The sequence below is a fragment of the Eretmochelys imbricata genome, chromosome 8, assembly GCF_965152235.1.
Source record: "Eretmochelys imbricata isolate rEreImb1 chromosome 8, rEreImb1.hap1, whole genome shotgun sequence".
Taxonomy (NCBI): Eukaryota; Metazoa; Chordata; order Testudines; family Cheloniidae; genus Eretmochelys; species Eretmochelys imbricata.
The window spans coordinates 1,156,392-1,286,198 of NC_135579.1; the positions used below are offsets into that span (position 1 = coordinate 1,156,392).

The 129,807-nt window shown below is 55.3% G+C and overlaps 2 protein-coding genes across 8 annotated transcripts; one reads left to right on the forward strand and one right to left on the reverse strand.

Annotated features, from left to right (window-relative positions):
• Positions 1-419: 419 nt before the first annotated feature.
• On the reverse strand, positions 420-54,109 carry FGFR4 (fibroblast growth factor receptor 4). The gene is given in 23 exon segments (XM_077823758.1): positions 420-1,231; positions 1,350-1,455; positions 1,542-1,679; positions 1,912-1,982; positions 3,035-3,157; positions 5,091-5,215; positions 5,218-5,280; positions 5,669-5,779; positions 5,871-5,992; positions 6,952-7,097; positions 9,425-9,618; positions 9,728-9,866; positions 10,200-10,390; positions 11,119-11,242; positions 11,482-11,648; positions 12,179-12,265; positions 12,549-12,815; positions 15,456-15,593; positions 49,740-49,979; positions 51,781-51,925; positions 53,212-53,307; positions 53,410-53,513; positions 54,037-54,109. Coding segments are annotated over 23 exon segments (3,105 nt in total). The 5' UTR covers positions 54,098-54,109; the 3' UTR covers positions 420-1,084.
• A 9,545-nt stretch (positions 54,110-63,654) lies between these two features.
• UIMC1 (ubiquitin interaction motif containing 1) lies at positions 63,655-121,192 on the forward strand. Of its 7 annotated transcripts, none has more exons than XM_077823562.1 (16): positions 63,655-63,814; positions 76,613-76,764; positions 86,240-86,330; positions 91,294-91,418; positions 91,723-92,877; positions 92,952-92,987; positions 96,882-96,946; positions 99,893-99,984; positions 104,828-104,907; positions 107,788-107,956; positions 112,276-112,365; positions 113,067-113,145; positions 114,415-114,535; positions 114,926-114,989; positions 116,065-116,107; positions 117,086-121,192. In XM_077823562.1, exons 2-16 carry the CDS (start codon positions 76,621-76,623, stop codon positions 117,288-117,290), a joined length of 2,559 nt encoding a protein of 852 aa, XP_077679688.1. In that variant the 5' UTR covers positions 63,655-63,814; positions 76,613-76,620; the 3' UTR covers positions 117,291-121,192. The 7 variants fall into 7 exon arrangements, 4 of the variants coding, with proteins under 4 accessions (XP_077679688.1, XP_077679689.1, XP_077679690.1 ...); XM_077823563.1 differs by having other exon boundaries at positions 86,243-86,330; XM_077823564.1 differs by lacking the exon at positions 112,276-112,365.
• The last annotated feature ends 8,615 nt before the right edge of the window (positions 121,193-129,807 follow it).

Consider the following 129,807-nt stretch of genomic DNA (forward strand, 5'->3'; position numbering starts at 1 on the left):
AGCCCAAAGGAGCCCGTCGCTTGCTTGGGCGGTCCCACAGGCAGAGGCAAAACCCTGCAGCGAGGGTGAGGCGGAGGGGGCTCCATGGCCAAGGGGGAGACCCGGCAGGGGCGAGGCTCCAGGCCTGCCCGGGGCGGAGGATGCCGGCTGGACACGGAAGCTGTGCCTGCAGCCGGAAGCCCGGGCTGAGGGCCTGGCAGAAACGCCCGCAACACTGCGGAAGCAGCGCAGGGCGAGGAAGGAGGGGCTCTGGGAGACGTGTCCAAGCCCCAGGTCACCATGGGAAGGGTCCAGGCTGGGCCTGACACCCGGGCTCGGTGCATGGAGCAGCAGCCCCCACCCCTCCCCAGAGGCAGCCAAGAAACCTCCAGCAAGAGGCTCTATTCCAAAAATAATTTATCCAGGCGATCTTTCATGTGCATTAGAGACGCTATGTACATAAATATTCCTCTCTCTAGCTATGTACAGGGCTGGGTGGGCTGTGAGGGCGGCTGGCTGGGCCCTGGGCAGGGCACTCCCAGTGCGTGTGTTCACGTGTGCACACACACCTGGCTCCCACCGGCACCGTACCACAAAAATATGGTTAAAAAGGACATCAAACAAAACAAGCAGAGTTTCCTGGGCGAGGCCTGTGGGTGGCCCCAGGCAGCCCCGCTGGGCACCACGCCCACGCCCCGGGCTGCCCCCCTTGCCCAGGGGCCGACGTGAGTTCACTCTACCCTGCAGGAGGCGGCGTTGGGTTCGGGGCCCAGCTAGCACATTTGGGGGCTGGGCAGCGTGCGAAGGCCCAGGGTGCCCTGACGGCCTGGAGGGCAGACGCCAGCTGGAGGCTGGGGGGCCCATGGAAGTCCCCAGGCCAGCCGAGGCCAACCCCTCACAAGGAGCAGGTCCAGGGGCTGGGATGGAGGGGGCGGGGGCGCCCGTGGCTCAGAGACTCCAGCTGCTCAGCTCTCTCCAGGGCCCTGCGGTGGGGAGGAGGGGAAGTGCCAGAAGAACTGCCTCGTCATTCCCAGCCCCACTGCCAGGCTGTCCAACCCCCAGAGCCAAGGTGCCCTGGGCAGCCACGCCAGTGCCTGGCGGCCCCTCACGTCCTCACGCTGCGGTAGGAGAAGAGGCGGGGAGTGACGGGCAGGGGGTCGTGGGTGAAGACGGAGTCGTCGGAGGAGCAGGTGCTGGTGGTGTCCTCGCAGGAGGGCGAGTACTGCTCGAAGGGCATGGACAGGTCCAGGTACTGTGGGAGGGAAGAGCCGTCAGCATCGCAGGGAGCGTGCCCCCCAGAGACAAGCCAGGAACTCGCTGGCCGCCTTCCTGTGCCACGCACACAGCGCCTGCCTGCTCTGCAAACCTACCTCCTCCGAGACAGCTGCCAGGATCTTGTCCAGCCCTTCCACCAGCTGCTTGAAGGTGGGGCGCTGGGAGGGGACAGCATGCCAGCACTCCCTCATCAGCATGTACCTGGCAAGGCAGGGCAGAGCAGAGAGCCGTCAGCCAGAGGAACCCGCCCCCACCCCCCCATGCCAGCGGGCAGCGCGGGTACTCACAGCTCGTGGGAGCAGTTGGAGGGCTTGTCCATGCGGTGCCCTTCCTTCAGCAGCTTGAAGAGTTCTTCCACCGGGATCCCAGGGTACGGGGAGCCCCCCAGCGTGAAGATCTCCCACATCAGAACCCCAAAGGACCACCTAGGAACAGGGCAAGCGTCAGGCCCAGCGTGGGGCTCGGACAGGCACCGTGGGCAGGGCACTGTCACTGGGCTGGGGGTGCCCATCTGGCCTCCGTTACTCAGAGAACGGGGCACACTCGACGCCTTGCTGTGTGCACAGTCCCAGCTAGCCCCGGCGGGGGCTGCCCGCGGGCCCGAGGCCCCAGCCCCCTCACGCCAGGCCCGGCCCCTGGCAGCGCAGCCGGACTCACACGTCGCTCTGGTGCGTGTACACTCTGTCGAACAGGGCCTCGGGTGCCATCCACTTCACGGGCAGCCGGCCCTGCAGGGAGACGAAAAGCCCTCAGCCCACGGCTGCTGCTGGGAGGCGAGACCTCTCCCCGCAACCCTCCCGGCCCTGGGCACCCCCCGGCCCTCCCCCACCCCCACCCCGCCCTCGGCACGCCCCGCCCCTCCCCGCAACCCTCCCGGCCCTCCCCTCGCCCCACCCCGCCCTCGGCACCCCCCCGCAACCCTCCCGGCCCTCCCCTCGTCCCACCCCGCCCTCGGCACCCCCCGCCCCTCCCCGCAACCCTCCCGGCCCTCGTCCCACCCCTACCCCTCCCTCGGCACCCCCCGCCCCTCCCCGCAACCCTCCCGGCCCTCCCCTCGTCCCACCCCCACCCCTCCCTCGGCACCCCCCACTCCTCCCCGCAACCCTCCCGGCCCTGGGCACCCCCCGGCCCTCCCCCACCCCCACCCCGCCCTCGGCACCCCCCGCAACCCTCCCGGCCCTCCCCTCGCCCCACCCCGCCCTCGGCACCCCCCGCCCCTCCCCGCAACCCTCCCGGCCCTCCCCTCGTCCCACCCCCACCCCTCCCTCGGCACCCCCGCCCCTCCCCGCAACCCTCCCGGCCCTCCCCTCGTCCCACCCCCACCCCACCCTCGGCACCCCCCGCCCCTCCCCACAACCCTCCCGGCCCTCCCCTCGTCCCACCCCTACCCCTCCCTCGGCACCCCCCGCCCCTCCCCGCAACCCTCCCGGCCCTCCCCTCGTCCCACCCCCACCCCTCCCTCGGCACCCCCCGCCCCTCCCCGCAACCCTCCCGGCCCTCCCCTCGTCCCACCCCCACCCCTCCCCGCAACCCTCCCGGCCCTCAGCACCCCCGGCCCTCCCCTCGTCCCACCCCGCTCCCCTCCCTTGGCACCCTGCGCCCCTCCCGGCCCTCAGCACCCCCGCCGCTCCCCTCGCCCCCCCCCCCTCCCTCGGCACCCCCCACCCCTCCCCTCATCCCACCACACCCCCCTCCCTTGGCACCCCCCCTCCCCACCCACCGCCCCGCCCTACTCCCCCCCCCGGCCCTCGGCAGCCCCGCCCCGCCCCACCGCACTCACGTTGCTCGTCTTTTTATAGTAGTCGATGTGGTGGACGTCCCGGGCCAGGCCAAAGTCCGCGATTTTCAGCACGTTCTCCTCGGTGACCAGCACGTTGCGGGCGGCCAGGTCCCTGTGGATGCACTGCAGGGAGGGGGCAGCTCAGGGCCGGGGGGGGCGCGTGCTGCAGCCCGACACCCTCAGCGGGGGCCTGGCCAAATACATCTCTCCCCACGACCTCCGCTCCAGGGGCCAGGAGCCTCCCGCCCCCCCCGGGCGCTGCCTGAGCCCAGCACCTGCTGCCCCCCAGTAGCTGCCTGGCAGAGCCGGGTCCCAGCCAGGCTCCTGTGATGGGCTGGGGGGAGGGGGACGCTCTGGGCCAGGGCGTGTTAACTCTTCAGTGGCCCTCCCCCAAGCGCCGTGGCCCAGAGCAGGGAGACGTGCGGGGAGCTGTTCCACTGAGAGCGGTTTTGTGCCACGACCTCGGCTATGGGCAACCCCCTGGGTTCCCTGCATTCGACAGCACACAGCCCCCTTTGCCCCCCATAAGGCCCAGCAGAGAAGCTGGAGCGGGCCAGCTGGCTGGGACTTCCCTGATGGCAACCCCCGTCCCTTCCTGCAGGAGGAATGCCGCTCAGTCTGCCGGGAGCCAGGGCCCCCCCCATTCCCAGCCAGCCCCCCGGAGCCAGGGCCCCCCCATTCCCAGCCGGCGCCCTCAGAGCCAGGGCCCCCCCATTCCCAGCCGGCGCCCCCAGAGCCAGGGCCCCCCCATTCCCAGCCGGCGCCCCCAGAGCCAGGGCCCCCCCATTCCCAGCCGGCGCCCCCAGAGCCAGGGCCAAGCCCATTCCCAGCCGGCGCCCCCCAGAGCCAGGGCCAAGCCCATTCCCAGCCGGCGCCCCCAGAGCCAGGGCCAAGCCCATTCCCAGCCGGCGCCCCGGAGCCAGGGCCAAGCCCATTCCCAGCTGGAGCCAGGGCCCCCCCATTCCCAGCCGGCGCCCCGGAGCCAGGGCCAAGCCCATTCCCAGCCGGCGCCCCGGAGCCAGGGCCAAGCCCATTCCCAGCCGGTGCCCCCGGAGCCAGGGCCAAGCCCATTCCCAGCCGGTGCCCCCGGAGCCCAGGGCCAAGCCCATTCCCAGCTGGAGCCAGGGCCCCCCCATTCCCAGCCGGCGCCCCGGAGCCAGGGCCAAGCCCATTCCCAGCCGGCGCCCCCAGAGCCAGGGCCCCCCCATTCCCAGCTGGCGCCCCCAGAGCCAGGGCCCCCCCATTCCCAGCCGGCGCCCCCAGAGCCAGGGCCCCCCCATTCCCAGCCGGCGCCCCCCAGAGCCAGGGCCAAGCCCATTCCCAGCCGGCGCCCCGGAGCCAGGGCCAAGCCCATTCCCAGCCGGTGCCCCCGGAGCCAGGGCCAAGCCCATTCCCAGCCGGTGCCCCCGGAGCCAGGGCCAAGCCCATTCCCAGCTGGAGCCAGGGCCCCCCCATTCCCAGCCGGCGCCCCGGAGCCAGGGCCAAGCCCATTCCCAGCCGGCGCCCCCGGAGCCCAGGGCCAAGCCCATTCCCAGCCGGCGCCCCCAGAGCCAGGGCCCCCCCCATTCCCAGCCGGCGCCCCCGGAGCCAGGGCCAAGCCCATTCCCAGCCGGCGCCCCGGAGCCAGGGCCAAGCCCATTCCCAGCCGGAGCCAGGGCCGTCCCCATTCCCAGCCGGCGCCCCCAGAGCCAGGGCCCCCCCCCATTCCCAGCCGGCGCCCTGGAGCCAGGGCTGCCCCCATTCCCAGCCGGCGCCCCCAGAGCCAGGGCCCCCCATTCCCAGCCGGCGCCCCAGAGCCAGGGCCCCCCCATTCCCAGCCGGCGCCCCGGAGCCAGGGCCCCCCCCATTCCCCAGCCGGCGCCCTGGAGCCAGGGCTGCCCCCATTCCCAGCCGGCGCCCTGGAGCCAGGGCCCCCCATTCCCAGCCGGCGCCCCAGAGCCAGGGCCCCCCCATTCCCAGCCGGCGCCCCCAGAGCCAGGGCCCCCCCATTCCCAGCCGGCGCCCCAGAGCCAGGGCCCCCCCATTCCCAGCCGGCCCCCCAGAGCCAGGGCCTTACCCTCTTTGACTCCAGGTACTCCATGCCGCGGGCCACCTGGTAGCCGCAGGAGAGCAAGCCCTTGAAGGAGAGCTGCTCCGCGGGCACGGCGCTGGCGTCGAAGGTGTAGTCAGGCGTGGGGGGCGCCGGGCACGCAGGAACTCCCGCAGGTTCCCCTTGGAGGCAAATTCCACCAGCACGTACAGTGGCCCTGTGGAGCCGGACCATCCGGTGGGGCTCAGGGTCGCTGGGGCACCCCTCAGCCCCCGCAAGGCACAACCCCCCTCCAAAGGGTGGCAGCACCCCCCCATCCGCCTCAAGCTCAGTCTGCTCCGCCCCCACTTCGAGTTCAGCAGCCCCCCCGGCCCCCCAGCAGTCCCGCCCGCCCCAAGCATGGCAGCGAACCCCCCTTCCGTGAATATAAACCCCCCCCAGCAGCCCCTGCCCGCCCCAAGCATGGCAGCGAACCCCCCTTCCGTGAATATAACCCCCCCCCAGCAGTCCCGCCCGCCCCAAGCATGGCAGCGAACCCCCCTTCCGTGAATATAAACCCCCCCCCCAGCAGCCCCTGCCCGCCCCGAAGCGTGGCAGCCCCTCACCGTCCTGTGTGCAGACCCCCAGCAGGTTGATGATGTTTTTGTGCTTGTCCATCAGTTTCATCATCTCCATCTCGGAGATCAGGTCGGCCAGGTCCTTGTCTGTGGCGTTGTCTGGGGGAGAGGGAGAAGGTCACTGTGCAGGGCAGGGAACATGCGTACCCGGGGCTCAGCCCTGGGACACTGCCCCGCGCAGCCCCGTTACCTTTGAGCATCTTCACGGCCACAGTGAGAGCTCTGTCCGGCCCGGCTCTGTCCAGCCCATAGGCCTCTGCTCGCACCACCTGGCCAAAGCAGCCTTCTCCCAGGGGCTTGCCCAGCACCAGCCTGCGGAACGGACAGAGACTCCCGTGAGCGGGAGAGGGAGGGGAGGAAGCGTCCCCGGCCCTCCCCACACACAGCCCTCCCCACGCACGGAGCACACCAGAGAAAATCCAGACCGGCCGGGGGCTGCACCTCCCCGCCTCAAAGCCTGCCTGTGTCCCAGGGCCATGCAGGAGCCAGTGGCAGGAGGCTGAGAAGCCGGAACGAGCTCTCAGTAAAGCAACCCAGAGCCCATGTCCCAGGGCCATGCAGGGAGCCAGTGGCAGGAGGCTGAGAAGCCGGAACGAGCTCTCAGTAAAGCGACCCAGAGCCCATGTCCCAGGGCCATGCAGGGAGCCAGTGGCAGGAGGCTGAGAAGCCGGAACGAGCTCTCAGTAAAGCGACCCAGAGCCCATGTCCCAGGGCCATGCAGGGAGCCAGTGGCAGGAGGCTGAGAAGCCGGAACGAGCTCTCAGTAAAGCGACCCAGAGCCCATGTCCCAGGGCCATGCAGGGAGCCAGTGGCAGGAGGCTGAGAAGCCGGAACGAGCTCTCAGTAAAGCGACCCAGAGCCCATGTCCCAGGGCCATGCAGGGAGCCAGTGGCAGGAGGCTGAGAAGCCGGAACGAGCTCTCAGTAAAGCGACCCAGAGCCCATGTCCCAGGGCCATGCAGGGAGCCAGTGGCAGGAGGCTGAGAAGCCGGAACGAGCTCTCAGTAAAGCGACCCAGAGCCCATGTCCCAGGGCCATGCAGGGAGCCAGTGGCAGAGGCTGGGGCAGGCCCCGGGTCTCCTGCCTGCTCCGCTGGGCCCTCGCTCTGTGAATGGCTCTTTGAGGCAAACGATAACCCAGGCCCAGATCTGTCTGTCTGTCTGCCCGGGCCCCAGCCCCAGCCCCCCTGCAGCAGGGCAGTGCTAGGTGATCCGTCACCACGCCTGCCTTCGCACGGCCCTGGGGCCTGCCGAGAGCAGCGCAGGGCCCTACTTGTCTCGGGGGAACTCCCACGTGGAGTCCAGCGGCAGGTCAAGCTCCAGGACCCCGGCCAGCATCGGGGTGCAGCTGGACGAGAGGCGGGTGACGCGCATCAGGGACGTGCTGGACTTTCCTGAGCAGCTTGAGTCCAAGGAGAACTGAGGGAGAGCCCAAGAGACCCGCTGTCACCACCAGGCCAAACCGGGGAGCGCTGGGGGGAGAGGTTGTTTGCAGTGCAGGGCACAGCCCCGGAGCTGGGGAGAAGAGACTGCAGTGCAGGGTATGGTTGGAGGAGGGGCAGGAGAGAGGGAGGAAGCGGTTGCAGGGCACGGCTCGGCTGGGCGGGGGAGAGGGGGGAAGGGTTGCAGGGCAGGGCACGGCTCGGCTGGGCGGGGGAGAGGGGGAAGGGGTTGCAGGGCAGGGCACGGCTCGGCTGGGCGGGGGAGAGGGGGGAAGGGGTTGCAGGGCAGGGCACGGCTCGGCTGGGCGGGGGAGAGGGGGGAAGGGGTTGCAGGGCAGGGCACGGCTCGGCTGGGCGGGGGAGTGGGGGGAAGGGGTTGCAGGGCAGGGCACGGCTCGGCTGGGCGGGGGAGAGGGGGGAAGGGGTTGCAGGGCAGGGCACGGCTGGGCCGGGGAGCGGGGGAAGGGGTTGCAGGGCTCGGCTCGGCGGGGGAGTGGGGGGAAGGGGTTGCAGGGCTCGGCTCGGCTGGGCGGGGGAGAGGGGGGAAGGGGTTGCAGGGCACGGCTCGGCTGGGCCGGGGAGAGGGGGGAAGGGGTTGCAGGGCACGGCTCGGCTGGGCCGGGAGAGGGGGGAAGGGGTTGCAGGGCTCGGCTGGGCGGGGGAGAGGGGGGAAGGGGTTGCAGGGCACGGCTCGGCTGGGCGGGGGAGAGGGGGGAAGGGGTTGCAGGGCTCGGCTCAGCGGGGGAGAGGGGGAAGGGGTTGCAGGGCTCGGCTCGGCTGGGCGGGGGAGAGGGGGGAAGGGGTTGCAGGGCTCGGCTCGGCTGGGCGGGGGAGTGGGGGGAAGGGGTTGCAGGGCACGGCTCGGCTGGGCGGGGGAGTGGGGGGAAGGGGTTGCAGGGCTCGGCTCGGCGGGGAGAGGGGGGAAGGGGTTGCAGGGCTCGGCTGGGCGGGGGAGTGGGGGGAAGGGGTTGCAGGGCTCGGCTGGGCGGGGGAGAGGGGGAAGGGGTTGCAGGGCACGGCTGGGCGGGGGAGAGGGGGGAAGGGGTTGCAGGGCACGGCTCGGCTGGGCGGGGGAGAGGGGGGAAGGGGTTGCAGGGCTCGGCTCAGCGGGGGAGAGGGGGAAGGGGTTGCAGGGCTCGGCTCGGCTGGGCGGGGGAGAGGGGGGAAGGGGTTGCAGGGCACGGCTCGGCTGGGCGGGGGAGTGGGGGGAAGGGGTTGCAGGGCACGGCTCGGCTGGGCGGGGGAGTGGGGGGAAGGGGTTGCAGGGCACGGCTCGGCTGGGCGGGGGAGTGGGGGGAAGGGGTTGCAGGGCACGGCTCGGCTGGGCGGGGGAGAGGGGGAAGGGGTTGCAGGGCTCGGCTCGGCGGGGAGAGGGGGGAAGGGGTTGCAGGGCTCGGCTGGGCGGGGGAGTGGGGGAAGGGGTTGCAGGGCACGGCTCGGCTGGGCGGGGGAGAGGGGGAAGGGGTTGCAGGGCTCGGCTGGGCGGGGAGAGGGGGGAAGGGGTTGCAGGGCTCGGCTCGGCGGGGAGAGGGGGAAGGGGTTGCAGGGCACGGCTCGGCTGGGCGGGGGAGAGGGGGGAAGGGGTTGCAGGGCACGGCTCGGCTGGGCGGGGGAGAGGGGGGAAGGGGTTGCAGGGCTCGGCTGGGCGAGGGAGTTGGGGGAAGGGGTTGCAGGGCTCAGCTGGGCGGGGGAGAGGGGGAAGGGGTTGCAGGGCACGGCTCGGCTGGGCGGGGGAGTGGGGGAAGGGGTTGCAGGGCTCGGCTGGGCGGGGGAGTGGGGGAAGGGGTTGCAGGGCTCGGCTGGGCGGGGAGAGGGGGAAGGGGTTGCAGGGCTCGGCTGGGCGGGGGAGAGGGGGGAAGGGGTTGCAGGGCTCGGCTCGGCGGGGAGAGGGGGAAGGGGTTGCAGGGCTCGGCTGGGCGGGGGAGTGGGGGGAAGGGGTTGCAGGGCTCGGCTGGGCGGGGGAGTGGGGGGAAGGGGTTGCAGGGCTCGGCTGGGCGGGGGAGAGGGGGAAGGGGTTGCAGGGCTCGGCTGGGCGGGGGAGTGGGGGGAAGGGGTTGCAGGGCTCGGCTGGGCGGGGGAGAGGGGGAAGGGGTTGCAGGGCTCGGCTGGGCGGGGGAGAGGGGGGAAGAGGTGCAGCACACGGCACGGCCGCAGCGGGAGGTTGCAGCCAGGCGCAGGGCAGGGCAGTACCGTGCCCACACCGCGGCCGGGCCCTCGCCCTGCAGACTCAGCAGAGGGCTGTGCCCAACGCGCCGTGTCCAAGATCTGCTGGGGGCTCGCAGGCCCCCCGTGCCCCGGACGTACCTGTCTGATGAGCGGGAATTTGGAGAGCTTGTGAACGGCCATGGGCTCCAGGGGCTGTTTGCTGGGCTGGGTCTGCATGCGGCACAGCACCACGATGACGGCAGCCATGGCCACAGCCAGGGAGCCCGACGTGTAGATGACGATGTCGGTGTACTTGGTCTCGGGGGTCTCCACCTCCCGCCCCAGCTCCTCTGCTGGAGAGCGAAGCCAGTGAGCCTGGGCCCTGCTCCGCCCCGCACACCCGGGGTCTCGGCAGGTGGGGACCCTGCCATGGCCGGAGCTCTCCCAGCCCCCCAGCCTTACCTGGCAGCACGGTGAGCCAGGCTGACTGGTAGGACAGGCCGATGGAGTTCCCGGCCAGGCAGGTGTATTCCCCAGCATCCTCCCTGGAGACATTGTGCAGGTGCAGCACCTCGACCTCCGAGCTGTTAATGTCGGCTGTCTGCGGGGGTCAGAGCCGCAGCATCAGGGCCCAGCCCCACACACGGGCCCTGGCCTCCTCCTCAAGCTGGGCTGCAGGGCAAAGGGGTCCCAGCGGGCAGCTGATTCTTTCCCATGGCGGTGGGGCGCTGAGCTCCATGGACCCAGGCTGAGCCTGCCCGGCCATTCCTGCTTGGCCTGAGCCCCTCGAGGATACCCTGCTGCCCCTAGGTCTGGGACTCCTCCCACTGCTCCCCGCCCCCAGGCTGCCTCGAGTCCCACCAGGGCCCTGGGGGCCACGTGCGCCCCAGAGAGCCAGCGCCCTGCACCAGGAGGGGCTAGCCCGGGCAGTTACCTTGAGCACTTGGACGTAGGGCACCCCGTCGGGGCCGAAGCTGCTGCCGTTCACCTCGATGTGTCTGAGCCACTGGATGTGGGGCTGGGCGTCGCTGTACACCTTGCAGAAGAACTCCACGTCGCTGCCCACCACCGCCGTGGTGTTGGCAGGCAGCCCGGCCTGCAGGATGGGCCTGTGCGGGGACCTCTCTGCCGGGAGGGAAGAAGAGAGCAGCATCGCCCAGCTGGACAGCCTGCAGCAGGGCCGACTCCGCCCCGCACGCGCCATGCGCCAGCCGCCGCAGGGGGCCCCGGCCAAGTGGGCAGAGCAGGGCACTAGCAGGCAGGGCACCTGGTTTGTGTCACCAACTCCCTCCGTGCCCTGGGGCGGTCACAGCCTCTCTGTACCTCTTCCCCAGGGGTCAGACGGGAGCCCCCTCCCTCCCCCGCTGCAGCACCCAGCTGCTCACTCAGGTCAGAGCATGTCTCTTGCTTGTCTGTCCACCTCCCTCCTCGCCCTGGCGGCTGACTCTCCTCCACCATTACCCATGGCTGCCGCAGACACCTTGCCAGCCCAGCACCACCGCCCGGCCAGGAATTCCTCCAGGCCCGCAGCAGCCAGAAGAGGAGGGCCAGAGAGGGGCAGGAGGCAGGTCCCGGCTGGGGGTTAGTTGCTTTCATTTGATGCCAGGACCCAGATGATCCCCAACACGCTGTGAAGCTTTGGGATCAGTGACCCTGCACCCAGGCGTCTGGTCTGCTCCCAGGCTGCATGGGGACGGCCCCTGACAGGGACACAGACCCCTCGTTCGTGTTCCCTCGTTAGTACAGTCCCCGTTAGTCTGCGCCAGGCAGCACTTGAATGGGGAAGTCCTAGAGTCAGTGTCCCCTCCTACTGCTGTGAGCCAGGGCTGCCCTGGCACAGGGAAAGGCCTCACCTAACACGTCCAGCAAGTAGCTGTACCGGATGCTGCCGGCCTGGTTCTCCACCAGGCAGGTGTAGTTCCCCCGGTCGGAAGGCACCACGCTCTCCATGACCAAGCTCCAGTGCTGGGGCCGGAGCTGCAGAGAGATGGGGACACAAGCACCAGGTGAGGGGAGGCAGACGGCACCCGGTGCCCAGCAGAGCCCCCCATGGAGCGGGCAGGCAGAAGCCTTCCCCTTATCCCGGAGGGCTCGGCTCAGAGGCAGCGCCTGGTTACAGGAAGCTCTGATCTCAGCCAGAGGCCTCCAGGGGACCGGGGGAGAGCCCAAGGGAGGAGAGGTGACAGCTCCGATCGGCTCCCTGGGATCACGCTTACCCGAATCCCGCCGATGCGGTGCTCCCCCCGGAACTCCCGCCCGTTCTTTAGCCAGCGGATGCTGGGGCTGGGACTCCCTGACGCCGGGCAGCGGAACTTGACGGTGTTTCCCGCAGGGACAGCATACAGCTTCTTATCCATCCGGTGAGGCTGCGTCCAATACGGGGCTGAGGAAGACATCGCACGATTGACGGCCATTAGCCCCGGGGTCGGGAGACGTTCCCAGTGCCAAGCACCAGGGCTTGGAGAGTGCACGGCGCTGTGCCCAGGGACCCAGCCCATCCTGCGGCGAGGCCGTGCTCCAGCTCCTCCAAAGCTCCCATGTATCGAACACTGGGACAGCAAGGAAGAGGACTGCAAAGCCATCCGGCAGGCGCAGCAGCACTCCCCCAGCACTGCCCTCTGCCCCAGGCACAGAGCTTAACCCGGGAACCCTGTGCAGCTGAGCACAGGCCAGGACATGGCCCCGTTCAGCCGCCTGCCGTGGGTGACACACAGAGGCTGCCAAGCACATGGGGGCTGATGGGAGGGGCACAGCAATGTTCCTGCAGAGAAAGAGGCGTACGGGCAGGGTGCCCTGCACTCCTGGCAGCTTGAATAACCCAACACCAAACTCCTTTTCCCTCGTCTCTTGCTCCAGCAGAGCTGGGGGCTCAGGACAGCCCCTGCCATGCAGGCAGCTAGCCCCGGGACTGACCTCTGCGGTAAGTGGGCTCCTCGTTTGAATCACCGAGGGACCTGTCCCCGTTGCTGTCTTCGTCATCATCACCTGAGGCCAGCGAGTCTGAAGGAAAGTGTTACGAGAGGGGTCACATTCCTGCTGCCGGGGAGCTCCCGGCTACTCCAACCCCAGTTCTTTGGAGTGGGGCAGGGCACTGGCTTTGGAGAGTGTACCCAGCTACTCCAGACCAAGCAGGGGACGCTGCCAGGAGCGGGGCAGGAGCACTGGCTGGCTTGGGGAGTGCGGGTGGGGGGGAGCGTTCCCAGGTAGGCTGATCCTGGGCTCTCCCAGCAGGGGGTGCTGCGGGGAGTGGGGCAGGACAGGCCCACCTGCCCGGGGCTCTCACCCACAACGGAGATGGTGAAGTTGTGCAGACTCTGGCCAGTGTCCTGCGCCCGGCACACATAGAGCCCCGAGTCCTCGTAGGCGACCTCGGCAATCTCCAGCGTGCGCTGCCAGATGCGGACGCGCCCGCCTGGGAAGAGCTGCTTGGCCTCCTTGTACCAGGCGACGTCCAGGCTGTGGTTGGCATCGCAGTGAAGCTTCAGCACGTGGCCGGGGTCCAGCAGGAGGTGCTCCTCCTCCGTCTCCAGCAGGCGGCTCTCAAACAGCGCTGCCCAGCACAGAGGGGACACAGCTGAGCGCCAGGGCCCGCAGGCAGCTCATCCCTCCACAGACAAGCTCAGCAGCTCTGTTGGCTGCGGGGGCTCCCCCAGCTCCCCACCACACTGACACCCTGCGGAGAGGCCAGCCATGGGCCGGGGCAGCCAAGTGGGACCTCTGCCCCAGGCAGGCCCCAAGCAGCTGCTCCTTCCACCCTCTGCAATGGACAAGCCAGGGCAGATGGGGGCAGCGTGTCCTGCGGTGGCATTTCCAAGCACGTGAGGAGCCACAGGCAGGAGCATGGACCCTGCCCTGGGCAGACAGCCCAGAGATAAGAGGCTTTAATCAGCAGCCACTGGTTGGCATGGACTTACTGCTGCCCCCGGGCCCCACACACAGCCAGCTGACGAGCCCAGGCCACAGGGCCTGCTCCCTCCTCTCCGCACCACTCCAAGGCCAGGGCCTGGGCCCCTGTGTGGCCAGCACAGGGTAGGTGTTGGGGGCTGGTTTTCTGGATCCTAGAGCCAGGCTGCCCGTGGCATTGGCTCCCCTTTCCAGAGGCCCTTGGCATGGGGCATGCCCAGCATTAACACTGGGGGCCAAGGGCCCAGGATCCCCACTCAGGGCGGGTGCCATCACCCCCTGCCCGCAGCCTTCTCCCATTGACAGCACCCCCGATCTCCTGCTGCAGAGCCTCCTCGCGTTCAGCCGAACCCCCAGCCCAGCTCTCCGCACCGGCCCTGCCGAGAAGGGAGCTCTGCACGTGCCCCCTCCCGGCCTCCAGGGCACCCAGACAGAGACATCCCTCAGCTGGCTGCTTGACAGGCTCCCAAATGGACCCCTCAGGCAGCCAGGGACTGCAGCTCCTCCCCCGCCAGCCCCTCTTCCCGTCTGACCTCCAGCGGGGCCCATTTTCTTCCCCTTCCCATGCTCTGCCTGGGCCCAGCCCCGGCCCCCTTGGCAGGGCTGAGGAGAGCACTGAGCCAGCACAGGGGAGCAGCATTTAGCCCCCCCGCCCCCTCCCCAGCGCTGCCTGGGCTGGGGCGGGAGGGCTCCCAGCTGGGAATGGCCAGTGGGAGTGACGGGTTTTCACACTTAGCTGCCTCCAGCACTTCCCGCGGCCTGTTTGTCTAACCTGGATTTGAACCGTAATTGCTCTGGTGACACCCCCGCAAAGCAGGGCCATGGGAACCTGGCGGGCGGGCACTCCCCCACCCCACAGCTCGCTGCACCATGGCCCCACCCAGCCCCTCTCTTGCTGCCCCTGACTGGCCCTGACCTTGCCGGAGTTCTCACAGCTGATCTCCAGACCGGACACCACCTATCCCCTCCGAAGGGCCCTGCCCATCCCCAGCCAGGCGCTGCTCTGTTCGGCTGCCTGCCCCCTCACGGCACGCCAGAGGGGGGCGAGGGGGATTCCCTCCCACCCCGACCAGCTCCGCTCCTGCTAGCCCTGCAGAGTGAGGGGAGTGAGTCCGTTCTGCCCCAGGCGTGGTGACTGAGAACCCTTAGGGCTGCAGATGAGGAGAGGGAAGAAGGGGCCAGATGTCAAGGGTCTGCGGGGCTGGCTGCTTTGTGTGTAAATGGAGCAGGTTTGATCTGGAGTCAGAGCCAATGAGAGCTGACCCCAAGTCCCTCAGAACCACACTTTAACCAGGACACGTCCTGAACAAAGCCAGAGAATCCATAACGAGTGACTCCAGCTGCCGGCCTGGCTCACTCCACTGCAGGGCCAGGGCCAGGGCCTTGCTCGGGCAGACCCAGGAGATGGGGTGGGAGGGAGGTTTGATCATTCAAGCAGTGTCTCCATCAGCTGCTGGCTTGGGGCTCAGTGGCTGACACCAGAGCACAGCCTGAGAGCAGAGTTATCAGGAGCCTGAACCCGCCCACAGCCCGCAAGACAAATAACCGCTCCCAAGCCAGCTGCCAGGTCTGAGGCGAAAGGGCTCCTCTTGGCCCAGCCTCGAGGAGCCAGACTCTGGGCCCCTGGGGAAGGGCCAGGGCCAAACGCTCCATTAGCTGAGGGCTTTGAAAAGCCAAGTCGGTGCCCCCTGAGCTGAGGTCTCTGGCTGTTACCACAATACTAACTAACCCTCCATCCTGTGAGAGTCTCACTGGGCACCTCCCAAGCACCACCAAGGGACCCAGGAACCAAGCACCAATCAAGCTGCTCGGAAGTCCCCGGCATCCTACGTGGGCTACTCAGCCGAGCGCCAGGAGAAAGACAGAAAAACCTCAGCAAAGCTGCCCAGCTGTGCCCCACGCCTGGCTGGAGCACAGTGCGACCCCCGTAGCGGTGAACTGCACCATCTGTCTGCACCGGGCCTCGTGCAACAGGAGCCGGCCTGGAGCCTGCGGCCACTGGAGCCGCACTCGATACTCGTGGTGGTACCCGCCTCTGAACAGCGCCTCCCCGTGCTGGGCACACACTCCGTGCCACCGCCCCGTTCTTGCACACGCCTGTGTGCCATGCACACCTACCCGCACGGCCCCAGGCCCGAGTGCTAAGAACTAGGCTGGGACTCCAGCTATTTCCCCCTGCTCCCGGCAGCTCTGCGGGCTCCCAGGCTACCCCTGGTCCTTCCTCCCAGCTCCCCTCACCCCCGGGCTCTGTCCTGCCTGCGCCAGGCCCCTCTCTGGCCTTTCATACCTGGCTCCATTGTCCTTCCTGGGGAAGCAGCTGCTTGAGCCCCTGTTGTCACCGCTGCCAGGAGGCTCAGCAGGGCACAGGGCAGTGGCTGCATCTTCCTGCCCTTCCTTTCCTGGCTCAGCCTTGAGCCCTCACAGCCTGAAAACACAGGGCCAGAGAGAGCCACTTACCCTGCCGCGGCCACAACCTGCTCGCGCCCCGAGTGTTCCAGCCCCCGGGGAACCCCCAGAGCCTCAACCCCCGCCGCAGGGGGGCAATGCAGACTCCCCACCACGAGCTGAGCTGTTAACCCCTTCCATTCCGCTCCATCCGGAGCGGGCAAGGGCCTGGAGGGAGGGTGTGGGCCCAAGAGGACCCCTCCACCCTTCCTGCAGGGGGCTGGCAGCATTTGGCCCCCAGGCAGGGGTGTGCCAGCCTGGCGGACACTGCTCTCCCAGAGCTACTTCAGAACAGGGTCAGCGCGGGCGGAGCAGGGATCCAGGAGCCAGTGGGAGGGCAGGGGGCTGCCTCGGTGTCCTGGACACCCTGGGACAATCCGAGTTATCCCAGCAGGGAGGAGGGTGCGGGTGGGGGGGGAAGAGTCACCCCACGGAGCTGGCTCCAGCCAAGGCTGGGAGAACCAGGCGCTTCCAGGAGACAGGGTCCCCTCCACCACCAGTCAGGGCATGGGACCGGGGCTGCGAGATCGCACTGGTGACCGCTCCCCCCACTGTCTCCCCATCCCCTGCCCCGTCACAGCGCTGGGCGCAGGCAGGGCGCGGGGGAACCAGCCCAGCCCCGGCCGCTCCCTCCAGCCAGCGCCAGCCCGGACTCGCCCCCAGCCCCGCAGCCCACCGGCCACTGCGGAAACAAGGGCTGCCCGCCCCCCGGCTTCCACTGCCCCTGGCCGGGCAGGCTGGGCGCGCCTGGGGGCTCCCCGTGTCTGGGTGGGGTGACCGGGGAGCAGGGGCGCCGAGGGCCAGGGAACCAAACTCAGACCCTAGATGTGATGGAATCGCCGGGGGGCAGCGCCCCCCCCGCACCCAGGTTCCAGCGCCCATGGGGGGAGCCGCGGGGCGGCCGGCCAGTTTAATGGTTAATCTGCCTGACAAAGGCTTCCAGCGCCCGGCGCGGCTGGTCACAGATTTACAGACCCCGTTGCTGCAGGACACGGGCAAAGTCCGCCGGCCCCGCCCGGGCTCCCGGGGAGCTCCCCGCTCCGCAGCTCCCGTTCCCCGGAGCGGAGCTCAAGCAACCGGCACAAGAAAGTTTCCCTTTTCTGCTGCCCCCGGGCGAGTCCAGCGGCCCCGGGGTGCCCGCCCCCCCGCCCTGCCACCAGCGCCCGGCCCCCCTCCAGCCCCCGGCCCCCCACCGCTCCCTGCCACCAGCCCCCGGCCCCCCTCCGGCCCCCCACCGCTCCCTGCCACCAGCGCCCGGCCCCCCACCGCTCCCTGCCACCAGCCCCCGGCCCCCCTCCAGCCCCCGGCCCCCCACCGCTCCCTGCCACCAGCCCCCGGCCCCCCACCGCTCCCTGCCACCAGCGCCCGGCCCCCCACCGCTCCCTGCCACCAGCGCCCGGCCCCCCTCCGGCCCCCCACCGCTCCCTGCCACCAGCGCCCGGCCCCCCACCGCTCCCTGCCACCAGCCCCCGGCTCCCCACCGCCCCCGGCCCCCCACCGCTCCCTGCCACCAGCCCCCGGCTCCCCACCGCCCCCTGCCACCAGCGCCCGGCTCCCCGACCCCTCACCGCCGCCGGCTCCCTGCTGCGGGGCTCTAGGGCCGGGCTCCATCCCTCCGCATCCCGGAGGCTCGGGAAGGGGCGCTGGGGGTCTGGGCTGGAGCTGCCGGGAGCCCCTTGCGCGCAGCCGGGCTGGCTCCTTCCCCCGGGCGCCCTGGCCGCGCTCTGCAGCTCCCGGCGCCGGCTCCCCGCCTCTGGCGGCAGCGCAGGAGGGGCCGCTGGGCGTGCGGAGCGCAGCGCTCGGGTTACACCGCGCCAACAATGGGCCGCCCCCGCCCCGCCCCTGCTCAGGCTCGGGTCAGCCGCATTCCTGCCCCGGGGCGGCCTTGGGGACCGAGACTTGCTCCCTGCGGGCCTGGGGGAGCTGCAGCCAGCAGGGAACGGGGCTACCCTGCGGGGTCCTAGCCCAGCCAGGCAGGGAGGGATGGGGAGCACGGCCCCTGTGCAGGGACCTGTCGCTGGGGGGAGGCACTGCTTCCCCAGCCCCGGCTGCACCGCCTGCCAGGAGCCTTTCTCCCCTGCTGCCATGGATGGGGTGAGCGGGGGACTGGACTAGATAACCTTCTGAGGTCCCTCCCAGTCCTATGATTCTTCTGCCCTTTGCCCACCCCTTCCCAGAGTGTGCAGAGAGCATACCGCATTGACACAATGCACCCTGGTCTGTGGAACTCACTGCCACAAGATCTCAGATCACAAGAGCCTGGCAGGGCTCCAAAAGGGATCTGGTGTTTAGGCGGAAACATGCAGAGGGACAGACCCCACTGGCTTCAGGCCTTTAACTCACTAGCTGAGCGAGCAGCTTGCTGGGGGCAGGCTGGGGTAGAACTGCAGGCTCAGGACCATTCTCACCTGGGCAGGCCAGAGGGGGGTTAGATCATCCTGTCTGACCTGCATCACGCAGGCTGGAGAACCTCCCCCCACCCACCCCGTGGTTTGTGTGTGGAGCCCCACAGCTTGGGCGTGGGACTGGGGCAGATTTCGGAGAGCCCGTCTGGATGGATTCCAAGACCCCAGGCGCAGGAGAATCCATCCCGTCCCATGGCAATTCCCATGGCTAGTCACCCTCCTCTGGAAAATCGCGTCTTGCGTCCCTTGGAACTTCCCTGCCTTTGTCTGGGACCTGGCAGAGCCCAGTTGTGCTAGGCCCTACGTAAACATGTCAGTGGCGGGTCCCTGCCCAGAAGAGTTTCCAGTCCACAGGTTTGTCTCCAGGGGAACCATTACCAGGGGAACCGCAGCAGTATGGTCAGGCCACAGACCTGCTCCACACCCGGGGACACACCCGGAGACACACCGGAGCGCTCCACACCCGGAGACACACCCAGAGACACACCGGAGCGCTCCACACCTGGGGACACACCCGGGGACACACCCGGAGACACACCGGAGCGCTCCACACCCGGAGACACACCCAGAGACACACCGGAGCGCTCCACACCTGGGGACACACCCGGAGACACACCGGAGCGCTCCACACCCGGAGACACACCCGGAGACACACCGGAGCGCTCCACACCTGGGGACACACCCGGAGACACACCGGAGCGCTCCACACCCGGAGACACACCCGGAGACACACCGGAGCGCTCCACACCTGGGGACACACCCGGAGACACACCGGAGCGCTCCACACCCGGAGACACACCTGGAGACACACCGGAGCGCTCCACACCCGGAGACACACCGGAGCGCTCCACACCCGGAGACACACCCGGAGACACACCGGAGCGCTCCACACCCGGAGACACACCGGAGCGCTCCACACCCGGAGACACACCCGGAGACACACCGGAGCGCTCCACACCCGGAGACACACCGGAGCGCTCCACACCCGGAGACACACCCGGAGACACACCGGAGCGCTCCACACCCGGAGACACACCCAGAGACACACCGGAGCGCTCCACACCCGGAGACACACCCGGAGACACACCAGAGTGTTCCACACCTGGGGACACACCCAGAGACACACCCGGAGACACACCGGAGCGCTCCACACCTGGGGACACACCTGGGGACACACCGGGGCGCTCCACACCTGGGGACACACCCAGAGACACACCGGGGCGCTCCACACCTGGGGACACACCGGGGCGCTCCACACCCGGGGACACACCGGAGCGCTCTGTGCTATCCCCACCCGAGCGCAGCGAGGCCAGGACAGTTCCCCATGTGCACAAGCTCTAAATATGAATGGAGGCCACCAGCCACTAGGACAAACTCCCCAGGGCCACGAGGAGTCTCTGTCCCTCAGTGGCATCAGAGCCAGGTTGGTGCCTTCCTGGAAGATGCTTTAGTGAGTGGGCTCAAAGCAGGGGAAAGGGGGTGAACCCCCCCGGCCTGTGCTAGGAAGGAGTGCAAACGATGGTGGTCGGATGGCTCCTTTTGCCCTTAAGCTCTATGAATAAGAGACCCCAGGTGGGTACAAGAGCCAGACAGGAGGACACAAGGAAGTGAGCTGATGCAGGTGGTCTCAGCCTGCCCAGCCCTTGCCATGTGCTCTGTAGATATCACGGCAGGGGAGGGGGGGAAGGCATAAGGGCACATGCAGGCTGATGCAGAGGGCAACACCCAGTGCCTTTCCTGACCCGCCCCACCTGGCTCTGCTGAGCAGGGGATTCCAGCTCTTGATTAAATCTCCCAGGATCCAAACAAACTCACATTCCAAAGGGATCTCAGCGACCCGCCCCCATCCAGCTGCATGTTATCTTCCCCCGCCACCGGGCATTTCAAACTGGGCTCTGCCTCCTGCCTCAGGGCCCTGGCCCTGCTTTCAGCTGCATATCAATGGCCTTAGTCTGGCCGTGTGCTGGCTCCTGGCCCGCAGGTATCTGTGGCCTTTGTGTCTGCTCTGTGTTAGCCCAACACATTAATGACTGTGGGGCCTGGGGCCGAGGGCCCTCCCTGCTGCATGGGGCAGAACCGCTACTCCAACAGGCCAGACTCGGCTGGGCCTTTTGATATGCAAACCCCACCGGTCTCGAAGTTTGCCTGGACTAGGGGACCGGACACCTGAGGGCCCCCCCAGCCCCTGGGCTCCACAGGGACGGACGGCCTAAGAGGGGAACTGCTGCAGTATCCTTGTCCCTTCTCCTTTCCCGGCTCCGATCATGAATAGGAAGACGGCTGCAGTTTCTGTGCTGGCCTGGCTCAGTGCTGCTCCATCCCCGCCCACCTTACGCCCCCTGCACTGCCCCAGGGAACGAAAGTCACCGAGCACCAGGAACAGGGTCTAGCTCCTCCTGTGGGACCAAGCCGGTGACCCCGGGCGCCACAAGTGGGTGGCCACTTGGCCTGCTCTGCCCTGGCCAGCGTAAGCGGCACAGCTGTGTGGCCGGTGTGGGTCACAGTGACCCCGCGATGCCAGCTGCACCCGAGGCAGCTGCAGTTACCCCGATCCAGGCATGTAGAAATTGGCATCAGCCCTTCTCTCCCCGTGCAGCCGTGCCCACACCGATACAGCTATACGGGGAAACCTGCCAGTGCAGGCTCTAGGCAGAGAGAGGGGCCCCCCGCCCCCCGGCCCTGTCTTCTCTAGAGGGGTCCGTGTGTGGCGACCCCCCAGGGCCGCGGCAAGGAGCCCCATGTCAGGGCCGGGAGAGCTGCGGCTTGGTTAACCATGAGGGGCCTGCCCCTGGAGGCCTGTTTAACCCTTCAAGGGAGTCTCTCCAGTGAGGTCCCGGAGTTGTGGGAGGAGTTTGATGTCAGCTCCCCCTCGCCCCAGCCCCCGCCAGCCTCCCCTGGAGTGAGCTGAAAGGTACCAGCCCAACAGCTTTACGGCAGCTAAGTCCCAGGTCCCTGACCTGACGGCACATGCCACAGCCGCATGCCACAGCCACGCAGCGGTTCCCCAATGCGGGCACCAGACTTATTCTGTTCAAAAAGGCCCCCCACGAGCCGGTTCCCTGACCACTTTTACCTGCAGTTATTGCTGTAGCATAGGCAGGGCCCTGTGCCCCTCCTGCAGCTATGACCCCCCCCCATGACATCCTACGGGTCACACACGCCCAGAGACACACACCCACTGCACACACGCCCAGAGACACACACTGCCCACACTGAACACACACCCGGAGACACACACCCACTGCACACACTGAACACACCCAGAGACACACACCCACTGCACACACACCCAGAGACACACACTGCCCACACCCAGAGACACACCCACCCACTGCACACACACCCAGAGACACACACTGCCCACACTGAACACACACCCAGAGACACACACCCACTGCACACACGCCCAGAGACACACACTGCCCACACTGAACACACACCCAGAGACACACACCCACTGCACACACGCCCAGAGACACACACTGCCCACACTGAACACACACCCAGAGACACACACCCACTGCACACACGCCCAGAGACACACACTGCCCACACTGAACACACACCCAGAGACACACACCCACTGCACACACGCCCAGAGACACACACTGCCCACACCCAGAGACACACACACCCACTGCACACACACCCAGAGACACACACTGCCCACACTGAACACACACCCAGAGACACACACCCACTGCACACACTGAACACACCCAGAGACACACACCCACTGCACACACTGAACACACCCAGAGACACACACCCACTGCACACACACCCAGAGACACACACTGCCCACACTGAACACACACCCAGAGACACACACCCACTGCACACACGCCCAGAGACACACACTGCCCACACTGAACACACACCCAGAGACACACACCCACTGCACACACGCCCAGAGACACACACTGCCCACACTGAACACACACCCAGAGACACACACCCACTGCACACACGCCCAGAGACACACACTGCCCACACTGAACACACCCAGAGACACACACACACTGCCCACACACCCAGGGACACACACAGAGGCACAGACTGCACACACACAGAGATACACACAAAGACACAAACACACACACAGAAACACACACAGAGACACCCCCCCACACACACAATTTGCAGGGATGAGCAAGCTGCTGTTTGCCATATTGGACCCCTATACCATAGCCTCGCTGCTGGCAGCCCGAGCCGGAAGGAGCCCTGCCCAGGCTGGTGCTTGGCTGGGCATGAGCACAGGGCTCGACAGGAGCAAGGCCTCCTTTTAATTTATTACTGAGGCACGGAAAGGGGAAGTGATTTGCCCAAGCTCAGCGGATGGGGCCGGGAACAGACCCCAGATCTCCTGACTCCTGGCCCAGCGCCCTGTCCTTGGACCCAGCGTCAGAGCCTACCTTGGCGCTATCCGTGGGGAGCAGGTTCAGCTGCCGGTTTGATTTGCCCGTTCACTGGGCCCAGCCTGGGAACTTAGCTCTCTTTGTGTGACCCTGCAGAAACGACGACATATCTGCTCTGCACTGAGGCCTTTTCAGACTGCTGCTTCTTTGGGATACTGGGGAGGTGGGCGGGGAAATAGGACATCATGCTTTTCTGTTCAAGGTATTTTCAACCCAGGAAAATAGAAACAAATGAGAGTTAAAATGTGTATGGAATCCAAAGTGCTGGCTGGGCGGGTTTAGTCCCATGCCTCAGCTGAGAAGCGTCCTTTCCTGTTGGATTTTTCTCATCTCTTTGGGCTGTGTCCGTACAGCTGGGCGACTCCGCGTGATGGGCAGGCCGGGCTGCGTCCCCTACGGCCGGGCGACTCCACGTGATGGGCAGGCCGGGCTGCGTCCCCTACGGCCGGGCGACTCCGCGTGATGGGCAGGCCGGGCTGCGTCCCCTACGGCCGGGCGACTCCGCGTGATGGGCAGGCCGGGCTGCGTCCCCTACGGCCGGGCGACTCCGCGTGATGGGCAGGCCGGGCTGCATCCCCTACGGCTGGGTGACTCACAACATTCATTTTACTTCCATTTTCTCCGTTACTCACTGTAAAAGCCAGGACGTAACAGTGCTGGATTCCACGTGAGGCAGCAACGCAGAGGGATGATCCAGGTCCTTAACGACAGTATGAATCCCCTGGTTAATGTGTGTGCAGCTCCTGGCGCAAGGAGAGGGTGTATCAGTGCTGAGTGTTACTGGGCAGACAAATCAAATATGCAGCCCCTGCCCCAGATCGTTCACCGTCCGGAGCCAGACACAAGTGGACACAAAGCCGGGGGGGTGGGGGGAGGAGGGAGGTTCCAGCAGGCGCCAGCGGGCGAGGCGACATGGCACCGTTTCGTACTTGTGTCGATTGCTCCAAACTCATAACGGCTGCGTCCCCATGAGGCTGGGCGTGAGCCGACACTGCTGATCAGTATCTGAGACCAGCCGGCTCGGAGTGCCTGGGAAACTCCTCCCCTGGCCCACATTGGCTCGTCCTTACTGAGGTGCTGGGAGATAATAATCAAATGCCAAGGGCACCAGGGGGCCTGGCCCCTCTCCCTTCACCGAGCTCTTGCGTGCCCCAGCTCATGCCTCCTCCCGGCTGCAGGCCCAGGCAAGCGGGAGGGGCAGTGCCCTGCCAAGGATGCCGCCTGCGAGCCTGGCTGCCGGGGAATTCTCCGGATGCCACCTCCTGCCCCCCTCGCTAGCCCAGTGTCCACATGGCAGAGGCAGCTCCGCGGCTAATTGCTGGTCAATTAGCTGAGTCGTTATCACTGCCAATGCCATAAAGTGGCTGTGACCCTCATTAGGAGCCCATTAGAGACTCTCATAAACTCTGGAGCAGGGAGCTCGGGCTTTAAACAGCCCTAATCCCACCAATAAGCACGCCTGCTTCCTGTCACAGCCGCCGGGGCTGGGGCGCTGGGCCCAGCTTTGTGGGGCAGGGCAGTGAATCAGCAGGGGTCCCTCCCTTCCCCTCCGTGTCCCCAGGACACAGCACTGCCCTGCTGCCTGTCTAGCCTTGGCGTGATCTCCTCCTGCGGGGCAGGTCAGGAGCTCTAACCTGCAGGGGAGAAACCTGCCTATGGATCTCCCTAGTATAGTCAGGCCACGGCGCCCAGCCACGGCAGCCCCTCCCTGCGACCTCACCCGCCCCCCGAGCCTGTGAGAGGATGTGCTCAGCCCAGGCACTGGGCGGGGAGGAGGGCAGATTTTTGCTGATCCTTGGAGCTTTCTTTGCTCTTCTCGGTATTTTCTCTCTTGGGGCTGCTGCAGCAGGGCTGGGGAGGTGAGGGTGGTGCGGGGGCTCCCTGGGCACCCCTCCACATACAGGCTGCAGAACAGCAGAGTTCTGTGTTTGCTGCCTGGTGTTGCTTCCTGCCCCCCACCTCGCAACTTCCAGCTGATAGCAGGACTCAGCGGGACACGCTCCTAACGCCGCTAAGTGGGGGCGCAGTGCAGACGAAGCCAGGCCCTGCCAGGCATGGCACCAAGATCCTGAGGCCTGGACTTTGCCAGGGGCTTCCTCGCGGCCCCTAGATTCCCAGCTCCCGAGGCCAGCAGAGCCTGTGAGTAGGCGGCTGTGCTGCACAGTGCAGGCCACGGGCCGACCCCCCGTGGGCCCTGGAGCCGGGGCCCAGGGGCTGCTGGGCGAGGGGCTGGTTCCCGTGACAGAGATCATGTCAGTAAACTCCTAACGGGGGCTTCCTTCATGGGAGCAGGGGGTCAATGCCGCAGCCGTTAGTCACTGTCCTACGGACCCCCCCTGCAGCACGGGCCCTGGGCGGGCCGGAGGAGGGTCCCTCCGTAACTGCTCTCTGAAAGCACTGAGCCCAGCGCCCGGCACCCCAGCCATCCGCACAGGGAAAAGGCAACCGAGGCGGAAAGTAACGCCCCCACCCACACCCCCTGCGCCCAAGGCGGCACTGCAGGAGGCCCAAGGAGGGAGGTGCAGGCAGGGTGCCCTGGGGATCCAGGCTGGGCTGGGCACACAGGGTGGGTGCCCCTGCCTGGGAGGGGATGGGTGCCCAGGCTGGCAGCAGGTCCCAGAGCTACACTTTCGGTGGGCACAGCCTGGTTCCATGCACCCCACAGGAAAGAGCAGGTGCCCCCAGCTGGGACGAGACGTGGTGCCTTGTGCCAGGACTTACCAGAGCTCAGAGGTGGAGTCGGCAGCGTCTCAGAGGTGCTGGGCAGAGGCCCCCACCCGTCTGAGTCTGAGGCGTACTCAGCCCGGCACACGCGAGGACCTAGGACAGGCCTGCGAGCCCAGCAGCTGGGCTCCAGCTCTGGCCAGGGACTGCATGTCTCCAGGCTGGCTCTGTGCCAAGCCAAGCAGCCCGGCCCCTCGCTCAGCGCTGGCCCCTTTCACTACAGCACAACCCCGTCAGAGCCCTGCCAGCCTCACACCCTTTCTCGCCCAAACATACGGGACCATCCGGCCCCATCTCAGACATCCCAGCGCTGGAGCCCCTCTGGAGCCGGCCCCAGGCTGCCCGTGGCCAGGAAGGGCTCCTGCTACACAGGCTGTTTCCATTGCCCAGCTCCCGACCACTGCGCCCCAACCTCCCCCAAACTACCCATCCCCCATAGACCTGCGCCCCTTAGACAGCTGCAGACAGTGCCCCCGGTCCCTGTGCCCCCAGCCCTCCCTTCCTCAGAGGGCTCTCTCCAGTGTTTTCCCCAGGAATTGAAATTAGTGGGGGGGTGTTCGAATTTACAGGGGGGGTGTGTGTCAGGGCCGATGAGGGGTGAGACCGTGAGGGTGAAGGTGGGCTGTATGGCACCATAGTAAAAACTAAAAAATGTTTCATGACCATTTTATTAGATTTTAAAATCATCACACAAATTAAAGTTAGCTACTCGAGCCGTCGATGCAGCACGACATCTGCATCCTCCTTAGTTTCTTGTTACAATTTTGCACAACTCTGTTAATGAACTTCTTGAATGCCGTGCGTTCATCTTTGGCGGCTTCTCGTGTGTCCGGGACTTCCAGTCCTTCAGCTGATAGGCTCATGAGTTCATTCCCAGGATCAGGCAGGAGGCGACGTCTTTCAAAACACAAAATTCTATTCCATGAGGCAAAAGAACCTCGGCTGTGGCTGCTGTGACTGGGAGGAGCAAGAGAGGAATTCCGACTTCTCTCAGCCCAGGAAACAGCACAACGATCGGGTCGAGCCACGAGCGATGACAGAAAAGAAGCTGAAGTCAAATCTTCATCCATTCGTCATGTGATATTCCACACTGTGTTCGAATTCTCTATTCTCTCCTGAGCATATGGCAGCCCCATGGCTGGTAGAGCCTCACTCCACTCAACTGTCGGCGTTTTATAGGACAGGCATCTGTAAAAGCTACGTGGAGGTTGAGTAGAATGTAGAAGTGGCTGTTGTTGATTTTTAAGAACCAAGTCCGTGTATGTTTTCAGTTGTCTTAACAAACACTTCTTGTCCTCTTCACTTAAGGATTCAATATAAATGCCTTCATTAGTCAACTTCTGGACTGAAGTCTTTGCTTCTTCCAGTATTTTTTCAATGGATAGCTCTCGGATCGATCCAAATGTAGCTTCTATTGCTGGACAAAGATCTACTACTGTTGTAGCAGATGCCTGGATGGCATTGTTTAATGGCCCGAGAGAGAATGGCAATAGTCTTCTCTGAACATAGTAGCAAAAGTAATCCACCAGCCTCACTACTCAGATCCATCCCATCTTGGTAGATACTTTCCAAAGCCAGTAATAATGGCTGGAGTAATTTTAAGACAACAGCAAAGGATCACTCATGAGAAAGCCACAAGGTTTTCCCAGGTTGGATTAATTTGAACTTCAGTCCCAGTGTATCTTCTGTATCTTCCAAGATATTCAGTCTTTTTGGACTCTTGCTGAAAAAAGAATATAATGAAGACATTAAATTTATAGCTTTTTTAATGTCTTTTGAAGAGTCTGCAGCTCGTACTAGCGGTAGTTGGAGTTGATGGCCCATGCGGTGTGCATAGGAGAGATTAGGGTTACACTTTTCTCTGAGCAAAGCTTGTGCTCCACCATGTCTTCCAGAGAAGTTTGCAGCTCCTTCAAATGCACAAGCAGCCATCTGTTTGGGGTCCAACTGACAAGCATTTAACTCTTCTAAGATGTGGGTTGTCACAGATGCAGCCGATGTGTCTTCTATAACTTGAACATCTAGAAATGCATCTACTGGCCTACCCCTAACACCAAGATAACGTACACAGTGACTTAGTACTTGATGCCCATTTGCATTGGTGCATTCATCAGTCATGTGTGCAAATGTTTTGAATGTGGTGAGAGAGGTCTTCACTTTTTCAACTGTTGAGTCCTTCGCTGTTGCACTGCATGCGTCTAGCCAGTCAGCTGAGTTTCTTGCAGCAAGACAGTGAGCATTTACTGGTCTTGTTCGGAACCAGTGTTCAACTCCAGGATGAACAAGTGACAAAGCTCTTAACACTGGCCTCCAGTTTGCAGTGTGCGGTATCTCTTGCTTACATATAAGTAGGATGCCACGGCCATGTTTGTTCGCATGAACTGTGTTGTGTCTCCAGCATTCTTAACAGCCTCATTAACACTCACCGGTGTAGTCCTGGGTCAGCGGGGACTCAGAGTTCAGATCTGCTTTCACAGGAGTTCACCTCCCAGGCGGGGGCAAGAAGGCGCCTTACTCGTTCCTCCAGCTGCTCACGGTTTGCTCTGGCCACTGCTGTTCGTTGTGCCACCGTTCACTCCATCGCTCTGTTGCCAGTGGCCTTGCGCCGTCACCTTCAGCTGCCACCTCCACTGTGACCTCTGCGAGTGGGTCTCTTAAGGTTCCACCAGCTCTCCGTGATTTCAGCCGAGCTCTCGGGGGGAACCTCGCTGCGAGTGCAGACTGGGCCGTCTCTGCCACAGAAACACTGTCCCCCAGCCGGTCTGAGCACTTAGACCCGATTCTCAGTGATTTCAGCTGTAGTGGTCACTTCACACAACAAATGACTCTCTATGGAGCCTAATCAGCTCTGTCTTTAAACAGTGGAGAGGGGCAGGTCAAATCGTACTTGTGTCTCAGATAGACCATCAAGCAAAACACCTGTCCCCACCCTCCCTCTCGATGCCCTCAGTCAGCACAGGCTAGGTACAGTTCTACTGCCCTTTACTCAGACAATAAGAACAACATTTCATTACCCCCCCGCAACCCCCCCCACCCCGCATTCAAGTGATTTGTAACCCAACCCCAGCCAAAATCTATCACTTGGGCAACACAGCTCTGTTTGCTGAATACCTGGGTAGATTAGGTGTGAATGTAAATACAATCTGGTCCTGAAGCCTTTCGCCCCAGCCCCCAGCTCGTCACCTGCTGTCAGGGAGAGCTCCTTTCAACTTTGCTTAAAAATCATCATTTGAAATTATTAGGTTGGCCAACACCACCGAAATGAAGGCACTGACATTGTCGTAAAAAACAACAGCTGTACAAGGAAGCTAGTCCATGTTCATACTTTTCAAATCTATGATACTTTTTCAGGTACACGCCTTTTATCCTACACGGTGTATGCTTTTAATGCACGGTGTATTAATGTTTCAATTTCAATTCAAATTTCCAAACAATCATTAAATTGGCAACACTGCATGTAACTAGTTCACAAAACTGGGAGGGGGGGTGTTGGGGAAAATTCAGGGAGGGTAAACACCCCCATATGGGGGGTGTAGGAAAATCCCTGCAGCACTGCAGCTCACAGCCCCTCCCATTGGGTGGGGAGATGTAACTGCCCCACCCTGCGCCCTGCGGGGCCGGCCCAGCCTGGCCTAGGGAGCTGCAGCAGCCCCCGTCTCTTGCAAGCCTGGATCCAATTGGCGCTAGGGTGATCTCACCCCCCCCCAATTACAACCAGATTTGAATGGTGTGTTTGGAGCTGGAGCCAGGCGTCTGTGGTGGGGGGAAACCAGCCTCCCCCGCTCTGGAGCCGCGGCAGGAGGCCGGAGACATGCAGCCCGGAGCTCTGCACACACACAGCTTGCTGCACCCCCAGCACCGTGCCAGGCCCGCAGGTTCCCCTGGCCCTGCCTCCCGCTCGCTAGCGACTGGCTCCTTCTGCAGAGCAGCTTCCCGGGGAGACGCATGGGCCCTGCTGCCCCAGCCGCCCGCCCAGGACCCCTGCAGCCAGCTACGGAGCGGGGCCGGGAGAGCCCCCTGCCCCCGCTGCGGGGCAGCCTCCTGCCAGCAGGTCCCTGGACCTCTGGCCAAGCGGCATGGGGATGGGCTCACGGGCAGGGTCCCAGCACCCAGGGTCCGAGAAAAGGTGCTCCGAGGAAGGTGTAGGACCCCACAGGGCAGGTGGGGCGACCAACCCCTCACACTGGGCCCTACTAGTCAGAGGCCAGGTGAGCCCCGACGCGCTGGGCCCAGAATGAAGGGGGAGGCGCCTTTGCCCCCCCAGCCAGGGGAGAGCTGAGTGGGGGGAACGCAGCCCTGGCCAGCCCTTAGCACAGCCCCAGGGTCTCCCTGCCCCAGGCAGCTGCGGGAGATCCCAGGGCAGGCAGGAATGTGCCAGGAAACAGGCAGTGGGGCGGTTCCAGCCCACACCTGCAGGGGCAGAGCTGGGGCACCTCATCTTCGCCCCCCATGTGGGAAAGCTCCCCCACAGGCAAGGAGCCCCCTCTGCTTGGGGCTAGGGCTGGACGGGCCCTGAGCTCTGGTCCCACCTGGCAATGCCTGAGCCCCCTCATGGTCCCGGGCTCTGCAGCCCCCAGCCCCACACATTGCCCCAAGGAGCCTCACCACTGGCCTGTGCCCCACACCAGTGAGACCAATGAGGATTGGGACACTGCCTCCACCCTCCCCCTCCCCAAACACCCCCTGCCCCCCACTGCTCCCTCACCACTCCCTGCCCCCAAACAGCCCCTTCCCCAACCACTCCCTGCCCCCAACCACCCTCCCCCCACGAGGGGCAGGCACAGTGTGTGCCTGAGAGACAAGGCAGGTGAGGCCACAGCTTCTGTTGGGGAGAGCCCGGCTGCGGCCCACCCAGAGCTCTCTGCGGGCTGGACGGGACCGGGCGGCCCCGCGACGTGCTGGTGGAAAAGACTGTTTTGCACAGGCGTTACCGAGTGTGCAAGGGACCACTGGCGGCACGTGGTCCGTGTGCACAGGGGCGGCAGGGCCGGAGGTGTCACCGTGCAAGCATGTACGTGCGGATGGGCACGTGCTGGGGCGAGGGTACACGGGTGTGCAGGTGAGTGCGATGTGTGTCTCTGCACGCACAGGACAGGGCGGCGTGCGTCTCCCTGTGCACAGCTACATGCCCATGCCCGTGTGTCTCGCATGTCGCGCGTGCCCAGGGAGGGGCGCAGGGGCTGAGGCTGCGTCCAGCCCAGCGGGTTTCTCCAGGGTTTGCTCCCCCGACCCCCTGAGCCCGCCCCAGCCGCACCTCGGCCCTGCTGCTCTGTGCGAAAGACCCGGGTGCCAACAACATTTCTCTTGAGCGGCAGCCGCGGCCGCGGGGACCACAGCAGCCCTTGCACCTGGCCTGGGCCGTGAGCAGCAGCTGCTTCCCCTCTGCCGCTCCCAGCCCACTTAGACCCGGGAGCGGGGCGAGCGCGTGGCCGAGCTGGCTCCGGGGCCCCTTCCTTCGGGAAGTTTCTCTTGGCCACTCCTGACTCCTTGTCTGGGGGACCAGCACCCCTTGCCCAGAGCCCCCAGGCCTGACGTGCCCGCGCACAGGGCCGGGCAAGGCTCCTGGGCCCCCGTGAGGCAGGGATCACAGCCGTCCAGAGCACCCCTGTCCACACCGTACCCAGGCCAGCAGCACCATGACCCATGGGTGCACCGAACAGGCCTGGTCCCCACAGCCCCGAATGCCGTATCAATGAGGGCTCGGGCTCCGGGAACCAGCCTCGGGTGGCAGGCCGGCAGTTTGCACTGGGCCCAGCGCCGAGAGAACCAGCCCAGCCCAGTCCAAAGGCTCCCGGCTCCCTCCAGGTGTTTGGCCTTGAGAAGCCGACAGCTTTACGGCCTTTGACCGCTTCCCACAATCGCTGTTACCAGCGGGGGCGCAGGAGGATCCTGCAGGGAGTGGAGGGAGCCGAGACCCCAGCCCGCAGCGTGTGCCCTGAGCCCGCAGCGTGTGCCCTGAGCCCGCAGCGTGTGCCCTGAGCCCGCAACGTGTGCCCTGAGGAGCTGCCGGCAGCTTTGGGGAGAGGCAGAAGGCTGGCGCCATCCCCAGGAGCCAAGGGTCCAGCCTGGGAATTCCCTTCTGCCCCCTCTCTGCCTGGCCTGCTTGGTTGGAGCCGGGGCCCTTTGCTGCAGGGCAGCAACTCAAGGCGCGTGCCTGGCTGTGCTCCCCCCCAGCGGTGCTGCATTTCCCATGTAGGTGGGGGCACCGGCGCCTGCGGGCTCCCCCCGTGGGGCAAGCACCCAGCACACAAGCTGCGGGCGGGCTCAGTGCCCAGGCAGAGCCTTCCAGCCACTGTCTCCTCACCCCGCAGCCAGGCCCGGCACCCCAGGGACTGTTATCTGTAGCTGGGATAATTGATTCCTCGTTAAGGCTTAACCAGGGGAGTCCAGCCTGGCTCGCTGGGGGAGGGGAGGCAGGCAGCTCAGGGGAGCTCCAGGCAGGCCAGGGGCGGGGACAGAGAGGGCCTGCCCCAGGCGAATGGAGCTCGGCTGGCCTGGGGCTGCAGACCAGGCCCCTCTCCTCTCCCCAGAGCCAGCCCGGGGCACCAGGCTGGAGCCCTACATTTAGCAGCTCCCCACCTTGCTGCCTTTGCTGGCCAGGGGAGGCCTGGCCCTGGCGCACTTCACGGAGAGGCCCCCCTGGCCCTGGGAATTTCCAGGAGTTTGGGCAGGGACTGGGGCCCCATGGAACTGGGGGTGCACAGAGCTCGTGTCTGCTTGCTCCTCACGCCCCACCCGGCATGGCTGCTCCTCAGCGACAGGCACGAGAGCCCCAGTCCCTCTGTCCCAGCAACTGGCCCTGGGCCTCGAGCGGGGCCTTCACCCCAGAGCCGCTGGCTGCGTGGGAGGGGCAGAGCCATGATCCACGCCTAGCCCTGCCGGGGGCCTGCCCTATGCCCTGGCCCACGAGCCAGCCAGACCAGGGAGCAGTTTGGGCCTGGGGGGCCAGCCTGCTCTGCCAGGACGCATGCCCCACCTGTCAGCTTGGTCTAGCCTCGGACACCCTGGGGTGAGGGCTCGGGAGGGGTAGCCTTGGCCCCCCCTGGGCTGGGGGGCTGCCCTGGGGCAGGAACTAGGGCCAGGCCTACCACTAACAGCCATAATCACAAGCAGGCTCCATGCTCCCCCTCCCCCATCTGCATCTGATTTACACTCTGGGGATGGCAAAGCCACAAGGACTGGGAGCGTTTATGGAGCACGGGCCGTTGCAGTCCCCACCCCTCGCAGGCTGCCTGGAGCCGGAGAAACGGGCCCACGGCACAGCACCACTGCCTTGCAGGAGGCACAGCATGTGGGAGCTGGATGCCGAGACGGGCAGGCTCCAAAGAGCTGGGTGGGGGCACTTCCTCGGGGGATGTGGCTGCTCCGTGGCTCCGTGCCCTGGAAGTGGGAGACGTCCCCGGGGGATCTGAGCCCCCCTCCTGGCCAGACCCCAGCACCTCCTGCAGGGCCAAGGGCAGGGAGATTCCCGGACTGGAGAGGAGAGGAGAGTCCAAGCCGCTGGACTGGGAGCTGGCTCTGGGCTGGGGGATTTACAGTGTTTGAAAGAGCAAGAGCCCCGCCTCAGCCTCCGTGGTCCCTGGCCCTGGCGTGGACTAAACAGACACTGGGTATGGAGCTCCCCCCAGCACAGTCCTGCCGGTGCCCCTCACTCCCGATTCACAGCCCCTGCTAGCCCAGACCTGGGCCCCCCAGCCCTGCCGGTGCCCCTCACTCCCGACCCGCAGCCCCTGCTAGACCAGACCTGGGCCCCCCAGTCCTGCCGGTGCCCCTCACTCCCGACCCGCAGCCCCCGCTAGCCCAGACCTGGGCCCCCCAGCCCTGCCAGTGACCCTCACTCCCGATTCACAGCCCCCGCTAGCCCAGACCTGGGCCCCCCAGCCCTGCCGGTGCCCCTCACTCCCAATTCACAGCCCCCGCTAGCCCAGACCTGGGCCCCCCAGCCCTGCCGGTGCCCCTCACTCCCGACCCACTGCCCCTGCTAGCCCAGACCTGGGCCCCTCCACAGCTCTGCCGGTGCCCCTCACTCCCAACCCTCAGCCTCCTGGTATCCCAGGCCTGGGCTCCCCCTACATCCAAAGAGAAATGGCACCAACACAGGCTCCCCCCACCTGATTTCAGGATTGCTCTGATCCCTGAGGGGGGAGCAGCATTTTGGGGGGAAGGGCACCCCACAATCCCTCATTTCATCTTCGATACAGAGGCACTCAGCAAAACCTACACTTCACACCCCACGCCAGGGACCTCCTGGGGCAGCAGCACAAGGGATGGCTCCAGCTGAGTCACAGCCCGAGCGCAGCTGCCCTGGGCCCCAGCTCAGACACCCCCCCAGTCCCCAGCCCAACCCTGCCCAGACAGACAAGCTCTCCCGGAGTCCCCGGGGGATGCTCGGGAACTGCTCCCCATGAAGCCAAGCAGGACTCTGGGGCAGTCTCCTCTCTGGGCGCAGCCTGTCTGCAGGACACACAGCTCACCCGGCTTCCACCTTCCCGGGCCTGACCTCAGAGCATTCAGTCTCCTCTGCCCCTCCGTGCGCTTCCCCCAGCGAGTCCGCCCAGGTGGGGTCCTGGGGAAGCCAGAGGGTCCTGCCCCCCAACTTCGCAGTCAGACGGGACTCTCAGCCAGCCAGTAAAACAGAAGGTTTATTAGATGACAGGAACATGGTCTAACACAGAGCTTGTAGGTGCAGAGAATGGGACCCCTCAGCTGGGTCCATTTGGGGGGGGTGGGGGCGTGAGCCAGACAACCACGTCTGCACTTCACTCCTCGTCCCCAGCCAGCCCCAAACTGAAACTCCCTCCAGCCCCTCCTCCTCTGGGCTTTGTCTCTTTCCCGGGCCAGGAGGGCACCTGATTCCTTTGTTCTCCGACCCTTTAGCTCTCACCTTGCAGGGGGAAGGGCCCAGGCCATTAGTTGCCAGGAAACAGGGTGTCAGCCATTCTCTGTGTCCAGACCCCTGCACACACCTGCCCTCTAGGACTCTGCAATGATCATACACCCTTACCCCACCCCCTAGAGACTTACGAACTGCCTAGGGGAAACTGAGGCACCCCCACACTATTCAGAGGAAACATAAAGAACAGTCCCACTTTGTCACATAAGCCCACGACCAATGGAGAAGCAGGCTGAGGTGAAAACAGAGAGGGTGGAAGGGGGCTAATGCTGGGGGCCTGAGCCCCCCCCCAGCCCCTCAACACCCCATAGCCCAGCCAGGATCACCCAGCCCCAGCTGGCTGAGCCCTCACCAGGGGCAGCTCCAGCCTGCAACACCCCTTCTAGCAGGGATGAGCTCAGGAACCCAGGGCTCAGCAGGAGGAGGGGGACGGCGTATCTGTGTCCCTGCCCCCCCAGCACAAAAAAGGCCCCCACCTGTGAAGACTGGGGAAGCCCCCTCCCATAAGCTGCGACTGGCAGGCTGAACCCCAAATGGGGCCAATGCCCCAGGCTCATGCGTGGTGCCTGGGCGGGGCAGTCGCCCCCCCCCAGAGAGGGGCCCGAGGTCCTGCTCGCCCATGGGAGCTGAGTTCAGATGGGTCACAGCCCGCCCCCGGGACTGCCCATGCTCCCACCCCAGGGGCTAATGTAGCTGGGTTCCTCCAGTCCCAGCCACGGCTGGCAGGGTGGCCCTGGCAGACACCAGGCAGCTCGGGGATGCTCTGTGGGGAGCTGGGGGTGCCTGTCTCTGCCTGGGCCACAGCAGCTCCAGGCCACCCGGGCCAGAGCCTCAAGGGGGGGCTGCTGTGTTTGCCCCAGGGCTGAACCCCAGAGGACTAAGTTCTCTGCCCCGGTGTGCCCTCTGCCACCCAGCCTTGCCCCCAGGAACGGGTTTTTCTGCCTGCTGTGCTGGGGGGAGATTCAAGCCAACAAGGCTCTACTGCCCCCGGGACAGTTCTACCCTGCCCCAGCCCTGTTCCTGCTCCTGGGGGAAGCGCCCTGCCCGGCTCAGCCCCAGCCAGCCTGGCAGCACTGGGGCCCTGCACAGACACCTGGGCTGGGATTTCAGGAATGGAACTGAACAAAGCCTGGTGCCCCCACGGAGCCTTGCTCCTGGCCCGGGGGAACACAGGCAGGGCTGGGGTACAGCCAGGAGAGCGAGCCTCTGGCCTCGGAGCGCCCATGGAGCGGTGATGGACTGGGCAGAGCCACTCGCCCTCTGGATAGGGAGCTGGAGAAAGGCAGGTGGCTCAAACGGGCTGGGAGCCAGGTTGGGGGGGTGGCAGGTGCCTTTACTGGGGAGGGCCCCTGTGCAGAGGGGGCGTGAGGCGCTTGGGGGACAGGGATTTGATGGACTCGGGCCACCGTCCTGTGGGCAGAGGAGGTAGAGCCCTGTCCTGATTGCGCCCCGTGAGCACCCAGGGCCAGGGTCCAAGCCAGGCGCTGCCCCCCCAGCGCAGGCAGAGCGTGGGCAGCAGTGTGTGCTCCTGGCCTGCAGCCCCTGTCCTTTGCTTGTCCCTCCAGCTAGTGGCCTGGCAGATCCCAGGGCCAGGATTGCACAGAGAATAGCAGACGCACAGTGGCTGTGGCCTAGTCCAGATTAGCCCCATGGCTTGTGAGCACACACAGCTGCGGGCAGCAGGCCCCACGGGGCAGCATTGCTCTCTGCCGAACACGTCACAGTCACACGCACAGCACCGACTCGAGCACTCAGCAGGAGACTTGAACATCCAGGAGACACACCATCACACTGCTAGGCTGGGGCCCCGGCAGATCCACCCCCTCTTCCCTGGTTGCACTGGCCCCCACGAAGAGCAGAGGCAAATGTCGCTGCCTGGCTTTGGCAGGGGAAGATAGCAAGTCCAGTTAGCCCGGTATGCCATGGTTGCAAAGCCCCCCCCACTCACGACTCGACCCAAAACCCCAGCTGGCCAAGGGCCCTACAACTGGCTTGGGGAAGTTCCCAAGAGACAGGGCAGGGCAGGGCATTCCCAAGAGCAGGCCTTGGGCTCCAGGACTGATGCTGAGGAAACGAGTCAAAATGTGGACAGTTGCAGAGCATGATGCTGGCAGACCAGCTGCCAGCTCATGCCAAGGTCCCCGCGTCTCCCCTGAACACAAGCGGAGCAACCTGGCTCACCTGGCTGGTAGGACACAGCAGAGCAGGTTGAGTGTTTCAGCTCAGGTGTGTGTGTTGCAGCCTGCGTTAATCTAACTTGTAACAGCTGCAGCTCATGGGCCAAGAGGATATTGGAGCTTTGGCGCAATGAAAATCACCAGACAGGAGAGGCCTTAACTGGTGGGAAGGGCTGGTTCCCCACAGGTGCCCAGTCCACCCCACAAGGAAGGCCCAGCAACACCAGAGGGACAAGAATGGAACAAGAGAGAAAAGGACTTGGTTGTTTTCTCCCCCCCTCCCCGCCATGAGTCTTGCAAGTGAATTCCTCCCATCAGCTGGGCTTGTAGCTCAAAGCAGGAGGGGGAAGTGCCTGAGGAAATGGGTCTCATTGCAACTTGGACTCTGGGGGCAAGGAGTACAAGGCATTGACCAAAAAACCCTGGTGCAGAGCCTGGGTCAGCCCGAAAGGACAGAGAGCTTGCTTGTGACAGGAGCTACTCCCTTCTGAAGCTTCACCTGGGAACTAACTGGTGAGAGTTGCCCTGCTTCAATCTTGTAAATAACTTGTTTCTTTTCCCTATAGAATAAATTAAATAATTACAGTCTTGGCTACAAACCTTGCCCTTGATACGAGATCTAGGGGGCAACGGCCCTGGGGTAAGCGACTGGCCCTCAGGGAGCGGGAGCAATCTGAACATTGTCTGACTCCAGAACAGAGCCAGGCTGGGGTAGTGCCGGAGACGTTTACGCTGCAGGGTTGGTTCCGGAGACTTCAGCAGAGAACTCACAGCCCCTTTCGGGTTTATGCCCTGCCTCTGAGCAGTGCCCTGAGAGCTTCTCCTCAGGCAGGCTTTCTGCTCCCTGCAGGCCCTTAGCTGGCTTAGTGACAGCAGATCGCTCCCTGGCCAGCACAGGCTGCTGGCTTTGGGGACAGCTGCTCTGCTTTCAGCTAGAGCCCTGCAGAGCAAGTGCAGGGACCTCAGCTGGCTGCAGCAAGAAAGGCTGATGGAAACCCAGCTGGCAGCAGCCCCCTGCAAGCCTTGGCTCTGAGGTCAGGCTGTTAATAAGCTCATCACAGGGGTGATGGTATGCCAGCCTCCTGCCCAGGATGGAGAGCAGTTTCCCCATGGAGCGGGCTTTCCTCCTCACAGGCAGCGTGGGGAGCCCCAGGGTGCCTGGCCCAGCAGCAGTGAAGTACACGGTGGAAACGCTGGTACGCCCACCCTGCAGCTCTCGGAGAGAAAACACGCTAGCTAAAGGACACCCATTCCCAGTTCTGCACTGGGCCAGGAGGCAGCCTACCTGCGGCTGGCTCTAGGCAGCTGCCAGCGATAACCATCCACTGGGGAAGTTCTCGGATACTGAGCAGGGAAGCCCCACATGTTCCCTCATGCTGCCCAAGCTCCTGCACCAGCAGGGATTTGCAGACAGGTCAGCCTTGTATGGACTCTGCATCAGCACAATACACACCCATGAAGCCCTTGGCACGAGGCTGGGCCTAGCCACTGCTGCAGCTCTTAGCCATGAGCAGCTGGCCCATGCCCATCTAGGCTCCAACAGGTGATGTGGGGCACATGGGAGACTTCCCTCCCATGCTCCAGGCCAAGTGCAGTGGTCAGCTGGAGGCAGGGCAGCAGCAGGGCCCTGCTGCCCCACCTCAGGTACTAGGGTTACCAGCCATAAGAATGCCCCTGGCCCTAGGGGTGAAGGGGGCTGCCAGCTGGGGCAGACACTCTCTGCTCAGTAGTGTTCTGGAACGTACAGGAGCAAGACACCAGCTGCCCCTTCAGTGCAGCACAACACCTGGCTTTGTCATGGCCTCTGCACACCCGAATACCTGGGCTGTGCTGATCCCCAGGTGGAAGAGCTGCAGAACCAGGTCAGCACTAGGCCTGGGCTGAGGGAAAACACCAGCTCTCCTGCAGCCAGACATTCACAGGCAAGTGCCGTGGAGCAGCATGGTGATGCTGACTTGGGTCTGGAGGCTGCTGTTCCTCGAAATGGCCAGACTTCACATGGGATTTTGATGCTGACCTGGAGCCTGACTGCAGCAAACAGCAGCAGCACAAGGGCTAAAGCAATTCAGCCTTGTCCCCTTCCTCCTCCACCTGCCAGGGTAGCACAACACACCAGTGAAGGCACCTGGTGGGAATGACTAGGGGGCCCAGTCTTTCCTTGGCTTCCAGGCGTCCCACATGATGGCGGCTGGTGATGGGACCAGGCCTGCTTTGAACAATGAACTGAGCTAGACAGTGCTGGGTTGAGTCATGTTGAGCAAGGGCTTCACTCTGTGCCACGTACTCTGCAAGAGTTGAGACATGGACTCTGCTGTGCCAGCCTCATCGAACCGGTGTCCTCACAGCTCCCCAATGCTCCTCTGGGACTGTTCGGCACGCTGGTTAAGACGTGCCGTTACTGCATGGTGATAGCTACTAAGGCAGGTTTCACCCTATAGACTTATACAGTGCTTGGGGAAGGGTGCTTGGGACCCTGCTAACCTGCTCTCCCTTTCACCAGGGGCCCTAGCTCAGACCCCCACTGTTTAAATAGGAGAGAGGAGGGCAGCTTTCCCATGGGAGGGGTCCAATGCCAACAGGAGGTAGATGTCAGGGGCTTGGCTTAGACTTGCGGGCACCCCTGCTGCTCTGTAGCATTCTGGAGTTGCATGGCTCCCTTTGCATGAGTCAGACCCTGAGCTGTAACAAGGATGCTGAGAAGATCCCGAGTTCCCCATACGTTGAGTGTCTGTACCATAGCAGGGCAAATGGCAGGCCATCCCAGGTCAAGTCTACAGCATAGGCAGAGCAGTCACATTCCAATCCTGCACTAGGGAATACAGCAGCCAAGCTGGTCATTTCCACAGGGCAGAGTCCTTCCCACCCCTCAGAGCAGCTCCAGATGCCTGCAACCATGTCCATATCAGAACAAGCAACCTCTGACTTAGGGGATATCCCTGTGCTGTGTCTGCACTCACTATGCCTCAAGCCCTCCAGCATTCTCACCCCTCAGGTGGCACACAAAGCAAGCTGGGAACCAACTCGCTCTAGCCAGACTCTCAGGCAGCAGGTCCGGGCTGGGGAGACAATGGAACTGTGTTGTCACTGACAAGGAGAATCCTGCTTTACACTCTCAGACAAGGCACTGGCTGGGCAGGGTTTTCAAATGGGCATGAAGCAAATGGAAACACATGGAAGTCACAGCTCAGCCCTCTCTGCAGCTGAGCCAGTGTGAAGATCAAGTTTCAGAGTAGCAGCCTTGTTAGTCTGTATTCAAAAAAAGAAAAAAGGAGTACTTGTGGCACCTTAGAGACTAACCAATTTATTTGAGCATGAGCTTTCGTGAGCTACATCTGAATGCATCCGATGTAGCTCACGAAAGCTTATGCTCAAATAAATTGGTTAGTCTCCAAGGTGCCACAAGTACTCCTTTTCTTTTTGTGAAGATCAAGTTATCATTGTATTCTGTCCTTCGAGCTGTGAAACACTTTCTTTTCAAGACATAGCCTCTTAGCCACCACAAATAAAATGCAATTCGGAGCACGATAATGCAGATTCTACTCTCAGAGCAAAGCAAGGAAGCCACCGCATTCCCCCTCTGCTCTCTCATACTGCACATGCCCATTGTGTGCCATGCTGTCGAGGTTAGAACATACACCTTGCATACAGGACAAGGCCTCAGCACAGTGCCGAGCCCTGAAGAATCGAGGCCAATTAAAGGAAGGCTTTACACACCCAGAGGTTGGCATATCAGGAAACCTGTCGGCCCCATCAGTCATGGATAAACTAGCTGCCTTACACTGCAGGGCATATGCTGAGTGAATCTCTCAGCATTGCAGCAGCTCAGAGGAATGCCTCTTCAACACAGGGCCAATCTGTCATTTGATCAGCTGGTAAGCTCTACACCTGGACATACGGTGCAGAGCCCTGGGCATAACCAGGCAGGAATGAGGAGAAAGACTGGACTAGGCTAAGTCTGTTCCCTTGATGCATGAGAACATTGTCCCGCTGTGAGTGGGACGTATGCATGCTGAACACCAGCAGAGCTGTGCTGTCTGTCCCACCACACCCCAGCTCAGGCCTGCAAGGAATAGGATATATTCTCTTACAACTGCCCAGGCCAACCCAGCTGGGAAACATGTTTGGCACAAGTTTTGGAACAGTGAAAGGGGAAGAAGCGTCCAGATTTGGACTCTCCCGTACTGACCCAGTGGTTGCCCTGGCTGGAAACCAGCTACCGGTCACCATCTCACAGCAGCAGCATGAGAAAACCCATCACTGATTGGGTTTCAGCCCCAATATGCCCTGGGCTGCAGCACCCCAGGACGGCAGGCTGACAAAGATGCACTTTGGTCCACCAGTGTCGCTCACCCCACCCTGCTTTTCTGCCATGAGCATGAACAGGAACTGCAACAGCCAATACACACGCACAGTAACCCTCTATTCAGAGACCTTATCCTAGGGGAACAGCAGGTACACGGACACTGGGCATCAGAGGAGGCAGCCCCGGCAGTGGAGCAGACCTGCACACTGCTCCTGTGATGCTGGAAGTGGAGAGCTCCTGGTGTTAACACACAGCGCCTGCCCCCAGGAACTCTGGAGACCGGCACACTGAGACTAGAGCTAGCTAGAAAGCAGCACAGTATGGGAGTGTGCATAATGCACATGGTGTTCCCTTCAGTTTGTTAGAATTTACTGCTCATTAGTCAGTCTGATGTTGGGAAGGGCTCTTCAGCAGGGCAGAGTCAGCCTATGGGTCTTGCAGTATGGCAAGACTGGAAAGCACTAGGCAGACCAGCAGCAGCCTCTTCTAGTGTGGTAATGCAGGTCAGGCTGCAGAGGAGAGCTGCAGCCTGGACTGTGGAGGGGAAGGAGTTCACTCCATAGAGATGTTAGCTCAGAGATTAGCGTCCAACTTGGTCCCCTTGCTTTGTGTGTTCACTTCCCCCGTGCCTGTCATCTTGGTTACGCCTTGGAGCCCAGGCCAGCTCCCAGTCTTACTCCAACGTTAGCTGCTTCACAGAGAGCTCAGGGAGAAAGTCAATGGCCTTGATTCGGAATCCCAGCCACAAAGCGGTAATGCTCAACCTCCACTCCCCCCAGCCTTGGCAGACATGCAGCATCCACAGCTGTAACACTCCCTCCTATCGGCCCCAGGAGATCACTGTCCACATGTATCACAGAGTGGGCACGTCTCCCCCTTTCGAGGGATGGATGTCACTCCTGGGGGATAAAAGCAGCACAACAGACCTGCACAAGGTGTGGGAAACCCCAGGACCCAAGACAAGTCTCATGAGGGACGAGATAGGGAGGACAGCCAAATGGGGGCTTGCCAAGGCCTGGTACAGGGAAGGGGTGTCAGCCTGTCAGAAAGAACCCATGGACAGGCCAGCTGGAAGAGTGCAGCTCTGTGCAGAAGCTTAGTAGAGACTAAAAGGAAAATACCTCAACTGAAGGGAAAAAAAAATACCACACAAATGTGATCTGAGATTCAAAGCCACCTTAGCCCTTCCTTCAGGGGTCTCCTCTAATGAGTCTGGGAGCATTCTCCCAAGGAGCTCAGCCTTGCTAGCACCACATCAAGATTTGCTAACATCTTTAGGTTTTGCATGAAGGACACCTGATTCAACCATTTCCTCTAACAGACTGACACGAATGTTTGACGTAAAAAGAAACCTTTGCAAGGAGGGTTTGAAAGTTTCCTTCCTTTCAAGTGAAAAGCGCCATAAGTGGAGGCCTATGGGGTCCTGAGAGTTCTCTGGAGACCCAGCAGCTTGTATTCTCTACTTCTGAGGGCCCTGTCTGCTCCCTGTTTTAGCAGCAGGTTTTGTATGCCATACACAGTAACTATGTAAAGAGACCACCTTAACAGATGCTCCAGAACCAACACGCGCAGAGCTACAGAAAAGCCCTAATGGCAGTCAGTGGACCAAGAAACTTTGTGCACAAACCCAACTGGGGGAAGGGGCAGGAAGAAACAGCGCTAGGATTTCCCAGTCTAAGCCTGGGCAAGGCTAATTTGTTGGTGTAGCGAAGCGTCCAATCCACACCTCACCTCCTAGCCATTGCCCTATGAGAGCCAGGAGCCTTCCTTCGGTGACAGATACCCCTGGCACAGGGTGTTGGCTCATCAGATGCAGGAATTCCAGGCTGTTTGTTCTAGGTGAGGGAGGAGGTGGCCTTGAGACAGACCGTTTGCAGCGGCTGGACCCTGCCTGTACCAGACACATCCTCACCCCACCAGCCACACAGGAAGAAACTGCACAATGAGAACCGTTCTTGGGGAGCGAGGTCCTGCTGGCTAACGTCTGCTTCTGCTGGATCCTTCATCAAAGAGAGACATCCAGCCCTAGGGCTGATCTACAGGCGCACCTAGGAGGGAACGGCTTTGCTTATCCAGAGGGATAATGAAGCCACTGTGGGCTGGCAAAGAATGCTTGTTCTTGGGCCTCTGACAGCTCCAAGAAAAGGGCTGCAGATTGCTCTAGAAGTCCTGGCTGAAGTAACTGTAGCCCCCAGGGGCAGTTGACTCTTCCCGAACATACTGCTGCCTTGGGAACCGTCCTACGCTGGGCACTGCTCCTGGCATCCTGCACAGTGAATGGAGGGGGGAGGGGAAGAAAGGGAGAGTAGACATAGTCAGAACCACTCTGGAGTCTGTCAGTTATCATTGCAAAAACAAACACTGCTATCATCAGCAACAACCCTATTGCAGCTGGGCAGCACACTTACATCAAGGCAACGTGCTTTCAAGTGACCTATTTACAGAACTAAGCACAAATGTCAGCACCCAGTGCTTGACAGCGCCACTCTAATGTCTGTCAAGTGTTTCCATTATAAACCAAGTTTCCTCAATTTCTTCTCAGTAAGGTTGTAGAATCCACCTTGGAGCTGGCAGCCAGCAGACAAGGGCTTAGACCAATCGCAGCTTAGAACAAAGCAATTACAATGGCGCCAAAGACTGGCAACCCTGGAATTTGTGCTCCTGGGAGCTAAAAGCAGCTTCCTGCTGAAACTCCACTGTTGAGGGTTTTTTCTGTAATGGGGAGAATTATTGCTCTGCCTCACTAGAGGGAGATCGGAGTTTTTCTGGCCACGTTTCGTGACATTGTTCTTTGGACTAGCATTGAAGGACCCTGTGTGGTAGACAAGCGTCTTTGTGGGTGTTCTCAGCTACAGAAAGCTAGATGTGTGCAGTGTAAGGAGCTGGGGTAGGGTCCCACTTGTGTTTTCTGCGAAGAGCATAGCGGATTTGAGGGCTCTACAGAATGGCTAACAACACTTAAGAGGTCACTAAAAATGCCAGCAGGCGTTAGTCCTATTTCAGCACTAGAGGCTGAGGAGCTCATTCACTGTGCACATGCCACGCCTCTGCCTGGAGGTGCAATGCCCCAGTGCGAGAAGCCAGCTCACCAGGTACATATGGAACACAAGCACTCGTGAATGATGCGTGCGAGCCCACAAGCACCTACAATTGGAGCGGGACACTAACAGCCTCCTGCCACCCCGAAGTGTCCTGAGCTTGTACAAATTCAAACAAGGTCAGAACAAAGGCCAAAGTTCTGGGCAGGCGGAGCCCTCAGCACCTTGCGCTGCAAAGGCTGGGCACCTCCCCAGCGCAGTGTCCTGGCTTGGGACACTGTCAAACCCTTCTGACAGGGGAGTTTGCCTGTGCCGGAATAGTCCCACCGTTACAAAACCCAAGGAGGGGCTGCTATTCCCCATGGTACAGAAGGGTAGTGAAGCACCTTCCTTCTGCCTGTCCCCATTCCCAGATTTTTCTGAGGATCTCTGGAACATGTGGCTGGAAAGTAGGTTTTCACCATGGAGATTTCCTACTACTGAGCTCCCCTCCCTTTCTAAGGAACACTTCACCCTACTATTTTGGCTTCGTTACGAGAACCCTCTAATTTAAAGCTCAGAATCAGGGCTCCCAACTGTGGAAGAGTCTAGTACAAATGTTTGTGGTATAATGGATCAGATCTTTGCCTAGCAGCCTACGCTTCTGGAACTAGTTCTCAGGCCAGTAATACACCAAGTAGAGCAAGTAATTTGGTGTGCATGGTTCTTAGGGGCACACTGTCCCAGGTTACAGTACACTTAGGCCATGCCTACACTACCTGCCGGATCGGCGGGTAGTAATCGATTTATTGTGTCTAGTGTAGACGCGACAAATCAATCCCCAATCGCTCTGCCGTCGACTCCAGAACTCCACCATGGAGAGAGGCGGAAGCGGAGTCGATGGGGGAGTGGCGGCTGTCGATCCCGCGCCGCAAGGACGCAAAGTAAGTGATTCTAAGTCAATCTAAGATACACAACTTCAGCTACGAGAATAGCGTAGCTGAAGTCGACGTATCTGAGCTTGATCCCCCCCAAGTGTAGACCATGCCTGAATGATACTGTCTTTGATTGAGTGCGCCAACTTCAGACAGGGCAGCAGAAAATGCTGGAGCTGCAAACAGCTCTCCAGCTAGGCTATTTTCAGATCAAAAGCTTTATTGCTCCAGAAATGTTGCTTGGCAGAAGGAAGGCTAGACAACTTGACCTGAGATGTCCATGCATATGGGACATATGCCTGATGTTATATGGCTTATTTACTGCTTAGCAGCTGGTTGGTGTTTTTGGTTCACAACTAGCAAACAGCTCTTATATGTAGGGCCCTACTAAATTCATGGTCCATTTTGGTCAATTTCATGGTCATAGGATTTTAAATATAGTAAATATCATGATTTCAGCTATTTAAATCTGAAATTTCACTGTGTTGTAACTGTAGGGGTCCTGACCGAAAAAGGAGGTGTGGGGGGGATGTCGCAAGGTTACTGGGGAGCGGAGGAAGAGGGTGGCCACTCTGCTACCCTTACGTTTGTGCTGCTGCTGGCACTGCCTTCAGAGCTGGGCAGCTAGAGAGCGGCAGCTGCTGGCCGGGAGCCCAGCTCTGAAGGCAGAGCCCCGCCAGCTGCAGCGGAGAAATAAGGGTGGCACGGTATGGGATTGCCACCCTTACTTCTGCATTGCTGTCTGCAGAGCTGGGCCCTCAGTCATCAGCTGCCACTCTCTGGGCACCCAGCTCTGAAGGCAGGAGCGCAGAATGGTGGTGTTGCCTGATATGGTGTTGCCACCCATACTTCTGTGCTGCTGTTGGCAGGGTGCTGCCTTCAGAGCTGGGCGCCTGGGTTCCGACCACCCAGCTCTGAAGGCAGCGCAGAAGTTAGGGTGGCAATACCATGATCCCTCCTAAAATAACCTTGCGACCCCCCTGCCACTCACTTTTGAGTCAGGAGTCCCAAGTGGAGAAACGCTGGTCTCCCCTGTCATATCGGTATACACACAGGATAAAACACACACGAGACCAGGTTTCAACGGTCTATGATGCATTTTTCATGGCCAGGAATTTGGTAGGGCCCTAATAATATGCTAGTGTGGCACCATGGATCGGCCTGTAGAGGGAGCTGTCTAAGCAAAACTGACCAGAGTGTAAACTGCAGTGTAGTCATAGTTGTGTCAGTCGTAGGATGAGAGACAAGGTGGGTAAGGTAATCTTTTATTGGATTAATTTCTGCTGGAGAGGGAGAGAGAGAGAGACAAACAGAGGGCTTGGCTACACTTACATTACATATTTCAGAGTAACAGCCGTGTTAGTCTGTATTCGCAAAAAGAAAAGGAGTACTTGTGGCACCTTAGAGACTAACCAATTTATTTGAGCATGAGATGAAGTGAGCTGTAGCTCACGAAATCTCATGCTCAAATAAATTGGTTAGTCTCTAAGGTGCCACAAGTACACCTTTTCTTTTTACATTACATAGCGCTCTAACTTGCTGGCTCTGGGGGGGGGGGTGAACCCCCCGCCCGAGCGCAGCGAGTCAGAGTGCTTTAAAATGCTAGTGCGAGCCACACTCCCAGCTAATCCCCCCTCCCATGGAGGTGGATACCAGGAGCGCTGGGAGAGCTCTCTCCCATCTCACGCGTGACCACACGCACACTTCAGTGCTTTGAAATTTCCAGTGTAGCCATGCCCAGAGAGACAGCCACAAGCCTTCAACCCACATCACTTTCCCTTGAATGGCCCCTTACAATAGGTGCTAACTACTGATGCTAAACAATCTGTTCCACCTTGCATTTAGCTGTGACCCTGGGAGTACCTTTTCCAGACCGGAAGAGCAGCTCTGGGTGGCTCAAAAACCTCTCTCACCAACAGAAATTAGTCCCATAAAAGAAGAAAAGGAGTACTTGTGGCACCTTAGAGACTAACCAATTTGCATCCGATGACGTGAGCTGTAGCTCACGAAAGCTTATGCTCAAATAAATTGGTTAGTCTCTAAGGTGCCACAAGTCCTCCTTTTCTTTTTGCGAATACAGACTAACACGGCTGTTACTCTGATACCTTCCATAAAAGAGATTACCTCCCTCACCACGTCTCTGTGTAAGCAGACACTAGTGGATCTCGGTCATAAAAGGAGGTGCACAAATTTTCAAAGTGCATCATTTTGATTGAGAGTCATACTGAAATAGTGCCCCCAATTCAATGGCATGAAACGGAATGATATACTTTAACTACTGCCATTGTAAATGCATTTAAACCAAAGGTCACTTACTGATTCTTGTGTTTGAAGCCGCTGATGTGAGCTTGGTACTGCTCTATGGAATTCAGTACTACATTACAAGTGTTGCAGGGGTACCCCTTCCCAGCTGAAACAGACATCAATGTTAACAAACAGCTATCCAATCACTTGGTGCCTGAGGTAGAAATAAGCAAGATAAATCAATCAACTGGACACACCAGTGAAACAGTTGCTAAACAGAAATAAATGGCATGTAAAATCCAGCATTTTGACTGGCTGAGGAGATAGCAAGCTCTCTATCTGCCCCCATCAATGGATTCTTAACAGAGGCCACAGCAACTTGGGGAACAGTGTGCCAAGCCAAAAACAACGTCTCCAATCAGAGTGCAGGTTTCTTCATTACAAAATGCACTGTAATGTTTCTGAGGTAGTTCACGCTCTTTCAGTGGCCTGGGGTAGGGTTTGAGAGTTTTCAGTCCAGACACAGCAATGCCTCTGCATCTCCACTTCCCTCTTGATCTGTACATCTCAGTTTCAGACAGCGAACTTTCAGAGAGGGAATTTTTCAACTTGAAGTACAAGGGAAACAGCACCCCACAAGATTATATACACAACATCAAATTTTAAGATACAGCATGAGATTCTGTATGCCATCCCTCAGTCACACATTAAGCTCTGTCCTGAAGCATCGGATATGTTTGAATGATACACAAAACTGCAGAACTCTTTCCTGTTGGTTGCTGTCTCCGATATATCAGTGCTCTTGGGTACGATGTCAAACTCCAGCTGGAGTGAGATTTCTGGAACTTCTACTGGAGGTCAGAGATGCTGAGCACAAGGAAGTGGGATCAGGAGTGGAAAACATGCCACAGCGTAGGAGGCTAGTTCAGGGGACAACTACACAGAATTTTTTCTAAGATGAGAATTGCTGTGTACATTCCCAGCTCAGACCCTCAGGCTGCAAGCTCCTTGGGGCAGGGGCTCAGTCTGTTTGCTAACGTGCCATACACAAAAATACTAAAAACAGGCATCTTAAGAAACAACTAAGAGGCCAAGAACGCACACTTCAGACAACATAACTTAGGGGGAAAAAACAGCAGTACAACAACTAACAGCGCGAAGGGCAATGCAGCAAACACTCCTTACAATGCTGATGTATTGTCAAGATTTTGGACTGTTAGGCCATTTAACTTTGAGAACAGTGATCTAGAGTCAGATTTTAAGAGCCAGAAGGGACTTATGACCACCTAGTCTGCATTGCTGCATAACCCAGGCCAGAAAATTTAAGTCCACCATACTTCCTTATGGGAAGACACTCAAGTTAAAGCGATTTAAACTGCATCCCTGCCACCCTATGCTGGTTGTGTTTAAAAGGAGCTTTTTAAATTGTGAGGTACCTAAAGTTACTTATATAAAAGAGAAGAATTTAGATGTGACTGCGGGCTAATCAAGATAGGTACAGCCCCAAGATAGGCAGTCCAGGGAGATAACCGGAAGGACCATGCTAGAGAAGATGCCAGAGCCTCTAGGAAAGCACAGATTTGACTTGAACCCCAGGTTTCATGGAGGGGAGTGTGGGTGTATGACATCTGAAAGAGCTAGATAGCAATGTACAAAGATCTGACAGCTGAAGGAGTTGGACAAAAATAGACAAGTAGTTCAGACCAATGCTCTTTGTGCTGCATATCAGAGTGGCTCCTGATTGCAGTCCAGACTCTGAAATCTTGTTTGTGATAGGTTAAATGTAACACGAGATGTGACAGGCATTCAGGTGCCTCAAACATCCCATGGAAGAGTACAGTTACTCTAGCAACAGTACAGTCTGTCTACTACAAAGATCCCAGGGATCACAGCATCCACCTGCACCTGACAGGGTCAGAATTTAAATGACTTAGTGTGGTCTTTATTTGAGTCACAACAGAAGACTGACACTAAACCAGGGCTCTACTGATTAGGGAAGGAGCAGATTTTTAGACCATCAGATCACTCCATTGCCTGACCATTTCTAGTCTAAAGCTGGATATTATGTGCCGTTGGCATCTTCAGTTTTACTGCTCAAGGGGCAGGGAAGACTGCTTAGTATCATTGATACCCATTACTTGTTAGTGCCATCAGTGCCTGAAAGGCGACATGCAAAGGGTTAAAATCTGGGCTTGTGCCCTTTTACGTCTCTTTAGACTAGCGAAACAGGGCCCGAAAGGGAGGTCTATTGAAAAGGATTTCCTTCTGGCTGTTTTTTATTTTCAAAATATCAGGAATGTGAAGTCTGGTTTCTCTGGTGTGAGGAGGTGCAGTGGGAGGTACAGAGGAGTTTATTGTGAGCTTTTAAAAACCTTCACTCCATCTTAACAGAGACTCTATACACAACACTGTTTATAAACAGCAGTTACCAAAAGAGAACATAATTTTAAACAGTCCACAAATCCCTCTCAATAGCTCAGCTTTCCCTCCAGTATGTGCTGGGATACAGCAAGCACACAACCTCATCAGATAGGACTGGAAAGACTACTGTCAAAACAGGCAGAACCCCTCGCAGTCCCTATGTATACATCATAGAGAGTAAGATTGGTGCAAGCTCAGCATTTTCTCCCATGGCAGGGCACCCTGAAAGGTACCTTTGGCGCACTGATTGCCACCTCTGTAGCTCCAGTTTGGGAGCAATCCACTTGCTAGAAATTCAACTTGCTCCTAAGATCCCTCGGAATCTTTATGTCTTGAAACTTTACATCTAGACAGACAATATAATTACCAACAGCTAAGGTAATACCCCAAGCAATAACAGGGGTTTATAATGGAAACACTAACCAATCCTACCTTAAAAAAAACAAAAATTGTGCAATTTGTTGTAAGTCTCATTCTGTTCCCTTCAAAAGGCTGTCAATCCCAAAGCTTTCACACCCCCACTGCAGCCGTGAGACCCTCCCACCCCATCCGTCAGCTACTTTGGTAAGCTTGGCTGCCCAGGACTCACCCATGGAGGAGGATGCAGGCGTGTCAGAGGTACGACCATAGTGTGCCATCAGCTTGAGTTTGGTCTCTTGCTTTCTGTGTTTCTTCCCTACATAATGCTGTTTTGCCATGAGCGGATTGTTGAAAGTGGCATGGCACAGGCTGCAGAACTTGTCAGGGTCAGAAGTGTTCTGGTTCTCCTCGTTGGAAGATACAGCAGAGGGAGGGAGGTCAGCCGGGGATTTCTGTGGAGGCATCGTTACTGTAAAACAAAACAGAACACCAATTACCAATATTTAGAGATGTACAAACTATGCAGCCAGAGTCAGTCTTTGGAATTTTCAGTTTGTTTCTACAGAGAAGGGCTTTTGACACAAGATTTGCTGGAGGCTTTTCATTTGGATCTGTACACATATTTTCCTTTCATATCCCATAAACAATCATCAAATGGTAAGACAAGTCAGAGTTTCCAAGTTAAATCAGAACTGCAGATCCTCCTTGGCCATATCTTAGAGCACAGCAAGCCAACAGTGACATATTTAAAGAAACTGGAAACAAATCACCTCCCACCCACAAGGATGTCGCTCACTTCCAGCAAATGGAAAAAGGGAAAGAAAAGATAAAGAACAGAGCAAAACCCTCCCATAATGTTATCACGGAGCGTGGGGGAGTCTGGGGCCTGCACCCCTCTTCCTGGGATTCACGGTGACTCTCAGCCAGCCAGTAAAACAGAAGGTTTATTGGACAATAGGAACACAGTCTAAAACAGAGACTGTGGGTACAACCAGGACCCCTCAGTCAAGTCCTTCTGGGGGGCAGGGAGCTTAGATCCCAGCCCTTGGGTTCCCTGCATCCACCACCCAGCACCAAACTGAAACCGAAACCCCCCCCAGCAGGCTCTCTCCTGCAGCATTTGTCCAGTTTCCTGGGCAGAGGTGTTACCTCCCCCTCCCGGCTCAGGTTACAGGCTCTCAGGTCTCCCATCCCCAGTGACAGGTTTCAGAGTAACAGCCCTGTTAGTCTGTATTCGGAAAAAGGAGTACTTGTGGCACCTTAGAGACTAACCAATTTATTTGAGCATGAGCTTTCGTGAGCTACAGCTCAAGTGATCACTTTAGATAAGCTATTACCAGCAGGAGAGCGGGGTGGGAGGAGGTATTTTTTCATGCTTTGTGTGTATATAATAAGATCTTCTACACTTTCCACAGTATGCATCTGATGAAGCAAGCTGTAGCTCACGAAAGCTTATGCTCAAATAAATTGGTTAGTCTCTAAGGTGCCACAAGTACTCCTTTTCTTCATCCCCAGTGAAACTCCCCTGCCACATTCCAAGGACAAACACTCCCCCGGCCCTGCTGCGTCACAACTGTACTTTCAGAGTAATTTTCTTTCAATGGTATGATATTTAAACTGTGTGTGGAGGACCTGATCCTGCACCATTAGTCAAAAGTAGCCTTGCCACCAACTTCATTGGAACAGGACTGAGCCTGATTAAGTTAATTGACAAATGCACACAGTTCCATTGCTGTATGATGAAAACACTTGCAACATACTCTTATGCCACAGTGACAGGCACCTTCAAAATATATGAGCACGCTCCCGCAGTGAGCAAGTGACCTGGTCTCCTCATGAGCACCTCTTTTTATAAAGTCTCCTTATCTGACCCAACGCAGAGGCTCCAAAGGGTAAGAATGCCAGACGGGATGCAGAAGTCTACTCTCTCTGCATGCACTGTACATGGAGAACTAGGCACTCCAGTCACTCCAAATTATAATTACTTTTCTTAAAGCAAGCTTCAGGGCAATGCAAGTCTACAGAACGGACTACCAAAAGGGGAAACAGAGTTGTTGGCATGTGTTTCACCAGGCTGCCACATGCTTCTGATTTCTAACAGCACTCATCTCACTGGGAAAGCATAGCACCCTTATGCCAATGGGTCCAGAGCTGTAGCAAGGTACTCAGCCACACTAATCTAGAAATCATGATGGGACATGAGTGGGAAGATTACCTACTTGTGCTGCTCCCTCACAGGGCACCCGTACAAGTACTGCAGACGGCCATACCTTCCATTTTGGGGGACTGCTGCTTCAGCTTCAGGTTCTTGGCATGAGTCTTGCCTAAGTAGTGAGACATGGCCACAACGGGAGAGGAAAACGTCATGTTACAGATGGGGCAGCATTTGTTCCGGTCTTCTCCACTGCTGCTCTCCTGTTCACAAGAAGGAACATTGATGTTTGAGAATCTGAAGCAACCAAACGTATTCAGCTGTCAAGGCCGAGGAATTTGGTACAGCTTCATTCCTTCCTTTGAAGAACCATGTTCTCATTTCTGACTAGTCTCACTTTCATTAGGTAGTGGCACATTTTGGCAGGCTATTATGACCCAGAGGAGTTGAGGACAAAGTAGGTGGCTGAACTGGTGTAGGTTCCCAGCCTATTCACTACAAGATATGGACTACGCAATACAAAGCATTGCAGCCAACTCTGTCAGCTATAATTCAAACCTACCTGACTAGGTTAACAGTGTCTATTTTATTCTGAACCTACCACCACACACACAGATCCTCCTTTTATACCATCCCTGAACTGTGTATTCCTTGTGGGCATATGCAAGAGGCTGGACTGGAGAAGATTTGGAATTAAAGCTGAAGTAGTGATAAAACTTGCATCTGTTACTCAAACTGCATAATCATCCTGCAGGCAGATGGCTGGAAATGCCTTAAAGGCACCACAACCACCAGCAATGGGAACTTTGAGTAACAAGAGATCATCCAAAAAAGTAAACTCCAGCAATATAATTAATTCCACAGGACATGCTCACTGACAGTAAGTTACATAGCAATTACATTTGTGACTGCTCTTAATCACCTTTCACCCTCACCTGTCCTTCCAAATGTTGCTTCATAGCAGTACTTCTATCGGGGTGGGGTGGGGTGACACATTTATTTAGATTGCAGGTGTTGCCACACACTGGCTAAGAGGTGTGCTCACTGCAGCAATGTGTAGCAACTCAAGGGCTCAGCTGTCCTCACTAACGGCTGGTCTACACTACTGCACGGGGTTGATCTAAGATACGGAACGTCAGCTATGTGACTAGCGTAGGTGAAGTCGACGTACTCAGACCTACTTACCGCGGCGTCTTCACTGCAGTAAGTCAACAGCTGATGCTCTCCCATCAACTCCGCTTGCACTCCTCGGTCTGGTGGAGTACTGGAGTCGAGGGGAGAGCGCTCAGTGGTTGATTTATTGAGTGGAGACTAGACATGATAAATCGATCCCCAATGGATTGATCGCTGCTCACCGACCAAGCAGGTAGCGTAGACAAGCCCTAAGTTACCCAATTTCAACAATCCTCTCTCTGATGTATTATTCCATATTCCACTGCACCGGTCATGGAATGTGCCTGCTAAGTCCCTGTCAACGAAGCACTCCTCAGTGCTTACAGGATGCTAGTCCTCTTCTAGAGCTCTGAGGCCCTGTAGTTTTCTACATCACCTGCTTGGTCTCCAGCTTTATCTTCTTCCCCTGACTGAACTCCTCCTCGCCGTGAATCGACATGTACCGCCGCACTTTGTTTGCGTGCTTTTTGCTCTAGCAGGGAGTGAGGAAGAAAATCGGGTTAATGGTCAACAACTTTTCTATTCAATTACATCCAAAATAAGAAACCCAGCAACATCTTGCTGCCTGCAGTACCTGGTAATGAGCAAGCTTCTGGGACTCTGAGATGAGCACTGCGCTGCACACTTTACACTGAGCGTCTGTGAAAATGTGGCTGTTCTCTCTGATCATACGATCAACTGTGAAGAACAAGACGTGGAAACGTGCTGCAGTTTACTTTCAAACAAGGCAGCTCCGAGTAAGAGACTCTGGACCCTGAAATAACACTGGGCCACGGCTACCGTCTTCAAATAGCTCTCACGTGAATGTAGTTAGGGGGCCTCGTGCCTTGGATTTTAAATCTTTAGGAGTAAATAATAAGTCTCAGCACACCCAAACCCGCACCTCCCGTGCTGCGGAAGCGGAGTAATCCCCCCCGGGCCAGTCGGGGCGCGGGACGCGGGCGCTCACGAATCGAGGAGGAAAGGCCGCCCCCAACGCCCTGCCCGCTCCCGGGACGAGCGGAGACCCCCGGCCCGTCCACACGGGCCACGCTCAAGCCACTGGCGGGCGGGCGGCCGCTGGTCCGGGGACAGCCCCTTGGCGGGCGCAGCGGGCCCCGGGGGGGGGGGGGGGCTCTGGCGGGGCCCGGGCACCGCCCCGCTGCTGCCCCCCCGCCGGCTCTGGGAGAGGCCTGGGAACTCCCGCGGGGCCCGGACCCACCTGCCTCCTTCCCCACCGGCAAGGCCGCGGCGTCCCCGTTGCTACCCGCCCCGTCCGCCATCTTCTACTGGCGCCCCGGCCGGCCCCGCCCCCAGCACGGAGCTATCGCGAGAGCTCCTTCCTCGCGGGGAGGGGGCCGCTGTTGCCGCGAGCTCCGCTCGGCTCTCCGGCGCCGGCGGAGGGCACGTGACACAGGAGGCAGTCCGGGGCCTCCATGTTGGTTGCGGGCAGAGGCGGCCCGGGCGGGGTTCCCATGGCGACGGGGCGGCCTGTCGGAGGGCCCAGCTCGAGCCTGCGAAGGGCGGCGGCGTCCGCTGGCCCCAGCAGGGAGCCGAGGCTCAGCCCGGCCGCCAGGCCCCGGCCCACGGTACCCAGGCCCGTGTGCCCAACCCATCCCGCAGGCCTGGCCCTGGCCCTGGCCCGCCGGCACCCCGGAGCTGGGCTCCGCTTGTCTGGAACCGCGCGGGGCGGGAATCCCGCCGCCCAGGGCTAATGACCCCCCACCCCCAGGGCTGGCTTCCTCCAGCGTTCGCAGGTCGCCCGTCGGCCCCCAAATCACCCCCCGGGCTTCAAAACGGAATGTGAGGGCCCGGATGCATTGCAGGGGGCCTTTGTGTGGGTCCTGAACCTCTCCGCCGCATCCACTTCTCTCTGCAAGCAGGAGGGACCGAAGATTACCTGGATAGAGCTGGGAGTCACTGGCAGCCTGCCTCCAGGAGCTGGAGCTTTGAGACAGATGTCAAATATCACAGGACTTGTGATAAAACTCTGAAAGTTGGCAACACTGAAATTCCCCAGCACAAGGGGTAATGTCAAATAAAACTCACACAGAATCCTCAAGAGAGAATCGGTCACCCAGCGGGAAAGGCTATAACATAAAGAGAAGGCAAGAGAAAGGCTATGATACAAACTTCCATAAACTAAAGAAAAAGTTACTTATACCACAGCAACCTAGGGGAGATGAGGCTTGTGTAGATCGTGCAGCCCTTTATATGACTGTCCCTCTTTTTCTAATCTGCTTTGATCAACAGTGGAAAAGTTAACTGTTGAAATTTAGAGCATCATTAGGCTTCAGAGTTAACACTACATTGGGATTAGGAGTTGTAATTCACACCTCAGAGCTATTACTTCAGGCTGGCTGTAGCCTCAGGCAGACCTTACTGCATTAGTTTTTGTTTAGGTCACATTTTCAAAATTGAAAAGGAGGACTTGTGGCACCTTAGAGACAAACCAATTTATTTGAGCATGAGCTTTCGTGAGCTACAGCTCACTTCATCGGATGCATACTGTGAAAACTGCAGAAGACATTATATACACAGAGACCATGAAACAATACCTCCTCCCATCCCACTCTCCTGCTGGTAATAGCTTATCTAAAGTGATCGCTCTCCTTTCAATGTGTATGATAATCAAGTTGGGCCATTTCCAGCACAAATCCAGGTTTTCTCACCCTCCGCCCCCCCCCCCAAACTCACTCTCCTGCTGGTAATAGCCCATCCAAAGTGACCACTCTCTTTACAATGTGTATGATAATCAAGGTGGGCCATTTCCAGCACAAATCCAGGTTTTCTCACCACCCCCCCCTCCAAAAACACACAAACTCACTCTCCTGCAGGTTTTTGGAAAAAAAGGGGGGGGGTGAGAAAACCCGGATGTGTGTATATAATGTCTTCTGCAGTGTATATAAAACTGTGTATATAATGTCTTTGCAGTTTCCACAGTATGCATCCGATGAAGTGAGCTGTAGCTCACGAAAGCTCATGCTCAAATAAATTGGTTAGTCTCTAAGGTGCCACAAGTACTCCTTTTCTTTTTGCGAATACAAGACTAACACGGCTGTTACTCTGAAACCTGTCATTTTGAAAATTAGCTTTACTACCAGACAGTCTACTGCCTTTTTTTTTAATTAAAATTTGGATTGTGGTCTGCAGGAATAATCCAACAGGAGAAAGTGATGATCTCCCATACGCCAGCCCACAGTAGACTCCAGTTCCTTCTGCTGTACCAGGAATTAATTTAAATCCACAAAAAGAAAGAACATTCAGCAATCCAAGATGGTAAAATCTGGACAGAACTCTTCCAAGACCCATACAAAGGACCTCATCCAGAAAAATTCACTCTGACAAAAACATTTGTATGACCAAAATCTACGAAGGAGGAGATGCCATTAAAATCTGTCAGACCCCACAGACTCTCCCACTACAATATAAACACAAAACTCTAGAGGAAGAAATCTTGAGGCCTGGATAATATTTCATGTATGTTTGGTTGTTTTGCAAAGCTTTAGTTTTAAACTCTTGTGCCTAGTGGAACATAAGGGAACCTATTTCTCTCACTGTTGTCTGTCCAGAGCAAGATGTTTGACTCCATCGTAAGTTGTCTCCATGATGGTTGCATCTGTTGATTGTACTGAGATAGGTTAGTCTTTGTCCTCCACGTGTTCTCCCTGCAAGTGATATCCAATCTAACATGTACCTTGTGCTTCTGTGCAGTTTGAACATTCACAATGCCACAACAGTTCAAGAATTGTAATATCGTTTGTTTAGATACTAGAATAACCTTTTTAGAATCCCTTCTCTTGTACACCTCCTTAGCTTCTCTTGCTTTATTTTCCATCTAGTGCAGTGGTTCCCAAACTGGGGTTCGAGAACCCCTGGGGGTTCACGAAATGTTACAGGGGGTTCTCGGGAAAAAAATCCCTAATGGAGGACAGAGCTCTCCATAGGGACTCTGGGCAGCATGGGGCCCGGAGCCTGGGGGACTTCCAAGAGCTAAGCAGATCAAAGCAAGCATATCTATCACGCTGAGGAGATTTAAACTTCAAGACTCCTCATATGAAATAGAAAGGGAGGTGGATATTTTTTGCTGTTTTTAAAATTAAATAGGCAGCTAGTATTGTTTTTAAATTATTATGAAGAACAAGTTTAAGCTTTGTTGTAACGTGCGCTGTTTGCCTGGACTGCTCAAGACCTGAATGCTTGTGTAGGAGGAACTCGAGTTGGCTTCTTAAATACCTTCCTGCTGTTTCATATCTGATACTCCTTGATGAAACATAGAAGCCAGAGGCGCCAATACCAGGGGGCAATGAGGGTCACGTGTTGCCCCCGTGTTGGCATGCCCCATCGTGGGTCACTCCCCTTTTTTTAAGGCAGCCCCGATGCCCCCCCCCACTTTTCTGGAGGTGCCCCCCCCAGACCCCAGGGTGCGCAGGGGCTTTGCCCCCGCACCCTTTTTTTCTACTGGTGCCACTGATAGGAGCCTTGTCTTATAACAGGCTTAATCAAAAGTGAGATCTTGGAAGAATGTTGCTGTTTTCGTAATGTAATAAAAATACTGTAATGATAAATAATAATTAATAAATAGCGTGTAATAAGCATCTCATAAAAACAAATTTTATTTTTCCAAGATCACTGCTTTTATAATTTATGCTGAGGTAAGGGAGAAAATCCCTGGAAATATTCATTTTTAGGAAGGGGTTCACAAGACTTCACATTTGAGTGAAAGGGGTTCGCGGCTTGTTAAAGTTTGGGAACCACTGATCTAGTGCCACAGGAGAACAGAAACAGAAGGAAAACAGCATCAAAGGTTGCAGGATCTTAACGATATGCCACTCTTCAATGCCCCAGAGAACTTCAGCTTTGAGAAACCTTCACAGTGGACAGCCTGGAAGCAGGATTTTGCAAGATTTCAACTGGCAAACAAGCTTTACAAAGACACCTGAGATATACAGGTATCATCCTTAATTTATGCTATGGGGAAGCAGGCAGAGGATATCTTTAAATTCTTTGACTTTTCTGAAGACAGTCACAAAGAGGACTATGAAAGGGCTCTGGCTATGTTTGATGCCTACTTTATACCCCAGAGAAATGTGGTTTATGAAAGGAGCATGTTTTTAGCAGAGAATCCAAGAATGAGGGGAAAATGTTGAATGTTTTATAAGAGCTTTGCCTACATTGGCTGAAAACTACGATTTTGGAAATTGTGAAACACAAAAATCTTTCACAGCAGCTACAGTTGAAGACAACCTTAAGTCTAGCTACACCGATAAAGACAGCTTCAGCTGTGCTATTGTCATGCTTTAATGCAGACACTACCTATGCCATTGGGAGGGGTACTCCCATCAGTGTAGGTAATCCATCTCCCTGAGAGGCAGTAACTAGTAACTGTCTGTGACCATTTCCACAGTATGCGTCCGATGAAGTGAGCTGTAGCTCATGAAAGCTTATGCTCAAATAAATTGGTTAGTCGCTAAGGTGCCACAAGTACTCCTTTTCTTTTTGTCTGTGACCATGTGACTCAGCAGGGACGGGGGAGTGTTGACCTGGGAATGTGCCCTGGGGATGGGAGACCTGAGAGCCTGTCACCTGAGCCAGGAGGGGGAGGGGGAGGTAACACCTCTGCCCAGGAATGTGAACAGAGGCTACAGGAGAGAGCCTGCTGGGGGGGTTTAGTTTTCAGTTTGGGGCTGGGTGGAGGAACGCAGGGAACCCCAGGGCTGGGGTCTAAGCTCCCTGCTCCCCCAGAAGGACTTGACTGAGGGGTGCTGGGTGTACCCACAAGCTCTGTTTTGGACTGTGTTCCTGTTGTCCAATAAACCTTCTGTTTTACTGGCTGGCTGAGAGACTCAGTGAATCCCAGGAAGAGGGGTGCAGGGCCTGGACTCCCCCACACTCCGTGACACTGTCTACAGTCGGGGTTAGGTCAGCTTAACTACAATGCTCAGGCTGTGGACTTTTCACAACCCTAAGTGACGTAACTAAGCCCACCTAATTTTTTAGTGTAGACTAGGCCTAGCTTAGAAGCTGTTATTAGAGGCAGCATGAGTGCTAAAAGTCATTGTCATAAAACCCCTGAGGCAAGGTGTAACATTACTGACATGAACTGGGACGATATAGATCATTGGTGCAACCAAGGTCCTATAGTGGCACTGAATCTTGTATAAAGGGGGTCAAATAAGGTGTCTAAGACAAGGTTATGGTTTGCTGGTTATGATGATGCTGTCTGTGTGCATGTATCATTTTTGTATTTAAAGTTATAAGTATTGGCTCTATCCTGTCTGTTTTCAAACTTGTGCTATGCTTCTGGGTGACACCCCAGACAATTTGGCATCAGCACTGCCTAGCCTGCTTGATGGCCATTAAGGATCATCAGCTATACAACTGACCCACTGAGAGAAGGCAGACACGCCTTGCAACTCAGCAAGGTATGCAGGGACATGCCTATGGACAGAACTCTAAGGTTCTTTCATGCCATGTGCTGGAATGCTTGTTCTTTGGAACAAAGAAAGAAAGACCACACGGCAAGAGACTATAAAAGGCTGCTGCGGCTTCTCCATCTTGTCTTCAATCCTGCTTCTTGCCTCTGGAGGGACTTTGCTACAATCTGAAGCTCTGAACAAAGGTCTGAGTGACCCATCCCAGCTGTGGATGTTCTCCGGAGACTTGATTTGAACCTGCAGTTTATTCCATCTCTGATACAAGCCTGAACCAAGAACTTTGTCATCCCTGTATGTCATTGATTCCATGTAACCAATTCTAGCTCTCATCTGTCTCTTTTTCCTTTTATAAATGAACCTTTAGATTTTAGATTCTAAAGGATTGGCAACAGCGTGATTGGTAGGTAAGATCTAACTTGTACATTGACCTGGGTCTGGGGCTTGGTCCTTTGGGATCTAGAGAACCTTTTTTCTTTTACTGGGGTATTAGTTTTCATAACCAGTCATCCCCATTCGTCCCCATAATGAGTGGCACTGGTGGTGATAATGGGAAACTGGAGTGTCTAAGGGAATTGCTTGTGTAACTTGTGGTTAGCCAGTGGGGGGAGACCGAAGTCCTCTCTGTCTCTCTGGTTGGGTTTGCCTTGGTATGCAAAGGAACCCCAGCCTTGGGCTATAACTGCCCTGCTTGAAGCAATTCGTCCTGAATTGGCACTCTACGTTGGGTCCCACAAAGCCAGTCTCGTTACAGTAGCATTAACAGGACACCGAACAGAAAACAAAATGTAGAATGTCATTTTAAATTGCTCAGACTTTCATACATGGAAGTCATACAGTTTTGCTAATCATTGTCCTATACCTAGCTGGGTACTTTGGGAAGTGCTTGGTTCTGATTATCCTGATAGTTTATTGATTGCTGGATAAATGTTTTATTTGCCCTCAAAAGTCTTTTTTTTTTTAAATGGGTAAGTAAAAATCTAACCCCATTGTGCCACTTTGGCACAGGAAAAAAGTGAGAAAGCACATAGATCTTCCTAGCTGATTCCCTTACTGTCATTTATAAGGCTTTACATCACTCTGGCAATGTGGAGGCCTTAAAACTTTTATAGGTTTTTATGCTCCTGGGGGAATTAATTGACTGAGAATGGGAACAGTTAACTAACAATAGAATAATTAACAATGTTACTATGCAGACAGGTTGCTACATTTCTGCCTCAGAGAATGAGATCAATTAACCATCAACAGCAACATTAACAAAATGTGTCTGGTTTTTTTTACAAATGCTATTTTCTTTAACTTAAAAACAAACAATTTGCAGTCACATGATACCAATATTTAATTAACTCTTTTTTCAGTTTTCAAGAAGTTACAGTTTACTAGGCAGGAAGGCTGCTACACTTCTGCCTCGGGGACAGAGCCTTCCTCCTGCATAACAAAAAGACCTACCCTCCTCCACTCCCCTGCAACCGCAGTATCAAGAGAGAGGGACAGAGGCTGTGTCTACATTGCCACTTTCAGCACTAAAACTGTAGTTGTTCCGGGGTGTGAAAAAACACCACCTGAGCGACAAAAGTTTGAGCGTTAAAAAGCACCAGTATAGCGCGCTCCCAGTAATAAAGCTACTACCGCTTGTTTGGGGTGGGTTTTTTTATCGCCAGGAGAGCTCTCCCCATGCGATAACGTGTGTCTACACTGCCCACCTCACAGGGCTGCTGCGGCCGTGCTGCAACGTGGGCAGTGTAGACATACCCGGAGTCTCTCTCGCTTGTTGGTCAGCCGCGACCCCCTGACGGCGATCAACGTCTCCCCCACAAGCACGCACGCTGAGCCCCCCTCCCCCGGCAGTGATTTGCGTCTCTGAAGCTGCTCCGAGCACACTGGAACAGACACACTGCCTGGGCTGCCGGAGAAGAGACGCGTGGCCCCCTGCAGATTTCTTTTGCGTTTTTCTGTGCGGGGGGCACAGAAATATTCGGGCCATATGACTTCTGTGCCTCCGCATGGGCACAGAATTCTGTCAGGAGTAAAACAGGCATACATGGTGAGGCATACAAACAGCCAGACGGAGACAGTTAGTTCATATGCTACCCTTTGGTGAACTTTTATGTAGATGTCTGACCCAGTGGATCCCTGTAAACCCCCAGGCACCCCTCTGTGCCCCCTGCCAATGGGCACTAAGGGATCTCTGGGTCACACAACTCATTAACAACACTACTTGACAATTTTCAGAGTAACAGCCGTGTTAGTCTGTATTCGCAAAAAGAAAAGGAAAGGAGTACTTGTGGCACCTTAGAGACTAACCAATTTATTTGAGCATGAGCTTTCGTGAGCTACAGCTCACTTCATCGGATGCATACCGTGGAAACTGCAGCAGACTTTATATATACACAGAGAATATGAAACAATACCTCCTCCCACCCCACTGTCCTGCTGGTAATAGCTTATCTAAAGTGATCATCAGGTTGGGCCATTTCCAGCACAAATCCAGGTTTTCTCACCCTCCACCCCTCACACAAATTCACTCTCCTGCTGGTGACAGCCCATCCAAAGTGACAACTCTTTACACAATGTGCATGATAATCAAGTTGGGCCATTTCCTGCACAAATCCAGGTTCTCTCACCCCCTCACCCCCCTCCCAAAAACCACACACACAAACTCACTATCCTGCTGGTAATAGCTCATCCAAAGTGACCATTCTCCCTACAATGTGCATGATAATCAAGGTGGGCCATTTCCAGCACAAATCCAGGTTTTCTCACATCCCCCCCACCCCCATACACACACAAACTCACTCTCCTGCTGGTAATAGCTCATCCAAACTGACCACTCTCTAAGTTTAAATCCAAGTTAAACCAGAACATCTGGGGGGGGGGGTAGGAAAAAACAAGAGGAAATAGGCTACCTTGCATAATACAGACTAACATTGCGAATACAGGCTAACACGGCTGTTACTCTGAAAAAAGAAAAGGAGTACTTGTGGCACCTTAGAGACTAACCAATTTATTTGAGCATGAGCTTTCGTGAGCTACAGCTCACAAAAGCTCATGCTCAAACAAATTGGTTAGTCTCTAAGGTGCCACAAGTACTCCTTTTCTTTCTACTTGACAATGTAATTCAACTTACTGTACTAGACGGGAGTAGTCTGGGGCCAACCATAATGGCAGGTTATACCAACTGGGGTAAAACCCACCAGAAATTCAGAACCTGGCATTCTGCAAATGAGTCCTGTTTATATGCAGGAACTTACCCAGCAATGCCTGCAAAACAGAACTTGGGCAGTTTTCTCTGTTAATTATTGTACAACAAAAAGCCACTCACTTTCTAGAATCATCTCAATTAAAGCAACACACTCTATCTGTTATAAAGCACTAACTGCACTCCCAGCCCTCAGTAATATGGACTGCAAGAGCCAGACAAACTAGTTTACTCAGAACCAAATTAATCTCTCTTTGTATGGACGCATTAAGAGACTGGGGGTGTTCCGTGTGCAGTTCTCATCACTCCATCTCAAAAAAGATATATTGGCATTGGAGAAAGTACAGAGAAGGGCAACAAAAATGAGCAGGAGTCTGGAATAGCATCCATACAAGGAAAGTTTGAAAACACTGGGACTGTTCAATATGTAAAAAAAGAGATGACTAAGGGGGGATATGATGACAGAGGTCTACAATATCATGGCTGGTGTGGAGAAAGTGACTAGGGAAGTGTTATTTACCTCTTCACATAACACAAGAACCAGGGATCATCCTAGGGTATTAAGAGGCAGCAGGTTTAAAACAAACCTAAGGAAGCATTGCTTCACCCAACACACAGTGAACCTGTGGAACTCCTTGCCACAGGATGTTGTGACAGCCAAAAGTATAACTGGGTTCAAAAAAGAACCAGACAAGTTCCTGGAGGACAGGTCCACCAATGGTGCTCGCCCCGATGGTCAGGGAGGCAGCCCCCCTGCTCTGGGTGTCCCGAGCCTCGGGCGGCCAGAAGCTGGGACTGGACGACCAGGGATGGATCACGCCATAAATCGCCCTGTCCTGCTCATCCCCTCACCCGCACCTGGCAGCGGCCCCGGGCTAGACGGGCCCTGGGCCTGACCCATGGTGCCCCTCGTAAGGCTGTGACGGGCTTGCCCCGGGCCGCAGCGCTGCCAAGCTGTCCCCATAGCCACGGTGGGTCCGGACAGTGGGCGCGGCCATCTCCCAGGACCCTGTCTGGGGGCGAGGGGCGGTGCTGGGAAACCAACCCACGAACCGGGGAGGAGGGAAAGGGCCAACTCCTGGCAAACGGCTCCTCTCTGCCCGGAGGCAAGATGGCGGCACAGGCCTCACCCGGGGTCACATGGGAAAGGGCCACCGCGTGATCCCAACGGGAGGACACCACCGCCATGTTGAAGGAGGGCAGAGGGCAGTGAGGCCGCCGCCGCCAGCTTGAGTGTGGGCAGCGGGCCCGCTGATCGCGGCGGGCGAGTCGCTTCGGGCCGCGGGAGGGAGAGGAGACGCCGCCCTCGCGCTGCCAAGCGGGCCGGGAGTGGGAGGGGCTCCGGCCTGCGGGAGCCACTGGGCCCGGTGAGTAACGTGCCCCGCCCCGCTGGGTGCCCCTCCCCGCCTGACCCCCCCCCCGCCCCGCTGGGTGCCCCTGCCCCTCCCCGCCTGACCCCCCCGCCCCTGGGTGCCCCTCCCCTCCCCGCCTGACCCCCCCCCCACTCCGCTGGGTGCCCCTCCCCCTCCCCCTCCCGGCCTGACCACCCCCGCCGCTCTGGGTGCCCCTGATCCCCCCACTCCGCTGAGTGCCCCTCCCCTCCGCTCCCCGCCTGACCCCCCACCCCCACTCTGCTGGGTGCCTCTCCCCTCCCCCTCCAGGCCTGACCACCCCCACCCCGCTGGGTGCCCCTCCCCGCCTGACCCCCCCCACTCCGCTGGGTGCCCCTGCCCCTCCCCCTCCCGGCCTGACCACCCCCGCCCCTCTGGGTGCCTCTGATCCCCCCACTCCGCTGAGTGCCCCTCCCCTCCGCTCCCCGCCTGACCCCCCACCCCCACTCTGCTGGGTGCCTCTCCCCTCCCCCTCCAGGCCTGACCGCCCCCACCCCGCTGGGTGCCCCTCCCCGCCTGACCCCCCCACACTCTGCTGGGTGCCCCTGCCCCTCCCCCTCCAGGCCTGACCGCCCCCTCCCCGCTGGGTGCCACTGCCCTTCCCCCTCCCCGCCTGACCGCCCCTGCCCCGCTGGGTGCCCCTCCCCCTCCTAGCCTGCGTGCCCCCCCCAGCCTGCCCCGGAGGGTGCCCCAAACCACTCCCCCCACGTTACCAGGGGGAGGAAGGGTCATAGCAAGAGACTGTAAGACCCTGTTCGGGGATGGAGCTCTTTGGGGTTAGCTGGGTCTCCGGGCCAGCCTTGTCTGATACCCCTAGCCCAGCCCTCTGGGAACCTGCTTGGTTTTATGTGAACACTTAGGCCCCTGTCCTGCAGGAGAGCCTGGGCCAGCGAGTCTCTACCAGAGCACAGGGTCCTCCCCACAGAGAGCTCCTGGCAGGATCAGGGCCTTAAAGAAGTGCTGTCTAGTGGGTAAGTGACAGGCCTGGGACTCCGGGCTCCTGGGTTCTAGTCCTGCCTCTGTGACTGACCTGCTGCGGGCGATGCTGGCCTTCTTGGCCCCATCTCCCGAGATGCGGTGGGCAGTTCCCACTGGCTTCAGTGGAACCGGTGTGTGCTCAGCACTGCAGGAAATCAGGCCTCTCCCTGGGACTCATCAAGCGGTGGAATTAAATAATGGCTGCAAAGAGCCCCAAGACCTCTGGGCAGAAGAGGCTAGAGAAGGGCCTCATGTGGAATTAGCCCGTGTGGTGGTTAGTCCATGGTGCTGATTGTGAGCAACGTGTATCATTCCTGAAGGAAGGGAGCGTTTATAAAGCAGCAGCCCGTGTCTCAGACCTCTCAGAAACTTATCTGTGGATGGGAGTCATTCATTTTTGGCCTCATTTTTCAAGCATTTTTAAGTTGTCACAACTTGGCAGGTGTGTAGCTGCAGTATCAAGATTTAGAATTATCCTGTCATTAATTGTTTTCTGATTCATCAAAATGATAGATGGGGAGAGAGAGAGTGACAAATAGTCACCAGTTGGGGATCTTCAAGGGTTCCCCTAAAAATGTTATGGGTGGAAAGAAGCATGTGTGAGTTATCTCATTACTGGGTCACCTTTGCTGCTGGAACATTTAGAAGAAGATGTTCTTAGCATCCAAAGATAAACAAGTGGGTGACTGGAAAGCTAGATGCGAGCCACTTTGCACAAGTCTTGGTAAGTAATTCATTCAAGCAAATAGCAGTACCTCAGTTACCAGCAGTTGTCCCCTCTGAGAGATCACTGATACATGCTTCCTTTTTTGCCTTGTTCACTTAGTTGTGTTTTGTACAGACGCTCTCTCTGCCCCCTCAGCCCCTTTATTTTCAGCCCTGTGGTGGGAGTTGTGTGGGTAAAGCTCTGTGCATCTATTTTGGCGAATGTCAGGGATAAGTAAATCGTCAGACTGCCAGCTGATGCTTCTAAGTGATCCCTTATCTAATGTGGTGCAGCATGCAGAAGGTGCCTTACACAATCGGAAGAGAGTTAGGGACCAGTGTGGACGTTTGCCTTGTTTCCCTGGTAAATCTAGGTTTACAATCAGATTCCCCAAATACACAGTTGAAAGGATTCAGACAACAGTGACCAAAGGTCTGTTTGCTGCTGCTTCTGTCCATCATCCCAAAGGGCTTGCTCTGTGCATATCTTTCCTCTGATAAGGCTCCTCCCCCACTATAATGGAATCTCAGAAGTTCTGTATGAGGGTAGTTGCCTGCATCCACGTGTGTGTCTGGTGCAGGGGAGGGAACAGAAGAGCAGAAAGAAGGGAAAGGATAAGAAGGAATCTCCAGCCATGCCCACATGTAGCTCAGCTGGAGCAGGACAGCTTTGTCTTTCAAGAGCTAACACCCTTCCACATGCTGCAGGATCTTGTTGGGAGCCCTGTTTTATTTCTCAGTAGCAGACAAACAGGAATTTATTGATTGTGCCTTGACAGTTGCAGTCACTTTTAAAATGAATGCATAGAATCGATACGGCACTTTTCGTCTTCGAAGGGTTTCCCAAACCTTATTCCTAGATTGGAAGGCCAGGAGGGACCATTGCGATCATTTCACAGAACTGTAGAATTGTAGGACTGGAAGGGACCTCAAGAGGCCATCGGGTCCAGTCCCCTGTACTCATGGCAGGACCAAGTATTGTCTACCAGTGTTTCTCAAATGCAGCCACTAGGCCATTTTCTTGCAGCCACAGCCTCCTGGGCGGGGGGCACAAAGCAGTGTCCCCTCTCCCAGGGCCTCCAGCAGCGGTTGGGCCCTGCCCCCCTCCAGAGACACAAACACTGGCGGTGCAGACAGCTGGTGGATTTCTCACTTTCCCAGGGGCAGGGGAGGCAGGCTTTAGCTACAGGGCTTCGGGCTCCATCCACACAGTGGCAGGCTCTGGTTCCAGGCTCCAGCCTCAGGCTCGCCACCCCTGCCATTGTCCCTGTGTCCCGCTGCCTCCCTGCCCACCTCCCCATCCAGGGCTTAATTTGTCCCAGTGCTTGCAAGGGCTGAGTAAATCTGCTGTGAAAAGTGATATTAGCAAACATATAGATATCACTTTTCACAGCAGAAGACTTACCAGCTAGCAAGTATTAGAAGGAAAAAAAGTGCAACCAAAAAAGCAAAAGAAACAACAACAAAAAGACAAGAACATGCAAAGCGCCTTATTTCTGTTTCTGTTCTGTTTTGGTCCAGTAAAGAATAGAGTCAACTGTAAATTATTTTTACTACTGAGTCTAAAAAAACCCTACATAAATAAATTACAGTGGTTTGGACATGTTTTTGTGCATATTTATTTGTTTTTCTTAAAGTTAATCAAGTATTTTAGGAAAAATTGTCAGCACGGCCATCAGCAACAGTTGGTGGCCACACTCTGAGGCCACCAAAAATTTTGTTGTAAGAACCCCTAGTCTAGAGCAGTGGTTTTCAAACTTTTTTCTGGGGACCTAGTTGAAGAAAATTGTTGATGCCCGCGACCCAACCACGGGGTTGGGGGTTCAGGAAAGGGTTCCGGGTTGGTGGGGGCCCAGGGCTGGGGCAGGGGATTGCGGTGTGGGGTTGGGCGCGGGCATACCTCCCGTGGCTCCTGGTCAGTGGCACAGCTGGGATGCAGAGACAGGCTTCCCACCTGTCCTGGCACCATGGGCCATGCTGCGCCCCAGAAGCATCCAGCAGCAGGTCCGGCTCCCAGGCGGAGGCGTGCAATTGGCTCCGCATGGCTCTTGCCCACAGGCACCGCCCCCCCACCCAGTTCCCATTGGCTGGGAACCAGCCAATGGGCGTGTGGAGCCGGTGCTCGGGGTGGGGGCAGCGTGCAGAGCCCCGTGGCTCCTCTGCCTAGAAGCTGGCCCGGTCAGCGGTGCTGACCAGAGCTGCTAGGGTCCCTGGGAGCTGAGCAAGGCAACACAATGCCTTACATGCTGCGACCCAGTACTGGGTCATGATCCGAACTTTGAAAAACACTGGTCTAGACCATCCCTGACAGTTGTTTGTCTGAACTGCTCTCAAAAATCTCCAAAGATGGAGATTCCACAACCTCCCTAGGCAATTTATTCCAGTGCGTAACCACCCTGACAGTTAGGAAGTTTTTCCTAATGTCCAATCTAAACTGCCCTTGCTGCAATTGAAGCTCATTGCTGCTTGTCCTGTCCTCAGAGGTTAACGAAAACAATTTTTCTCCCTCCTCCTTATAACAACCTTTTATGCACTTGAAAACTGTTAACACTCATGTTCCCCCCTCAGTCTTCTCTTCTTTAGTGTGACCTCCTCCTGTATAATAGAGGCTCTAGAACTGCCCCAAATAATTCTAGAGCAAATCTTGTGGGAAAACATCCAGTCTTGATTTAAAAATTGTTAGTGATGGAGAATCCACCATGACCCTGTGTAAACTGTTCCAATGGTTAATTACCCTCCTTGTTAAAAACGTGCACTTTATTTCTAATATGAATTTATGTAGTTTCCCCCTCCAGCCATTGGGTCATGTTATAGCTTTCAGTGCCAATTTGAAGAGCCCATTGTCAAATACTGTAAGGCAGGTTTTCTAATCCTTTAATCACGCTCATGGCACTTCTCTAAACCTTCTGCAATGTGTCAGCATCCTTCTTGAACTCTAGGCACCAGAACTGGGCACTGGACTGCAGCAGCTGTATGTAGCACCAGTGCCAGATACAGAGGGAAAATCACCCTCTGCTCCTGCTCGAGATCCCCTGTTGGCGCATCCAAGGGTCGCGTTAGCCTTTTCAGCCACGGGGTTGCACAGGTACCGCACGGTCAGCTGATTACCCACCACAGTCCCCCAATCTGTTTCAGAGTCACTGCTTCCCAGGGAGGAGCCCTCCGTCATGTCACAATGGCTGATGTTCTTTGGTCCTAGATGTACACGTTTACATTTAGCATTATTAAAACATATTTTTTGCTTGTACCCAGCTTACCCAGGGATCCAGAGCACTCTGTACCAGTGACCTGTCTTCTTCATTATTTCCCACTCCCCCAATTTGTGTGTCATGTGCAAACTTTATCAGAGATGATTTTATGTTTTCTTGCGGATCCTTGATAAAAATGTTAAATTGGAACAGGTCCCTGCAAGACCCCATTAGAAACACACTGCTTGCTAATGTTTCCCAATTTCTAGTTACATTCTGAGACCCCTCAGTTGGCCAGCTTTCAATCCATGTACTGTGGGCCATGTTGATTTATATTGTTCCAATTTTTTAATCAAAATGTCACGTGGTACCAAGTCAAATGCCATTCAGAAGTCTGAGTCTATTACATCAACAATGTTAACTTTATCAACCAAACTTGCAATCTCATAAAAAAATATATCTAGTTAGTTAGACAGGATCTCTTTTCCCTAAACCCATGTTGATTGACATTAATTATATTACCCTCCTTTAATTCTTTACTAATCGAGTGCCATATCAGCTGCTCCATTATCTTGCCCCAGATCAATGTCAGACTGACAAGCCGGGTCCTCCCATTTACCCTTTTTAAATATTGGTACAACATTAGCTTCCAGGCTTCTGGAATTGCCCCAGTATTCCAAGACTTATTGAAAATCAACATTAATGGTCCACCAGCTCCTCAGCCAGCACTTTTGAAACTCTTGGGTGCAAGTTATCTGGACCTGCTGTTTTTAAAATGTCTGATTTTTATAGTTCCTGTTTAGCATCCTCCCGAGATACTATTGGAATGGGCAGTATTTCATCATCCTCATACGGTATTACCACATCATCTGTCTTGTCCCCAAACACAGAACAGAAACGTTTATTGAATGCCTGCCTTTTCTGCATTATTATTGATAATTCCACTTTTTCCATCTAGTCATGGACCAACATCCCTTTTAGAATTGTTTTTCTTCCTAATATACTTTAAAACTCCTCCTTATTGCCCTTCATTATCAATTGACCCACACAACAAGGATGGTCATCCCAGATTTACAGATGGGGGTAAGCGAGGGAAATCTACTAAGTGACTTGCACAAGGCTGCAGAAGGAGAGGATGGGAAGTTGTTTATTCCTGCCTCCCAGTCTTCTGTCACTGTATCTAAGGCCATGTCTACGCTACAAAGTTTGGTCGATGCAAATTACGTCAGTATCCAGTTGGCGACTTTTGTATATTGCTGGCGTGTGTGCCTGCATCGTTGCTTGCTTCGGCGTGGTGCACGCGCACTGCGAGTGGTTGCGTCAGTGTAAACTGCAGTGCACTCTGGGTAGGTACCCCAGCGTGGCGCGTGCCACTGCCTGACCCAACGCCTTGTGGGACATGTCTGAGTGCTTTGTGGGATACTAACGATTTTCCCAAGGATTTCTGAGAACTGAGAGTCAAGTTCCCACCATGCAACTTTCTCTATTCCATGATGCTTGCTCCATCCGATAATTTTCACGCCATTTTTAAAATCTCCCCCAGTCCCACTCGTCACTTTTCAGCGTGCACCGTATTTGCAGAAGCATGCAGCCTGCAGAGCTCAGGGTCATTCTAATGACTATTGCTGATACAGGGTGCACGATTCTCCTGTATTTGCAGAAGTCAGTAGTACGACTATAATTGACCATGCAGTGAGGAAGCTGCAGAGGTATTCCCGTGTAATAACTGTGTGCCGATGGACACAACAAACAGAAATTCCAAGTTGTTTCTGACATTCATGGAGCAGCTCCACCCAGTGCATGTTGGCTTCTGGGCCGGAGAAACAAGCACTGATTGGTGGGATTGCATTGTAATGCAGGTTTGGGGTGACAAATAGTGCTTGCAGAACATTTGGATGCGAATGGCCACATTCCTGGATCTGTGTGCCGAGCTCACCTCAGATCTCCAGCGCAGGGAGGTCAAAATCAGCTGCAATGACTGTGGTGAAGCGAATGGCTATCATGCCCTGGAAGCTTGCAATGCTGGATTGCTATTCGTCAGTGGCCAATCAGTTTAAAGTTAGAAAATCTACAGTGGGGGCCATTTTTTTCCAAGCGTACAAGGCCAGTAAGTATATCCTGCGACACAGGACTGTTAGTCTTGGTAATATGCAGGAAGTAGTGCATAGATTTGCAGCCATAGCGTTCCTGAACTACAGTGAGGTGATAGATGGCACGCACATCCTATTCTGGGACTGTCCCACCTTGCCACTAGGTGAACAGAAAGAGAAACTTTCCATGGTTATACAAGCATTTGTGGATCACTGGTGGTGCATCACTGATATCAGTGTGGGCTGGTCAGGGAAGCATCTTTAAGAACACAGGACTTTTCAAAAAGCTGCAAGCAGGGACATTTTTCCTTGACTGACACATTACCATTGACAATGTGAAATGCCAGTTGTGATTCTGGGGAACCTAGCCTGCTCCTGGCTTATGAAGACATACACTGGCCACCTCGACATCGCCAAAGAAAGATTCAGCTATCAGCAAATAGCAAAATAGCAAAATGACTGTTTAATGTGCTTTTGGTAGACTGAAGAGTCGCTGGCACTCTTTACTCACTAGACTGGATTTCAGGGAGGCAAACATCTCCATTGTTATACTGCATGTTCTGTACTGCATAATATCTATGGGGCAAAGGGGGACAGGCTACTGCCAGGGCGGAGAGGTGAGGTGGACCATCTGTCTGCTGAATTTGAACAACCAGACACAAGGGCTGTTAGAAGAGCCAACTGTGGACCTATATAGCTGAAGGAGGCTTTAAAAGACCATTTTTATAGTCAGCCCACAGTAGTGTTGTGAGATGCTTTTATGAAATAGTGTGTCTCGTGTGTATGAATTAAGAATTCTTTAATGCAGCTATAATGTTGGTGTAAACTGATAAATATACTCTCAGTCTCCAAAAATAAAACGTCATCATGAGCAAAGAAGCAGGAAACAAAATTAAAGTGCAAACACACAAGGTAAAACATTTTAGCACCACTAACTTGGTGAGCCATACTTTAAAATCCCACCTCAGAACGCAAGCAAACAGTGATAGTTTACGTTCAGGTATGTAAATCTTTTGTGGTGTAGTGCATTGTGGCTGATGTGTGGTTTTGACAGGGCCGTGGATGTGTCACTGGTTCTCCGTGCTGTCTGGAATGGAGTGATAGGTTTGCGGGTGCACACCAAGTTGCCTCCCTACACCTACAGAGGAGAGTCGGAAGCACTGGAGCTCTCTAAGCCCTGGAAAGGCTGCTGAGTCCAGCATCTTTGGGCATGTAGGTCAGAAATACTCTGCAATGTCAGAGTTTGTTGCTTGAGCAAACCCATGATGTCCTGGTGCATTTCCTGATGCACTTCTCAGTCCCTTTCCCTCTCCTGCAGCAACCACTGTCTCCATTCTCAGTCCTTCTCTATGGTCATGGTCATATGGCCCTTCCAAGGCCAGCGTTCACAGCAAGTCTAGGGGGAAGCACCAGATTTGTTGTTGGCCTCCATCGCCTTCTGGTATGCCTAGCAAAGTTCCTTTGCTTTCCCATGGCACTGCTGCTCATCCCTGTCAGGCCCCGTAGATGTCTATATTTCTGTGGCAGAGCATCTTTCCCTACAGGCCAAGAAGATCTAAGACTTCTAGCCTGCTCAAGACAGGAGTAGGTCTAGTACAGAGGTGGGCAAACTATGGCCCACGGGCCACATGTGGCCCGTGGGACTGTCCTGCCCAGCCCCTGAGCTCCTGGCCCAGGAGGCTCGCCCCTGGCCCCTCCCCTGCTGTTCTCCCCCTCCCCTGCAGCCTCAGCTCACTGCATCACCGGCGCAATGCTCTGGGCGGGGGGGCTGTGAGCTCCTGGGCAGCGCAGCTGCAGAGCCCGGCCTGGCCCGGTGCTCGGTGCTGCGCGGTGCGTGGCTGGCTCCAGCCGGGAGGCGCGGGTGTAGCGCTGCCAGCCACAGGTGCTCCAGGCAGCGCGGTAAGGGGGCAGGAAGCGGGGGGGTTGAATAGAGGGCAGGAGAGTTCCAGGGGGTGGTCAGGGGGTGGGGGTGTGGATGGGGGCGGGTCAGTTAGAGGGCAGGGCACAGGGGGGTTGAATGGGGGCAGGAGTCCTGAGGGGGCAGTCAGGAAGGGGGGGTTGGATGGGGCAGCGGGAGGCAGTCAGGGGCAGGAATTCCGTGGACAGTCAGGGGACAGGGAGAATGGGTGGTTGGATGGGGCAGGGGTCCTGGGGGGGGGCAGTCAGGAATGAGAGGAGGGGTTGGATGGGGCGGCAGGGGGCAGTCAGGGGCGGGGAGTTAGGGGATAGTCAGGGAGCGGGGGGGGTTGGATGGAGCAGGAGTCCTGGGGGGCCATCAGGGGACAGGGAACGGGAGGGGGCGTTGGATGGGGTAGGAGTCCCGGGGGGGGCCATCAGAGGGCGAGAAGCAGGGGGGGTTGGATAGGGGCCGGGGGCTGGACCACAACTGGCTGTTTGGGGAGGCACAGCCTCCCCTAACAGGCCCTCCATACAATTTTGGAAACCCGATGTGGCCCTCAGGCCAAAAAGTTTGCCCGCCCCTGGTCTAGTACTTGTCTTTATGTGTGGAGCCGGCATGGTTGGCTCCACACAACAAAGGGGAGGTGGTAGCTGTGCTCGTCAAGGTGGGCAACCAGGAGACTGCATTTAAAAGGCATGCGGAGGTTTGTAAGGGAGAAGGTGAGCTTCCAGTCTCTGTGACGCCTGGGCAGTGGAATTCAAAACCATGATGAGAATGGCCACTGTTGTGGGGACAGGGGCACGGTGGGACAGCTGCTGGAGGACTGTTACGGTTGACACAACTCATGCAGTGTCTGTACTCACACATTGTCGACCTAAATAGGTCAGTTGTGGCTCTGCATTGCTCAGAAATGTGGTGTTATTGTGTCGCGGTAACAGGGTGCTTATGTCGGCAGGAGATAGATTTTGGTATAGACACATGCACAACAAGGTCGACACAATTTGACTTGGGTCAACGTAACTTTGTAGCAGAGACCAGGCCTGCATGCAGCTGGAGCAATGTGCTACACTCTTGTTCTTCAGTCAGCACCAGTTCTGAGCATGTTCCTGTCCTTCACGTCTGTTGAAGCCACTGCATGCTTGGACTCCTCTGGTGTTTGAGAGGGAATGCGCTGTTCTGTACTGGGTAATGGGGGAAACAGTCAAGGGTCACTGTCGTATATTTTCTTGTGTTTCCATATTAGGCCGAAGCCAGTAGATTCAAGAGATTTCAACCATTTTAATGGAGGAAGTATGGACCGGTGGATAAGGCCCTGGGCTAGGAGTCGAGGAACCTGGGGGCTCTATCCCAGCTCAACTGCTCTCTGGCAGGGTGACTGTGGGTGCACAGTGTGACCCGTGTATGCGTCCGTGGCCCCATCTAGGAAAAGGAGTTGAGCCTATTTTCATAGACTCACAGGGACTGGAAGGGACTTCGAGGGGTCACCTAGTCCAGCCCCCTGCACTGCTGGCCATTCCTAACAGTGTGTCCAACCTGCTCGTAAACATCCCCAGTGATGGAGATTCCACCATCTCCCTGGGCAATTTATTCCAGTGTTTAACCACCCTGACAGGAAGCTTTTCCCAATGTCCAGTCTAAACCTCCTTTGCTGCAATTGAAGCCCGTAGCGTCTTGTCCTGTCCTCAGAGGTTAAGGAGAACAATTCTTCTCCCTCCTCCTTGTAACAACCTTTTACATGCTTGAAAACTGTTATCACACCCCCTCTCAGTCTTCTCTTCTCCAGAGAAAACAAACGCAGTTTTTTCAATCTTCCCTCATAGGTCATGTTTTCTAGACCTTTCATCATTTTTGTTGCTCTTCTCTGGACGTTCTCCAATTTGTCTACATCTTTCCTGAAATGTGGCACCTGGAACTTGACACAATAGTCCAGCTGAGGCCTAATCAGTGTTGAGTAGAGCAGAAGAATTACTTCTCGTGTCTTGCTTACAACACTCCTGCTAATACATCCCAGAATGAAATTTGCTTTTTTTTGCAACAATATTACACTGTTGACTCATATTAAGGTTGTGATCTACTATGACCCCCAGATCCATTTTTGCAGTACTCCTTCCTAGGCAGTCATTTCCCATTCTCAAAAAGAAAAGGAGTACTTGTGGCACCTTAGAGACTAACAAATTTATTTGAGCATAAGCTTTCGTGAGCTACAGCTCACTTCATCAGATGCAATTTCCCATTCTGTATGTGTGCAACTGATTGTTCCTTCCTAAATGAAGTACTTTGCATTTGTCCTTATTTAATTTCATCCTATTTATTTCAGACTTTTTCTCCAGTCTGTCCAGATCATTTTGAATTTTAATCCTAACTTCCAAAGCACTTGCAACCCCTCCCAGCTTGGTATGGTCCACAAACTTTATAAGTGTACTCTCTGTACCATTACCTAACTCACTGATGAAGATATTGAACAGAACCGGACCCAGAACTGATCCCTGAATGGGAGGAGGGCTCCAGGGCCACACAGGGATGGGGCAGATGTGCCTGACTGAATGGGAGGGGCTAGGGATCAACCAGGGTGTGTAAGGGGGAGTCCCCAACTCCCTAACAATTACTCTTTCTCCCTTCCCCCCAAAGAAACCATTCCATACTTCTCCCATCCACACCCAGTAGCCTTCCAGGTTTGCTCCCAGGCTCCTTCCCTCTCCCTCGGCTCCTCTGTTACCCCTGACTCCCCCAAGCCTTTGCACTGCTTCTGACGGGTGCGGGGAATATGTTTCTGTATTGTAGTTTAAATGAATTAGTCAAAGTTATTGTATTAATATGTCTAGGAAGAAACCTATCCATCAAAAAAAAAAATTCCTGAATCTTTTTTTTGTCTATATTGTTACAGACATACTTACTGACAGGTATTTTGAAATAACTTACCAAAATAATTGAAACTGGTGTGATTATTTTGACTTATTTTGACAAATAAAATATACAGAATTTTGCAGAATTTTAAAATATTGTGCGCAGAATTTTTAATTTGTTGGCACTGAATTTTAAACTTTTTGGTGCAGAATTCCCCCAGGAATAACACATGCACCTGCCCTCTCTGGTGTTGCACATAACCCTCACAAGGTTGCAGTGATAATGCTCTGCTCTCCCAACATCTCGAGTGCCCTTGCTTGTACTAAAGGCTTGAGATGACCCTTTAGGGAGAGTATTTCAGCAGAGGACAGCTTGAATTCGCAGTTCATTGGGAAGGCAGGTCATGTGATGTGCATTGTACACGACTTCTTGCTTTCGATCTCTTTTCCACTCTTCTACCTTGCAGAGCATGTGCAGCTTTTCTTGGCGCTACTGTTCTGTGACCAGAACTACATTATTAGAAAACTATGGCTTTTGCCCCACATCTAATTGAATATGAAAGCTGACAACTGGTTTTGCTGCTGTGGTTTCCTATTCTGGAGTGCCAAGGCCACCAGGTTGTCAGCATGATTCACCGCAACATCTTGGTTTGTTCTTCAGCAGTGGTAGTGAAGGGTGGTGCTAATAGGGTACGGCAAGGGTCCTTGATGGAGGGCTGGCGATTTCCTGCTGTAAAATTAATAATTGGACACATTTGCAGATGAGCGTTAACAAGAGGAGTTGGGTGGGAATTTACTCATTGCATTGGAGAACAAGAATGGAGGGCAGTTCTTGTGGGTGCTGCTGTTCCTCCGAAGCCCCTTCTGAGCAAATCCGCTGTGAAGTATTCATGACTTGATGAGTGGGGACTTATGCATGTGGCTCCCAACAGCACTAAATCCACCCTGCTTTGCAATAAGATCTAATTCCTGGAGTATTTTGCTTAAAATAGTAAAACTGGATGGCTGTTAAGGGAAAACTGAACCAGATGGAAGCAAATGGCTGCTTTCAACCTCTTTATTTTTTTCAGAGTGCAGGATGCCGAGGAAGAAGAAGCATGCAGAAAGCCCTGACTTTCAGGGCCCGGACGGGGAGGAGGAAGAGCCGAGGGGCCTGGTCGACGCCAAGAAGAAGCGTAGTTTTGTGGATGCCTTTATTGTTATATCTGACAGCGATGGAGAGGTCAGTGGTTAAAAAAAACGGAACCCAAAATCCCGACTGGGTCATGCTTACCTACCAGTGCGTTCCTGCCAAGAGACTGTCCTGAGTGGTACCTACTATGCATCTTGGGGCAGCCTGCTGCACTTTGCCATTAGTGTTTTGCTCTGTTTCTTTTTAAGGTGTATTTCAGATTAATCATGTCCCATTTGGCTAGGAAATGAGCTGTCTGATTGAGTGGTGCTGAGTCCTGTCTCTGAGATTTGATAACCAAAACCTGTCCAAGCACAATCTGAAATCTAATTTAAATCATGTTTCCTCAATCGCCTTGCAAATCTTTATCAAACTTTTTATTTTATTGCTGTTTAACTAAATCACAGAAACATGGTTATGTTACATGCAAGTAACTGTTCAAAGTATAGCTAGTGTCAGACCATGAGACTGAATTATGGAGGTTTGAGTGTAATCCACTCTCATCCTTAACCACTAAGCCGTCAGAGGTAACTGCATTGCTTATGGTAGTCTGGAGGTGACTGATAGTGTCATTGGTTCGGGGGAGCTCCAGAGCCTGGAGGCCTGAACTCACAATACGGAAGGTATGTGAGACAGGACCGGATTTGAAACAATATTTTCATTTGTAATTGTTAAGTCTTGGCTTTGCTTTGCTCTGTCAGTGATTTGGGAGCCTAAGACGCTTTTAGAATAATACAATTTTAACAAGCATTTCTGTTCACTTGCAAGCTATGGGTCTTAAATCAAGTGCCCTTAGTGCCCACACCTAGAGCATCAGTCTTGACAATAAGGCAATTAACATATGAGGAGTGGAAAAGCACTAGCAGGAAGCAGGAAAAACAAGCTGCAGGGCACATGCTATTGGCTGTTATTTTTGCACATTATCTGAGCTCTTCCCCATTGGGAAATTCCGTTAACTAGACAGATCTAGATTGTCTGGCAGTAATAGGTCACTGGGGCTAAACCCTCAAGCTCTGCAATAAGCTAAGTTAACTTCAGATGTCTGCTGTATCACTGGCCTTTACTGTGAAACTGATAAGGAAAGAAGAAACCAACAGCTGTAAGAGATGTTGATGTACATGAAAGATCAGGACCTCTCATTGTCCACAATTATTCCTCTTAACATGCATGTGATTTGTCTCCTCATTTTCAATCATCTTTTAAAACATGACTAGGAAAAGATTAGTCTCCCTGACTATACTGTATGATCAAGTCTATAAACAAAAAAGGGAAATCATGCCTCACCAGTCTATTAGAATTCTTTGAGAGGGGGTCAACATACATGTGGACAAAGGGGATCCAGTGGATATATTGTACTTGGACATTCAGAAAGCTTTGACAAGGTCTCTCACCAAAGACTCTTAAGCATAGTAGTCATGGGATAAGGAGGAAAGTTCTCTCATAGATCAGTAACTGGTTGAAAGGCAGAAAACAAAGGATAGGAATAAATGGTCAGTTTTCACAGTGGAGGGAGGTAAATAGGGGGGTGCCCCAAGGATCTCTACTGGGACCAGTGCTGTTCAAAATATTCATAAATGATCTGGAAAAATGGGTAAACAGTGAGGTGGCGAAATTTGCAGATGATACAAAGTTATTCAAGATAGTGAAGTCCAAAACTAACTGTGAAGAGTTACGAAGGAATTTCACAAAATTGTGTGACTGGACAAGAAAATGGCAGATGAAATTCAATGTTGATAAGTGCAAAGAAATGCACATTGAAAAATACAATCCCAACTATACCTATTGTGACAAAGTTCCTGCTCTACCTTGGTGGGTCTTGCACTTATTGGCGGATTTGCTCGCCTTGGAGCTTCACGGCAGCCCTTAGCTTGGCCGTTTTTCTGAGCCCACAGTCCAGGTCAACTCCTCCTGTGTCTGACCAGGAGTTGGGAGGATTTGGGGGGAACCCAGGCCCGCCCTCTACTCCGGGTTCCAGCCCAGGGCCCTGTGGAAAGCAGCTGTCTAGAGTGCCTCCTGGAACAGCTGGGCGACAGCTACAACTCCCTGGGCTACTTCCCCGTGGCCTCCTCCCAACACCTTCTTTATCCTCACCATAGGACCTTCCTCCTGGTGTCTGATAATGCTTGTACTCCTCAGTCCTCCAACAGTTCGCGTTCTCACTTTCAGCTCCTAGTGCCTCTTGCTCCCAGCTCCTCACACTCACACCACAAACTGAAGTGAGCTCCTTTTTAAAACCCAGGTGCCCTGATTAGCCTGCCTTAATTGATTCTAGCAGCTTCTTGATTGGCTGCAGGTATTCTAATCAGCCTGTCTTAATTGTCTCCAGAAGGTTCCTGATTGTTCTGAAACCTTCCCTGTTACCTTACCCAGGGAAATGGGACCTACTTAACCTGGGGCTAATATATCTGCCTTCTACCACTCTCCTGTAGCCATCTGGCCCAACCCTGTCACAGTATGTAGTCCTTGCATGTTGTATATAGTTAGTAAACATAGTTATTTGGAAAAAAAAAAAAAAAAACCTTCCCTGTTACCTTACCCAGGGAAAAGGGACCTACTTAGCCTGGGGCTAATATATCTATCTTCTATTACTCTCCTGTAGCCATCTGGCCCGACCCTGTCACACTATAAAATGATGAGGTCTAAATGATCAGTTAGCACACAAGAAAGAGACCTTGGAGTCATTGTGGATGGTTCTCTGAAAACATCCACTCAATGTGCAGCGAACAGCATGTTCGGAACCATAAGGAAAGGGATAGATAATAAGACAGAAAATATCTTGAGGCCACTATATAAATCCACAGTATGCCCACGTCTTCTATATAGAATGTAGTTCTTGTTGCCCTATCTCAAAAAAGATACATTAGAATTGGAAAAAGTACAGAGAAGGGCAACAGAAATGATGAGGGGTGTGGAATAGCTTCCGTGTGAGGAGAGCTTAAAGTGACTGGGACTGTGCAGTTTAGAGAAGAGACAAGGGGGAGATGATCGAGGTCTAGAAAATCGTGACTGATGCGGAGAAAGAGACTTGGAACGTGTTATTTACCGCTTCCCATAGCACAAGAGCTGGGGTCATCGGATGAAATTAATAAGCAGCAGGTTTAAAACAAACACAAGGAAGGACTTCTTTATGGAACGCACAGTCAGCCTGTGGAACTGGTCAGGAAATGTTGTGAAGGCGAAAAGTATAACTAGGTTCAAAAAAGAACTAGATCAGTTCCTGGAGGATAGGTCCATCAATGGCTATTAGCCAAGATGGGCAGATTCACAAACTCCTGCTCTGGGTGTCCCTAAACCTCTGACTGCCAGAAGCTGGGACTGGACGACAGGGGACGGACCACTTGATAATTGTCTTGTTCTGTTCATCTCCTCTGGGACACCTGGCACTGGCCACTGTCGGAAGACAGAATACTGGGCTAGATGGGCCATTGGGATGACCCAATATGATCATTCTTATGTTTTTAATAAATTCTGATGGCATAACTGGCCATATGACAGAAAGGGATGCCCAGAGAAGCCATTAATGAGCCAGTTAGGTTCTGTTTAAGTGACAGCACCTCACAGTCAGCTGGATAAGTGGGTTTATTCAGTCTGGTATGTTTCTACCTCTCAATCCTTGGCTTCCAGATCTGGAGTCATAGCAGTGCCCTCCAGTTTTGTCTCCTGGGAAGGATCTCTGCTTCCTTTGGGTTCTGAATAATAAATGCCCGGCTTCTGTAACTTACCCTCAGCCTTGCAATGTACATCAAGTTGAATTTTAGTCCTGAGCCCTGTAACTGTTGATTTTGCTCCAGCAAGACCTTGTTACCTGTCTATAAGAGGTGTGTAATACTCCAGATAAATAGCTATTTTAAAGAACAATAAATTCTCAGTTCATCTTGCAGTTGTTAGGACATGGTTCAGGATTCAAAGACAACAAGGAGAGTCTTGGACAGCATAGTGTCAGTGGCCTTTTTCCTTGGCAATCTCCTGGAAGATATCTGTAGTCCCCAATTCTCCTCCTAGACCAGCAGATCTTGTAGCAGAAGCACCTGGAAAGCCTCTGGCTTCTTACTGTTGATGATCTCTGGTGAACTGACTCTCAGGAATTTCTCAGTCATGCTATATTGCCAAGCTCATCACTGCTATTTTGCCAAGTTTCCTCTATTTGCTCAGGGCTTTTCAGTGGCATTTGAAAAGTCTTATCTGCAGGAACTTTTCTGGATAGTGGGTTGTGTAATCCACACTGACTGCCTGTGTCTTATCCTGGAACCAAGGAGCTCTGGTCTTCCTTCTTGGAAAGAGTCAAGCAAATTTGAAACTCTTTTCCCAACTCTGGAAACAGGGGGAGATGACCATACAGCATTCCCTGCACAAACAGGAAATGCTGTGGGAAGTCTGTGTCACCACATACAAAATGGTTCTGATCCTTTCTGGTTGGTGAAAGTCTCTGGGAAACACCAGGCCATCTGTCGACAGAGATTGTTGGTGCTTCCTTGAAGGACAATCTTCTGCCTATCCTCAGATCTGCACTATTTCAGCCGGTGCTTGAGAAACCAGCTGACACTAGCATCCTCGCCAGTTACTGCTCTGTCTCCTGAGAAAAAACATGCTGTACAATTTGGCTTGATGCTGATAGACCCTTGTCAGCTGGAGGTGAAATCTCGCTGTAATATGGCCGCGTTGCCAGCCAAGCCGATGAGCTATGGGCAGAGCCCAGGTAGCTATGCTAATACTGGTAGCAGATCAGCAGCCTTTATAAAGTGATTGTAAAGTGCTGCTGGTTTGCCAGTGAGACCTTTCAAGGGGAGGATGGAGTCACTTGAAAGTGGTTTCACTCAGTCATCCTGGATAGAGCCCACAGGGCCCTAGTGGGTAGCTGCTTCTATTCACAGAGCTTGTGTGAAGTCCCACAGAGACTCAACATCTACACCAAGCCCCTGGGAGAGGTTGCAAGATGCAATGGGTTGCAATGCCATCTGTGTTCTGATGGTACCCAGCTCCACATCTCCTCATCTGCCACAAACACCACTGTTACCCCAGTGTCCCTCATTTGAAGGTACCTGGCACCTGGATAAATAGAAGCAGGTTTATTTTCAATCCATTGACCAAGATGATCTTGGTAGAAGGAGAGGGAAGGGTTTGAGGGACTGGCAGGAGCAATAAGCTCAACCTCTAATAAATACCTGGCTTCTGTAACTTACCCTCTGGTAGTCAAGGTAGCATGTAGTTCATCTTGGGTTAGGGAGTGGTCTTGTGGCTTTCTTCTTGGATACAGGCCTAGCCATGGTGAGAGATGGCTTTTTGACACTTCCACAGTGGGCTACTACAGGGCCCTCTACCTGGGGCTAACTGTGAAGGCCACGCAGTAGCTTCAGGTAGTTCATCACGTAGTGGCCAACATTCTGGGTCAGACAGAGCCATGAGAGCACATTTCCATAGTGTTCCATGGTCTGCTGGCCCCCTGTCCACTTCCAGATCCATTCCAAAGTCCTGGTCCATCTCTCCAATGGGCAAGGCCTTGCCATTTCTAAGATTGGCTGTGCCAACAGCAAGTTGAGGCCTGAGGTCCACAGGTGAAACGTGAGGAGGAGAAGGACATTCTCAGGGAGGACCCTTGGCTCCGGAACTTGCTATCACTGGCAATAAAAGCGAGCCTAGATCTGGTGCCAGGGACAGCCCCTTCTCTTTGCACAGGGCTCTCTCTCACCTATTGGAAGCTGCAAGTCTGGCACGAGCCCAGTTGCATCTTGTTGTTGAAGTCTCTGCTTTCAGCAGGTTTATGCTGATGAACTGAAAGTGGGAGCAGAGCGGCAATGGCATGTGAACTGAAGTCTGAGACTAACAGAGCAGAGTGTGACTTTGATTTCAACAGCAGCCTTGGCTAGTGGCAGGAGTGGTACTTCCAACATCAAATTGACTTTTAACCGTTAAATTATGCAGGGCTCCTGTGATTTTGGCTCTGCCCTCTTGTTGCATGCTTTTTGTGCTGTGCTGTTGACCTGCCCTTTCCCTTTGGTGATCTCTTCTGGCTTCCAGTGGCCATTTCTTTTCATGAAGATGCTTGAAGCAAGCTCCCTGTCAGGCGTGAGGGCACTCGCTGTGTCCAGGGGAGAAGGAGGGGGAGTCAAACAAGCAGACTCTTTAGAGGCAGGTGGAGTTGCACCTGCCTGCATTATGGCTGGATTTGCTCCTCTGAGTCTGTGCAAAGTGAGTTTGAGAAAGGTCGTTTATTTTTCTATTGCCTGTTTGAGCCTATCATGAAAAACAGATGTTAAACACGCAGAGAGCTTTGGAAGCCAACTGTTTTCTCACTTTTTGGACAATGCTTATAGTGAAATTGCTCAGGAGGGTGAACTATAAATTAAAGAGCAGATTCCTACAAACGGGTGCTGGAACAATTTGTATCGGGGGGGGGGGAGCGGGGGCTGAGAGCCATGGAAGTAAACTGTGAACCCTGCATATGATGCAAAGCACTTCAAGCCAGCACCTCTGGTTCCAGTACCGACGCCTACGAGGCGGAGGAAGTTTGGATTCCTTCAGGTTGCTGCATTTGAAAGCTGTAGCCTGGAGAAGAGGCTTTACCCCAGGCTGTCACTGAGAGCAGAAGTGTGCACTGGGCGCATCGCACCTGCCGTAGCTATTCGTTTCTCCTTGTACACTGCCTATGAGAGATGACCTTGTAACAAAAAGCGCGGGCTGCAGCTGGGAGATATTTAATTGATTAAGGGTTTTTTGGATTTGTGATCTTATTAAAGAAGCATGTGGTTGAGTGGCCCCTTGAGTTTGTACCACCCTTGTCGGCAGATGAGCATTGTTAAAAGGTTGAGCCAGCCTAGAGCGGGCCCCTCTGTCCACTGCAGGGATCTCAAGGCTGTCATTGCCTACATGCAGAGTGCTTCTGGGCAAAGGGTTTCTCTGTCCCTGGAGGTGCAGCCTCCCACCCGCAGAAGTAAAGCCTAATTAAATGGTGCGTGCCGGTTCTTTGGTTCAGTCAATAAGGAAGATTTAAGACTTTCTGGAGCGGAGATGCTCTGTGTGTGTTTGGGCCCATCAGGCTTAGCTGGATTCACTCCAGCAATTCTTTGGTGGAACATTGTGAAGCAAATTAAACATTCCTCTGCATATAATTTTAGTCCTGAAATTGTTAAATGTCTAGACCTTGTGTACCCACAAATGGTAAAACAGAGGGGCCTACTGCACTAGGTGACTGAGCGTATGAGACTAGAGACACCTCAAAGGATTCTGATGTCCCGGCATGTTGAGCTGGATACCTTTCCCTGTAGCAGGTTTTATAAGTGTTTGTTCCATGCAAGGGAACAAACAGCGTCAGCAAAGGAAAGTCTGGTACGTTCCTAAATCACGTCAGGGATCTGGGATGAGCACTGAAGACAGGAGTATTGCGAGTGGTCTTGGAGATCATTTTGGCAATTGCAAGAAGGAAGGAGAAGACTGATGCAGCCCAGTGCATCGAGAGGTGGGCTGAGGATTTACAGAGCCTGCCTGGATTAGACAGGAGGGGGATAGACCCTCTGAGGTCTGGAACTGGCAGACCTTTAAACTAGGGATGGAGGGGGAAACGAGAGCTTTCACGTCACTCCATCGGGGTGTGTGCTTCTCACATACAAAGCAAAGGCCAGATTGCCACATGGCTTTATGGACTTCACTCCCAGCTCCTAAGCACAAGGGCCTGTCCGAACGTTAGCACAGGGCTACTCTTCCCAGGCGATTGCAGAGGCGCATGTCACCTTAATGGTGAGGTATGGCAAACAGCATAGGGCGAGTCGGTGTGGGTAGAGCCAGGGGGAAGGAAATAGAGAATCAGTGAAGGGGCCTAAGGAGGTTGAGGGGAGGGTGACATGGGCAGGGGACTGGGAGTGGAATATTAGTTGAACTGCTGAACCTTGGGTAGGCTGAGGAGGGGGTAGATGGGGAGCTGGACAGGGGAAAGTTACTGTAATCCCAGCTAGAGCAAATCATGGTATGAAACAAAGTTTTCGCTTTGGGGGCAGAGCAAAAGGGGCAGATCTTAGAAATGATACTGAGAGCGAAGTCAGAGCCTGGGTGTGATTGGAGAAGGGAAAGGAATAGTCAGAACTAACCCTCTGGTGGGAGCAGGAGTATGGAGATATTGCATGCTTGCTCGTTTTGATCCAGTTATGCAATCCGTAGAGGAAGGGACTGCATAGGCATAATGTATTAGGGTTCCAGGAAACCACTTAATACCGTGTCTTGCAAAATCTTACTTGGCTAAATAATTCAGCTTGGTTTGGGTGGGGACATTCCTGGACTGAAAACCTGCTACAAGGGTATCAGCAAAGGGTAATGATAAATAGTCATGACTCTAATTCTGGGGAGGTGTGGAGCAGAGGCCACAGAGGCTGGTGTTAGGATGCTTGAAAAATCCACTGATGATACTAAATTGGGAGGAGGTCCTGACACACATCAGTACAGAGACACAATCCAGAGGGACCTTGCAGGATAAGAACTATGGGCAGGAAACATGTAGATTCAGTTTGGAAGGATGTAGCGTATCTATCCAAGGTAAAATAACCTGAAGTGTGCACACCATATGGGAAGGAGCAGTCTGGGACAGGAACAGCGGCACGAGATGGAGGGTGAGAGCAGACAGCAAATTCCGAATGTGGCTGACACTAAATGCCTTCTGGGGGCTGCAAAGTAAGAGGCCTGGTGTCAGGAGCAGGGAGATGTTAGTGCCTCTCCAGACAACATTGGGGTCTCTCCCTGGAGAACTGTGTTCATTGCTGGGCCCTGCTTTACTAAATGATGCAGACTGGAAGGAATTCAGTGGCAAGCAATGTAAATAACCAGGGATCTTCAGCAACTGACTGATTTATGTGGAAACGTGTGTGGCTTGACTAAGGCCTAATAGGGCAATGTATGTACGCACACGTGTCGTTTTAACGTGTGAATAGTCCCATTGAGTCAATGAGCTTGAAGTGACACAGGTGCTTATGCAGTTTGCTGAATAGAGGCCTGTTGCAGGAAGCCACAAGACTACAAGTGTTTGAAGGTTTGACAATCAAAAAGGAATGGCTGACTGGAACATGTGGAGGTCTAAAGTACGAGGATGGAATTAGGGGCCAAGTAGGCTGGCTGTGCTGACTGGGAGGGGTATGAGGCTGAAAGGTTGAAAGCCCTGCCTCTTGGGGGACTTAGAACTGTCCAGGACGGAACGCTAGAAGCTGTGCTGAAGGGAACAGGCCTCACTTGCCAGGGTGCTGGATGTTAGGAATTTGCTTATGAATATCAAGATTTTACCAAGGCCAGACAGGTACAACAGGTGCACTGCATTGCAGTGGCTGGCATGAAGTCGATTGTCTCTGTCTGCTCCTGTTTGCATGTCAGTCCGTATCTTTGGTTGCTCTTGTAATGGTTACAGAATGTTCTTCAATTAACGTTTGCAATTCAAGTGTCACACAAATGGAGGATGGTTCCTTAGAGCCAGTGTTTTGTCTGCGTGTCAAGGGGAAGGGGGAGAGGGCACCACTACTTGTGTCGTTTATGTGCTTTGTTTTTTTCTTTGCAGCAGGAGTCAAAGGAGGAGAATGGATTACAGAAGAAAAGAACCAAGCAGCAGCTGGACAGAGTGAAGTTTGCTGCTAAAAGAAAAATTGCACGTAGGTCTCACATGAGCTAGGTAGAGGGCAACTGAACCGTGGTCAGTATTTTTTGGGGGTGGGGGTGGTGAGTTAAAGGATGTGTGGGATTTCAGGCTGACCCCCTGCACAATGATGAATGTCACCCTTCCTGAATAGACTGTCACTTGTGCATTCCCCAGGATGAGAGTGACGCACTAGTGCACTTCCTAGGTGTGTGACCGAGCAAGCGCATATCGCATCCGATATCTAGGTTAGGTGTGGAGCTGACACGGAAATAAATGTGTCCAGCAGCGCAGGGGTCAGGCTACGTCCCCACTAGAGCCGCTGGTTGGGATTATGTCTTTGCAGCCTTGGGGCTCTGGAAGGCAGCCCTCCAAACAGTGTATCCAGTTCAAAACAACACAAGGAGTGAAATGTTTCAGTGCAACAACGGCAGCAGGTGCAGTGTGGAGTGCATCTCTGACACTGCTGGGAGCGCTGCTTTCAGTGAACTGTGCTCTCTGTTTGCATGGTGCCATCGCCTGCCACTGCCTGGCGCTTTGCAGGGGTAGACGCCCTGGCACTTGCCCCAGGGCAGAAAACAAAGGAGATAACAGAAGAGGGCGGTGGGGGGAGGGGAGAGGGAGGAGATTTTTTGAAACGGCCGGCGTAGGAATTGCATTAAAATGTGGCTGACTCATAGACTGTGTCCCTCGTGCCTGTGGCTCAGGAAGCTGTGCTCTGTGTGTAACAAGAAGGACTGACCCTTCTGGCTCTCCAGCTACTCTATAATGGGTCGGGACCTCTGCAGTTTTGCTGGATTTCTGTACACCGAGAATCTGGGCCAAATGGGGCAAATTCTGCCCCTTTGTCTGTGGAGGCAGAGGGTCAAGCCCTCTGCGTGAAGTAGCTGGAATGGGGAACCTGCACAAAGTGGGGAGTGCTAACCCGCACTGTGAGTTCAGCTCCCTGGGGTCTTTGTGCCTTGCTGTCCCGCTGGATTTGGAGCTAGGAGTGGGGCAGGTTGAGCTGCCATTTGACATATCCATTGGCCATTCCTTAGCATAGGGGTGGCCCAGCTGGCACGGAGGTGTCTCCTGTCCCGAGTCTTGACTGGGATGACTCCTCTGCCACTCCACAGCTGGTGTGTGTGCAGGGGGATAGGTGTCCTGTCCATTCAGCTCCCCGCACACAGCCAGCTGCTCAGACAGAGGCCTGCTGCAGGACTTGGGGCATCACGCCTTGTGTGAGCAGTTCCGTCCTGACCTCGGGGGAGGAAGGTTTCCATGTGATTTGGATGCAGGTCTTGTATTCTCTAGGGGAAAGGGGTCAGCTAACAATAATTAATTAGGTGCTTTCACTTTCAGGGCTGCTTTTTTATTTATTATAAATTAGAATTAGGTTTTTGGTGTTTATTTTTAGGCAAATTAAGCTTTGAAGTAACAATCTTTTTTTCTCTGTGTATTTAAACTAGTTCCTTGAATTGGTTCCGTAAAGGCACTCTGTTTACGGGCAGCGTGGGAGCTTCCTCCCCAATCCATTCCCCATGCTGGGAAGTCTCCACTCTCTCCAGGCTCTGGTTTATAAAACGTAGCCTGCCGTTTTTGCTTTGTTGCCATGTTCCTCATTTTAGCCTAAGCCATAAATATAGTAGATCTGTGATGTTTGATTCAGAGAGGATAAATGGGAAGAGTAAACCCCACAGAAATTGCCCTCTGTCTTTTCTGGCTGAAGTTGGTGCTTTAAAGCCATTGGAACATCTTTATTGTAATTGCACTCTGGATATGTGGAAATCATGCAATCCTGCATTTCCATTTGTAAGTGTTAGAACTAGAATTAGTGAGGTTGGCATCTAATTTGCTTTGGAAATGTTAAAAGGAAACATAACTTGCGTAGTAAATTGCCATATTAGCATTTTAAAAGACTCTGAAACGTTTTAATTTGTTTAGGGCTGTGATGTCTTAAAAACAGTCTGTCTCTGTCTGTCTGTCTCTCTCTCTCTCTCTCCCCTGCCACCATGTTTCTTGGTGGGGCTTGGTCCTAGTGGGTATGGGCTATTGGATTTCATGCCTTGTCATGATGAACATCTTCAGTCTCTCTTGGAGTGTGGTATGTAGGAAGCTCAGCTTTGGAATAATGGAGCTACTACTCCTTAAAAAATACAAAGCAGAGGCATTCTTGTGGGAAGATTCAGGGTGGGTGTGGGCATGGGCTCACATGTGCCCCTTACTTGCTGGATGGTGGCTTATTTCTCTGAGACCCTGAGAATCTGCCGTCTCATTTGGGACACCCTTGAGATGCATCTTGCCTCCTAAAGCACGGCATCTATTTTCATGCCTCAGAGTTCTGAAATAGTCTGTTTGCACACATCAGTAGGAGGCTAACACAATACTTAGAATTTCTAATCACCATAAATTATGGCCAGTATAATCAACATCAAGCGCACACACTTTGTGAGTGTCTGCCTGCAGTGCTCTGATACGATCAGATGTACTATTCTGGGTCTTGCAGACTAGTCAGTGTACAGACAGCTCAGCTGAAACAGATCAGCCCCTTTGGATTTTATGTGATCTGAGCAGCTCCATCCACTCTCCCAGCAGTTGCGTATTTCCTGGTGGATCTAGGCCTGGGACTGCCCCACTCCTCAGAGCACCTACACATCTGGGAGGGAAACAAACACATTTCCCTTTTTTCTTGTTGGCTTGCCAGAGGCAGCACTCATCTACTTGTGTGAAACTGGCAACAAAGGTACGAGAGGAATTTACTGAGAAATTGGTTCATTCACTGAACTGTCTGTATGTCGATAGCCACGTTCTGCAAATACTTGTGCACCTGGGTAACTTTAAGCACATGGGGAGCCTCAGTGACTGCAGTGGGGGTTATTTATATGCATAAATGTACTTGCATGTGTAAATGTTTGCAGAGGTGGGTCATAGCCTTGCCTGCCTTACAGGGCTTAGGTTTTGAACAGGAAAGGTGCTGACTGAGTGCAGAGTATTGGTGTGTTTGGTGACAGGACCCTTCTCTGATATATGGAGAATTGTCCAGTGTTTACACCGACGAGAAAATTCTCTTTTCATGGTTCCTTCTAGCTGGAAAATTACAGCATGACTTTGTCCAAGGACAAAGATTCCCCTGGGTCCTGAGGGCACTGCAGTCTGCCTTCACTTCACCCTGTTGCTCTTTCTTTTTTCTTGATTAATTTGTAAAGAAAAATACAGAAACAAAGCAGTACACTGCACTGAGATGGCACACAAGTGAATGCAGCAGTTGTAGTCAGAATAGTTGAAAGAATGGTCCATCCTCACTTCAGTGGAGTAAATCACTTTATGTCAGCACAGAATGGGAGAACGTCACCAAAATGTAAGGTCCTGTGGGGCTGGCTGAATGCAGTTGTGCTGTAACGTGGTGTCATTACGAAAGCCAACACATTCCTCCATTTTTCTCAACTGAAACAGTGCTGCTGGATCCCACTTGCAGCTGGGGGGAAGCGGATGGTTTTGAAAGCAGAGGCCAGGAATCCCTGGGTGTGGCTTTACTGGGGGACATTTCTCCTGTAAAGTGGGCTGTGTTTGAGATGGTATAGTTGTGGCTGAGGGGGCCCTTCTGTTCAAAACCCCAATGTTTAGTTGCTTCTCAGCTTTCCGAAAGTGACCTTTTGGGCTAAGAGGGCTCAGGCTTTGTTTTACCCCCAGGGGCAGGTGTGCACATGCCTGAGGGGTTGAAGGACATCTGCCGGTTGTGTTTGCGTTCTGAATGTGACAATGTGTTTTTCAGCTCCTAAAAGAGCTGCTGAGTGGCTTTTCCACATTCTCCATTCTGCAGGTGTGGTGTATTTTAAGCATAGTGAAGTGTAGGGTCAAAATCTGAATGAATAGGTCTTCTCCCAAGTACCTGCTTTGGCTGAAAAAGGCAGCCTTGCTTCTCGGTCGCGGTGACTGAAGAATCCTTTTGGAAAGAAATGTGCAGCTGAACCAGCAGTTCTGAATGCGTCAGACCTGGCACAGTGATCCCTCAAAGCAGTGATGGGAGTGGGGCAAGGGGTCATTTGCACATGGCAGATCTTTCTGGACACTGTCCAGCAGATACAGCTTTCACCTGCTTCATGGGGTGAGCCCGGCTCAGCACCTTTGCCCTGATCTTCAGTAGGGCCTCCCAGGATATCACGCCACAGGGCAATGTGACGTGCTATGTGGCCAGTAATAAAGTATAATACAAAGGAACTGCTTCTCTGCCATGCCGCTCTGCCAGTGAGACTGAACCTTATAAATACATTCATTCGTGTAGAGCTCTGTGATCAAAGTCGCACTTCCTCCTGTGTCCTTAGGTGCACGTACAGTCCGCAGCAATGCCAAATGCTACCTCTGTTGCACGCTGAGGGGATGAAAAGTCCTTCTGTAGTGAATACACCAAAGGAGTCAGAGCTAAGATTACTATGGAAACCTTAACTGAATTTCCAGACTTCGGGTCAGTGATTCAGCATTGCACAAGTGTATTCTTTTGCATCTAGTACTATCTGTGCCCGTATCAAAAGGACCTCTTAAGGAAAGCTGAGATTTAACAGCTTTGGTCTGGTGTAAATTTTTGTCCTAGGAATGTGAGAGTCCCTGGATACCTTCCTCCAGGTGCCACATACGTGCTGGGTGTTCACATGGACTAGTCTATGTCGGGACATCCAGGAATGTTAATCTGAATTAATTAAAGTGTATATTTGAAGTGGATTAGTTAAATCACATTAAATCCTTGTTTGAACCCCCCGTCTCACAATTGAAGTGGATTAATTCAGATTAGTTTGTTTAACTTCTGAAGTGAATTAAGATACTGAATTAAGGCCACTTTAATTCTGAATTAACAGCATCCACACAGTGGTTAATGTGGGTTAACTAATCCACTTCAAATTCACTCCTTTAGTTAATTTGGATCAATGTTCCTGAATGTCCTCATATTCACAGGCCTGTAGCTTTATACCACCAGGTGGTGTTATCCTGTCTCCTTTCTGTAGAGATGACTGAAGATGAGCAGTTTGAATTGGCTCTGAAAATGAGTGAGCAGGAAGCCAGACAAGTGAACTGCCGGGAAGAGGAAGAAGAGGAGCTTGTGAGGAAGGCCATCGCCGAGAGCCTTAATGTAGGTGTGCCTTTGTGCAGAGGCTTACAGAAATATTGCTTCACATGTTCCCTTAGTTCTCCGTGCAGAAAAGGAGTCTTTACGGGGGCTATTTCGTGTGGACTGACGGGAGGACTGTAGCAGTATGGGTGACTTGTAAGGCACGTGGGGACTAACCTCGGTTGTTCCTTGTGTTGTTGTGCAGTACCTGCGTGTGTCCTGCGCTCTGGGTGACGGCAGAGCACGCATGGCCAAGCACATCCTTGGCGTTTGTTTTTTGTACCAAAGAATTTATCTCTTGGAAAGCAAATCTTTTGTTTTTCAGAGCTACCAGCCTTTAGATTCCCCTGCTGAGACCTCTGCACCACCTCCTGCACAGACAACGTGCGTGCGAGCGCAGAGCCACCCGACTGAGCGAGGAAAGGCTGAGATCCATGGAGCTTTGCCACCTGGCCCCGACTCCCCACGGTCGGACTGCAGCTCCCACTCCCGGAGCACAAAAGCTGATGGGAATGGACAGGCAGATGTTGCCAAGAGCCCCCTCGTAGTGCTGACGAGGTTAAGCCAGGAAATAGTTGAAAGCTCACTACTATCCAGCATAATCGTACCTCCAGGGAAGAGCCAGCCTTTAACAAAGTCAAATGAAAAGCCTTCCTCACCAGCAAGAAGCAATTCCAGGGACACGTTACCCAGCCCTTCTGGGGAGAAGCTGATCTCCCTAAGTCCCACCTTTGCCCGGTTTACTCCGGGCACTTGGCAGCTGACGCCTCGGAGATTGTTTTCAGGCTCGTGCAGCACTTCAAAAGCAATGGGAGGGGAACAAGACAAGCAGCCTCCTGCTGGTACTGGAAGTTCTGCAGGGGAGCCTACTGCTGGCAGCTCAGCAGTGCTCCGGAAGAGCCGGGCCCTGGAGCTGGGCAGCATTCCAAGGAAGAACTGTGGAGCAGGAGGCCCCGAGAGTGCACCACAACGTGGGCACAGCGGGCAAGGCTCTGTTTGTGCTGAGCACGTGGAACGTACGGCGGGACCCGACAAGGCACCTGAGCTTCGTACACTGAGCATGGCCGATGAAAAGTGCAAGCAGGAAGATGCTAGAGACACAGTGCACTATTATTGGGGTATTCCATTCTGCCCCAAAGGGGTGGACCCAAACCAGTATACCCAAGTCATCTTGTGCCAGCTGGAGGTGTATCAGAAGAGCCTGAAGCAGGCTCAGAGGCAGCTTTTGCAGAAGAAGGAGTTTGGTGATCCAGTTGTGCCCTGCTCTTCTCCCCTGAGCCAGAATGAGCATGGGAAAGGGGAGCGAATAAACAGGGAAAATGGTGTTCCTGACGACACAGAAGATGGCAGGAAGGAGCCAGAAAGTACTGCATGGCTTCTCTCCACAAAGAACAGGGAGCCCGAGCAGAATCCAGGGCAGAACTTGGAAGAGGAAAAGAACTCTATGTCCGAGGATGAACCAACCACCAGCTATTGCCAGGTAACGGAGTCGGCTTGTACGTATTGTACGTATTCTACAAGCAGTGGGTGCTAATGCTCTTGACTTCTGCCTAGGGGCCAACCTGTGCAACACACCAGCCGCCAGCAAAGGTCAGTGCCTTTTGTTTCTATGTTTGTGCCCCTGTGGCTCCCTTCCCCAATCACCCAGCTCAGCCTCAGGAGAGGAGAGGGCCCCTTTGCTGCTGCAGGCAGCTCCCAGGCTATGCCGAGCACCACAGGGTACTCCCACATGTACAGCCCCATGCCTGGCAGAGCTCCAGAACAGCACCCGCTCTTTCAAGAGCTTCCTCCCTCGGGACACAGAGCTGCTGAGAGAGCAGAGCCTTAGAGGCTGGCAAAGCGCATGTGAGCGGGGCCCAGTGACCTGTGGCACCACAGCTTAATAGCTGCACAAGCTTTCCCGGCAGAAGCCTGCCCGTTTCCTCTCGCAGTGACAGGCCGGTTTGTGGGTGGGGCGCTTATACAGTTGTACTTACCTTTTTCTCTTACGTCCTTTCTGCTGCAGACCAGAGTGAGCTGCTCCATAGTTATGTGCGCTTGTGGCACCTTAGAGACTAACCAATTTATCTGAGCAGAAGCTTTCGTGAGCTACAGCTCGCTGCATCGGATGCCTTCACTGCATGCATCCGATGAAGTGAGCTGTAGCTCACGAAAGCTTCTGCTCAAATAAATTGGTTAGTCTCTAAGGTGCCACAAGTCCTCCTGTTCTTTTTGCGGATACAGACTAACACGGCTGCTACCCTGAAACCTGTAGTTAGGTGTGTGAGTGCGGGTTGCCCAGGGGGTTTCTGTGGTAGCAGGTGCTGTCCTGGATGGGGGAATTTGCAGCGTTAGCCTGCCTGGCCTGAGTTGTTCTGCCTGATGCACACTAGGGGTCAGTGTTTGTCTCTGTTCAGGGCTCTGTTGGCCGTGCTGAAGACAGCTTTCCGTCACTGCTAAGTTTAAACAGATTGCACGTCAGATGAAGTATTTATTAGTGCTGTATGTTAGGGTTGTGTCAGCCTTTTCCAAACCTCATTTTTCATAATGACTTACTCCCAGATCGTTGTACAATTGTAGCTTCTCTGTGACGGAAGCCTCCACTCTGTTGTTCCTATTTCCAAGTGTATTTGTTCATTGACCCCAGTTGATAGAAAGATGCTTATCTTGTTCTGTGAAATTTATATTCTGTCTGGTAACGCTGGACACTCTCAGGGAAAGCGTCACGTCTGCATTTTGTAGAAAGTAGAAGTGCCGTGCAGTCCGTGCTCAGCCTTTCTTTCTTTCTTGGGCTTGGGTTTGGAGGCTACATTTAAACAAGCCTTAAAGGTAACCTGCAGAGGGGAGACATTGGCCTTGTGCCCTTTTTTGGCTTCTTTATGTTGGATACAACAGACCCAAGAGATTTGTGTCACAAGCATTTTTTTCTCCTCATCTTTTCCATTAGAAATTCAGGTCTTGTTTAACTTGGAAGGCTCTGTGGTGACTGGAGAACTAATGAAATTATGGGATCAAAAGACACTGGAAACTGCAGCAGTTGAGAGAGGAAGCAGGGACTTTTAATCCGATTGTTTAAAACTTTGGGGGAGGGTTGTAACGATGCTGGTTCTGGTGGGACCCAACTGAGAGTGCCAATTCAGGACAGGACAAATGGCTTCAAGCAGGGCAGTTACAGCCCAAGGCTGGGGTTCCTTTGCACACCAAGGCAAACCCAACCAGACAGACAGAGAAGACTTTGGTTTTACCCCACTGGCTAACCACAAGTCACACAAGCAATTCCCTTAGACACTCCAGGTTCCCAGTATCCCCACCAGTGCCACTCGTTATGCGGACAGATGGTTATGAAAACCAATACCCCAGTAAAAGAACAAAGCTTCTCTCGATCCCAAAGGACCAAGCCCCAGACCCAGGTCACTATACAAGTCAGCTCTTACCCACAAATCATGCTGTTGCCAATCCTTTAGAATCTAAAATCTAAAGGTTTATTTGTAAAAGGAAAAAGATAGAGATGAGAGCAAGAATTGGTTAAATGGAATCAATGACATACAGGGATGGCAAAGTTCTTAGTTCAGGCTTGGAGCAGTGATAGAATAAACTGCAGGTTCAAATCCAGTCTCTGGAGAACATCCCCAGCTGGGATGGGTCATTCAGTCCTTTGTTTAGAGCTTCTGTTTGTAGCCAAGTCCCTCCAGAGGCAAGAAGCAGGACTGAAGACAAGATGGAGGAGCTGCAGCAGCTTTGTATAGTCTCTTGCCATGTGGTCTGTCTTTCTTTATTCCAAAGACAAGAATTCTATCACTTGGCCTGGAAAAACCTCAGAGTCCTGTCCATAGGCAGGTCCCTGCATACTTGCTGAGTCCCAAGGCGTGTCTGCCTTCTCTCAGTGGGTCAGTTGTGTAGCTGATGGTCCTTAATGGGCCACCAAGCGGGCTAGGCAGAGCTGACACTAACTTGTCTGGGGTGTCACCGAGAAGCACAGCTTAAGTTTAAAATACAGACAGTCTAGAGCCAATACTTATAACTTCAAATACAAAAATGATACATGCACACAGACAGCAGCATCATAACCAGCAAACCATAACCTTGTCTTAGACACCTTATTTGACCCCCTTTATACAAGATTTGGTGCCACTACAGGACCTTGGTTGCACCAATGATCTATACGGTCCCAGCTTGTGTCAGTAACATCACAGGGGTTGTTAATACATATTTAACCCTAGTGCCTAATGAACTCTTGGAAGACAAGATGTCTTAGAGATGCAAGCCAGGAGCTCACAGTGCATGTCTTCTGAACTCCCAAGGGCCTCCTGCAAAGCCAGGGAAGAGCAGATTTGACCTTGCTGATATTTCTAAGGGGGCAAAGCCTGAAAACTTTTCTATGAAACCCAGAGCACAAAACCCTGCAGGTCTTTATCTGCCACAAAGACGCCAAAAGAAAAAAAAAGCACGTGCAGTTCATTTTACACTGTGCTTTCTGGTCCCCTTTCCCGATGCTAACTGAAGAGTTGATCTCCCCTCCCATTCGTCTCCTGTTGCGTAGCAGCACCTCGAGCCACTGTCGGTGATCTGCTGCCAGGTTCAGTAGATTTACGGCTCACCTGAGCCTTCTCTACACCAGTTTTCCTGTCAAATTTCCCACTGCTGCTGCCACAGATTTTACTTCACTGCCGGTGATGGTGATGGGAACCCCAGGCCAGTGGAGTTCTTAACCTGGTTAGAGTCGGCTGCTGGTGCCTTCCCACGGTAGTAACCGGGGTGGAGCTGACAGCAGTGGTGGGAAATTCTAGGCCAAAACTCCTGATGTCATCACAGCCCGGAGGGGGGGTGTGTATGTGACAGATGTCCCGATATTAGGGGCTTTGTCTTATATAGGTAACAATCCCTCCCTCCCCCTGAAAAAAAAGTGGCCTGATTTTTCACACTTGCTGTGTGGTCACCCCACCTGGAGGTTCTCCACCCCCAGGTCAGGCTGCTCATTGTGGTCAGTTTGTGTCACGGGGGGAGCTGCTGGGTCGTCCCACCACACCCACTTGGAGTGTAACTGCTTTTCTGCCAGTTCCTCCGTGATCAACCCCTCTCCCCGGTGCTGTGCCAATGAACAGAGTGAGAGTAACAGTGTATGGTAGCCTTTCTGTACACTGCCCTGTGACCCAAACCAGGTGAGAGACCTCCCATATCGGTTCATTCCATTACAGTTCCCTTGATTGTCCACTAATTGCCAGGGAGCCCCGTTACATTTGGCTAATCAGTGTTGTCATAAAAACTCACCATTTTCAGGCTCTTGTGAACAAATTTCAGAGTGAATTGAATAGATTCCATCCTATTTTTCAAAGTCTTTCACACAGGCAGGCAGATTTCTGGTCTCTGAAAGATTTACACAGAGAGCTCCCTCTGTAAGTGAACGGTGGGAAGGTAGCTTGGAAAATCTCAGCCAGCTCTGGAGAATGAGGAACTGGCTGCTGCTGGCCTGTGTTTTATTTGGGATCCACATTATTTCCTTTCCAGGCCTCCCAGGCGCTATTTGCAGAGGACATGCCTGAAGATGGGGAACCAATGCAGATTACACAGAGGTGAGGAGGAGGGGTCATTTCAGAGCACTGGTTCCTGGACACACAGCCCTCCCCCCGGCCTGGTGTCCCGGGCAGGAGAGTGCTCTGGGCGTGCTGCAGCTAGCTGCATGGCTGCTGTGAGGTGTCGCTGTGGTGTTCAGCTCAGGGACAATGCGGGGAGGAGAACGCTCACCCCGACATGTGCGAGGGGCACTGCACTGCAGCTGAGAGGATGTGATCCGTGCCTTGCGGAGCAGCAGTCTGATCTGACAGGTGTAACCGCAATAGGACGGGGCTGGGGCGGGAAGGGTAAGACCTGGCGGTAGGATCGCATGGTCTCTCCAGGAAGGCAAGTTTTCAGCAGGTCTGTTAAAAGGAGAGGCCTTTGAAGAGGCAAGAACAGGGGGAAAGCAAAGAAAATGTGTCATGCCAGAGACAGTGCCCCTGTGTGCCCCAGACGGAAACAGCCAGTCCGGTCCTCAGCCGGTGGCAGGAATGGGCCATGGCAGCACGATTCTCCTCTGATTTTACCTCTGCCCCTTTGTCTGGTAAAACCAGGTTCTGAATGGGACCCTAGGATAGTTGGCTTCTGGCTGCCATCTCTCACTGCAGGGCTAGGAGACATTGACTGGGGTGGTTTGCAATTGTTCTTGCAGACTAGATAAGCTCTGAGTGGCAGGCATATGGGGAGCACTTGGGGAGCAATTTACTAGAGAGGTTTCAATATTTGCAGGTGTTGCAAGCCCAGCTGTGGGAAACTGCTTGATTCTCATGGTACTTTAAACTACTTTTATAGTTCAAAATGCTTTTGGCATAAAGCTGCTGCCTTTTCCCTGCCTGCTCTCCACTCTCTTCTCCCCCTCACTGATATGGCAGTATTTGGGCTGAACACCTGAGATTAGGGACAGGGCTTGAAATGCCAGCTGATTGCTTACCTCAGGCCAGTGGGAAGCTCGCCCTGCGGAGCAAGGGGAACTATGCTTCCTGGCTTCGGCAGAACTTTAGCAGTCTTTAAAAAACTCAGAAAGTGTCTAGCCCTGTGGCAGTGAAGAAACTCTTCAGGTGTGAACTGATGCAATGCTGGCCTCTGTTGCCAGGCTCAGCTTTCCCAGGCAGCAGAGACAGTGAAATAAACCAGACTCTGGTAAGTTTCATGGCTGCTGAAATGTGCAGGGGGAGTATGCCCTGTTAGGCTACTACCAGTCCTGTCAGTTTCGATCTGTTGCTGCTTGATGCTGGTGCTGACAATGGTCCCCTGAAAGAGGCTGAGCCTCCTCTCCCTTCGGAGCAGGATGAGCCCTGTGGTTGGGACATGAAGGAAGAGGCAGCTCCTATCCCCCAGTTGTGATGGGGGACAGGAGGGTGTAATGTTTCAGGTACCCAGTAGCCAGAGCCTGTTTCAGAAGGTGGGGCTCCCTAGCAGGGTCCAGGGCAGCACCCTGGTAAGAGCAGCTGGGCTGGATGCTGGCTTCCCAACATCAGGGGTTCCAGAGGGCTCGTGCGTCACCCTTTGTGTCCAGGTAGCAGGTTTAATCCTCTGTTCAATCTGACCCAGGGGCAGCTGATGTGCCAAAATGTGGCCCTGTGAGTGCTACAGTGCAGCCAATGGCTGCCCTCTTTGGGATCAAGCTTCACCATTGCCTGCTGTGACTTCTCATTTCAGCAGACAGCCCCGGTGTATGCAGATAACGGTGGCAGCCGTCTTCTTAGTTGTGTGCACATCAAGCGAGCGCTCTGGCTGCTGGCAATGTGCCAGTGCAGCCCTCCGTTGGACAATGTCTGGGCATGCTGGTCAGCCAGCTGCTGGGGCAGCTACAGGAGAAACCCTGCTCAGATGTGGGGCGCTCGTAGAAGCAGCAGTAGCAGAAGTCTCACAGCAGTTTGTGCCCCCATGCTTGGTGCAGAGTGCAGCAGATCAGAATGTGAAGAAATGGTTCTGTGCTTTGGTACTGAGGGACAGGTGATGTAGCCAGCACTGTGGTTTGACTGTAAATTGATTAGCCCATTTTATAACTGTCACAGTAAGTTGTTTTGTGAGAGTCTTTTGGAAGTGACCCCGGTGTTACACACACAGTAAAACGTGCTCAGCTTGGACTCATACACATGCTTTGAGATGCGTTCTTTAGAAAGAGAAGTCACTTGCGGTTTCCTCTCAGAATTAGATTATTTGTCATAAATAGATGGTGTCTGTTTCCTCCTCTCTAGCTAGGCGTGTGGTTAAATTAAATAAATCTTGGATCTGCTGGGGTAGGGATTCATGCTTTTAAAGTGTGTTCTTGCATACTCGCTCAGATTAATCAGAAAGCCACACCGAGGGCTGAGGTGATCAGCATGAGGAACACACTTACTCAGCAACAGCTTCTTGTTTCATAAAGAGATTGCACTCCAGTGAGAAAATGGAGGAACTGGAAGGTCAAACAGAGGAGCCAGACATGGTTAAACACTACACAAAAGTGCCACTAAGCTAGTGTTGGCAGGACTTTGCTGTAGGGAAGCTTTGAGTTGTATCACATTCCCGCTGGGTTAGAAAGCCGCATACAGGGATAGAAAGAAGAATTTGCGGTAAGGATGAGGAGAAAGAGGAGTACAGTGTCAAACAAACCTCCTCCTCTTTTGTCTCCAGCGAGTTCCTTGATATAGGTAAGGAAACACTGCTACCCACAGAACTCCTAGAACTGAGAACAGAAAGGATCAAAGGCATCTTTTAGTTCTGAGCCGATATTTTTACTCCTCTTGCATGACACAATGACCTTCCAGATCTTTTTATCATGGGCTTCTAGGAGCGGGAAGTTCCTTTCAGCTATGTGGCGTTGCATGGCATTTTAAACCTGTATGTTTGTTAGTTCTCCGGGTCCTTTCTGGCGGTCAGACAGTAATTAGCTGAAGATCCTTGAGTGTGTGTCTGACCCAGCGGCATGCTGTCACGCTGATTGATTTGATGTGACGTGTATGTGTTTGCTTTGATAGCATTTCTGCCTTGACCCCATTTGGCAGTAAGAGGAGCCCAGAGGTGGCTGTGGAGAGCCCTGCTGCTGAAGAAGAGATCCCTGTTTGCCCTGGTAAGAGCCGTATTGAAATGTGCTGAACTGGGCTCTGGAAAGGACACGCCATCCGTGCTCTAAATCCCGCCCCGCCCTCCCCCCCAAAAAAAGGGAGTCCAGCATTTTTCTCTCTGGTTTTATTCCTTGAGAGGCCCAAGAGTTCTCCTCCCGCTGTGTCTTCACCGCGCTGAAATTCATGTGGCTGGTTGGTTTCCTTCCTTGGTTGTGCAAACTGCGTTTGCCTCTTGATTTAAAGCAGAGAAACTTTCCAATCTATAAAAAGAAAAGGAGGACTTGTGGCACCTTAGAGACTAACCAATTTATTTGAGCATAAGCTTTCGTGAGCTACAGCTCACTTCATCGGATGCATCCGATGAAGCGAGCTGTAGCTCACGAAAGCTTATGCTCAAATAAATTGGTTAGTCTCTAAGGTGCCACAAGTACTCCTTTTCTTTTTGTGAATACAGACTAACACAGCTGTTACTCTGAAACCTTTCCAATCTATCTGTCTGAACCCTAGGGTGAACTAGCTGAAGCAATCTCAGAACTGCTAGCGAATATCTTTAACAGCTCATGGAGGAGGGGTGAGGTCCCAGAGGACCGGAGAAGGTCAGACGGGGGAAGGGGAACAAAGGGGACCCAGGGAATTACAGACCAGTCAGCCCAACTTCAATACCTGGAAAGATACTGGAACAAACTATGACACAATCCATTTGTGAGCACCTAGAGGATAACAGGTTATAAGGAACAGCCAGTGTGGATTTGTCAAGAACAAAATCATGCCAAACCAATCTAATTTCCTCCTTTGACAGGGTAATTGGCCTAGCAGATATGGGGAAGCAATAGATGGGATATATCTTGATTTTTAGTAAGGCTTTTGAACACAGTCCCACGTGATATTCTCATAAGAAAACTGGGGAAATGTGGGCTAGATGAAATTGCTGTAAGATGCGTGCAAAACTGGTTGAAAGACTGTACGCAGAGTAGTTATTAATGGTTTCCTGTCAAACTGGGAGGTGCATCTAGTGGGAATCCTAGGATTATAACAGGGTTTTAAAAGAGAACTGGATAAATTCATGGAGGTTAAGTCCATTAATGGCTATGAGCCAGGATGGGTAAGGAATGGTGTCCCTAGCCTCTGTTTTTCAGGGGGTGGAGATGGATGGCAGGAGAGAGAGGCCTGTCCTGGGTCCTGTACTATTCCGTATTTTCATTAATTACTTGGACAGTGGAGTGGAGATTATGTTTGTAAACTTTGCAGCTGACACCAAGCTGGGAGGGGTTACGAGCACTTCGGAGGACAGGATTAGAATTCAAAACAACTTTGACAAATTGGAAAATTGGTCTGAAATCAACAAGATGAAAATTCAGTAAAGACAAGTGCAGAGTACTTGGCTTAGGATGGAAAAATCAAATGCCAAGCTACACAGTACAGAATAAGTGGGCAGGTGGCAGTACTGGTGAAGAGGATCTGGGGTACAGTTGGTCACAAACTGGGTGAGAATCAGCAATGTGATTGTGACAAAGTAGGAGGTGTGTTTTTTAATGTTTTGCATGAATACTGTGTGTGCCTCAGTTTCCACTGTGTATTAAACAAATACCTAGGTGGTGGGACAAGGGTGTGTGATTTTTACTGAGACCCGAATGGGCAGGTGGGGCTGCCTCTAGCTGCCTGAACGCAGATAATGACTAAAACACTCTGAACCTGGCAACTGATGGCCGGGGGCCCTCTCCCTAGGAGCCCACCAGCTGCAACAAATTGGAACCAGGCAAGAGGTGGCAACGAGGTGACCCTTTTGCCCAGAAACAAGACAAAGGATGGAGGAGGGGCAGTGGGTGTGTCTGAGGCTGGGCCCCTGGAAGCGAGACAGTCTCCTGGTTTGGGACTCGGGGAGGGCCAGGACCCCAAGGTCTGGATTCCTCCCCCCAGATGGACTTTGCTGAAAGTTCCTGATTTCTGTGCTAACAAGCTCTGTTCTACGCTGTGTTCCTGTTGACTAATAAATCTTCTGTGTCACACACTGGCTGAGACTCGCTGCTAACTATGGAGTGGGGACAGGGCCGCTTTGGAGCAGTGTGAGGCTCCCCCAGGGGTCCCGTCCAGGGGGATTCGCTGCAGGGAGCTCATGGGGTAAACAGGGGGCTGGATGCTCCAAGGTCAGACCCAGGAAGCACTGAAGCTGAGCAGGCTCCTTGCCCTTGTGAGAGTGGCCCTGCGGGGCAGAGACTGTGCTAGAGGAGGGATGCCAACTTTCTAATCACACAAAACCGAACACCCCTGCCCTGCCCCATCTCTGAGGCCCCACCCCCACTCACTCCATCCCCCCTCCCTCTGTCACTGGCTCTCCCCCACTCTCACTCACTTGCTCATTTTCACTAGACTGGGGCAGGGTTTTGGGTTGCAGGAGCGGGTGAGGGCTTCAGGGTGGGGCCAGAAATGAGGCTTTCAGGGTGCGGGAAGGGGCTCCAGGCCGGGACAGGGGGTTGGGGTGCAGGAGGGAGTAAGGGCTCTGGCTGGGGGTGCAGGTTCTGGGGTGGGGCCAGAAATGAGGGTTTCAGGGTGCGGGAGGGGGCTCTGGGCTGGGACAGGGGGTTAGGGTGCAGGGGGGTTGGGTGGGGCTAGGGATGAGGGCTTGGGGTGCAGAAGGGGGCTCCAGGCTGGGGGGTGGAGCCGAGGGGTTCAGAGTGTGGGAGGGGCTCCGGGCTGAGGCAGGGGGTTGGGGTGCAGGAGGGGTGTGGGCTCCAGTAGGGAGTTTGGGTGTGGGAGGGAGCTCAGGGCTGGAGCAGGGGTGCGGGAGAGGATGTGGGCTCTAGAGTGGGACCAGGGATGAGGAGTTTGGGGTTCAAGAGGGGGCTTGGGCCTGGGGCAAGGAGTTGGGGTACAGTAGGGGGTGTGGGCTCCGAGAGGGAGTTTTGGTGTGGGAGGGGGCTCCAGGCTGGGGCAGGGGATTGGGGTGCGGGAGGGGGTGCGGACTCTGCCTGAAGATGCAGGCTCTGGGATGGGACCAGGGATGAGGGGCTTAGGGTTCAGGAGGGGGCTCGGGCAGGGGGTTGGCATGCAGGAGTGGGCATGGGCTCCAGGTGGTGCTTACCTCAGGGGGCTTCTTGGAGGCGGCGACATGTCTCTCCAGCTCTTAGGCGGGGGCACAGCCTGGCGGCTCTCCGCAGTGCGCCCTCACTGCCTCCACCTGCAGGTGCCACCCCCGCAGCTCCCATTGGCTGCAGTTCCTTGTCAGTGGGAGCTGCGGAGCTGGTGCTTGGAGCTCCTGGGAGCCGAGGGACCTAGGAGCCGAGGGACATGTCTCTGCTTCCGGGGAGCCACGCAGAGCCAGGTAGGGAGCCAACCAGACTTTTACCGGCCCAGTCACCGGTGCGAACCAGAGCTGCCAGGGTCCCTTTTCAACAGGGCGTCAGGTCGAAAACCGGACATCTGGCAACCCTATGCTAGAGTCTTGCCTGACGTCACTCAGAGCAGTTCCAGAGCACCGAGCGTGTGACTCCATGACAGTGACTGCGGTTGTGAAACACACGAATATCATTCTGAGGTGTGGTATGTCAGACATGGGAGGTAACCGTCCCCCTCCACTCAGCACTGGGGATGCCCCAGCTGAGGTGCTGGATCCACCCTTCACGAAAGATGTGGATCAACTGGAGAGAGTCCAGTGGAGAGCAACAAAAGCGATAAAAAGTTTTAAAACCCTGGCCTATGAGGAAAGGTTAAAAAAAGTGGCCAAGTTTAGTCCTGGAAAATAAGAGGGGACCTGATAAGTCTTCAAATAGATTAAGGGCTTGTATAAAGGGCACTGGTGAGTTGTTCTCCATGTCACTGAAGGCAGGACAAGAAGCAATGGGCTTCGTCTGCAGCCAGGGAAATTGAGGTTAGATATTAGGAAAATCTTTCTAACTCTCAGGGTGGTTCAGCTCTGGAACAGGCTCCCACGGGGGGCTGTGGAATCTCCGTCCTTGGAGGTTTTTCAGAACCAGTTGGGCAAATCCCTGTCAGGGCTGGTCTAGGGTTACTTGGTCCTGCCTCAGTGCAGAGGGCGGGTTAGGTGACGTCTGGAGCTCCCTCCCAGCCCTGCATCTCTATGGCTATGTCTACACTACCGCGGTAAGTCGACCTACACTACGCAGCTCCAGTTCGTCAATAACGTAGCTGGAGTCGACGCGCCTTAGGTCGAGTTACTGCGGGGTCGACTTACCTTACTCTTCTCGTCGGGGGTAGAGTACAGAGGTCGACTGGAGAGCGATTTGCTGTCGATATGGCGGATCTTCACTAGACCCGCTAAATCGACCGCCAGTGGATCGAGGTAAAAGGAATTTTCATCTCACATTTCATTAGCAAACTTGATTGGAACCGAATCGTTTGCTTTCTCCAGGACTGTCTCTCCTCGTTGGTCCTGCCACTGATGTCCTGATTCTGGCTTTTCACTCTGAAATCTGTGGTAGGAGCAGTTCTCATTCCCTGGGGAGGTCGAGAGGTTCCTTGCAGCTGGCTGGATGTGACTTTTGGTGATATTGAAACCATGGGATGGCAGATGAGACTGAGGAGAGGAGGGAATTCTGGGACTCTCTCTGCTGGGTTGGAGAACTCCATTCTCGCACTGCACAGTTCACCAGCAGACGCCCTGCACGTGCTCTGTGTGTCCCGTGAAGCTGTAAAGCTGCGGCAGCTTCGGCCTTCCACCCTGTGCTTTGACTTGTAACCTCTCATCCAGCTGTGGTGTTACACATCTGCCAGCATCTGTGAGACATGGTTGGAAACGGTGAAAACCCTGTCAAGAGAATGGGCTAAGCTCCCAGAGATAGCAAAGGCTCTAGGGGCTGCAGCCTGCGCTGACATGGCAGACTTCTGTTTCAGAGACCCAGCCAAATCCATCGGAAGCCATTGAGCCGGAGAGAGAAGAGCTCCATTCAGCCAGCAAAGACGCACCTATGCAGGTAAGAGAGTCCCCGAAGGGGAAAAGCCAGAGACGTGTCCCCGCTCCAGACCACGTTTACGCTAGTGGGAGCTATAGCAATGCAGCTCCGGGGCCGTGGCTAGGCCGCTGTAAGCCCCTAGCGCACATGCAGACGGCAGTGACAGAGGGTTTTCTCCACCTCCGTGAGCAACACTAGCTAAGTCCATGGAAGCTTTCTTCCATCCACCGAGCTGTGTCTAGACCAAAGGTTAGGTCGGCATAGTTACAACACTCGGGGGGTGGGGTGGGGTGGCACTTTTCACCCCCTTGAGCGCCGTCCTATGTTGACTTCAGTTTAAGTGTAGACCAGGCTCCAGGCCTCTATCAAACTGGAAATCCTCATGCTCCACCAGGAAACTCTAGTGGGTTCCCCAAGAGCAGAGGAGGGTGTACATCTCTGACACTAGGGCCCTAACACCCCGCCCTGATTCCCCAATCCCAGCCACTGGTCCCATGCCTTTGGAGCACCAGGATCAGTTGAAGTGGTTGCTGCTAATCCCCATTGTTGGGCTGCAGGATGTCAATCAGCTGTTGGGCAGAGCCAATTGCTAGCCCTGAGGGAAGAGGCCAAGGGGTATCAGTGCTGCAGGAAAAGTCCTGCTGGCTATCTGTGACTCCCTGCTATGACCGAACTTGCACTTTGGTAATCTCAGGGGTGCTGTGCACGGGACACCAGAGCTCATGGAGCCTTTGGCAGAGTCAGGGGATCATGGCGAGGACGCTGGGCTCGTCCTTACAACGTTTAGATGGTGCCCAGGGAGTCTCCTGCTTCTGTGTCGACAGCTAGTGGCTCAGATGTCAGTGACAGAGCACCGAGTGCTAGAGCGGGGTCCTCCCTGGGCATGGGCACTGCTCTGCCGTAGGCCCACGCCAGGGGAGGCTTTGAGCTTTCCGCCTTCTAGGCCAGAGGCAGAAATGCCTGTCGCTTGGCTCAGGGGTTAGCATATGAGCTGTGGAACAGCCAGACCCTACTCCCAGCTGGTGTCCTGGCCTGGGCCTGCCCTGGAACTTGAGACCTCCATGTGGGGCTGCTTGGTGCTGGGCGCTCTCCTACCCGAGAGCAGGCCAGGCCTGGCTCAGCCGGCGTGCAGTTACGGGTTCCAAAAGCCATTCTTGTAAGGTGCGGCACAAGCTGTTTCGGGAGCCGGCTGACAGGTTTTGTTATACGCTGTTGTATTTACATTTAAAATGAGTTATTTACAGCGAGAGTGTAAGTGGTGTGTTTGGACACCTGGTATTTGCAAAAGATGTGATCTTTACGATTGCTTTTCAAGTGGAAATGAGAAGGAGCAGTGCCTGCTGCTGTCTCCTCACATCTGCATGTGTTGTCTGATTAGGGTAACACCGATCTGATCGGAGTGTTCATATTTGGCATGTCTGATTTTGTATTGGCATGTCCTCATGACACACTAAAGTGTAACGGAGCTTAACAGGACGCAGGGAGCCAGAGAATGGAAAATGGCGTGGAAGTGGTGGTGCAGTAACTGTGAAGTTGCTGAACTTCCCACAGTAGAACTGAGACACGCTCACTCCAGCTCTCCCGCTTGGGAGTCAGGTTCCTTGGAAAGATGCTTTGTGTGGAGTTTGCCTGCGAGGGTTGACTGCCCTAGCGTTCTCTGCTGAGAGCCTGTCAGCCAGCAATCCCAGGGTGTTTCCTGAGGTGCCTTGTGAGATACAGCCCAGTCCCGCAGACTTGCATGCACACGGCGGCTCCGCTGATGTGGGTGAGCTCGTGTGGTAAGCACAGGAAGGGAGTCCAGGATGGGGCTCGCTCCTGGCAGTGCAGATTCTTACTCAGCGACAGACTGAGTCATAAGACAGAACGCGCAGCAGGGGTTGAGCAGCCAGCCTGACCCTAATTACGGTTTTCCTGGAATTGTGCCCTTAGAAGGAAGTAACATCGGTTCCTCAGCTGACTGTGTGGGTCACTGGCTGGCCTGCTAGAGCCACTTCTGTTCCTGCAAGTTCCTTCTAGCTAGTTAATATTTACACACACTGGTCCTGGCTGGGGAAAACAGGTTCTGTCCTTTTCTCAAAGGTTCAGGAGGCCACCTGTGGGTAGAGCTTTCGTAGGCAGCACGGGCGCCTCTGCCAAGCTCTGCTCGGTTACGGCTCAGTGTGCATTCCCGACAGTTGCTAGCACTGAGCTGAGAGGCTGGGGCTAGGTGAGGCCAGACGCGCAGACGGCCTGATGGTTTTAGATCACACAGTACCAGAGAAAAGCCACAATTGGTAACTTCTAGTAACAGATTGTCAATCATATCGCCTTTATCTTTCCCCCTTTGCCTCTGTCCCTGCCCCCCATGACCCAGACTGGAGGAACCTGGCCATTGCTCTGAGCTCACCCACTAAGAGGGTGGGAGCCCCCCTTCATCAGGGTCCCAGACGTGCGGCTTGTGCTGTGCTGGGCCATGGCTGGGGACTGATGAGTCCACGTTTCGTGGTGAACTCTTGCTTTGCTACGTGAGTGTTTCATGCATCTCGCTGGGTTTGCTTCCGGAACTCTCGGGGTCTCTGGCAGGGAGGCTTTACATGTTACCCAGCGATGCGTGGCAGCAGCACCGGTGATCCTTGCCCTAAATGGACTGGCCGGCGATCCGGGGACGCCTCGTGGTGACTCGGCAGGACGTGCTGCCTTTGGAACAAGTGTTTGATAGCTGTGCTGTGGTGTTGGCTCAGGCAGGGCGCTAGTCAGTGCAGTTACTAGATCTGACTTGTGGGGGGTCGTGGGATGAATATGCCCGAGAAATGCAGTGGCTGTGGGAGGGTAAGTAGCGGCAAGACAGCAAGGTGCTTTCGGGTAGGCGTGAAGAATGGAACAGCAAGAGCTGTTTGGCTGATTTCTTGTCCCCTTCCTCAGGCTGCTGGAGATGAAGAAGCTGGGAACACGGCATCTGAATGCAGCCCGTCCGCTGATGACAGTGTGTCATGCCCGCTGTGTGATCGAGGCTTTCCAGCCACTGAGATTGAGCTGCACGCCATGTACTGTAACGGCATCGTGGCGCAGGATGCAAATGAAGATGTTCCAGGTCTGCTAAGCTCTTGGTCTCATACCTTGGTCCTGTGAGTGTGTGCGAGTTCCCTCTCCTGCCCCAGCAGCCAAGTGTGCTGAGAGTCTCAGCAAGCCTCAGACTCTTGGGTACAGAGAGTGTAGCAAACACAAACGCTTCTCCAACTCTCTTGCTGAGGCCCACTGAGAGGTGTGTGAGAGAGGCCTCCTCCCCTCTGCCTGGTCCCGCCTGCCCCGGAGGGCACTCTGAACCCTGGTGGCTTTGCAGCACTCATTGCACTGCCAAGACTTAGAATTTCCTTGTAGTCAGTATGTTACTTAGCAGTCCACTGTGAACATGGCTCCAGGGGCCAGCCCTGGCTGTCTCCTGCAATCCCACAGTGCAGGACCCCTCTAGGACCATACCATGCACCTCAGCTAGGAAAATCCCAGGCCCACGGAGCAGGGAGAAGGAGGGAGCCAGGATTGCGTGTGTGCGGCACAGCACGGAGCACACAGCCTGCACTGAGCACATGACAAGTCCAACACGTAGTGAGCTGCTGAGCCAAGTGCTGTGCAGAAAGGATTGACTCAGCGAGAGGGACTATTCATAGATCCCAAGGCCAGGCAAGACCATTGTCATCATCTAGTCTGACCTCCTGCGTAACACAGGCTAGAGACCTGCCCAACAATAATCCCTAGGGCAGAGCTGTTAGACAAACAGCCCGTCTGGAGTTAAGAATTGCCAGGGATGGAGAATCCACCACCACCCTGGTAAGTTGTTCCAGTGGTTAGTTTCCCTCACTATCAAATTTTTTTGTCTTATTTCCAGTCTGAATTCATCTGGCTTCAGCTTCCAGCCACTGGGTCGGGTCAGACCTTTCTCTGTGGGATGGAAGGGCCCATTAGAAGTTTTTAAGGTCAGGCTTGACAAAGCCCTGGCTGGGATGATTTAATTGGGGATTGGTCCTGCTTTGAGCAGGGGGTTGGACTAGATGACCTCCTGAGGTCCCTTCCAACCCTGATATTCTATGATTCTATGATTATTAAGTATTTGTTCCCCATGTAGCTATGGATAGACTGGGATCAACTCACCCCGCAACTTTCTCTCTAAGTTAAATAGATGGAGCTCCTCAAGGTTGTCACTATCAGGCAGGTTTTCTAATCCTTCTGTCATTTTTGTGGCTCTTCTCTGACCTCTCCCCACTTTGCCAATATCCTTCTTGAACTGTGGGCACCAGAACTGGGCACTGGATTCCAGAAGCGGGTGCGTCAGTGCTGAATACAGAGGGAAAATCACCTCTCTGCGCCTACTTGCGATCCCAACATCGCATTAGGTCTTTTGGCTACCGTGTCACACTGGGAGCTCATGCCCGTCTGATTAGCCACCATGACTCCCAATTCTTTGCCAGAGTCGCTGCTTCCCAGTGTAGACATTCGGGCTCAGGCTAGAGCCCAGGCTCTGAGACCCTGAACATCTGTCCGTCCATTTTTAGCTCTGCAGCCCAAGCCCTGTGAGCTCCAGTCAGCTGACTTGGGTCAGCTGTGGCCGGGACGCAGGGCTTTTACTCCAGTGTAGACTCACCCTTAGTGTAAGCCTAACCCGCCATCCATCTCCACACAAGTCGCACTAGCCCAGGGTTCAGACTCAGGGTCCCAGAAACCCATGGGTGTGGAGGGTCCAAGCCGGAATCAAGCTGGGACCTGCGTTCAAGCCCTATTGCTTTGCGGTGGAGATGCAGCTACACTGGCCTTGTGCCCTGTGAGTTGGCCAAAAGTATCCCACAATCCCACAGGCTAACTTCTTTTGTCTTGTGGACAGTCAGGCTAGGTGGACTGTCACGTTCTCCCACACTGCACCTCAAACTAAGGGCTAGAGTGGCCACATTTTGGAAGGGCGCAAGGAAGTCTGGTGGTTGGACTTGGGCTCACATCATGCAATGTAGATGCTGGAGTCCCAGGTTGGGACCCAGGGTTCAACAATTCCTGACCTGAGGTTACAAATGAGTGTAGATGCTCAAGCCCTAGGTTAACAAACCCCAGCGTCTGCTAACTCAGGTTCTACAAACCCTGGGCTTACACTGCAGGGTAGACAGCCCGTTACAGCTTGTCTACATGGGGCAGTTGACTGAAACAGTTCCCTGTGTGGACTCTGTTCCAGACGAAAGGAGACTGTATTCCAGAATGCCGACTCTGCTCCCAAAGTCCTGCTTCTGCTTTCCTGGGGGCTTGTTTCTGAGTAAATTCAGTAGGGCTTGAAGAGTTTGTTCTAAGCCCTAGACATTGTGCCAGGATGGGGAGAGGTGGGCTCCTCGCTGCTGATGTGATGAACGTTCCTGACCCCCGTGGGGTGGCTGCTCATCCCTAGTGAATGTCTGTGCCCTCCACCCCCAGGCACAAGCTCTAAAGGGCCCGTGAGTCTGGAATGAGAACTGAAGGACTCGAAAGCAGTTCCCATGTTCTGCCTTGGGTCTCTGCCCTCTGCTGTGCTTTGCTGCTCTTACCACAAACACCCAGCTCAGTATTCGGGAAGAAAGCCTTGTATTTTACCAAATACCCTGGCTATTGACTAACCGCCCATTCCATTCTGTCCACACTGTCCCAGCCTTCCTGTTCCACAGTGAGTGACAGGAGACGCCATACCCCCTCCCTCACTTCACGTGCAACTGACACCCTGCCATCAGTTTCCAGAGCACCCGCTGGAGCGCTGATGCTGCGCAAAGCTCCCAACGCCAAGAGAAGTGGCACTGATGCAGCAAAAAGAGGAACACAACTGGGGCAGGGAAAAGCTTCAGCACTTCCCAGAGGGGCCAACGTGCTAGAGAATCTTTCCATTAATAGGATCTGCACAAAACCAGCCTGCTAGTAATGGGACTAGACAGCTCGGGGTGGGGAGACGCAGCCTGAACAGACACGTGCGAAAGGCAGGCAGTGTCGTAATGCACGGATGGCACTTTGCACCTGCCGAGTGTCCGGCATACGGTTATTGAGCCTCTCTACGCTATGGTGAGATAGACCCTCAGGCAAACATGCAAGGGACCTGCCCCAAGCCACTCAGCAAGTCCTGGCTCCCATTCCCGTGCACTGACTGCAAGACCTGCCTTGGCTGGTGGGCCAACAGCCATGCCAGTGGGGATGGGGACAAAGGACAAATGTGGAATCGTTTCCCAGGGGAGCACTGGAGCCTCGCGCAGGCAGGAGGCACCCGTACCCGGCTGTCCTGACACGGAGCTGATGGAGACAAGTCCATTCTCAGACGTGCTCTGCACTGCAGAACATTTCGGATTTCACAAGAGAGTGGCATGGCCTGGGAGAGATTACGAGGCTCCTAGTGTGCTGGGGCAGGGCTCCGTCTTTGGGGTGAGCCCAGTTCCCCAGAGGTGCTCTCTTTCTTGAGGGTCTCTTCTGAAAGGCCTCTTTAGGGATCGAGGTGGAGGGGGTGAGCAATGGCGCTCTTGTTCAGCGTGTGAAACCGTAGCTAGCAAGCGGGCTCGTGTGCGTGTGATGGAGTCGATCAGCAATGCTGGCCATGTTTCTCCATTACTCCTGCTGCTCTCGGCAGCACAGCTGGGTCTTCCCGTGTGAGCCCAAAGATTTCTAACAGGCCTGTCGCGCCAGATGGGCTCTCTGCTTTTGGAAAAAATAGAACTGATTAACACCTGAGCGAGTGCACACGGCGTCCTGAGACGGCGTTAAAGGAATATTAACAGCACCACCTCCATGGAGAGAGCGGCTCTCGCCATGCTGCAAACACCCCTGAGTCAGGAGGTCTCTGGGAGGCCTCAGGAATCGGTGCCAGGACACGGCTAGGCCACTGGTTCACACCCAGTCCAGGCTAAGGGTGAACAAAGGAGTCCCTGCTGGGGGCTGCTCGTGGGCTGTTGCCCAGTGGTTCATTTCTCCACCACTCCCAGGAGGCTGCCGGGCTGCATGTTGTGCGATGCGAAAGGCAGTGGCTAGCTTTAGTCACTGACTGGCCTCCTGGGCCAGCCACCAATTCTGCGGGTTCTCTCCATTCTGCACAAGCACGGAGCTCTGTGATAACAGACATTAGCAAACAGTAACAGGTGGACGGTACCTGTATCCCGGAGTCAGGCCTTTCTCCTCAGGAGCCTCGCTAATCCCAGAAGCTCCGATGCCAGGCTGTTAAACAGCTCTCATGCACTTTGTCCTGTAGCCAGGTTGCCCGGGTGTACTTACAGCAACATCTGTTTGTGAGCTGGAAACTCAAACATCCCTACCGGAGCCAGATGAGATATCGAAACACTCCCTGAGGAGCTTAGCGGGTGGCATGTCAGCAGGAATCTGCTGAGAGCAATTCAACCAATAGAGACAAACCTGTCGAAATTCTTCCCACAGATGCCTGGAGAGCAGGTCTGCGGCGCTGCTTGTTGGCTCCACTCATCAGAACGCTAGTCTGGAATGACTGCAGCAGCTACTGGCAATCTGGTGGGGGAAGCCCTTTCCTTTGCCCAGCGCCTACAGTGTGATTTCCCCTGAGATCTTACAGCATATGACAGTGGGGGTTGGTACCCCTCCCACATTTCACTCATGGGGAAACCGAGGCACAGAGCGAGGCAGTGACTTGAGATTTACTGTGTGTGTCAGGGAGTCTGATCCAGCCATCCCAACTCTTACCCAGGGGAGGGAACTGGAACTTTCTTGGAAGCGAGTCACAGCCCTGGTGGGAGGGGCTCACCGGACCCACCCTCTGACCAGTCAGCTCTTCTCTCTACCCGGTCCTTGATGTGGGTAAACAGGGGAGCAGTGCAGCAGCTGGCTTTATCAGGTCCTAGGCCGCTGTTCCATTTCACGGGAACTTCAGTTAAGCCACAAACTTGACCCGAAGCCCCTTCCCAGGGGGCTGGTGGAAGCCTCCTGACGGGGCCACTGGTTGGGTTCAGGAAGGGTAGCAAACTCCCAGGACCCTGGCAGGACTAGTCTGAGTTGTCCAGTTGCCGATTTTGCAGAAGGGAAGACTCTGCCCATTGGCATCCCAGTGCCCCTTTTGTCTTTCCCATCCCGCTGCTGTCGGGCGGCACCGGAGTTTGAAACACGTCCCACCCCAGGTGCTTTCCAAGCCCTCGAATGCTGTCAGGAAGGGAGAAGCCACCCAGCAACTGGGTAACTCTTTCTGTTTGTGTCTTAAGCGCTCACTCAGCGACAGAGAGAAACAAGAAGTAGAGCTGGCAGAGGCAGAGATGTCCCGACTCCCATAGACGTTGACAAGTAAGTTGGTATGCTGACTTCTTAGAGCTTGTTTCTGTGCAGCCCGTCCCCCAGCCCATGTCTCTATTCCTGCCTGTTTCCTTGCAGCAACTTCCCCATAATCTGTGTTCTTCCCTTGGGGCTCATCACTGTGGTATCTAAGCCCCTCGATGGTATCTGGGTGTCCTCAGACAAGCACAAAAGAAATCTGTTTCTTTTCATACTCTCAATTCCATTCAGTTGATTTCAGCCAGCTCGCTGTGCCGTTTGGAAGCGTGGAGGGGTATCAGGTGGGCCAGTGCAGGCAGTGTGCTGAGTGCAGGAGCCCCGTGGAAGGGAGAGGGTAGATGGGAAGGCTGACAGGATGGCACCTGGACTGATGAGCTTAATTCACTTAGACTTCCAGAGTCGCAGTGGTTTCGCTGAATCTCTCCCTGTGCAGCTCCACCTCCTCCCTCCCACACAGAGACTCCGAAGAGAGGGTCTGACAGTGCCGTCCCTGCCGGGGAAGCCATTCCGCCGTTACAAACAGTGGATGGCAACATCACGAATGGAATTAGGCTAATTACAGAGAGGACAGCTTCTGTTTAGACACATCATCTGGTAATCAGCACTGCCTGGAAAGAAAGCATCAGAGAAGAACCCACTGCGTAGAGTGTGCTGGGGGCTCTCCTTGCACGTACTGGAGAGCGTGGGGCCCCTCACTTACCTCGGGTAACCGAGACACCTCTGCTGAACAGCGATTGCTGTTTCCACTGCTCTGTCCCCAGTTATCCCCTGCCAGCCCAGATGGGCACGGCCGCTGACTGGCACAGGCCTCCAGAGTACTACCTGCTCAGTCCTGCGGGCTGTGAAGTAGGGAGAGGGAAGAGAGACTTGGGCTGCTAATCAGACAAGATCAGCCAGCCCGAGGAACATGGCTCTCTGCTTTAACACGCTGGGTTTGCTTCTCCAGCAACATGTAACTCCCTTGTGCATGCCCTGAACTCTTCATTTCTACAGTTTGACAGGATGTTTTATGGCTGAGCCATCAGCTGAGCTGATTTCATTACCATCCCACTGCTGCAGCCGCAGGGGACAGAGAAACAGACAGGGGAAACGGCTGATCACTCTGTTGTTTTGACTGGCATCGGGCTGGCTTTATGGGTGATCCCACTGAGCCAGTGCTGCTCCACAGACGTGCCTCATCAGTGGAATGGCCTGGAGAAGTAAAACGCCACGGTGGGCGTAAGTGACAGCCCAGCTGCAGAGTGAATCGTAATGCACTGCTCTGCTTCCCTTGCCCGGCAGGTGTGAGAAGTGCTACCTTTGTAAGGCCCGGGTGCCGCTGGCAGAGTATCCGAGGCATGTGGACAGCTGCCTGCAGACTGCGAGGGACGCTCAGGGAAACCGGAGGCTGCGCAGTGCCAAGGTGAGGGTGGAGTCCAGCCTCATTCCAAGGCCTGGGGGGATTTGTTCTGCATCGGCTTTGCTGCTTGGCCTCCAGCGTGAGCGAGCATGTGATTGGCTGGGTGGATCTGGCTCTGCCCACGGCGGGGTCACCTATTGCCTTGTTACAAGAGCATCAGCGCACTCCAAGTGTGGGGGGAGGGCTGGGCCTGTCCTGCTGCACCCCAATCAGGCCAGTTCCTGGGTGACCACAGGTGGAATTGCTGGGAGGGAGGCACAGGCAGGGGGACAGGACTGTGAAAGGGAGCCCAGGCCATCTGCCACGGTCCCTGGGAGAGGCTGGGCAGGGCAGGCTGGGAACGGAGGGGGCCTCCCTGGCAGCCCCATGATGGCTCTGTCTTCTTTGTCACAGGACGTTGGGCGGAGTGAAGGCAGACTCCTCAGCATGCTGGAGATGTCCGAGTGCAAGTCTGCAGGTGGGGCCACCACATCTCCAAAGCACACGCACCCCCACCCCCACCCCACTCACGCTGTGGGGCCCGGGCTGTTCGACACAGCGTTGCTAGCCACGGGGGAGTGACCCGGCGCTGCCCCAGTATCAGCTGGCTCTGATCCCCCCCAAGGGGAGCTGGCTGTTGGCAAGCCATGGGGGAAAGGCCTGGGCCTGTATCTCTCCCCATATGCTCTGGGAACCCCACTGATCTCAGGGCAAGTGCTCCTGCAGGGGGCTCCCGTCTGCTAGGCAGTTGCTGACCCCTACAGCCCATTACCTCTCTTAGCACGGACAGAGCCTGGGGCCACAGACCAGAGCAGGCGGGGCAGAGGGACCCCAACCCAAGTGCTTACTGGAGCTCTGAGCCCATCGGTAACAAGGGGTCTCGGCCCCTCAGCCTGACCCAGTGGGCAGTGGCTGATTTCACCTGCTGCGCAGGCTCCCAGGGACCTGTGTGCAGGCTCTGTTCGGGCTGGCTGTGCCCTGCAGTACGCCCACGCCCCATGTCACCCGAGACGTGCTCCTGGCCTGGAGTGGAAGAGAGCTGGCAGCTGGAGGTGGGGGCAGGCTGTCTAGACAGCCTAGGGTCTGTGGGGTGCAGTGGCCAGGCTCATCCCTAAGCAGATGGAGCGCTTGGGGTGGGAAAAGCCTCCCCAGCCCTGCTGCTGATGTGAAGCGGGGGCTCCATGCTCCTGGCTTGTCCCCATGTTGGGCTCTGGGGCCGATCCCCGGAACAGACGTGGCCCAGTCCCTAGGCGTGCTAGTGAGCACTATGCTCCGAGAGTCGGCCCCGCTGCAACCCGGCATCGCTGCTCAGCGCGGGGGAAGGCGCAACCAGGCGTCTGGGAGTGAGATTCACTAGGGCTGTGTGTCTCCCAAGCATGCCCTGGGATGCAGCCTGCCTGCAGCCCGGGCTGCTCCGGCTAGCGAAGTGCAGTCGGCTGGTGTCAGGGTCCCCTGCCCCACATGCAGGCATGTTGCCGCGGTCAGCAGTGCTGCTGGCCCCCAGAGACAGAGCTGCTGCGTCTATGTGAGGCTCTGCTGTGTTCTCATTGCAGATGGTGATGCTGGGGCCATGCTGGCAGCAGAAGGAGAACAGAGGTCAGCCGGGGCTTTGTGAACTGCAGGTTTTCTTCTCCCTGCTCTGCCCTGCCCCAGCAGCGTGGTGTCGCTGGCCGTTCTGGGCAACGGTGCCCGGCACTGGCTGTGACTGTGTGCTGTTAATGCGGAGCCCGCGGAATGAGCAGGGCAGAGAGAGCAGAGCTGGGGCCCTGAGCCCCCTTCTCGCGGCTCCTCTTGGTGCCCTGCTTCCACCAGCCCCTCATGACAGGCCACTTTGCCTCTGGCTCAGCCTCAGTGCCAGCTTCCCACTTCATTCCCCAGACGTTGTCCCTTCCTTCCTGGATGCCAGGCTGCTGTGGGAGCCGGGATCTTTGCTTCTCTCCCTTGAGAGCTCCTTGCCCAGGCTTGTCATCTCCTGCTGTCAGCAGTTTAGCCGGGGCTCCTGGGGAGTCATGCTCAGGACCCCTTGCAGCTGGCCAGGCTCGGTGCTGGCCGAGGACAAGCTGGCTGGAGCCTGTGGCCAGCTGACCTGTTTGGAGGCTTTGCTGCAGAGCAGCTGCTCCCTGGCCCCTTTGAGGGCAGGGCGGCCCAGCTGGCAGAGTGGGGCTGGGGACGGGGTGTAGCAGGCAGGAGGCTGGGCAGGCAAATCCTGCAAGGAAGAGGGGTCGTTCTCCACTTGGGGAAGGGCAGGTGGTGGCTGGTTCAGGGGTGGGGGAGCTTGGTTTGGGGGTATCCTGGGCTGCTAGACTAGAGGACTGCCCAGCCCACTTCTGGGGCTCATCCCGGGCCCTTCAGCGAGCACCCAGGCCAGCTGTGCAGAGATGCATCGGGCAGCTCCTCCTTTCCAGCTGCTGACAGGAGCAACACCAGCCAGTGTTCAGGCCTGGAAAGGAGGTGGGCAGAGCAGCTTGCAGCGTGAATGGGAGGCTTGGCGGCCGGGCCTAGATGCGGCTCAGTGGTGGTGGCTTCTTGCCTGGCTTGGCATTTATCTCTTCATTCCCTCCTCATCTCCATCAGGCACACCCCGTCGGGGGCTGAGGAGGAAGCTGGGTGCAGCCTGGCCCGGGAGAGCCCCCTTCCACACCTGGCTTTCAGTGACTTGCCCATTCCACCCTATGTGTCCGCTCCCGAAGCCGCAGGCTACGCGGGGGGCTTCCAGCAGCAGGTGGCCTGCAGCCAGCAGCAGAACAAGGGCAGCCGGAGGAGGAGGAGGAAATTCTGAGGCTTGAGCCATGGAGAAGGGACCTCGGGAGACCCACAGCGAAGGGGCAGCAGGGCCGTAGCCTCTGCTGGCCTTGTGCAGTGAGAGCCCCGGGCAGAGCCCCTGCCTGCGGCCAGGCAGTGTGACGTGCTTGTGGGCCAGACTGGGAGCCGTGGGGCGGAGACTTGCTGTGGGGCGCTCTCCAGCCAGACACTGACACACATTTATGGGTGTGTTTATGGAACGGCAGCGACCCGGAGGAGCATTCGGTGTCTTTCTTTGGGGCCAGGGCAGGGAGGAGCAGCGTGGGATGCCCCAGTGACTAGAAATCTTGGTGCCCAGCACTGGCCTGGGCCCACCCCAAAGGCTCTTGTACACAGCAGCCCTGCAGGACACAGTGCTGTCCCTACCCTGGCCAAACATGGGGCTGGGCTGTGCACGGGGCCAGCAGAGGATCCCAGCAATGGCTTTGGGTTCTCCTGAAAGCAGGAGGGTTTCCAGAGGCCGGGGGTGGGGGTGCCGGGGCGCTGGCATTAGCTGTGCACCCAGTTGCTTGTTACATGAGGCTCTGGTGCCCTTTGATCCTCTCCTGCTCCAAAGCCCAGCGTGCTTCCTGGAGGCCCTGCAGGCTCCGTGGAGACTGCGGGGAGCTGGGAGAGCCCCTCCAAGCCCAGGAAATGCCAGAGCTTCAGAAATGCAGGGTGTGTGATGTGGCTGGCCCAGCCCTCCCGAGTCCCATGGCATCTGCTCAGGCATCCTGTACGGAGGCAGTAAGCCAGGGAGCTGGGTGCTGGTTGGGACAGGCATGGCCCCAGGAGTGGCTGCTGTCTGGGAATCAGGTGTGTGCTGAGAACTCTGCTGGTTTACAGACACTGACTGGCATGGCAGCCGATGGGCACAGACTGGCACAGCAGCCAGCAGGCACACCTCTGCTCCCCGCCCTACATTCAGCGGAGCCTGCCAAGCTCAGAGGTGTGGGCTGGGCCAATGAGCTGCTGCCCCAGCCCCTGGGGCCCCGAGGCCCAGCCGTGCTCAGGAAGTGGCCCGGAGGAAGGCGTGGCCCATGCTGGCCTTACCAAGGGCTAAAGGGAATGAACTGCTGGGCAGAGGGCAGGAGCTGCCCGGCTGCGTGACCGGTGGGCAAGGGAGAGGGAGCGATTCGGGGCCCTCTGTAGGGGAGAATCCAACTGAAGTGAGCTGGGTTTGTCCTGCCCCAAAAGCTGGAGCTGGGGTTTGCCCTGAATGGCTGGCCCGAGGGATGCTGCCCATTCCCCAGGGTGTGTGCTCTTCCCGAGGTGGCCGAGCTTTCTGCTGTACCCCAGGCCAGCTGCCCTGCCCTCCCTGCAGAGCCAATGCAGGCAGCCAGCCCAGCCCAGCCCTGCCCATCACCTGGCTGGCCAGGTTGAGCATGTGGCTTTGGGCCCAGTGCTGGGGAGCAGCTGGTCCCCTGGTGCCCTTGACAGATGCCACCTTCTGACTCTGCTGTTGGTTTCCCCCACAACTCCCCTCTGCCATGCCCACATCTCCACCCCCAGCCTCTCCCCGGACTGTGGGGAAGCCACTGCCATGTCTCGCCTGCCCTGTGAGTGGCACAAGGCCCATGCCCCAGGGGAGGCACCATCAGGCTGGGCAGGGAGCTCGAGCTCCAGGCTCCATTGCAATGTGTGGAAGGGGGCTGGCTGGGGGGAATGGGACTGACTGGAAGGCAGGGTCCCTGGGCCATGCACCCACCCCATCCCGGCAGCCCCTCAAGGCCGGGGAGCAAAAGCCAGACTGCCGTGACAGCCTCTGGGAAACGTGGCCGGGAGCCTGGGCAAAGCTGGTGCTTTCTCTCCCCTGTTCAAGTGCTTGCAGCAAGCACAGAGGGGGGCGGGCTGGGGGAAGTCCCAACCACCCCCCCACCCCACCGCCCCCGGCAGGCAGTCTGCGCAGTGGCAGCAAGGCTGGGGCGTGGAGCAGAACGTGGTCCCTGTGAGGCTGTTGTCAGCTCTTGGCCGTGCTGGCTTCTGCCCCAAGACGGCTGCTGCCCCTCACCCGGGCTTTCAGGTTTCTGGCAAGAGCCCCAGCTGCTGGCACGGGTGGCCCCAGGCAGTGTACGCATGGTAGCCAGGGCCCAGCTTTGGCCTGGGGCCATGCCAGAGCCCCCCCAAGCCCGGGCCAGAGCTCTTCCTCAGGGTTCTCCACCCGTGGCAGCCCAGCCCCCCACTGTTGCTGGCTGAGGCCCCTGAGTTGCTGGAGCAGGGGTGGGGGTTCTCTGTCCCTGCCCAGGGCCCCCTGGTTCTGTCAGCTCCAGCAGGAATTCTGGGAAGGGGGTGACACCACATCTAGTCCCTGGGCCCCGGCTAATGGGGACCCTGGCCATGGCTCTGGAGTCCTGGACCCGGGAGCACGCTGCGGGAGGATGGAGCATGTGGGACCTGGAGGCAGCCAGTGTGCCTGCCCCTGGCACCAATCCCATGGATCTGGTGTCCCAGTCCTAGCACATGGTCTCTCCCTGCCTCCCCAGGCAGTGTCGGGGGCCGGTGGCACTGCTCCCCGGTGCCTGGGCAATGGAAAAGGGCAGATTATAGCGTGTTAAGCCCGGGGGAGTCACCCCCCACACCAGCTGCTGCAATTGGCTCTGGAGTAGGGGCAGCATCGGGCTGGCTCTCCGCGTCTCAGCTGGCCAGGGAGGGGAGCTCAGCCTCCTGGTCTCGTCCATCCTCTGCTGTGACCAGAAGCAGATTAGGGGTTTGTGGGGCCCTAGGCAGAGCAAGTGGGGGTCCCACCCCATCCCTTCCACTTACAGTTCTCCCTGTCCTCCTCCTGCCCCCCATCCCAGCGCTCCTGCCGGGGGCTGGGCCGGGGCGTGGGGGCACCCAATTGGCTGGGGCCCCTGGGCATGGGCCCTGATGGCCCAGTGGCTAATCCGTCACTGGCTGCGATGGCTGCCAAGGGCCAGGGATACTCGTGGGGGATGAACCCCCCCCTTCCCCGACTCACCCCACACACCCCCAGGGGGCAGGCCCACAGATTCTGCTTGGCAGGCTCTGGCTTCGTGTGCCAGCTCCCGCCAGCTGCAAGTGCTGGCAGAGCCAGGGCAGGCCCACATGGCTGGGTAATGCCCCCAGCTCATTAATCCCACCGGGCCTGGGTCACTGCCCAGCCAATCCCTGGCCAGGCCAGGAACCAGAGCCATGCCCAGGGCCTGGAGGGGCTCGGCGTCTGAAAGGCCAGCACGGGCCTTTCCCCAGGGCTGTCGCCTCCTGGAGCCGGCTCTGGGGGATGCTGTGGGTCCCAGCTGGGGCCAGCTCTGCTTCAGCCTCAGCAGCGACCATCCCCAGCCCTGCTCCCACTGCCGGGGGAGGCAGCTGGTTCCCGGGGTTTGTTCCCAGCGGCAGTCTGGCTTCCCTCCCTGCTCGGCTGGCCTGGGGCAGACCTGAGCCAATGTCTCCCAGTGGGACAGTCCCCTTCCGCTCTGTGGGGCACAGCCAGTGACCCCTTGTCTGTGGAGTGACTGCAGGGCCCCAGCCCAGCGGGGGCCAGGCTCAGCCCTTGCAGTGGGGGGGTGCAGCTATGTGAGGGCCTGTGACACAGCAGGGAGTGGGGCAGATTGACCTGGGGATGTTGCAGGGGAGTTTCATTGGGGAGGGGAGCCTTCCCTTGAGGGAAGATACCTGAGCCAGGAGGGGGGTTGGGGCCAGGTGACACCTGCCCAGGAAACTGGACAAAGGCAGGAGGAGGAGCTGGGGGGAGGCTGGGGGAGATGACTGGAGGGGTTTCCAGTTTTGGGGAGTTGGCTGGGGAAGAGGAGGGAGCCCCAAGGCTGGGGTCTACTCTCCCTGCCCCCCAGAAGGGCCTGACTAAGGGATCCTGTTTATGCCTGCAAGCTCTGGGTTGGATTGTGTTCCTGTCGTCTCTAATAAACCTTCTGTTCTCCTGGCTGGCTGAGAGTCACGGTGAATCGCAGGAAGTGGGGGTGCAGGGCCCTGACTCCCCCTCACACCATGACAACTGGTGGTAGCTGTGGGATCTATGGTGCTGCCTGCAGTAAGTGACTGGGGAGCAGTAAACGAAGGGGGATTGACAGGGGCCAGGCATGCTGAAGCTTCAGAGAGAAGCGGTTTCGGGGGGTGGAGGAGCTGCGGTTAACCCCAGGGAGTGGTGACCTGGAGAAGGGCTGGCACACTGGGGGGTCCTGGAAGCCGTGGGGAGCTGAGAGCACCCAGGCCTGCGAGTGGCCAGCTGGGAGATGTACGCTAAGTGCCTTATGAGCCACGTGGTGGAGGGGGCTGCGCACTGGGAGGCTCACCAAAGAGCAGCTGGTTGCCCAGCTGGAGGAGGAGGATCGCTTGGATGACCCGATCCCTGTCTCTGAGGGAAGCCGCCCAGCAGAGGCAGCGTGGGCCCCGCTGCCTGACCTGGCTGGGAGGGGTCAGACGGCTGCCGAGGGCATCCCGAGACCCCTCCTAACTATGCCTGGGGAGGAGCCCACTGAATACCGAGGGCACCCTGATCCTGGCAGCCAGCCAGGGATCCTCCCAGCAAAGCTCCCCATCCTTGGAGCAGAGGGGGCTGGAATGGGAGAGGGAGATAAAACTGAGAGAGCTAGAGGATCACGAAAGCAGCAACAGCATGAGCTGGAGCTGGAGCTGGCCAGGCTGAGGAGCAGTCCTGGAGCTGGCCAGGCTGAGGAGCAGTCCTGGAGCTGGCCAGGCTGAGGAGCCTCCGGCTGCAGTGAGTGAGGAGGGACCAAGACTGCACCGAGCTTTGATAAGTGCGTCCTGGCCCAGCGTAAGGAGCGGGAGGACACAGATCAGTGCTTCTCAAGCTATCTGATGTGGGGGACTGGCATTTTTTCCCCAATGTGCGCACAGACTGGCAGCCGATGGCTCGCAGACCGGCACCGGTCCACAGACCACCACTTTGAGTAGTGCTGACATAGATGACTTCCTGACGGCCTTTGAGAACGCCTGCAAGATGCACAGGTTGCCCCTGCTGACAGGCTCTGGTTTCTTACCCCCCTACTGCACCCCAAGCAATGTCGATGTACAGCCAAATGGAAGGGGCAGAGAAAAGGGACTATGAACTATTCAAAAAGGTCCTGCTACACGAGTTTGGGCTGACTCCCGAGATGTACCGGGAAAGGTTCCAGAGTCAGTATAAAACCCCTGAGGTCACGTATCTGCAACTGGCCACCCGCATGGAGGGATATGCCCTCAAGTGAGCAGATGGGGCCCAGATGAAGGAGGACCTGCTTGACCTAATCGTACTGGAGCAACTGTATGAACAGTGCCCTTCCGACCTGAGGCTGTGGTTGGTGGACAAAAAGCTCGAGAACCCCCAGCACGCAGGGCAGCTGGCCGACGAGTTTGCGAACAGTCGTTCAGGGGGTAGCAGGGAGGAGTCCCAAAGGAACAGGCCCCCCACAATGCAGAGAGAGAGTCACCATGGGGCCTCCCAAAGGGGGAATATGGAGAACCCCCTCCCAAGGGGAACATCTGGCATCAGGACCATCCGATCCACTCGAGGGGACCAAAGTGACCTGAGCTGCTATCACTGTGGCCAGAGAGGCCACGTACGGACCCAGTGCCCCAGGCTCAGGAACAGACTGAGCAGACTGAACCCGCACAGGGTTAACTGGGTAGGGACCAATCCAGATGAGGGGCAGGCTTCCCAGGCAAGGGGGGCTGGCAGCTTATCCCCTGCTCAGGAGGGAGGAGCGCCCCAGACCAGCTCTTCTGGAGGGCTGGATGCTCCAGACTCAGGGTGCTCGGTTTACCGGGCGGGCACGGGGCTGTCCCTCTGGAGAGAGTGCCTTGTTTCCCTGGAGGTGGATGGGAGGAAGGTCCAGGGACACTGGGACATGGGCGCTGAGGTGACACTGGCCCGGCCTGAGGTGGTGGCCCAGATCGGGTGGTGCCCGACACCTACCTGACCCTGATGGCAGAACCCGTGGTGAGGGTACAGCTGAAATGGGGGGCCAAGGAGGGCCCCAAGGACATGGGGGTGCACCACCATTTGTCCACTGAGATGTTGATGGGGAGTGACCCTGGAGGACTGGCCAAGCAACCTCCAGGGTGCCCTGGTTGTGACCCGTAGCCAGAGCTGCCAAGGGGTACTGCGCCCTGACCTCGGGAAGGATACCTTACCAGAGGTGCAGGACCCCACCTCAGTGGGGAGGGAGCGCCCAGGGACAAGGCTCAGAGAGGCTGCGGCCTCAGACCCGGCCAGCGAGACGGAGCAGGCCCCCATCCCTTCCCCAGCCGCTGAGTTCCAGAAATCATAGAATATCAGGGTTGGAAGGGACCTAAGGAGATAATCTAGTCCAACCCCTTGCTCAAAGCAGGACCAAACCCCAATTTTTGCCCCAGATCCCTAAATGGCCCCCTCAAGGATTGAACTCACAACCCTGCATTTAGCAGGCCAATGCTCAAACCCAGGCCTGCGAGTGGCCAGCAGGGAGATGTACGCTAAGTGCCTTATGAGCCACCTGGTGGAGGGGGCTGCGCAATGGGAGGCTCACCAAAGAGCAGCTGGTTGCCCTGAGCTATCCCTCCCCCCCGATCCCTCCTTGCGGAAGCTCAGGGACCTGGCCGACCTCAGTGTGGGACGGACCATGAGGAGAGGCTGCCAGGAGAGGTTCCTGTACCAAGAATGGGCTCCCACAAGGGAAGTAGAGTCCTGTGGGATCAGGAGGCAGCTGGTGGTCCCCCAGAAGTATCACCGCAAGCTCCTGTACCTGGCCCATGACATCCCCCTCGCAGGGCACCAGGGAATCTGGCGCACTCGGCAGAGGTTGCTACAGAACTTTTACTGGCCCGGGGTCTTTACCACGGTCCGGCAGTATTGCCGATCCTGTGACCCCAGTCAGAGGGTGGGGAAGGCCCGGGACAAGGGGAAAGCGGCTTTGAGACCTTTGCCCATCATAGAGGAGCCTTTCCAGAAGGTGGCCATGGACATCGTGGGGCCTCTCAGCAAGACGACCCGGTCGGGGAAGAAATACATTCTGGTGGTGGTAGATTTTGCCACCCGCTACCCTGAGGCAGTGCCCTTAGCTTCCATTGAAGCAGACACCGTGGCAGATGTGCTCCTGACCATTTTCAGCTGAGTGGGGTTCCCCAAGGAAGTCTTGACAGACCAAGGATCCAACTGCATGTTGGCCCTGCTCCGGTGCTTGTGGGAGAAATGTGGGATCCGGCACGACTGGGCCTCAGCTTATCACCCCCAGTCCAATGGGCTGGTGGAGAGGTTTAACGGGACGCTAAAGACGATGCTGAAAACCTTTATGAACCAGCACCCGCAGGATTGGGACAAGTCCTTACCTCACCTGCTGTTCGCATACAGGGAGGTGCCCCAGGAGTCTACCGGATTTTCGCCTTTCGAACTGTTATATGGAAGGAGGGTGAGGGGCCCCCTGGACCTGATGAGAGACAAATGGGAGGGGAGGGCCACTCCCGATGGGGAGTCAGTGGTGGAGTATGTTCTCATAGACTTTAAGGTCAGAAAGGACCATTATGATCATCTCGTCTGACCTCCTGCACAACGCAGGCCACAGAATCTCACCCACCCACTCCTGCGAAAAACCTCTCACCTATGTCTGAGCTATTGAAGTCCACAAATCGTGGTTTAAAGACTTCAAGGTGCAGAGACTCCTCCAGCAAGTGACCCATGCCCCACGCGGCAGGGAAAGGCGAAAAACCCCGAGGGCCTCTGCCAATCTTCCCTGGAGATAAATTCCTTCCCGACCCCAAATATGGTGATCAGCTGAACCCTGAGCATGTGGGCAAGACTCAATAGCCAGACACCCAGGAAAGAATTCTTTGTAGTAACTCAGATCCCACCCCATCTAACATCCCATCACAGGCCATTGGGCCTATTTACCACTAATAGTCCAAGATCAATTAATTGCCAAAATCATGTTATCCCATCATATCATCTCCTCCATGAATTTATCAAGCGTAATCTTGAAGCCAGATAGGTCTTTTGCCCCCACTGCTTCCCTTGGAAGGCTGCTCCAGAACTTCACTCCTCTGATGGTTAGAAACCTTCGTCTAATTTCAAGTCTAAACTTCCTGATGGCCAATTTATATCCATTTGTTCTTGTGTCCACATTGGTACTGAGCTTAAATAATTCTTCTCCCTCCCTCGTATTTATCCCTCTGATATATTTATAGAGAGCAATTCTATCTCCCCATGGCCTTCTTTTGGTTAGGCTAAACAAGCCAAGCTCCTTGAGTCTCCTTTCATGAGACAGGTTTTCCATTCCTCAGATCATCCTAGTAGCCCTTCTCTGCACCTGTTCCAGTTTGAATTCATCCTTCTTAAACATGGGAGACCAGAACTACACACAGTATTCCAGGTGAGGTCTCACCAGTGCCTTGTATAACGGCACTAACACCTCCTTATCTCTACCGGAAATACCTCGCCTGATGCATCCCAAGACCGCATTAACTTTTTTCACGGCCATATCACATTGACGGCTCATAGTCATCCCGTGATCAACCAATACTCCAAGGTCCTTCTCCTCCTCTGTTACTTCCAATTGATGCGTCCCCTGCTTATAGCTAAAATTCTTGTTATTAATCCCTAAATGCATAACCTTACACTTCTCACTGTTAAATTTCATCCTATTGCTATTACTCCAGTTTACAAGGTCATCCAGATCTTCCTGTATGATATCCCGGTCCTTCTCTAAATTGGCAATCCTCCCAGCTTTGTATCATCCGCAAACTCCCACTTTTTGTGCCGAGGTCAATAATAAAAAGATTAAATAAGATTGGTCCCAAAACTGATCCCTGGGGAACTCCACTGGTAACCTCCCTCCAGCCTGACAGTTCACCTTTCAGTGTGACCCACTGTAGTCTCCCCTTTAACCAGTTCCTTATCCACCTTTCAATTTTCATATTGAGCCCCATCTTTTCCAATTTAGCTAATTCCCCATGTGGCACCGTTATCAAATGCCTTACTGAAATCGAGGTAAATTAGATCCACTGTGTTTCCTTTGTCTAAAAAATCTGTTACTTTCTTGAAGAAGGAGATCAGGTTGGTTTGGCATGATCTACCTTTTGTAAAACCATGTTGTATTTTGTCCCATTTACCATTGACCTCAATGTCCTTAACTACTTTCTCCTTCAAAATTTTTTCCAAGACCTTGCATACTACAGATGTCGAACTAACAGGCCCATAGTTACCCGGATCACTTTTTTTCCCTTAGAATCATAGAATATCAGGGTTGGAAGGGACCTCAGTAAGTCATCTAGTCCAACCCCCTGCTCAAAAGCAGGACCCATCCCCAACTAAATCATCCCAGCCAGGGCTTTGTCAAGCCTGACCTTAAAAATTTCTAAGGAAGGAGATTCCACCACCTCCCTAGGCAACGCATTCCAGTGTTTCACCACCCTCCTAGTGAAAAAGTTTTTCCTAATATCCAACCTAAACCTCCCCCACTGCAACTTGAGACCATTACTCCTTGTCCTGTCCTCTTCCACCACTGAGAATAGTCTAGAACCATCCTCTCTGGAACCACCTCTCAGGTAGTTGAAAGCAGCTATCAAATCCCCTCTCATTCTTCTCTTCCGCAGACTAAACAATCCCAGTTCCCTCAGCCTCTCCTCATAAGTCATGTGTTCCAGACCCCTAATCATTTTTGTTGCCCTTCGCTGGACTCTTTCCAATTTATCCACATCCTTCTTGTAGTGTGGGGCCCAAAACTGGACACAGTACTCCAGATGAGGCCTCACCAATGTCGAATAGAGGGGAACGATCACGTCCCTCGATCTGCTCGCTATGCCCCTACTTATACATCCCAAAATGTCATTGGCCTTCTTGGCAACAAGGGCACACTGCTGACTCCTATCCAGCTTCTCGTCCACTGTCACCCCTAGGTCCTTTTCCGCAGAACTGCTGCCTAGCCATTCGGTCCCTAGTCTGTAGCTGTGCATTGGGTTCTTCCGTCCTAAGTGCAGGACCCTGCACTTATCCTTATTGAACCTCATCAGATTTCTTTTGGCCCAATCCTCCAATTTGTCTAGGTCCTTCTGTATCCTATCCCTGCCCTCCAGCGTATCTACCACTCCTCCCAGTTTAGTATCATCCGCAAATTTGCTGAGAGTGCAATCTACACCATCCTCCAGATCATTCATGAAGATATTGAACAAAACCGGCCCCAGGACCTACCCCTGGGGCACTCCACTTGACACCGGCTGCCAACTAGACATGGAGCCATTGATCACTACCCGTTGAGCCCGACAATCTAGCCAGCTTTCTACCCACCCTATAGTGCATTCATCCAGCCCATACTTCTTTAACTTGCTGACAAGAATACTGTGGGAGACCGTGTCAAAAGCTTTGCTAAAGTCAAGATACAATACATCCACTCCTTTCCCTTCATCCACAGAACCAGTAATCTCATCACAGAAGGCGATTAGATTAGTCAGGCATGACCTTCCCTTGGTGAATCCATGCTGACTGTTCCTGATCACTTTCCTCTCATGTAAGTGCTTCAGGATTGATTCTTTGAGGACCTGCTCCATGATTTTTCCGGGGACTGAGGTGAGGCTGACTGGCCTGTAGTTCCCAGGATCCTCCTTCTTCCCTTTTTTAAAGATGGGAACTACATTAGCCTTTTTCCAGTCATCTGGGACTTCCCCCGTTCGCCACGAGTTTTCAAAGATAATGGCCAATGGCTCTGCAATCACAGCCGCCAGTTCCTTTAGCACTCTCGGATGCAACTCGTCCAGCTCGATGGACTTGTGCATGTCCAGCTTTTCTAAATAGTCCCTAACCACCTTTCTTAAAAATAGGGACTATGTCAGCAATTCTCCAATCATATGGTACAACCCCTGAGTTTACAGATTTATTAAAAATTCTTGCTCATGGGCTTGCAATTTCATGTGCCAATTCCTTTAATATTCTTGGATGAAGATGATCTGGGCCCCCTGATTTAGTCCCATTAAGCTGTTCGAGTTTGGCTTCCACCTCAGATATGGTAATATCTACCTCCAGATCCTCATTCCCATTTGTCATGCTACCATTATCCCTAAGATCCTCATTAGCCTCATTAAAGACTGAGGCAAAGTATTTGTTTAGATATTGGGCCATGCCTAGATTATCCTTGACCTCCACTCCATCCTCAGTGTTTTAGCGGTCCCACTTCTTCTTTCCTTTTTTTCTTATTTATATGGCTATAGAACCTTTTACTATTGGTTTTAATTCCCTTTGCAAGGTCCAACTCTACATGACTTTTAGCCTCTCTCACTTTATCCCTACATGTTCTGACCTCCATAAGGTAGCTTTCCTTGCTGATCCCTCCCTTCTTCCACTCCCTGTAGGCTTTCTGCTTTTTCTTAATCACCTCTCTAAGGTGCTTGCTCCTCCAGCTTGGTCTACAACTCCTGCCTATGAATTTTTTCCCCTTTCTTGGGATGCAGGCTTCCGATAGCTTCTGCAGCTTTGATTTAAAATAATCCCAGGCCTCCTCTACCTTTAGATCCATAAATTCTTCAGTCCAATCCACTTCCCTAACTAATGTCCTTAATTTTTGAAAGTTAGCCCTTTTGAAATCAAAAACCCTAGTCCCAGATTTATTTTTGTTTATCCTTCTGTTCAGTTTGAACTGAATTAGCTCATGATCGCTCGAACCAAGGTTGTCCCCTACAACCATTTCTTTTAGGAGGTCCTCACTACTCACCAAAACCAAATCTAAAATGTCATCCCCTCTAGTCAGTTCAGTAACTACTTGATGAAGAAATCCGTCAGCTATCGCAGCCAGGAAAATCTGAGCCCTATTGTTATTACTAGCACTCGTCCTCCAGTCTATATCTGGGAAGTTAAAGTCTCCCATGATCACGCAGTTTCCATTAGTATTTACTTTATTAAAAACATTAAAGAGGGCTCGATCCATATCCACATCGGTTCCCAGCGGTCTATAGCACACCCCAAGCACTATCCCAGGGCAGGCTCTAGTAGTTTTCTTCCCCAATGTGATTTTTGCCCAGACAGACTCTGTCTTATCCATTCCATCACTTCCCACAGTATTCTTGTCAGCAAGTTAAGGAAGTATGGGCTGGATGAATGCACTTTAAGGTGGGTAGAAAGCTGACTAGATTGTCGGGCTCAACGGGTAGTGATCAATGGCTCCATGTCTAGTTGGCAGCCAGTGTCAAGTGGAGTGCCCCAGGGGTCGGTCCTGGGGCCGGTTTTGTTCAATATCTTCATGAATGATCTGGAGGATGGTGTAGATTGCACTCTCAGCAAATTTGCGGATGATACTAAACTGGGAGGAGTGGTAGATACACTGGAGGGCAGGGATAGGATACAGAAGGACCTAGACAAATTAGAGGATTGGGCCAAAAGAAATCTGATGAGGTTCAATAAGGATAAGTGCAGGGTCCTGCACTTAGGACGGAAGAATCCAATGCACCGCTACAGACTAGGGACCGAATGGCTCGGCAGCAGTTCTGCGGAAAAGGACCTAGGGGTGACAGTGGACGAGAAGCTGGATATGAGTCAGCAGTGTGCCCTTGTTGCCAAGAAGGCCAATGGCATTTTGGGATGT

What these genes read in the sequence shown, in the direction of transcription:
- UIMC1 (XM_077823562.1), top strand. Translation starts at nt 76,621, where the DNA reads ATGCCGAGGAAGAAGAAGCATGCAGAAAGCCCTGACTTTCAGGGCCCG. An exon ending in CCATCGCCGAGAGCCTTAAT is followed by an intron (nt 91,419 to 91,722) that starts GTAGGTGTGCCT and finishes TTTGTTTTTCAG; the next exon opens with AGCTACCAGCCTTTAGATTC. An exon ending in GGAGGCTGCGCAGTGCCAAG is followed by an intron (nt 114,536 to 114,925) that starts GTGAGGGTGGAG and finishes TCTTTGTCACAG; the next exon opens with GACGTTGGGCGGAGTGAAGG.